Below are 144,179 nucleotides of genomic sequence, written 5' to 3'. Positions count from 1 at the left end.
TTTCTAGGCTTCTCTTATGGAAAGGGGGCCGCTAACAAAGATTGAAAGGATATCATAGAGGAACGAGTCCATCACACTCTCCCTGGAAAAAGGGTCCTCGACGACAGGGGTGGCCTAACAAAAGACATTTAGGGTTACAAGGAGGACGAGCTTCCGTCGAAACTCTCCCTGGAAAAAGAATTCCTTGTGTGACAATAAAGATTGTTTTGCAAACTGTTCGTGAAGCACGAGTCCCTTCAAACTCTCCCTAGAAAAAGGGTTCAACGAACGTACAATAAAGACATGCAAAAAGAATGAGCTCCCTCGAACTCTCCCTGGAAAAGGGTCCCTCGCAAGAGAAGATGATTGAAATTGGTATTGGGTGACCCAAAAGGGTCGAAATTGGGAATTGGTTCATTGGGAATGACATGGGTTTGATAGGGATTCAGCCTAAGAACGACATTGGTTCAATTGAGAACGACATTGGTTCATGGGGAACGACATGGGTTCAATAGGGATTCAGCCTAAGAACGACATTGGTTCAATTGAGAACGACATTGGTTCAATAGGGATTTAGCCTAAGAACGGCATTGGTTCAATTGAGAACGACATTGGTTCACTGGGAACGACATGGGTTCAATAGGGATTTAGCCTAAGAACGTCATTGGTTCAATTGAGAATGACATTGGTTCACTGGGAACGACATGGGTTCTGTAGGGATTCAGCCTAAGAACGACATTGGTTCAATTGAGAACGGCATTGGTTCACTGAGAACGACATGGGTTCCATAGGCATTTAGCCTAACAACGACATAGGTTCAATTGAGAACGACATTGGTTCACTGGGAACGACATGGGTTCTGTAGGGATTCAGCCTACGAACGACATAGGTTCAGTTGAGAACGACATTGGTTCATTGGGAACGACATGGGTTCTGTAGGGATTTAGCCTAAGAACGACATTGGTTCAATTGAGAACGACATTGGTTCATTTGGAATGACATGGGTTCCATAGGGATTCAGCCTACGAACGCGGATCAGGAGGACTTCAACCTACAAATCACATTTCTGAAAAATACCAATCCGAAAGGGGTTCGACCTAAGGACTGTAAAGAATATTGGATCAGGAGGACTTCAACCTACAGATCAAATTTTTGAAAGTGAGATTTGCTCCAAAGGGGTTCAACCTAAGAACCGGGGATCAATAGGAATGCAACCTACAAATCAAATTTTTGAGAATGAGACCGGTTCGAAAGGGGTTCAACCTAAGAACCACTGGGTTGAGAAGAACTTTTGGTTCACAAAGGGGTTCAACCTATGAGCCATATTGGTTTGACAGGCGTTCAGCCTACAAATCATATTGGTTTCGCAGGGGTTTGACCTACGAACTATCAATTCCTTAGGGATTTAACCTAAGGATCATAGTTTAAGAAGGAATCATTCAACTTGTGAGCTTTGAATGGACCCGGTGCTAAACTGAGTTTGAGGGAAGATCGGAATTCAAGTCTCTAAGGAAAAACTAGATGAATTGGATTTTGAAAGAGGGTTCGGGTCGGAACTCGGATCTTCTAGATCAATTGCCAAATTTGCAGGAAAGTTTGAGTAGAAGTTCGAACTTTTAAAGGAAAGCCAAGCGAATTGGATTTGAAAGAAAATTCGAGTCGAAACTCTGATTTTCTAGACCAATTCTGAATTGGATTTGGAAGAAGATTCAAATCGGAACTCGACTCTTCTAGACCAATTCTAGAATCTGGAGGAAAGAAAATTATACGAATTGGATTTATAAGAAAATTCAAGTCGGAACTTTGATTTTTCTAGACCAATTCTGAATTGGATTTAGAAGAAGATTTGAATCGGAACTCTACTCTTCTAGACCAATTCTAGAATCTAGAGGAAAGAAAATTATACGAATTGGATTTATAAGAAAATTCAAGTCGGGACTTGGATTTTCTAGACCAATTCTGAATTGGATTTGGAAGAAGATTCAAATCGGAACTCGACTATTCTAGACCAATTCTAGAATCTAGAGGAAAGAAAATTATACGAATTGGATTTGTAAGAAAATTCAAGTCGGGACTTGAATTTTCTAGACCAATTCTGAATTGGATTTGGAAGAAGATTCGAATCGGAACTCGAATCTTCTAGACCAATTCAAGACATTTAAAGGAAAGAAAAGTTGATAAGTATAAAGATGACATTTGGGACTAGTTCAACTAGTACGAGCATCAAATTTTGGAAGAGTATCAGTACGAGCACTGGATTTTGGAAAATTACCAGTACGAACACTGGGTTTTAAAAGGTTACCAGTATGAGCACTAGGTTTTTAAAAGATTACCAGTACTGGGTTTTAAAAGATTACCAATACGAGCACTGAGTTTTAAAAGATTACCAGTACGAGCACTGGGTTTTAAAAGATTATCAGTACGAGCACTGGGTTTTAAAAGGTTACCAGTACGAGCACTGGGTTTTAAAAGATTACCAGTACGAGCACTGGGTTTTGAAGTGTCATCAATTGATGATGACTTGGACGACTTGCCGGGGTCTCAGGATTTATCCCTTATCCTGAATGGGTGGTTCAATGCAAATTGATGCAGACGAATGCAGATGAATGCGAATGAATGCAAAATGATGTAAATGGATGTGCATGCATGCAAAATGAGAGATTTATTTGATCCAGTCTGCATACAGAGAGTTTTGAAGCCAATTTTCAAAATAATGCCCCAGTGTAATGGGGGAAGAAGATTTTGAACAAAAGGATAAATGATTAATATTCGAAGAACGTTCTCTGAAGGTGACAAGACAACTGACTTTTGATTGATTTAGGAGAGACTCTCAAGAGATCATTCTTCATGAAAGAACATTTTATAGAGAAGAAGAATAAAAGGTGGCACCGAGCTTGCGGGAAAAATAGACAGCTTTATTGATGCATTGAAGGAAAGTGACAAATCAAGGAAAGACAAACGGGATTGTATCCTCCCATAAAAACAAGACAATAAATTGGAAAAGCACTAATGTTATCAATTTCTGGAATGATTGAGGGAAAGCATGACCAGGATGATTGGTCCTTCCGTCCATCTTCAACGAGGAGATTCTTTTCAATGCCGTCTTGAACAATATTTTTAAAGACAAAGCAGTACTCAGTGTCGTGGCCCATTGTCCGGTGAAATTTGCAGAACTGATCTGTAAACCTTCCCATGGTCACAGCAGGATCCACTATCTTGGGGAGTCTAACCGTCCCTTTAGCTATCATATATTCCAAAACTTGTTCCAGTGGCTTTTGTAAGGGAGTAAAATTGCGATCGTATCCCCAACCATCATGCTTTGGTTTTCCTTGGAATTTTAATTCTAATTGGACACTTGAGGAAGAGTTGTCATTTCGCTTATCCATTTTATCCTTTCGACTCGCGAGGTCATTTCTCTCGGGGTTTGGGTTTCCTGAGCCTCCCGCATGATTTTTTCTATCCCCTCTTTTGTTGTGTCCATTGCTATTTCTGGTGGAATTAGTAGAAAATGTGGAATGAGCCTTTGGAGATCTTACAGTATCTTTCGCGAGCATGTATTCCAAAAAACTTTCAAATATTTGATCCAAAGGGGCCATCTTGCGGTCCTGATTTCGATCATCATGTTGTACCTCTTGCCGAGTGTTTGATTTCTGCTGGGACTTGGCAAAGACAGTCGACTGGTATTCTTTCTCACCCTTAACAAAGAAATTCTTGTCGATATAATCTTGGACGATATTCTTAAAGACGAAACAATGTTCAATATCGTGCCCTGTTGTTTGGTGGAATTTGCAGAAGCGGTCTTTCCATTTCCCTAGGGCGACCAGAGGATTAGCAATTCTTGGAAGCTTAACCATTCCTTTGCTCAGCATGTATTCAAGGACCTCTTCGAGGGGCTGATCTAGAGGAGTGAATTCGCGATCGTAACCCCAACCGTCATGCTTTTTCTTCTCTTTCTGTTGACTCAATTTTTCACTCTGCTTTAAAGATTTCTCTTTCTGACTTGTATGATTGCCTTTGTTATTTTTGCAATCACTGTGATTGGCATCAACGAAGAAGGTGAGTTTTGTCTTCTTTTCTGAATCTTGATTATTCCTGACGGAGGTGATGCCATCATGGAAATCTTTGCTCGTGAAGACCTTCTTGCCCTTGTCGCGGGCCTGCAATCTTTAATCCTTTTTGTCATTTCCTTCAGCTGTGTTTGGACCGGATCATCCATTGCTTGATTTTCCAATTTGTAGGTTGTCCCTTGCCTATGAGGAGATCTTTGAAGTGCTTGCCAGACTTCATACTCTTCATCAGTGCCACCTACCGATTCTGATTCATCAGATGCATCCTCGTGTTGGATATATTTCTTGGATAGTTTTAAAACTTTCTTGGCTGACCGACCTTTTGCCCTCTGCTTGACCTGGATCTTTTCTGTACTAGCTTCAGCTTATTCTGTCAACATTTTGGTCATCATCTCTTTGAACATAGCATATATCTGAGGATCAACATCATCCTCTGCTTGCGGACCCTGGCTTCTGATTGATCGGGGTGAGTCCATTTCCTCTTCTGAAGTGACTGAGTATGCAACGCCTTCAACTGGTGAGGTTTTCTTTTCAGACCTTGTATGAACCATCGAGTATCACGAGTATTCTTTTAGATGTTGTTGATGCTCTCTGCAAGGTAGAACTGATGGTTAGGCTTTTGAAGGAAATTTGGTTGGAGAAGAATATTTGTTGAGAATTTTGGTAGACAATTGAAATAATATCCCATTACTAGGGATTGAGTCGTCGCTGGAGTTTACGACAATTGCGCTGCTATTCTTTGCAAAATAAACAACTGAGAATATGCCTTGTTACCTAGGCGAGGTCGTCAAACCAAAGTGAAATGAAGATTAAAGGAACTTTATCGAAAATATGATTTTAATAATACACTTGACAAAGGGGAGGGGGACAGACAATTTTCCACTACTCCGGATAATCAGAAGACACACGAGGACCAGGAAAAATAGTAAGATTGACAAAGGAATCCCAGCCATGTCTGGCAGAATGGTATGCTCCGGACCATTGATCTTATGCGAGGTCGAATTCTAGCAGAACCCCTGCTAGTGGACGAATCTCTACGCGCTTCTGCCTCTGAGAGAACTGCCTGACACACCGCTCTGGATGATAGTATGCGCAGAAGAATGGGCCAAGTAGCCTGAATCGCTTGCCATATGCATAAGTATATCTGGGAGGTGATTCCTGACGATCAAAGTAGTCCCATACGACTTCTTCCTCGTGAAGGTTGTCAATCAAGAACCGGTATCGCGCAACTGGAAGAAGCTTTTCACCATTGTATCTGAATGAACTGGCTCGGGCTGGTACATGCCAGAGGAACCAAGATTGCAACGCGTAGGTGCACCCTTCGACTAGAATTGATTCTTCGAGTGCGAAACAAGTCAACCCTCGATATAGAAAGGCGAGTGCAGCCATGGCTATAGAGAGGCAGTTGGTCTGTCGACTTCCCCATCTCCTTAGAAGCTAAACTATTCTGATATCTATATAATTCCGTCCATCGGGAAAGAAAGCCAATCCCACCGTGCACAGAACCATCGCATGCTGAATTCTTTCTCGAGCTGTCCTGGACAACGAGCTGACTTCTACGAATATCCCATACTGTCTGTAGATTTCGAGCAGGTCCACATATTCATTTCCATCCTCCTCAATCAAGGGCCACAACTTACGTCCTATAATGCGAGCTAAAGCGTCTCGGGGATCCAAGACCTTGACATTGATCAAAAACTTTTTTTTCAATGGATCTCCAGGCTGACCGGCTGGCTCGAGCAATCCCATAATCTCTGAAAATTCATCTATGAGTACTGTCATCTCGCCCCACGGGAACCAGAAGGAAGAAGTGCTCGGATTCCACCGTTCTGCTAGTGCATGGATCAAGTTGTCGTTGACTGTCTGCTTTCCCACTGCGGACGCCAGTTCTAACCCACAATCGTCCAAGTGTTCCGAGAACATACGAGAGAAATTCTTGAACCATAAATAGTACCATCGGGGAGAGAAGAATCCGGTGCTGAGGACTCGATGTTCTGGAAGACCTTGTCGCACCTCGTAGGAGATGTGACCCTCGGGGAAGACTGAATCAAGCTGACTGGATGCCATCAGAATCGACTGGAAAACATGGAAAATTTGGAATAAGACTTGGGAAAATATAGAGACTTTGAAAAAAATGCAGGCAAGATAAAATGAAGTAGGAAATTCGAGATCCAGAGGATAGGAAGATGGGAAATCACCTGGAGTTTTTAGGAAAATGGAGGAATTTTATGAAAATTGTCCAGGGTTTAATGAAATATAAGGAAGTACTTCATAAAATGGAGTATTTTGAAAATTGTCCAGGGTTTAAAACATGGACAGTACATGGACATGGATTGGGGATTTTTGAAAAGTCATCCAGTATTTTAGAAAATTGGAAAAATATGGAAAATAACAAAGAAATGACTATAACACATTCAATTACAACAAGTATGCACATACAACATTCCCTAAAAGCTGACTCTAGATGCACAAATTTTGAAATAGCTGTAGGACCTTAATCCTAACTCTAAGGTTCAGATCATCTGTGTCCAATCATGCTATGCCTATATACTCAAGCCAAGGCTCGATGTACGTGGCATAAAATCAATTCCTCCGGTTCTAGGTTCAAGTTTTCCAACATCCTTGAGCACCTGCCGATATACGTTGGACTATGGCCCTTGGTACGTGGCAGGGGGTTTTCACCCAAATAGGTGGCCCAGTTGTGAGACTCTGTCCCGAACTATGGTTCTGGAAGATAGCCCAGCAACGTGAAGACCGGGACAATATAGGTGGGGGTGGTTTTTGAAATATGAGCACATGCAAGCAAATAGAAGGCTCTAAGTCCTAAAGAGATAGATTTTGAAAAATTTGAAGCAGCAAACATTGTTTTCATACAAACTTAGATTGAGGAGTGTTGTATTAGACCTAAGTCTATGTGAGCATGAATAATTTCCTCCTCAATATGGTCCTACCAAACCATACCTAGTCTACATGCAGTCCATGTCAGCTGGGTTCAAGCGTAGGCTCCTAGGTTCACATGATTGCATAAATTAAAAGCTGACATTCCATGGAAATCGATTTTGACAATTTGAACTATGCAAAGCATTAGATTGATCAGACGAAGACAGGTCCCATCACGGTCTCCAAACCTGTTATCATCACAAAATTTTTACTTTTTCAAATCAAACTGACCTTTGAAAAAGATTTTGAAAATAACTCGCCTCCATTTTTAAAATGCGGGATTATTCCGAAGAATGGGACTCGCCTGTCGGTACGAGATTCAACCGTTCCTGGCGCCTTTACCAGGGGTAATTGAACCAAGGATCAATCAAATGCTTTGCTTTGTTCAACTTGTCTAAACCATATTCTAATTCCTAAATGCACAAAGAATCAGGCATGTGCTATGAATTTCTAAAAATGCACATTTGAAAACATGATGTTTGCTTCAAAGATAAGAAATTATTTGGAAGATTCTTGGAAAATAAACTCTTTGAAAATTGTGAATTATTTTTGAGATGTTGTATTTGAGAAAGTGAAAATCGATTTCTGAAGAAATATAAGGATTTTGTGAAAATCGATTTTGAGAAATGTGAAATAACTTTGAAAAACTCGATTTCTTTGAATTCAAACTTTAAAATTGAAAATCTAACTTAGAAAATCGAATTTGGAACTTGGGAAATACTTGAAATATCATTGGCAAATCCATATTTTGAGAAAATCGATTTTGAATAAGACTTAGGAAATTTTGAAGAATTTGATTCCTTTGACTTGGAATTTGAATTGGAATTGGAATTGGAAAATTCATGAAATGAATGAATATGATTTTGAGGAATTGGGAAAAACTCTTTGTATTTTTGAGAAATGCAGTGCATTTTGAAATTAGCCTAAGAGTGTAGGCTGAATGTGGCTAATGTGAAGATCATAAATCTAGGTATCATTCATATTCTGACTATGGCCATAAATACGAATTCCACCAAGTTTATAAACTTCATAAAAGCTAGTGTATGTGCCATTCGTGTAGACCATAGTGAGTTTGAATATGCATGAATCATCATCCATCACACATTAACAATATTTAAAAAAATAAACTATATGCAATGCTGCCTAAGCTAAGCAGGAAATGTAAATTCTTATTCCAAAGTTTAATTTAGTTTACATCACTATTGAAATTTAAATACATGAAAAATAAAGTCTTCAATGTACCTTGGAGTTGCAGCAATGGAGGAAGGGCTGGAGAGGAGAGAGAGGCTCCAAGAATTGCTCAAGAGGTGGCTGGGAAAATCGACCCCCAATGGGTCTCAATTTATAGAAACTTTTTAGGTTTTAAAAATTAACAATTTTGAAATTTTTGGGCTCTTCTAAGGGGGGCGATTTTTGTAGAGGATTACCTAACTACCCCTAGCCTAAGTTATCCTAATTAATACCTAATTAACCCCTAGCTAAACCTAAAAAATCCCCAAATGTAATGCCACTTGGCATTTTTAACATTTGAATTTTAAAACCCCTTTTAAAAACCTTTAAAAACACTAGTTTTAAAAACTAACTTTCAAAATGAATTTTCAAAATAAATTTTGACTATTCGAAACCCCTAACACAAACCAAGACACTGACTAACCCTAGTCTAGCCCTGACTTACTCGAACATGGCGCCACCCCGAGTGGGCCCTACTTGAGTTTTTTTCAAAAAACGATTTTGAAACTTGAAATTGAAGGAGTTTTCAAAAGATTTTCAAAAGCAAACTTGAAATGAAATTTTTTGAAATGACATAGAGTTCCAACTGGGTAAGGACTCCTCTGGATATGGTTCCAACTGAGTGGGCCCACATCAATTTTTTGAAAATTTTGAAATAAACACTGAAAATACCTTTGAAAAGAGGTTAAAATTAATAATTGAAATTCAAGATTTTTGAAAATAGAGTCTCAGGCGAACTGGAACTCTAGGTTAGAGTCCTGAACTCTTAGGATTCTGAGATTTTAGATTTTAAAAAGTTAAATAACAGGTTTTTGAAAGATTTTATCAGAAAATGGTGAAACAAGTCAGAAAATACAGTCAGGGTTAGACTCCTAACTCGATCAGAACTCTGACATAGAGTCCTGATCTAACTGGACTGTGCAAAATGACCTAATTTTTTTGAAAACGAATGGAAACAAATGAAAAATGGAATAAAAACAGACTTCAAAACAGACTCCTGACTGGACTGGGACTCTGGGACAGAGTCCTGATCGGACTAAAACTCTAGATTTTTTTGGTATTTTCTGAAAAACAGTTGAAAGAACTTGTGAAAACAGTTAAAATAATAACAAATATTGGAATAAACCAGAGTTCTGATTCAACTGAGACTCTGAGAACAGAGTTCTGATTGAACTAGAACTCTTATATTGTTGGATTTTCTGATAAGTAAGTGATGGAATTTAAGCAAAGCTTTTGAAAACCAGTGAAAATGAAGTGAGAAAATCAATTTTGGATAGAATCCTACTTCGATCAGGACTCTGGGGTAGAGTCCTGATTTGATCAGGACTCTGAGATAAAACCTCAGAATTTTAAAATTCTTTGATAAAAGCGCAACAGTTTTGATAGATGAAAAGATTTTTGAAAGATTCTTTCAAAATTTGAAATCAGGATCGAAGTCCTGATCCAACTAGGACTTTCTGAAAAGAGTCCTGTTTTGACTAAAACTCTGAGTTTCTGACTCATTTTGAAAGATTTTAAAAGATTTAGTTGAAAATGGTTGTGAAAGAAGATTAGAGTTCTAATTCGATTAAAACTCTGAAGAAGAGTCCTGATCCGACTGGACTCTTAAAGAAGAGTCCTGATCCAACTAAGACTCTAAGATTTTGGCCAAAACAAAAGATTTTGAAATGTTTTCTCCGAAAATAGGTAAAAAGGTAGTGAAAAGTAGAGTTTTGATCCGACTAGGACTCTGGAAAAAGAGTCCTGATCCAATTAGGACTCTAAATATTTTGAGATTTTTGATAAATGAAGGAATCCAGAAGCGACACCACCTAAATGGGTCTCATCTGAGAATTCAAATCAATTGAAATTGAGTTTAAAATGAATCCAGATTGTTTTCTGAGAAAATACTTCAAAATATAAGGTCCTGGGGGGTTGGCAAATGACACAATGTTGATTAAAAACCCAGGTTTTAAAATTGATTTTTGAAAGAAAAGTTTTAAAACTCAAATCTGGATTGAATATTTTGAAAACTGGAGTGTTGGATCTCGATGATGAGATGTAATGACATGCAATGCTATGCTATGCAATGCAATGAAATGGTATGCCGAATGCATGGAATGATATGCAATGACACATGAAATGTAAGTACTAGATAAGGGTGAAAATTTGGGGTGTTTACAGATGCCCCTCTTTGCTACTAAGCCGGTTGTAAGTCGAGCTTAGTGGCAAAGAAAAACACACCAAATTCAGATTATAAACATGCCCCAGTTAGATGAATTTGACTGGGTATGAAAGAATTAGTTCAAATGATGGTGGTAGATATAGCATAAAGAATAAAGAAGAAGATTCACCTCATCGAAATGAGGCTCAGGCTTAGCCCTTAACCTGGATGGGACGACAAATGAAATACCTCATCAGAATGAGGCTCAGGTTTAACCCCTTGACATGAAAGGGGACGATACCTCATAGAAAAACGAGGCTCAGGCTTAACCCTTAACCTGAAAGGGGACAATACCTCGTGGAAAAACGAGGCTCAGGCTTAACCCTTAACGTGAAAGGGGACGATACCTCGTGGAAAAACGAGGCTCAGGCTTAACCCTTAACCTGAAAGGGGACGATACCTCGTGGAAAAATGAGGCTCAGGCTTAACCATTAACCTGAAAGCGGACGATACCTCGTGGAAAAACGAGGCTCAGGCTTAACCCTTAACCTGAAAGGGGACGATACCTCGTGGAAAAACGAGGCTCAGGCTTAACCCTTAACCTGAAAGGGGACGATACCTCATGGAAAAATGAGGCTCAGGCTAAACCCTTAACCTGAAAGGGGACGATATACAGAGTCCTCGAATGAAGAAACCATGATGGGACCTTCGAATTTTGCACAATAAATCCGAGAGGGGTTTGCAAAAGGAAGAAAGGGGGTTCCCTAAAGCTTGAAAAGGGATTGATCTTGGACGTCTCATCGCTGAGACTGAATGGCTTTTAAGACAGATGACCTTTTTGCAGAAAATTCAGGTTTAACCCTTAACCTGAACGGGAACTGTCTATGGTGGGACAGTGGGGAGCACAGAGAAGTGTGTGAATCTGATAGCCCAGGCACTCAGATTAAAACAAGAAGGGAAGGATCTTGGACAACTCCCATCATCCGATCTTAAAAGGGATAACAACAACGCCTGAATATATCAAAATAGACATCAAGCTCTCACTTCATGTCGGGATAACTTGAAAAGATTGCCAATAAGATAAAAATTGTGGTTAATTCAAGAGTGATAAGCATATATATGAAAAATATTCCCTCTTTTCTACCTGAAGTATTACCTCCGACTCGGCTTAACTCCGTAGAATCAAGATTCGAATTCAAATTACTTGCAATTGACTTTCCTTCAAGGAGGTTATCAATTTCCTTGATATGGACGGAAAAGAATGTATTCTTGATATTGCGAGAGCTATTAGTGAAAGGATATTGATAAAAGAATTTCACAAAGTTAAAGAAGATTCTTGATAGATTCGGCAGTCTGATATCCTGGGATTCTTTTCTCATGATGATCTTTCTGCACTCTCTTTTCGACAGAATTTGAGCTCTCTTGGATTTTTCGCGAATTACATCATCCTTCATTTTGGAGATGTCCTAGGTTTTTCTCTCTTTATTTTTTTGGAAGGGTACATCACAAACTTCTTCATCTCAGAGATGTTCTGATCCTTCTTTTCTCTCAGGGATTATATTGACGATTATTGGCTCATTGGTTGGGAATCTCTTGATGATAGGAGAAATTAAATACCTTTTAGGGATTGTCGGGAGGTCCATCACACTCGCCTTCATCTCGACGGTGATCTAGACTTTCCCTGGAAGGATCCGTCACAAACTCCATCATCTTGGAGATGATCCAAATCTTCTTTGGCCCCGGGGGTCGACTCGTCTAATTCGCCTTCATCTTGACGACAGTTGAGAGATCTCTTTTGCAGATATTTAATTGCAGCTTAGGTGATTGAGGAGACATGGAGATTGAATGGATTTTTCTGTATCACTCAGGATATTTCGACTACTTTTATTTTCCAAGAATGATCTTAAAAAGTGTGCCACTGACTGCGATCAATATCAATCACTCATGGCTTTGCAACAACATTGAATTTTCTTTGCTGGCCATATCGCGGATTTATTCTTCATCCTTTTGGTTGGCCAATAGAAAGATTTTGAATTTTGAATCCTTTTTCACAAAAGCATTGTCCTTTCGGAAGTAATACTAAAGGTATTCTGAGGTACAATTTTATGCAGTAAAGATTTTGAGATCAACAACTATTTTTCATGACAAATTGGCAAAATATTCCTGAAATCTTTGGTGAAAGAAATCACTTGAGATCTAAATGACACATTCGTGGCTAGATTCTCCTCTCATTTCCCCAAAGGAGAGACTCGGGCTTGACCCTTACCTGAACGGGTAATAAAGAAGATACTCCTCTCTTCCCTAAAGAGGAGGTGTTTGCAAAACGAACTTTCGAAGAGAAATAAAGTTTTCGTCAAAACTCCCTATTTCTAGGCTTCTCTTATGGAAAGGGGTCTGCTGACAAAGATTGAAAGGATATCATAGAGGAACGAGTCCATCACACTCTCCTTGGAAAAAGGGTCCTCGACGACGGGGGTGGCTGTAAACACCCCAAATTTTCACTCACCTCCCCTACATCTCCACCAAACATCCTCATTCAACCTCTGAAATCGCTGGAGGGCAAAAATGGTCATTTTCTGAGCCGGACCTGGCAAAAGTCTAAATTTCATCTGCAACTCTCAAAATTTCTCTATTTTGTCTCAGATAGTCAAAATTTTACTCCCGACAGGAGACAGACATCTCCAGAGTCTTGGTTCAAGATTGCATTTCATAAGACATGACATTGCATATCATTGCATGAGCATTTCAAATCACTGCACTGCACAGCATGTCATTTCGAGGTCCAGAACTCTTGATTTCAAAATTTTCAATCCAGATTAGAATTTCAACTCTTTTCAAAATTGATTTCAAAACCCTAGGTCTTCAAAATTATCAATTCTTCCCATTTTACTTCCAGGACTCTGAATGTCAAAATATTTTCTCAGGAAAACGATCTGGATAGTTCTTAATGTGGATTTTAGTCACTTCACCTCAGATTTTGCCTTTTTGACAATTTCAAATATCTGTCTTTTACAAAATCGCCCTACAAGGGCCAACTCTTTCCAAAATTCCTGTTTTGCCCATTAGTCCAAATTTTTATAAAAATTCCAAAAAGAGGTTTTACTGTCTTGTCCTTATGTCAATAAAGAAGCAATGTGGGACCCACATTGAGGTGGTGTCACACAGGCTTTTCTTTTGAAAATTTGAATTTTGAAAAACCCCAAAAAATATAGGAGCCTTGTCCCCTGGATGGGTGCCACTTGTCCTTTCTCTCTCCTCCCATTTACATGCCATGTGTCAGCATAGGGTTCACCTAGAGTCGGTGCCACATGTCACCCTCCCTCTTCTGCCAAGTGTCAGTGTGGGGCTACCTTAAGAAGCCGCCACATGTCTGCCATGTGTCAGTATCCATCCTGCACCATGTGTCAATCCAAGATTACCAGGAGATGCCAAGTGTCATAGGTTGTTCTGTCTAGAAAAAGTGGAGCTTGTCTCCTCTGAGGTGGCGCCACTTGAAGTGTGTCTCCTGCAGGGGACACGTGTCAACCCCTCCTTCCTTCTAGAAAAGTAGCCTGACACATATCCTCTCCCTATTTTTTTCAGAAAAGTAGGAGACATGTGTAACTCCTAAATTCCTACAAAAAAAGGTAGGCTTGTCTCCTCTGAGGTGGCGCCATCTGGAGTGTCTCCTGCAGAGGACACATGGCAAGCTCTCATTTCCTCAGAAAAAGCAAGTGCCATGTGTCATTTTCTGTTTTCTTCAGAAAAACTAGAATTCAAAAGTTTAAAACTCCTCATAGGTGGCGCAAATCCTGAACTCCTACCTTTTTCATCCTGTCTGAGATGGCGCCACATGGCCTGACCCACCTTCTCTCCCCTCTGCCATGTGTCATCTTCTGCTTCTTTCAGAAAAAGCAGGTGACACATGTCTCCTTCTCACTCCTTCAGAAAAAGTAGAGGACACATGTCCTCTCCCTACTTTTTTCAGAAAAGTAGGAGACACATGTCACTGCCCTCTTTTTCCTCCCTCTTGCCACATGGTATTGTAGGAGCCACCCTGAGGTGGCGCCACATGTCCATCCTCCATTCCTCCAGGGCCAACCTCCATTTGAAATTCGAATTCTCCTCTAAGGTGGCGCCATCTGAAGAACCACACCAGCAGGCTGACACTTGGAACCATCCTGGACTGCCACATGTCCAGATCTCCTTTCACCAGAAAAAGCAAAATTCAAATTCCTCTAAGGTGGCGCCTTCTGAGCCCACTGCTCTGTCCTTCTGACATGTGTCAAACACCTTTTGAGGTGGCACCATTCCAGGACTCCACTTGGCTCCATTTTTTTTATTTTTTATTTTATTTTTAATAAAGGTAGCCCATCATGAGGTGGCGCCACCTGAGGACTCTCTACAAAAAGTGAATTTGAAATTCAAACTCCAAGAGATCACCCTCTGAGGTGGCGCCTTCTGGGAGTTCCCTGCAGAGAGAATCAAGCAAACTTTTAAAAAATTCCAAATCCCCCTGCTGAGGTGTCTCACCCACAAAATTTCCATTTTTTTTATTTTTCTCAAAAAGCAAAATAGCACCATGAGGTGGCGCCACCTGAGGGCTCCCTACAAAAAGCCAAATTCGAATTTCAAACCCCTAGATGGCACCTCTTGAGATGGCGCCACATGGAGGGCTCAGATCCAGCCTGTTTGAATTTCAAATTTTTTCAGAAAAGTTATAAAAACAAGGGTTCACGCCCAGCCTAAGGAGATCATTTTTTTTAGCTCTTGTGAACTTGGAAAATCCGACCTAGCCTTCCTAACATCTGATTTTGAACCTTGGAAAACATGCCCCCTTTGGCGCATTGAAGAAGGTGGAGTAAAGTTCGTGCCGTGGCCAATCCGATTCCAACAGAGCTCAATTTTGGTGAACCATCCGAAGCTCGGAGCGAAGGACGAAGGAAGCTCGTGATAGCTGCCCCTTTCAAGAGCTTCTACGCTGCGTAACGAAGCAAGGTGCACTTCTTTTCCTCTTGATGTGATTCTATAATCCGAATCAGGAGTCGTTTGAAGAAAGAGCTCATCCGAGGGATGGATTGAGCTATTCTCATAAAACGACATATATAAAAATGTTTTGTTATGCTTCCTTGATGATTTTTAACATTCATATAGTTAGCTAGGTTCAATTTGCATTTTATTTCATTCATTTAGCATATTTCATGAATTAATTAGGATTAATTTAGCATTTATTTCAATTCTGCTTATTTTCAGTAGGTCTTTGTTGTTTTCAGTCAGTCCACACGTCATTTCATGCATTTAATTTTTATTAAAAATCCCAAAAAAATCACGGAATGCGTCCTTAGGTGTCCCTGAACTTTTTCCAAAAATTCGGAGGCATTTGAATTTGTTTACTGTGGTAAACATTCAAAATGGCAAGTCGAGTTTTGTTACCCGGGATGCGTTTTGAAAATCATTTGCCGACTTGTAAAATCAAGATATCCCTCATGGGAGATTCGATTTTCGATCAGAAAAATGTTATGAACGCGGAAGAATGTCTAGTTTTTAATATGATTTTATCAGATTTTTATGATTTTGTTTAATGTCTGACAAAAATCCGAGAGTTCGGGACACGTGTCAGATCATAATTTGAGCCTCTGAGATCTTGGATCCACTTAGGGCTATGGTTTCTATTTGTGTGTTGCTTCAAATCCAAAACTGTAAAAATTGAAAGTGGTGTCCGAGATGTCCTCTGTTTGCATCTGAAAGCCTGTAATTTTTAGAACAGTGTTGACCCCTGCTTCGGATTTTTCTTGTCAGCCCCCTGTTTTGCTACATTTGTCTGTTCTGTTAGTTTAGGCAGGAATAGTTATATTTTTCTCTGTGTTTCTGTTGATCAAATGCCAAAGTCATAAACATGAAAGTTGTTCATGTAGGTGTCGTGCATAACTCTGATTACTTTCATAAATTTACATGGCCTTTTTGTATTTCTTTAGCATTTTTCATCAGAGTAGTGTGATTTTTACCTCTGTCAGAACTAAATCTCTGTTATTGAACTCACCATGGCTCAAATCCAGAGGCTATAAAAACCAAAAATGTTCTATTTCGGGTCTTTTAGCAGTCTGCAAAATATCATAAGTTTCCATGGTGTAAATTTTGCATTATCATATTAGGCATTGCATTTGGTTCGGATCCATAGGCAAAATCCATCATTTTTAGGACTTTCCTTAAATTTTAGCATTTAAATCATATCATTTCGTGATTTTTAGCATTCTAGGTTGTTTATCAGAGTGTTTAGATGCTTCATACCGAATTTGGTGCACTTTGGAATCCATTTGAGGTTCGGATCATCCATAATACCAAAACAGGGTCCCACAGGACCCGGATCCAAGCGAAAATCGTTATTTTTGATAAATTGCAAAATACCAAATTCTGATTTTACAGTCTTAATATGTTTGGCAGCATGTCATCATGCCTCATACTGTGTTTTATCATCATTTGATTCAATTTGAACTTCAAAATCTCAATTTTACCAAGTTTTCCTTCAAAAAACCCTGATTTTAAAGGTATAACTTTATAATTAGGGGTATTTTGGTCATTTTGACCACCAATTCCGAATTTCAAACTGTTTTCCACTGAATTCCCTGCATTTACATCATTTCAAAACATCAAGGAAGCATGAGAATAGGGTTTATATCCAATTAAATCCAATAATTTCATAATATTATTGGAAAATCTTGGAAAAACCCACATATTTGAGCTAACTTTATTTCAAGCTTGGCAGGGACATTCCAAAGAAGGAGCTGAAGTCTGCAAATTTCTTTTATTTCCTTTATTTAGTGATGTAATAATGTAAATTTTGGAATAAGAGAGTTAATTTCCTGCTTAGACTAGGATGCATATCATATAGTTTGAATTTATGCAAATATCCTGCTTATGTGATGCATACATCTTATGTGATCGGGGTGAGTCCATTTCCTCTTCTGAAGTGACTGAGTATGCAACGCCTTCAACTGATGAGGTTTTCTTTTCGGACCTTGTATGAACCATCGAGTATCACGAGTATTCTTTTAGATGTTGTTGATGCTCTCTGCAAGGTAGAACTGATGGTTAGGCTTTTGAAGGAAATTTGGTTGGAGAAGAATATTTGTTGAGAATTTTGGTAGACAATTGAAATAATATCCCATTACTAGGGATTGAGTCATCGCTGGAGTTTACGACAATTGCGCTGCTATTCTTTGCAAAATAAACAACTGAGAATATGCCTTGTTACCTAGGCGAGGTCGTCAAACCAAAGTGAAATCAAGATTAAAGGAACTTTATCGAAAATATGATTTTAATAATACACTTGACAAAGGGGAGGGGGACAGACAATTTTCCACTACTCCGGATAATCAGAAGACACACGAGGACCAGGAAAAATAGTAAGATTGACAAAGGAATCCCAACCATGTCTGGCAGAATGGTATGCTCCGGACCATTGATCTGATGCGAGGTCGAATTCTGGCAGAACCCCTGCTAGTGGACGAATCTCTACACGCTTCTGCCTCTGAGAGAACTGCCTGACACACCGCTCTGGATGATAGTATGCGCAGAAGAATGGGCCAAGTAGCCTAAATCGCTTGCCATATGCATAAGTATATCTCGGAGGTGATTCCTGACGATCAAAGTAGTCCCATACGACTTCTTCCTCCTGAAGGTTGTCGATCAAGAACCGGTATCGCTTAACTGGAAGAAGCTTTTCACCATTGTATCTGAATGAACTGGCTCGGGCTGGTACATGCCGGAGGAACCAAGATTGCAACGCGTAGGTGCACCCTTCGACTAGAATTGATTCTCCGAGTGCGAAACGAGTCAACCCTCGATATAGAAAGGCGAGTGCGGCCATGGCTATAGAGAGACAGTTGGTCTGTCGACTTCCCCATCTCCTTAGAAGCTGAACTATTCTGATATCTATATAATTCCGTCCATCGGGAAAGAAAGCCAATCCCACCGTGCACAGAACCATCGCATGCTGAATTCTTTCTCGAGCTGACTTCTACGAATATCCCATACTGTCTGTAGATTTCGAGCAGGTCCACATATTCATTTTCATCCTCCTCGATCAAGGGCCACGACTTACGTCCTGTCATGCGAGCTAAAGCGTCTCGGGGATCCAGGCCCTTGACATTGATCAAAAACTGTTTTTTCAATGGATCTCTAGGCTGACCGGCTGGCTCGAGCAATCCCATAATCTCTGAAAATTCATCTATCAGTACTGTCATCTCGCCCCACGGGAACCAGAAGGTAGAAGTGCTCGGATTCCACCGTTCTGCTAGTGCATGGATCAAGTTGCCGTTGACTGTCTGCTTTTCCACTGCGGACGCCAGTTCTAACCCACAATCGTCCAAGTGTTCCGGAAACATACGAGAGAAATTCTTGAACCATAAATAGTACCATCGGAGAGAGAAGAATCCGGTGCTGAGGACTCGATGTTCTGGAAGACTTTGTCGCACCTCGTAGGAGATGTGACCCTCGGGGAAGACTGAATCAAGCTGACTGGATGCCATCAGAATCGATTGGAAAACATGGAAAATTTGGAATAAGACTTGGGAAAATATAGAGACTTTGAAAAAAATGCAGGCAAGATAAAATGAAGTAGGAAATTTGAGATCCAGATGATAGGAAGATGGGAAATCACCTGGAGTTTTTAGGAAAATGGAGGAATTTTATGAAAATCGTCCAGGGTTTAATGAAATATAAGGAAGTACTTCATAAAATGGAGTATTTTGAAAATTGTCCAGGGTTTAAAACATGGACAGTACATGGACATGGATTGGAGATTTTTGAAAAGTCGTCCAGTATTTTAGAAAATTGGAAAAATATGGAAAATAACAAAGAAATGACTATAACACATTCAATTACAACAAGTATGCACATACAACATTCCCTAAAAGCTGACTCTAGATGCACAAATTTTGAAATAGCTGTAGGACCTTAATCCTAACTCTAAGGTTCAGATCATCTGTGTCCAATCATGCTATGCCTATATACTCAAGCCAAGGCTCGATGTACGTGGCATAAAATCAATTCCTCCGGTTCTAGGTTCAAGTTTTCCAACATTCTTGAGCACCTGCCGATATACGTTGGACTATGGCCCTTGGTACGTGGCAGGGGTTTTCACCCAAATAGGTGGTCCAGTTGTGAGGCTCTGTCCCGAACTATGGTTCTGGAAGAGAGCCCAGCAACGTGAAGACCGGGACAATATAGGTGGGGGTGGTTTTTGAAATATGAGCACATGCAAGCAAATAGAAGGCTCTAAGTCCTAAAGAGATAGATTTTAAAAAATTTAAAGAAGCAAACATTGTTTTCATACAAACCTAGATTGAGGAGTGTTGTATTAGACCTAAGTCTATGTGAGCATGAATAATTTCCTCCTCAATATGGTCCTACCAAACCATACCTAGTCTACATGCAGTCCATGTCAGCTGGGTTCTAGCCTAGGCTCCTAGGTTCACATGATAGCATAAATTAAAAGCTGACATTCCATGGAAATCGATTTTGACAATTTGAACTAAGCAAAGCATTAGATTGATCAGACGAAGACAGGTCCCATCACGGTCGCCAAACCTGTTATCATCGCAAAATTTTTACTTTTGCAAATCAAACTGACCTTTGAAAAAGATTTTGAAAATAACTCGCCTCCGTTTTTAAAATGCGGGATTATTCCGAAGAATGGGACTCGCCTGTCGGTACGAGATTCAACCGTTCCTGGCGCCTTTACCAGGGGTAATTGAACCAAGGATCAATCAAATGCTTTGCTTTGTTCAACTTGTCTAAACCATATTCTAATTCCTAAATGCACAAAGAATCAGGCATGTGCTATGAATTTCTAAAAATGCACATTTGAAAACATGATGTTTGCTTCAAAGATAAGAAATTATTTGGAAGATTCTTGGAAAATAAACTCTTTGAAAATTGTGAATTATTTTTAAGATGCTGTATTTGAGAAATTGAAAATCGATTTCTGAAGAAATATAAGGATTTTGTGAAAATCGATTTTGAGAAATGTGAAATAACTTTGAAAAACTCGATTTCTTTGAATTCAAACTTTAAAATTGAAAATCTAACTTAGAAAATCGAATTTGGAACTTAGGAAATACTTGAAATATCATTGGCAAATCCATATTTTGAGAAAATCGATTTTGAATAAGACTTAGGAAATTTTGAAGAATTTGATTCCTTTGACTTGGAATTTGAATTGGAATTGGAATTGGAAAATTCATGAAATGAATGAATATGATTTTGAGGAATTGGGAAAAACTCTTTGTATTTTTGAGAAATGCAGTGCATTTTGAAATTAGCCTAAGAGTGTAGGCTGAATGTGGCTAATGTGAAGATCATAAATCTAGGTATCATTCATATTCTGACTATGGCCATAAATACGAATTCCACCAAGTTTATAAACTTCATAAAAGCTAGTGTATGTGCCATTCGTGTAGACCATAGTGAGTTTGAATATGCATGAATCATCATCCATCACACATTAACAATATTTAAAAAAATAAACTATATGCAATGCTGCCTAAGCTAAGCAGGAAATGTAAATTCTTATTCCAAAGTTTAATTTAGTTTACATCACTATTGAAATTTAAATACATGAAAAATAAAGTCTTCAATGTACCTTGGAGTTGCAGCAATGGAGGAAGGGCTGGAGAGGAGAGAGAGGCTCCAAGAATTGCTCAAGAGGTGGCTGGGAAAATCGCCCCCCTATGGGTCTCAATTTATAGAAATTTTTTAGGTTTTAAAAATTAACAATTTTGAAATTTTTGGGCTCTTCTAAGGGGGGCGATTTTTGTAGAGGATTACCTAACTACCCCTAGCCTAAATTATCCTAATTAATACCTAATTAACCCCTAGCTAAACCTAAAAAATCCCCAAATGTAATACCACTTGGCATTTTTAACATTTGAATTTTAAAACCCCTTTTAAAAACCTTTAAAAACACTAGTTTTAAAAACTAACTTTCAAAATGAATTTTCAAAATAAATTTTGACTATTCTAAACCCCTAACACAAACCAAGACACTGACTAACCCTAGTCTAGCCCTGACTTACTCGAACATGGCGCCACCCCGAGTGGGCCCTACTTGAGTTTTTTTCAAAAAACGATTTTGAAACTTGAAATTGAAGGAGTTTTCAAAAGATTTTCAAAAGCAAACTTGAAATGAAATTTTTTGAAATGACATAGAGTTCCAACTGGGTAAGGACTCCTCTGGATATGGTTCCAACTGAGTGGGCCCACATCAATTTTTTGAAAATTTTGAAATAAACACTGAAAATACCTTTGAAAAGAGGTTAAAATTAATAATTGAAATTCAAGATTTTTAAAAATAGAGTCTCAGGCGAACTGGAACTCCAGGTTAGAGTCCTGAACTCTTAGGATTCTGAGATTTTAGATTTTAAAAAGCTAAATGACAGGTTTTTGAAAGATTTTATCAGAAAATGGTGAAACAAGTCAGAAAATACAGTCAGGGTTAGACTCCTAACTCGATCAGAACTCTGACATAGAGTCCTGATCTAACTGGACTCTGCAAAATGACCTAATTTTTTTGAAAACGAATGGAAACAAATAAAAAATGGAATAAAAACAGACTTCAAAACAGACTCCTGACTGGACTGGGACTCTGGGACAGAGTCCTGATCGGACTAAAACTCTAGATTTTTTTGGTATTTTCTGAAAAACAGTTGAAAGAACTTGTGAAAACAGTTAAAATAATAACAAATATTGGAATAAACCAGAGTTCTGATTCAACTGATACTCTGAGAACAGAGTTCTGATTGAACTAGGACTCTTATATTGTTGGATTTTCTGATAAGTAAGTGATGGAATTTAAGCAAAGCTTTTGAAAACCAGTGAAAATGAAGTGAGAAAATCAATTTTGGATAGAATCCTACTTCGATCAGGACTCTGGGGTAGAGTCCTGATTTGATCAGGACTCTGAGATAAAACCTCAGAATTTTAAAATTCTTTGATAAAAGCGCAACAGTTTTGATAAATGAAAAGATTTTTGAAAGATTCTTTCAAAATTTGAAATCAGGATCGGAGTCCTGATCCAACTAGGACTCTCTGAACAGAGTCCAGTTTTGACTAAAACTCTGAGTTTCAGACTCATTTTGAAAGATTTTAAAAGATTTGATTGAAAATGGTTGTGAAAGATTAGAGTTCTAATCCGATTAAAACTCTGAATAAGAGTCCTGATCCGACTGGACTCTTGAAGAATAGTCCTGATCCAACTAGGACTCTAAGATTTTGGCCAAAACAGAAGATTTTGAAAGGTTTTCTCCGAAAACAGGTAAAAAGGTAGTGAAAAGTAGAGTTTTGATCCGACTAGGACTCTGGAAAAAGAGTCCTGATCCAATTAGGACTCTAAAATTTTTGAGATTTTTGATAAATGAAGGAATCCAGAAGTGACACCACCTAAATGGGTCTCATCTGAGAATTGAAATCAATTGAAATTGAGTTTGAAATGAATCCAGATTGTTTTCTGAGAAAATACTTCAAAATATAAGGTCCTGGGGGATTGGCAAATGACACAATGTTGATTAAAAACCCAGGTTTTAAAATTGATTTTTGAAAGAAAAGTTTTAAAACTCAAATCTGGATTGAATATTTTGAAAACAGGAGTGTTGGATCTCGAAGATGAGATGTAATGACATGCAATGCTATGCTATGCAATGTAATGAAATGGTATGCCGAATGCATGGAATGATATGCAATGACACATGAAATGTAAGTACTGGATAAGGGTGAAAATTTGGGGTGTTTACAGTGCGTCATATATTTTCTTATGCCAGTCTCAACCTGTTTTCACAGTCCTTTCCAAAATACGAATCAAGATTTTGTTGGTAGCCTCTGCTTGGCCGTTCCCTTGAGGATAATAGGGAGCTGAGAAATGATAGCAAATTCTGAATTTAGAACAAAATGTCTTCATCCTCTCATTTTTAAAATGGGTTCCATTGTCTGAGACAATGTCATGTGGTATGCCGAAGCGGCAAAGGATGTTCTTATGAATGAAAGAAACCACATGTCAGCCTTCTACTGTGCGTAGAGTAACAGCTTCAACCCATTTCGTGAAATACTCTATCGCAGCTAGGAAGTATTTATGGCCGTTGGAAGTAGAAGGAGTAATTGGGCCCACGACGTCAAAAGCCCACATAGAAAATGGCCAAGGAGAAACAACTGATTGAAGATATGCGGCCGGGGCATGAATATAAGGTGCGTGCAATTGACACTTGACGCACTTCTTCACAAATCTATGACAGTCCTGCTGCATGGTATTCCAATAGTACCCTGCTCGAACGACCTGCTTGACGAGAGTTTGATAACCGACATGGCCTCTGCAAATCCCTTCATGTGCCTCTTGGATAACTTCCATAGCCTCTTCTTTGTCTAAGCATCTTGAATACTCAGAACTGAACCCATGGCGGTATAGGACATTGGCCAGAATGAAATAGCGGGTAGACATGCGCTGAATTGCACGTTGCTCCCTTTTTGGCATCTCTGATGGAAATTCACCAGTCTCAATAAAATTTTTGATATCTTGATACCAAGGTTTCTCCTTCTGATTGATCTGGTTTACTTGCATAATTGAATCGAAAGCAGGTTGCTCAAGTCTGCCAACTTCGAAAGAGCGACATGACTCACCACCTTTGAAGGATAGAATGGAGCCCAAGCTGGCTAAGCCATCAGCTATCTGATTATGCTCTCTTCTGATATGACTGAGTTGAAATTCTTCGAAGCTGTCCACAAGAGCTAAGACGATCTTCTGATACGGAATCAATTTGGAATCTTTCAATTGCCATTCGGTGTTAACTTGACTGACAACAAGTAGTGAATCGCCAAAAGCATGCACTCTCTTGACATTGAAACTTTGCAGAATTTTGAGGCCTTGTATTAGAGCTTCATACTCGGCCATGTTATGAGTGCATTGGAAACCAAGCTTGAGGGAATAGGGGATCATTTCTTTTTCTGGAGTGATCAGCAAGACTCCAATCCCGATGCCAGACATGTTCTTAGAGCCATCGAAGAACAAGTTCCAAACTGGGGACTGTTGGATATTACAAATATGCTCATCAGGAAAATCATCCTCTGCTTTAATCTCTTCTATCAGAGGGAAATCTGCCAACTGATCTGCGATCGCTTGGCCTTTAATCGACTTTTGAGAGACATACTCTAAGTCATATTGCATTAGAAAGACTTGCCACTTCGCAATCCGTCCAGTGAGAAATGGTTGTTCCAAGATGTATCTGAGAGGATTAAGCTTTGATAGAAATTTGATTTCAGAAGCCAATAGGTAATGTCTTAATTTCTGGCACATCCAAACCAGAGCTAGACAAGTTTTCTCCATCTGAAAATACTTCTTTTCATAATCAATGAAAGTTTTGCTCACGTAGTAGATGGTGTGCTCTATCAGGCTGCCTTCTTCATACTGAGCGAGGAATCCACCATAGGCATTCTGATTGACGGAAATGTATAGTAGGAGAGGTTTCCCCAACTTCGGCGGCTTTAAAACTGGTGGATTAAGGAGATACCGCTTGATGCGCTCAAACGAGAGCTGGAATTCTGATCCCCATTCAAATTTAACTCCTTTTCGTAGTAAATGGTTGAAAGGCTCGCATCTCATGGCCAGATTAGAGATGAATCTGCGAATAGACTGAATGCGCCCTTGAAGGCTTCGCAATTCTCTGAGATTAGTTGGAGGCGGCATGTCAATAATGGCTTTTGCTTTAGCCGGATCCACCTCGATCCCTTTCTTGTTGATAATGAAGCCGAGTAATTTGCCAGACTCAACTCCAAAAACACATTTCTGAGGATTAAGTCTTAACTTGTAAAGGATAAGTCTTTCAAAAACTTGGCCAAGAGCATCGAGATGATCTTCTTCTTCTTTAGACTTAATTAGAATGTCATCCACATATGCATCCATATTCTTGTGCATTTGATCGTGGAAAATAACGGCCATTGCCTTTTGATAAGTTGCTCTGGCATTTTTGAGTCCAAATGGCATCACAGTATAGCAAAAGGTTCCCCATGGGGTAGTGAATGAAGTCTTTGACTGATCACGAATGGCCAGCTTGATCTGATTATAACCTGAATATCCGTCTATGAAAGAAAACATGGCATGACCTGCCGTGCTATCGATTAACAGGTCAATATTAGGAAGCAGATAATCATCTTTCGGGGTGGCCTTATTGAGATACCTGAAATAAATGCAAATCCGAACTTTTTTGTTCTTTTTAGGGACTGCCACGATATTTGCCAACCAATCTGGATAATCAATGGCTCGGATGAAGCCTGCTTTTAGCAAATCTTCAAGTCCTTCCTTGACTTGCTGCTCAATTCGAGGGTCTAACTTCCTCAATTTTTGCTTGATTGGTCTGGCTTCTGGCTTCAATTTGAGTCGATGCTCAACCAACTTGATATCCAATCCTGGCATATCTTCATAAGTCCAGGCAAATACTTCCTGATGTTTTTCAAGGAATTGGATGAGTCTAGCTTTTTCAATTTCGCTTAGACTCGACCCGATTTTGAGAATTTTCGGATCATCTTCCGACCCAATGTTGATATCCTCAGTTGGATCTTGAACCAAAGCTGATGGTTCATCCTGCTTCTGAATGTGAGAAAATTCTGGTAAATCCTGAATAGTGGAATCAAATTCAGTTGGCTCTTCGGTCTGTTCCGCTGTCTGACTGACCTCTGCTCTGTCTTTCATCTCAAGAAACCTTGCCAATTTTAGATACTTGGGATTGATAACAAATCTTGTCATTGATTCAGGAGTTAATAGTCCTGAAAATGTAAGAAAGGTTGCTTAAGAGAAAGTACGAGCCAAATAAAATTTTTGTATAAAGCAAAGGGAAATGACATAGACAAAGAAGAAATGATAGATGCCCGAATATGAGGAAAAAGATTGATCTTTTCATTGATCGAAGCAAAGTATTTACAAAACACTGACAAAAAGATGGGACTGTGTTGTCCCTACAAGATTTAAACGAAAGATAAGAAAAGAAAACAGGAAAACTAAGGCATCATCTCTTCATTGGCTTCCTCTGACAAAAACTGTCTTTTTGCTGAAATCCTGGTCGATGAATCCCAACCCTGAACTGTCCGCATGTCGAACTGGAATGATGGGCTCTATCATGCCGTCTTCATCTTTCCCCATGCCTCAGAATGACTGATATTCATGTTTGATCAACAGATCAAATCCCTTTCTTGCTTTAGAAAACTGAGAAAATAAGGGATGATCTTTGAAGGAAATGTAATTAATGCATCCTCCTAACTTGAAGAAACAAGGTCCCTTCCATTGGACCATGGCTGCAACATTCTCGTCTTCCATGACATCTTTTAGTTTTAACATCTCTAGACTGTCACTGAGATTGATTTCATCCGCTTCCCGGATGCTGGGAATATCTCCTGTAAATGTCGGACAAGGAATCATAGGCTGTGGCAGCCTTTCTTCGGGATCTTCTCCTAAGATGGTGGTAATCATTCCGCCCTTGGACCACTTGATGCATTGGTGGAGGGTCGAGGGAACTGCATTGGCATTGTGGATCCATGTTCGTCCCAACAGAAGATTGTAAGTTGGCGGCACATTGACGACATGGAATAAGACGGTGTGCAATGAGTAGTTAATGAAGATTTCTAGGAAGATCTTGCCCTTGGCAGTCTGCCCGTGATTGTCAAAACCGTAGATGGTAATGGAATCAGGCACATATTCTTCCTCTTTCAATCCCAATGCTTTGGCTGTCATTTCTAGGCAAATATTCAAACTGTTGCCCCCATCAACAAGTACATGTGGGACAGTCATGCCCCTGGTCTTGACTACGATGTATAATGCATTGTTGTGGAATGAATGAGGCTTGGGCAAGTCCTCATCAGAGAAAGTAATAGGCGCATTTGTCATAACCTGGTTCACTATCTGCGCCATGTCTTCGGGCATGGTGCCCGGCTTCACTTTGATCTTCCTTAATAGATCATCCAACTTTTCCTGATGCTTGGGAGAATCATGAGTTAATTCGAAGATGGAAATGTTGGAGAGTGTTGTAATTGGCTTCTGAAATCATCGGCTCGTTCTTCCGCTGCCTTAGACGTTTCTGCTTCCTCTGTGCAGGCTTCCCTTTTCAGAAATCTCTTTGGAAAAACTTGGGTTTTTCCACTCTCAGCTGACATGTTTCTTATGTTAAAAAACGAGAGGATATCCCCTCTCTGAGATGTAGGCTGATCCTGACGTAGAACCATTACCTGATGCTGCAAACTTATCTCCTCGTTGGAACAAGGATGTATGTGACTCTGTGGGAGAAAAGAATCTTCTGAAATGGTTGATGCTGAATGCTTTGGGAATGGGGTAGACGGGATGTCCATCTTGCCCTCTTCTTCATCCTCGATGAGGATGCTTTTATCAATGCAGTCCTGGATCAGATGCTTTAGGACGAAGCAATATTCAGTGTCATGGCTCATCGTTCTGTGGAACTTGCAGTACTGTTCCTCAAATCTTCCCATGAGCACTGGCAGATCTGCAACTTTGGGAAGTTTCACCATCCCATGAGACAGCAAGTATTCCAGAATTTTCTCCAGTGGCTGGTCGAGGGGAGTGAATTTTCGATCCCTGCTCCAGTTTATATGTTTGGGCTTTTCTTGAAGGTCCCCCTTTTGTTGAGGACCGGTCGGGAGAGGCTTGTCATTGCTCTTGAAGAATTTGCCTTTTCTGCCTCTATTCTGCTCGGGCTTCGTGCCGCTGCCACTGCCTTGCTTGCTGCTACTGCCCTGGTCATCCTTTGGAACCTCGACTGAGTAAGTGAAGTGTGCTTTCTTTTTCGGGTCCTGGACATTCTTGGCCAAAGCAACACCTTCATACATCCCATTCTCCACTCCCATCTCGAGCCATTCTGCTCGCTCCGTTAGTTCAATAAAGGACTTGGAGGGATATGGGAAAAGAAGACTTTTAAGGGGTTGGGAGAAGTTATTGAGGATGACTTGAAGGGCATGTTCTTCAGAAATAGGGTTCCTCATTTTGTTGCACAGGCTCCTCCATTTGTGAATGAAGTCCCTGGCCTTTTCATTGGGCTCATGTTTCAGGATGCACAGGTGGTTCAGGGTGGGTAGAGCTTCCGTGTTGAACAGAAAGCGTTCAACAAACATGTTGACAACTTTGTCAAAATCCCTCAATTCGATGGGATTGACATGCTCAGCGTACCATAATGCCATCGATTTAATTTCTGAAGGATGGGTGGTCGAATCCCTTATTTTGAATCAAGGCCATCGGTTGATCTTCTTTATATTGCAATGCCGAACAGGGAGCTTTTTCGATGTTGTGCTGATATCCATGAGACAGACTTGGTTTGGTGCAACCAATCAGGAATTTCAGTGGTTGTATCAATCAATGAGGGGAATGTAGGAGGATTAAAACTCGGAGCAATCCTTCTTAAATCATGAGGAATTCTAAATTCTCTCGGATGGAGTCACATGGTGCAGAGAATCAAAGAGGCAGCTATAGTGATGCTAATGAAAAGGAAATACAATAACAACAAAAAAAAGAAATTGCAAATGATGGCCATACAAACCTGTCTACATAGTGCAAAATGAGTACAGATATATAGGTATTGATGCTATATTACAGAGTTTCAAATGAACTAGAAAAACAACAATCAACAGTTCATTGAATATGGTTATTCAACAATCGTAGCATTCTATTGGAACAAAGCAAAATACCCGTGGGCTAAGAGAAAGAAAAGAAAAAAACGATCTAACATCAGTGAAATACAGAATGTAAGATGCAAAAACTAAAAAAAAAAAAAAAAGGGAACGCAGAGCATCAAACGAAATATACTGCATAAGATGATGAAGGAATTCATGATGAAATTGAATTGAACAGGGACTTAAACTGTTCAAAGAGGAAAGAAATGACAAAGCATGACACACATAACATCTGAAAACCGAGTGTTGATCTGCCAAGGCTGGATCCATATCGACAAAGGAAAAACAAATGAAAATTCATAACTAGTTAGTGTAATAAAAAAAAAATAACAATCATGAACAAGGATTTCGATGTGTTGGGATACTGTGATCCTATTAATTTTGCACATGAGGAGTCGGTATTACTTACAAGCAAACCTAAGTACTCAATGGTGCCTTAGGGGGACAAACCAGGGGGGGTTGGACCGATCGATTAGAGCCATGCCATCAGTGTATTTAAAGACACCCTCATTGGTCATTGATGAGGTCAACTTTATGCTGAACTTAGTTTAACAGGAACATTGCTTGGGAATAGATTCATTAGCTACAACAAAATGTTGCTTACCGGCAAGGGATTCGATCACCTAGGCTCCAGATCACTCAGGGGTTATCAAGTAAGGCAGGATATGGTGAGTGTGTGCCAATCGATAAAGCAAAAAATTCTTTCGAGCAGCAAAGCATTATTGGCAGAGAGCTGAAGATGGGGGGTTCATAAAAGATCATAGGAAACACTAACAAGGATGCTAGGATAATAATCAGGGTACAGAGCACGTTGCATTGAGAGGATTCAAAACCCGAGATAAGCAAGCAAGATGATAATAACCTCAGAAAGGAAAATTAATGAGATCATTTGAAAACATGCTACAGAATGGACCCGATCTGGTATACAGATCAGACCAGATGTTAAGGTGGAAGCCGTTCCCCCAAATATAAAATGAAACAATTACAGTGTGAGGCAAATGAAAATCCATGAAACAGTAAAGAGGAATGAAACAACGTTATAAAGAACAGGAAAAGATGATGATCGTAACATTACATCAAACAGAAGATTAATTATGCAAAAAAAAAAATCCAGAGAAACAAGAAACATGGGAAATCGAAAGGAATCAAAAAATAAAATAAAAAAAGAAGGAAGATCGAAATGTAGGAACATAGATTCCATCACTATTGCACAGTGTGAACCGGTTTGTTATATACAAATCGGATTCACAGTGTATGCGTTTAAAAAAAAAAAAACGAGAAGTCAAGAAGGAAAATTACATTCGGAGGGGGGAGGGAAGGAATTCTTACCTTGTTTGTAGAGGGCTTGAATCTCCTTCGAACAACCCTGGATGAGACACCTCGAGAGATCACCCTTTGGCTCTTGCAGGAGAAATCCTTAGGTTGAGAAATGGGAAATGGAAGAGAAGATGCTAGAGAGGAAGAGGGGTGCCCGATAGAAGGAATCAACGGATGCTGAAGGAGAATTGCTTATGCGGGAATGGATGTTGTTTTTTTCTCAGATAATCAATCCTCCCGGAAAATAATGGATGGCCAGAAGACGGGAGTTGGCCTCTTCTTAAAGAGGAAATGGAAGCTTCCAGAGGGGAAAACCCGTTGAGGATTGAAGGTGGCGATGAAGGTATGCGGTTGCATATCGAACGATGGAGAGAGAAGGAAAAAGGCACGGGAAGGGGTCGTTGGAATTTTTGTGATATTTCCTAAAAGAGGCTCCCCTTAAAAAGAATTTTTGTAAAATAGTTCAAAATTGAGGTTTTCAGCAAGAAGCTTCTTAAAACCTTGAGAATCATTTGCTTTTCTTGTAATTTTTCCAATTTTTTGGTTTTTTTTATGTTATTTTCCATTTTTTTTGTATTTTTAGAATAATCCTAAAGCTTTACGAGAAATTAAAGATTTAAAACTATTTTTTTTGTGTTTTTGTAAAATATTTACAAAAGAGAATTTTTTCTGAGAATTTTAAAATCATTTTGAGAAAATTTCTTCAAAAATGGGTTTGGATCCGGTTTTTGAGGAAATATGGATTTAAAGTCCTGGATTCGGATCCGAAATTAACTTTGAATATACCAATATGGAATTTAATTCAAAAAATCTGAAGAATGAGCTTTGAAACTGCTTTAATTTTCTCGGAAAACGGGGTTAGGGGCAAAAGGGTCATTTTTACAAAACTTTGAAAAATTTGGGGTGTTCACAAGTGCCCCTCTTTGCTACTAAGCCGGTTGAAAGTCGAGCTTAGTGGCAAAGACAACATCTCAAATTTTGAAAATGCCCCAGTCAGTCGGTCTGAACTGGGCGTGGAAGAATTATTTTGAAAATATGACTTTTCAGGCTTAAAAACCTTATCCTGAATGGTTTTGGGGAGACGAAATCCTCGAAGATGGTGTGATCAAATGATAGAAATGAGGAAATAGTGATGGGACTTTGAATGAAAATTCTGAAATGGTGGGAAATGAGAATTTTGATCAGGTCTCATGGATGAGACACGATACTCTTTTTGGAATGATTCAGATTTAGCCCTTAACCTGGATGGGACGAAGATATATCAAAAAGTGTTTTGAATGAGGAAAGGAGTACATGAGAACCTTGATGGGACATTTTGAAAAATGCCTCGTGAGACGAAGCTCAAGTAAAATCTTTTCTTGGATGGATATACAAAGCATAAATTCCTTGATGGAAAGAGCCATGATGGGACTGGAAGAAATCATTTTGTTAAAACGAGGAATTTTGTAGGAACAAGACTCAGGTTTAACCCAAACCTGTAAGGAAGATACCTCGGGAAGCGAGGTTCTGGGTTAACTCTTTACCTGGATAGGAAATCTACCATACGAATTTCTCAAATGGAGAAACCATAATGGGACCTTCGGAATTTGGATGAACAAATCCGAAAGGGGTTTTTGCGAAAAGAGGAAAATATAGGGTTCCTTAAAGCTTGGGAAAAAGAATGATTTTGGGCGTCTCATTTGCTGAGACTGAAATAGCTTTTTGAAATCAATGACCTCTCGCAGAAAATTCAGGTTTTGACCCTTAACCTGAGTGGGAACACTATACGGAATCCTTGACTGAAGAAACCGCGATGGGACAGGAAGAGATACCTCAACTGGATGAGGCAACTCTTCTGGCAGATATAAACAACGCTAGGTTGCATCAGAATAGATATCGAATGTTTATTTCATTCTTGGAATAGCTAGAAAGTTTTTGCCAATAAGATAAAATTATAGTTGATTCGAATGCTTGAAAATGTGCACGTATATGCGAAGATATTCCCTCTTTTACCTAGAGTATTTCCTCCAATGAGGTTAACTCCTCAATTTTAAGAGTTAAATTCAAAATTTTAATGCTAATGATTTTCTTCAAGGAAGGTTTTTATTTCCTTGATATGAGACTAGAAGAAATATTCTTAATTTCATAAAAGCAGGAAATGAAGAGATATTGATAAAAGAATTTTGCATGAGAAAAGATGACTTTTTGGCAACTTTGGCAGTTTGATATCTGGGTGTTTTCCCTACGATGATCTTTTTGCATTCTTTTTGAGTCATTGGGCTTTCTCGGTTTTTCGCATCATCCTTCATTTGGATGTTCTGACCTTTTTTTTCTCTTTTTCAGGAAAGGGTACGTCACAAACTCCTTCATCTTGGAGATGTTCTGATCCTTTTTTTATCTCAGGGATTCTATATGATATTGGCTCAAAAAGGTCTTTAGATATAGCTGAAATTAAATATCTTTTAGGGTTTGTCGGTAGGTTCATCGCATCTGTCTTCATCTCGACAGTGATCCGAACTTTCCCTGGAAGGACCCGTCACAAACTTCGTCATCTTGGAGATGTTTCAAATCTTCTTTAGCCCCGGGGATCTACTCGCTTAATTTGCCTTCATCTTGACGACAATTGAGAGATCACTTTTGCGGATATTTGATTGCAACTTTTAAACGAAAATGAGAAGAGATGGGTTGAGTGGATTCTTTGTATAGCTCAAGATATTTCCACTGCTTGATTGCCAGAAAGTCATTTTAAACATGCGCCATAGCCAAGATTAATATCAATTCGCTTCCGGCTTTTCAACATCATTGAAGATTTCTTTTATTGATCATATCGAGGACATTTCTCACATCCTTTTGGTTGATCAACAGGAAAATATTTGAATTTTGCCGCTTTTTCGCAAAAAAGTTGTACCTTTTTGGAAAGAAATACTAGAGGTAGTCTTAGGAAATTCTCTTTGTACAGTAAGAATATTAGAATCAACAAGCGCTTTTAGCAAATTGGCAAAGTTTTCACGAATTCTTTGTGAAATAATCACTCAATATAGATTTTGATGAGAACTTGAGTTGTATCTTCGATTTTGGGAATACATGACCACCAAAAAGCCGGGACTTTTGAAATACATGACCAGCGAAAGCTGGAACCTTTGAAATACGTGACCAGCGGAAGCTGGAACCTTTTCGAGATACACGACCAGCGAAAGCTGGAACCTTTTGGAATACATGACGAATAGATGTTGAGATCTTTTTGGAAATACCTGTCCAGCGAAAGCTGGAACCTTTGAAATACGTGACCAGCGAGAGGCTGGAACCTTTTGAAATACGTGACCAGCGAGGAGCTGGAACTTTTTGAAATACTTGACCAGTAAAACTGAAACATTTAAAATACATGACCAGCAATAATGCTGGAATATTTTGGAAATACATGACCAACGAGTGTTGGATCTTTTGGGTAATACTCGAATGGTTATGAAAAACTGGCTTTTAATAAAAAGGTTGAGAATGATAGAAATTGGGAGATTATAACCCGAGGGTTGAGAAAATGGTGAATTTTTTGAAAGCATTGTACCCAGAGGTTGGAGAATTGATAATCTTGAGAGATTTGGAGATATGAAGGTTTTGGAAATGATAGATTTTGAGAGAATGAAACCCGTAGGTTTGGTAATGAGAGAATGGAGAAATCGCAACCTGAAGGTTTGATTTATGGAATAGGTTGATTTTGGGAGCTCGACAATTGTGAGCTGAGACCTTTTGAAATACATGACCAGCGAGAGCTGGGTCTTTTGGAAATACACGACCAAAAGCTGAGTCCTTTTTGGGAATGCATGACCAGCAAAGCTGGAACGTTTGAAATGCGTGACCAGCGAAAAGCTGGAACGTTTGAAATACCTGACCAGCGAAAAGCTGGAACGTTTGAAATACATGACCAACGAGTGTTGGATCTTTTTTTGGAAATACCTAACCAACAAAGGCCGAAACGTTTGAAATACATGACCAGCGAAATGCTGGAACGTTTTAAATACATGCCCAACGAGTGTTGGATCTTTTGAAATACCTGACCAGCAAAAGCTGGGACGTTTGAAATACCTGACCAGCGAGAAGCTGAGACATTTGAAATACATAACCAACGAGTGTTGGATCTGACCAGCAAAAGCTGGAAAGTTTGAAATACCTGACCAGCAAGAAGCTGGAACGTTTGAAATACATGCCCAACGAGTGTTGGATCTTTTGAAATACCTGACCAGCAAAAGCTGGGACGTTTGAAATACTTGACCAGCGAGAAGCTGGAACATTTAAAATATATGACCAACGAGTGTTGGATCTGACCAGCAAAAGCTGGAACGTTTGAAATACCTGACCAGCAAGAAGCTGGAACGTTTGAAATACATAACCAACGAGTGTTGGATCTTTTGAAATACCTGACCAGCAAAAGCTGGGATGTTTGAAATACTTGACCAGCGAGAAGCTGGAATATTTGAAATATATGACCAACGAGTGTTGGATCTGACCAGCAAAAGCTGGAACGTTTGAAATACCTGACCAGCAAGAAGCTGGAACGTTTGAAATACATGCCCAACGAGTGTTGGATCTTTTGAAATACCTGACCAGCAAAAGCTGGGACGTTTGAAATACCTGACCAGCGAGAAGCTGGAATGTTTGAAATATATGACCAACGAGTGTTGGATCTTTTCGGAAATACCTGACCAGTAAAAACTGGGACGTTTGAAATACCTGACCAGAAAAAACTGGGACGTTTGAAATACCTGACCAGTAAAAACAGGGACGTTTGAAATACATCAGCTTTTGGGAGATTTTAAATCAGAACTTGAATTTTGTAGAAGAAAGGATTTTGATCAAAAGATTGAATGTAGAAAGTTATTGGTGCGAGGGTCAGATCCTCCAAATGAGCTCAATGGATGATTGGAGATTTTCAGGAGATACCCTAGTGCGAGGACTGGGTTGTAAAAGATGAGCTAAACAAAGTGAAATTTTTAGAAAATAAAGATTCTTTGGTAAAATTTAATGGACCATCATAGTTTAATTGCATGTGGTCGACTTTCAGGATTTTGTTCCCTTGTCTTGAACAGGAAAAATAACAAAGAGAATACCTTATTGACAGGAGGCATCAGGTTTATCCCTTAACCTGAAGGGGTAATTTTTAAAGAAAAAGGTAGATGAAATTTTAATAAGATTGAAAATTTTGTTAAAACTTGACAGAGACGAGCAATATCTTGAAGAAAACTTGATCAAACCAAAAGTGAATTAAATGAAAATAAAAGATCACAAGATCAATTGAGAATTAACAAAATTTGAGGAAAAGAGCTTTCGTCTAATCCTGCCTGCATATGATGAAAGAAGATGTTTATAGATCAAAAAATAAAAATGCCCCAATATCATGGAGAGGAATGTAAAAATTGATAGAAGATCGTTTATTTTATTGAAATGGCTCTTTTGAAGAGTACAAAGGCTTTAGAATGAACATTTCAGGTGTAAAACTTCTTCAGATGCAGAGCGTTGATAGGGTCTGGCATTTTCACTCCGTCTGCATTGATTAGACGATATGAATTGTGAAGCAGTGCTTCCTTAACCACATAGGGGCCTTCCCAATTGGGTGACCACTTGCCCCGTGGTCGATGCTTGAGATGAGCTGTTAATCTGAGTACCAAATCGTTAACTCGAAATTTTCTCTCAATGACAGACTTGGCATAATGTCGAGCTATCTTCTGCCGATAAGCTTGAGCGTGCTCTGCTGCTTTGAGCCTCTTTTCATCTAGTAAATCTAGCTGCACCAATCTCTCCTGCTGATACTGATCAAGTGGCAATTATATAAGAGAAGCAAATTTGAGAGCGGGCTTTTGGACATGGAGAGGCAATACCACTTCAGTTCCGTAAACAAGTTCTGAAGGAGTGGCATTAGTCGGGGTCTGAATGGTGGTCCGATATGCCCAAAGTGCGTCATGAATTTTCTCATGCCAATCTCGACCTGTCTTCACAGTCCTTTCCAAAATACGAATCAAAATTTTATTTGTGGCCTCTGCTTGGCCGTTCCCTTGAGGATAATAGGGAGCTGAGAAATGATGGCAAATTCTGAATTTAGAACAAAAGGTTTTCATCTTCTCATTTTTAAAGTGGGTTCCATTATCTGAGACAATATCATGTGGTATGCCGAAGCTGCAAAGAATATTCTTGTGAATGAAAGAAACCACATGGCGGCCTTCTACTGTGCGTAGAGTAACAACTTCAACCCATTTGGTGAAATACTCTGTCGCAGCCAAGAAGTATTTGTGGCCATTGGAAGCAGGAGGAGTAATCGGGCCGACGACGTCAAAAGCCCACATAGAAAATGGCCAAGGAGAAACAACTGATTGTAGATATGCGGCCGGAGCATGAATATAAGGCGCGTGTAATTGGCACTTGACGCACTTCTTCACAAACCGATGACAGTCCCGTTGCATGGTGTTCCAGTAGTATCCTGCTCGGACGATCTGCTTGACGAGAGTCTGATAGCCAACATGGCCACCACAAATCCCTTCATGTGCCTCCTGGATAACTTCCATAGCCTCTTCATTGTCTAAGCATCTTGAATACTCAGAACTGAAACCACGGTGGTAGAGGACATTGGCAAGAATGAAATATCGGGTAGACATACGCTGAATTGCACGTTGCTCCCTTTTTGGCATCTCTGGTGGAAATTCACCAGTCTCAATGAAATTCTTGATATTTTGATACCAAGGCTTCTCCTTCTGATTGACCTGGTTTACTTGCATAATTGAATCGAAAGCAGGTTGCTCAAGTCTGCCAACTTCGAAAGAACGACATGACTCACCACCTTTGAAGGATAGAATGGAGCCCAGACTGGCTAAACCATCGGCTATCTGATTGTGTTCTCTTCTTATATGACTGAGCTGAAATTCTTCGAAGCTGTCGACAAGAGCTAGGACGATCTTCTGATATGGAATTAATTTGGAATCTTTCACTTGCCATTCAGTATTAACTTGACTGACAACAAGTAGTGAATCGCCAAAAGCATGCACTCTCTTGACATTGAAACTTTGCAGAATTTTGAGGCCTTGTATTAAAGCTTCATACTCGGCCATATTATGAGTGCATTGGAAACCGAGCTTGAGGGAGTAAGGGATCATTTTTTTTTCTGGAGTGATTAACAGGACTCCAATCCCTATGCCAGACATGTTTTTAGAGCCATCGAAGAACAAGTTCCAAACTGGGGGTTGTTGGACATTGCAGATGTGCTCATCGGGAAAATCATCCTCTATTTTAATTTCTTTCGTCAAAGGGAAATCTGCTAACTGATCTGCGATCGCTTGGCCTTTAATCGATTTTTGAGAGACATACTCTAAGTCATATTGCATTAGGAGGACTTGCCACTTTGCAATCCATCCAGTGAGGAATGGTTGTTCTAAGATATATCTGAGAGGGTTAAGCTTTGATAGGAACTTAATTTCAGAAGCCAACAAGTAATGTCTCAATTTCTTGCATATCCAAACCAGAGCTAGACAAGTTTTCTCCATCTGAGAATACTTCTTTTCATAATCAATGAATGTTTTGCTCACGTAGTAAATGGCGTGCTCTATCAGGCTGCCTTCTTCATATTGCGCGAGGAATCCACCACAGGCATTCTGATTGACAGAAATGTATAACAGGAGAGGTTTCCTTAACTTTGGCGGCTTCAATACTGGTGGATTAAGGAGATACTGCTTGATGCGCTTAAACGATAGCTGACATTCTGATCCCCATTCAAATTTAACTCTTTTTCTTAGCAAATGGTTGAAAGGCTCGCATCTCATAGCCAAATTTGAGATGAATCTGCGAATAGACTGAATACGCCCTTGAAGGCTTCGCAGTTCTCTGAGATTAGTTGGAGGCGGCATATCAATAATGGCTCTTGCCTTGGCGGGATCCACCTCGATCCCTTTCTTGCTGATAATGAAGCCGAGTAATTTGTCAGACTCCACTCCAAAAACACACTTCTGAGGATTAAGTCTTAACTTGTAAAGAATGAGTCTTTCAAAAACTTGACTAAGAGCATCAAGGTGATCCTTTTCTTCTTTAGACTTAACCAAAATGTCATCCACATATGCATCCATATTTTTGTGCATTTGATCGTGGAAAATGACGGTCATCGCCCTTTGATAGGTTGCCCCAGCATTTTTGAGCCCAAATGGCATCACGGTATAGCAGAAAGTACCCCATGGGGTAGTAAATGAAGTCTTAGACTGATCGCGAACGGCCAGCTTGATCTGATTATAACCTGAATATCCGTCCATGAAGGAAAACATGGCATGACCTGCTGTGCTATCGATCAACAGGTCAATATTGGGAAGTGGATAATCATCTTTCGGGGTGGCCTTATTGAGATCCCTGAAATCGATGCAAATCTGAACTTTTCCGTTCTTTTTAGGGACCACTACGATGTTTGCTAACCAGTCTGGGTAATCAATAACTCGGATGCCTGCTTTTAGCAAATCTTCAAGTCCTTCCTTGACTTGCTGCTCAATTCGAGGGTCTAACTTCCTCAGTTTCTGCTTGATTGGTCTGGCTTCTGGTTTCAACTTGATTCGATGCTCAACCAGCTTGATATCCAATCCTAGCATATCTTCGTAAGTCCAGACAAATACTTCCTGATGCTTTTCGAGGAATTGGATGAGTCTAGCTTTTTCAATTTCGCTTAGACTCGACCCGATTTTGAGAATTTTCGGATCATCTTCCGACCCAATGTTGATATCCTCGGTTGGATCTTGAACCAAAGATGAGGGTTCATCCTGCTTATGAATGTGAGCAAATTCTGGCAAATCCTGAATGGTGGAATCAAACTCGGCTGGCTCTTCAGTCTGCTCTGCTGCCTGACTGACTTCTGCTCTGTCTTTTATCTCAGGAAACCTTGCCAATTTTAGATACTTGGGATTGATAATAAATCTTGTCATTGATTCAGGAGTTAATAGTCTTGAAAATGTAAGAAAGGTTGTTTAAGAGAAAGTACGAGCCAAATCAAATTTTTGTAAAAAGTAAAGAACAATGACATAGACAAAGTATAAGAAGAAAATGATAGATGCCCGAATATGAGGAAAAAGATTGATCTTTCATTGATTGAAGTAAAGTATTTACAAGACTCTGACAAAAGGTGGGACTGTGTTGTCCCTACAAGATTTAAACAAAGAAATGATAATAGAAAAGCAGGAAAAACTAAGGCATCATCACTTCATTGGCTTCCTCTGACAAAAACTGTCTTGTTGCTGGAATCCTGGTCGGTGAACCCCAACCCTGAACTGTCTGCATGCCGAACTGGAATGATGGGTTCTATCATGCCGTCTTTATCTTTCCCCATGCCTCGGAATGGCTGATATCCATGTTTGATCAACAGATCGAATCCTTTTCTTGCTTTGAAAAACTGATGGAATAAAGGATGATCTTTGAAAGAGGTGTAATTGATCCGTCCTCCTAGCTTGAAGAAACAAGGTCCCTGCCATTGGACCGTGGCTGCAACGTTCTCCTCTTCCATGACATCTTTTAATTTTAGCATCTCTAGGCTGTCGCTAAGATTGATTTCATCTGCCTCCCGGATGCTGGGAATATCTGCTGTAAATGTTGGACGGGGAATCATAGGTTGTGGCAGCCTTTCTTTAGGGTCTTCGCCCAAAATGGTAGTGATGATTCCACCTTTTGACCACTTGATGCACTGGTGGAGAGTTGATGGAACGGCATTGGCATTGTGAATCCATGTCCGTCCCAATAATAGATTGTAGGTTGGCGGCACATTGATGACATGGAATAGCACTGTATGCACTGAATAGTTGATGAAAATTTCTAAGAAGATTTTGCCCTTGGCAGTCTGCCCGTGATTATCGAAGCCGTAAATAGTAATGGGATCGGGCACGTATTCTTCTTCTTTTAATCCCAAGGCTTTTGCTGTCATTTTTGGGCAAATGTTGAGGCTGCTGCCTCCATCAACCAGTACGTGCGGGACAGTCATGCCCCTGGTCCTGACCACGATATATAGTGCATTATTGTGAAATGAATGAGGCTTTGGCAAGTCCTCATCAGAGAAAGTAATAGGCGCATTGGTCATTGCTTGATTTACAATCTGCGCCATGTCTTCAGGCGTGGTGCCCGGTTTCACCTTGATCTTTCTTAATAGATCATCCAACTTTTCCCGATGCTTGGGAGAATCGTGAGTTAATTCGAAAATGGAAATGTTGGAGAGTGCCGTAATTGGCTTCTGGAAATCATCAGCCCGTTCCTCTGCTGCTTTAGAGGTTTCTGCCTTCTCTGTGCAGGCTTCTTTCTTAAGAAAGCTCTTTGGGAAAATTGGAATTCTTTCATCCTTGACTGGTACACTTGCTTGGTCAAGAAGCGAGAGGATATCCATTTTTTGATACACAGGCTGATCCTGATATAGAACCATTACCCGATGCTGGAGTTTTAGCTCTTCACTAGAGCACGGATGTATATGGCTTTGCGGAAGGAATAAATGTTCTGAGATGGTTCATGCTAAATGCTTTGGAAATGGAGCAGATAAAATTTCCATTTTGCCCTCCTCTTCATCTTCTACGAGGATGCTTTTATCGATACAGTCCTGGACCAAATGCTTCAAGATGAAGCAGTGCTTTGTATCATGCCCCATGGCTCTATGAAATTTGCAGTACTGCTCTCTGTACTTCCCCATGAATACTGGAGGATCTGCAATTTTGGACAATTTCACCATCCCGTGGGACAGCAGGTATTCCAGTACTTTCTCCATAGGCTGGTCCAAAGGAGTAAATTTTCTATCTTTGCTCCAATTGATGTGTTTGGGTTTTTCTTGAAAGTCCCCTTTTTTGTTGAGGACCGGTTGGGAGAGACTTGTCATTGTTTTTGAAGAACTTTCCCTTTCTGCATCTGTTCTGCTCGGGCCTCGGGCCACTGCCGCTGTCATTCTTACTGCTACTGCCCTCATTGTCTTCGGGAACATCAGCTGAGTAGGTAAAATGAGCCTTTTTCTTTGGGTCCAGGATGTTCTTGGCCGAAGAAAAACCTTCATACATCCCATTTTCTACCCCCATTTCGAGCCATTCTGCTTGCTCTGTTAGTTCGATGAAGGATTTGGAGGGATATGGGAAGAGGAGGCTTTTTAGGGGCTGACAGAAGTTGTTGAGGATGACTTGAAGGGCATGTTCCTCAGAAATGGGATTCCTCATCTTATTGCAAATGCTTCTCCACTTATGGATGAAATCCCTGGCCTTCTCATTGGGCTTCTGTTTGAGGTTGCATAAGTGGTTCAGGGTAGGCAGAGCCTCCGTGTTGAACAGAGCACGTTCAACAAACATATTAACAACTTTGTCGAAATCCCTAAATTCGATGGGATTGACATGTTCAACGTACCACTTCGCTGCTATCCCGTCCAGGCTGCGGGAAAAACAAAGGAAAAGGGCGCGGTTATCTTCACTGAACCGGGCGCATTCTGCGAAGAACATTGCTAAATGAGCTTTTGGATCGCCGGTTCCATCAAACTTGATGAATTTCCGGGGGAGGTTCTCCAGATCCTTGTCCCCTTCTAAGCCGAGATAGAAGTCCTGCCTGGTATATGACCTCTTTCCTTTGTCACGAATTTGCAGATCCTTGACTATCTTGGTTAAGGCCTGTATTGAATCCTCTGTGGGGGCCCCATACTTTGGCTTGTTTACTGATACTGGCTCTTCCACTGGCCTCTTGGGCTGCCGCAGATGTTTCGGAATGTAGATCAACTGCTCTTCTTCCTCGGAGACTTCTTCTGCTGACCCGGAATCCTCAGAAGCACTGTCACGCTGTTTCTTCTGCTTGCTGATCTTGACGGGCTTTTTCATGGGCTTCTTCTTGGCTTTGCTTTTAGAAGCTGCCTTCTTGGGAACGACTTTAGCCTGCTCGGCCATCATCTTGGTCATCATTTTTTGAAAGATCTGGTACATGGCCGGATCAACGTCACTTTCGTCCCCTGAGTTATTCTTCTTGGATAATCTAGGAGAGTTCATCTCCTCTGATTCGCTGTCACTGTGTTGTTGTGCAGTCTGCTTACCAGCCCTTGTCTGAACCATTTTTAGATGCCTAAGCTTTCCTGCAGAATATGGGAATGGTTAGAGTATGGAGAAACTTTTTGAAAATCACAATTTCTTTGAGAAAAAGCAAGAAATGAAGGGATTTGGTAGACAATTTCAAGAGATTATCCCATTACCCGGGATTGGGTCATCACATGACTTGTGATAATTGTGTTACCATTTTGATGATAACAGAAAAATATGCCTTGTTACCTAGGCGAGGTCGTCAACCATGATAAAATATATTGAAGAAATGTGGAAGGAATATCCCTTTTACCCAGGATTAGGTCGTCACCCAAAATTTATGACTTTTATTTGTGCTATAAAGAAAATACAGAAAACAACATCTTTGGCCAAAAAGTAAATTTTTATTGATATTTTTAACATTCAAAGACAAAGAGAGGGTGGGCAAACAGTTTGCCACCACTCTTGATATTCAGATAATACATTTGGCCCATGAAATATAGACAGAGAAATAAAGGAATCCCAGGTATATTTAGCGACATGATATGCCCCAGACCACTGATCCGACTGCAGGTTGAATTCTGGCACGTTGCCTATCAGGAAACGGGTGTTGGCACAAACCTGCCGCTGCGAAAACTGCCTCAGACATCGTTCCGGCTGATAATCAACACAAAAGAAAGGGCCCATCAACTTGTAGCGCTTGTCACGTGCATAGGTGTATCGAGGAACAGTCTCTCTTCTGTCAAAGAAGTCCCAAGTAATTTCTTCCTGATGCAGTTTCTCAATCAAAGTTCGACACTGAATGACTGACTTTGGCTGGTTACTGTTGAACTTGAAAGAACTGGCCTTCGAGGGAACGTGTCGCAGGAACCACGACTGCAGGGCGTAAGAGCATCCTTCTACCAGAATGGTCTCCCCAAGAGCAAATCGAGCCAAGCCTCTGTAAAGAAAGGCTAATGCGGCCATGGAAACTGAAAGTTGACGGGTCTGCTTATTTCTCCATCTTCGAAAGAGCTGAGCGACTCTGATATCTATGAAATTCTGACCATCTTGAAAAAAAGCTAACCCCACTGTGCATAGGATCATGGCATGTTGAATTCTGTCTTTCGCTGCTCGAGACATAGTGTCAACCTCTTTGTAGGCTCCGTACTTTTGATATAGTTCGAACAGGTCGATGAACTGATTCCCACCAATCTCAGTAAGGGGCCAGGATCTGCTCCCTGTTGCTCTGGCTAAGGCTTCTTGAACATCCACTCCTTTGATGTTGATCAAAAACTGCTGCTCAACAGGATCATCTGGTTGACCGGCTGGTTCGGGCAATCCCATAATGTTATTGAACTCATCCATCAGTAGAGTCATCTCTCCCCAAGGAAACCAGAATGTGCAGGTACGTGGATTCCACCGTTCTGCCATAGCCTGAATCAGAGCTCCGTTGATGGTTCGCTTGCCTACTGCTGATGCCATCTCCAACCCACAGTCATCCAAGTGGTCTGGGAACATACGTGAGAAGGTGGCGAACCAAGAATAATACCACCGAGGGAAGAAAGGATGAGACTGGATGACCTGCAGATCCGGGGATCCATCCTGAATCTGATAGAAGACATGATCTCGGGGAAAGACAGTATCGAGGGAATCAGACGCCATTGAAGTGATACTGGGAAGAAGAAAAAAATAGGGAGAATTAGATAAAATGCAGGACTTACGGACAAACTCCTTGAAGAATTAAACCTGAAAATTTTGAAAATGTTGATGAAAAGGAATTTTCCAGGATTTTTGAAGAAAATTTGATCTAAAAGAGAAAAGAAATATAGGTAGATAGGAATATACACCTGGGGTTTTTGAAAATAAGGGTAAGTTTTGAATAATACACCCAGAGTTTTCGAAAAGGGTTTGATACATATATATATGAGAGAATAAGAGAATTATCATATAACTAAAGCTGTACAAACAAGGATGCGCACACAGCACTCCCTAAAGGCTGACTCTAAATGCAATATTTGAAATGGCTTGTAGGACCTTAATCCAAACTCTAGGGTTCAGATCATCTGATTCCAATCAAGATACGCCGATATACCCGAGTCGAAGCTCGAAGTACATGGCATAGAAATATTTCTCCGGTTCTAAAGTAATGGCTTCCCAACATCCTTGAGCACCTACCGATATACCTCGGACTATGGCCCTTAGGTACGTGGTAGGGGGGCGCGAACCCAAATAAGTGGTCCAGTTGTGAGGCTCTCTCCCGAACTATGGTTCAGTGAGACAGCCCAGCAACGTGAAGACCGGGACAATATAGGTAGGGATGTTTTCAAAATATGATCAACATGCAATAAAATCAGAAGGTTCTAATGCAAGTCCTAAAGAGATAGATTAAAATGAAGAGAAGCATACACTTGCATACATTGTTTGCATTCAATCCCTAGAATTGAGGAGAGTTGTATTTCAGACCTAAGTCTAATGTGAGCATGGAATAATCTCCTCAATATGGTCCTACCAAACCATACTTAAATCCTATATGCAATGATGTCAGCTTAGGACAGAATCTAGGCTTCCTAAGGTTTGCATGAAAATATAGCTGACATTTGAAGAATAAAGACTTAGATAATATCAAAGCAAAGAAGAAAAGGCATAATTCGACCAGACGGGGATGGGTCCCATCACGGTTGCCAAAACTCTGATCATTGCAAAAATTTTCCTCTTGTAATATTCTCTCTCTTTCTCCTCTTTTCCTTTCCAACCTCTATTTTCCTCCTTTTTGAAGGGAGGAAATGAAAGATGGAAAGAAAGAGAAAAGAGAAGAGAAAGAGAAAAGGAAAGAAGAGGAACTCTTTTGTGGATCTCACTTGACCTTAATTTTGATTTTTTTTTGAAATAACTCGCCTCCGTTTTTGAAATATTTGCGGGAAAACTGGGAGACGGGATCCGCTTGTCGGTACGAGGTTCGATCGTTTTTGGCGCCTTTACCAGAGGTAATCGAACCAAGGGTCGAATTTTATGCCTTTTGTTTTGCAAAGAATTTATCTAAGTATTTATCCTAAGTCTAAATGCACAATGAATCATGCTTGTGCAAATGAAAAGATGTATGCTCTTTTTGAAAATGTTTTGAAGAATTTCCAAGTGAATCTGATAAAGTGAAGAAATGTTTTCTAACTTAGAACTTAAGATTAAAGTTTTAAGTTTTTAGAATGATCAAGAGCTCGGGAAAATAGATCTGGATTTTTGGAAAGTGATTTTGAAGTTTTGAGATAAAAAGAGGAGAAAGGAATTTTTCAAAGTTTATAAATGGACTTTGAATGAAAATAGAAATGGAATTAAATCAGAAGAAAAGATGGAATTGGGAAATCTGAATAAAATTGAGAAATGGAATTTGATTTAAAAGTTGAAATTTCAAGATGAAATCTGAATCCAAGATCTGGATTCTGAATAGAGTTCAAAGTTGAATTTTGAATTTAGGATCTGAAAATGGGAACTTGATTTGAAATCTGGAATGAAATGGAATTGGTTTTAAGGATTGGAATTAAAGTGGAATTTGGATTTGGAATTTTGAATGGAATTGGATTCAAGATTTGGAATCCAAGAAGGTATTTAGATCTAAAATCTGAGATCCAAGATAAGGTCGGAAAATGTAATTGGATCTGAAGTTTGAGATCCAAAGTAGAATTTGAGTTTTGGATCCTAGAACGAATTTGGATCTAAAGTCTGAGATCCAAAATAGAATTGGATTTTGGATCCTAAAATAGAATTTGGATCTGTAATCTGAGTTCCAAAGTGGAATTGGGTTCTGGATCCTAAGGAGGATTTAGATATGAAGCCAGAGATCCAAAGTAGAATTGGGTTTTGGATCCTAGGGAGGATTTGGATCTGAATCTGAGATCTGAGATCTGAAGTAGATTGGATTCTGGATCCTAGAATGAAATTTGGATCTGTAATCTGAGATCCAAAGTAGAATTGGATTCTGGATCCTAAAATAGAATTTGGATCTGTAATCTAAGATCCAAAAGGGGAATTGAGTTTTATACTTGGAAATCTGGATTCAAGTTGAGACTAGGATTTAACTTTGGATTCGGATTATGAAGAGTCTAAATAGGACCTTTTAAATATGGATATGGGTTTTAGAAACCCCAAATTTAAACTTGAGATTCAAATCCAAACCTTGATTTGAAGATAAGGGGATGAACTTGATTTTGAAATCAGAAGATAACTTCAAAGTTAAATTGAACTTTGAATTTAAATTTTGATTTGAGTTGGAAATTTGAAGTTTGAATATGAAATGATTTTGGAATTTCAAAGTCAATTTGGACTTTGAAATTGAATTTTTGAATATTGAAATGAAATCGAATTGGATTTGAATAAGATTGGATCTGAGAAATGAAGAAGGAGAATCACTTGGAATTTTGAAAAGGAAATTTCGAAAATATGATGCAATTATATCCTATATGATGAATGAACTTGAATAAGTTGAAATTGGATTTGAAAATTATATTTCATTCTTCAAATGAATCTAAATAAGACTAATGATATAATACATTCCTGACTATGGCCATTGAATGTATTATATAATAGTCATATCTAAATTCAAATGAAGGATAAAATACCTTTTTGGTGCTTTTATAGAATTTAAAATGAAATTAACCCTCAATATACCCTGACTATGGCCATTGGTATATATTTTGGATTAATTTTAAGTTAAATTCTGATAAAAGAAGAAAATATTTTAGGGAAATATGATGAATTTTGAAAGTGGATCCAGTGTGGATCCAGTGTTATTTTGTAAAAGATAAAAATGCTAAGTTTTGTCCATACCCTGACTATGGCCATTGATGTGGATCATCAACTTAGTATTTATTATCTCTTACGAAATGGTGCACGTGCCATTCGTGTTTCACCATTGTGAGAATTTGAGAAATAGAGGCAAAAATGAAAACAAGCAATTCGTGATGTTTATAATGCTCATTCATTCTACCTAAAGCAGGAAATGGAAATTTCTCATTTATACCTAGCTATTACAATTTAATTGAAATCATACTCCTGAGCTAAGAAGGGAAAAGCAATTTCTATCTAATTCCTTCAAAACAAGGTTAGCACAAGATGAATGGAAGATATTATGCCAAATGTACATGAGAATGCTTATATACATGGAGGAATAGGATATATATACCTAAAGGCATGATTCAAACCTAATGAGAAATGCACATGCATTAATATGACAAGAAGAGAAGATGCGTGTAGGATGCAGTAAATCAAGTATTTCCTAACCCAATTAGGAAGACTTGATGCTACAGTTACCTAGGTGATAGGGTGAACCTGATGGAGAAATGTTGGTAGGTGAATGGGCTGGAAGAACTACAGCAGTGACTGGAGGGTTGATATGATGTCCAATACACAGCAAATGGGATGTTGTAGACATAGTGAAAGTGGCTGGTGAACCATACTTGCAAAGAGTGAAGATATGCAAACATAGGGGGTGAGAAGGCTGCTGGAAGTGGAGATCCTAGACACAACAGTACAGGTATCGACATTACCAAATAAGATTGTCATGGCATGTACAGTTTATGAAGGATACCTGAACACTATACAAGTACAGAAACATGTGTATGACTACTGTTGTAATTACGACAGCAAAAGGGAGGATCAAAGAGATGCATAGGTTGTAGGTATAGGAAGATGGAATGGGTATAAAACCAATCAATAATTCCCAATCTGTTTCAGATGATAACTAAAAAAAAAAAAAAAAACTTTACATCAGTTCAGAAGATTGATTCTCGGGCCAATGAATCAAGATTTTTCATGAATTTTCACAGGGCCACTCATTGGATTCTGGTAGCCTAACTCAATTGAGGGTTGATCCTAATACAGGTTGGAATACGACATACAGAGGGGGGGTGCTGCTGGAATTGTTGAGATAGCAACGATGCCCCTCTTGGTCATGACCACCTCGTTCAAGAATTTTAACAGACCTGGGCCAACCCCCCCATCGATGGCCTCTACTAACAGTTATATCCTCAAATCATGAATATCTTCCCCTTTTTTTTTTTTTAGTTTGAAAACAGGGTAATAGGTAGATGGGATGTGGTGAATCGCTACAGATGGATCATGAGAGGGTAACAAACATTGGTTATATACAATGCAATACCTACAGGTGACTCATCTGCTGAAAGCACGGGCAGCAAAGATGATGGGGCCGAGGACTTGAAACAGGATACACTTAATGAATTGAAAGGGTGAGCAAATAAAAAAAAAATCACAGACTTGTCATTAACTAAAGAAAGAAGAAATTCAACAAGAGATTGCCTGAATGTTGAATCAGAGTAGCTAAATTCCACTTTTCCCTGCAAAGTAATTGGTTGATACTCCTGTATCTCAAACTAGGATAAGGTATTGCAGAGAATTTTCTCAGTCATCCTGCCCTGGCCTCCTCTTTCAGCTTCAGCTTCTGTGGCTCAACTCTCGCATTGACTTCCAGTCGAAACTCATTGGCTTGCTATAATGCCATCGATTCAATTTCCGAAGGATGGGTGGTCGAATCCCTTATTTTGAATCAAGGCCATCGGTTGATCTTCTTTATATTGCAATGCCGAACAAGGAGCTTTTTCGATGTTGTGCTGATATCCATGAGACAGACTTGGTTTGGTGCAACCAATCAGGAATTTCAGTGGTTGTATCAATCAATGAGGGGAATGTAGGAGGATTAAAACTCGGAGCAATCCTTTTTAAATCATGAGGAATTCTAAATTCTCTCGGATGGAGTCACATGGTGCAGAGAATCAAAGAGGCAGCTATAGTGATGCTAATGAAAAGGAAATAAAATAACAACAAAAAAAAAGAAATTGCAAATGATGGCCATACGAACCTGTCTACATAGTGCAAAATGAGTACAGATATATAGGTATTGATGCTATATTACAGAGTTTCAAATGAACTAGGAAAACAACAATCAACAGTTCATTGAATATGGTTATTCAACAATCGTAGCATTCTATTGGAACAAAGCAAAATACCCGTGGGCTAAGAGAAAGAAAAGAAAAAAACGATCTAACATCAGTGAAATACAGAATGTAAGATGCAAAAACTAAAAAAAAAAGGGAACGCAGAGCATCAAACGAAATATACTGCATAAGATGATGAAGGAATTCATGATGAAATTGAATTGAACAGGGACTTAAACTGTGCAAAGAGGAAAGAAATGACAAAGCATGACACACATAACATCTGAAAACCGAGTGTTGATCTGCCAAGGCTGGATCCATATCGACAAAGGAAAAACAAATGAAAATTCATAACTAGTTAGTGTAATAAAAAAAAAATAACAATCATGAACAGGGATTTCGATGTGTTGGGATACTGTGATCCTATTAATTTTGCACATGAGGAGTCGGTATTGCTTACAAGCAAACCTAAGTACTCAATGGTGCCTTAGGGGGACAAACCAGGGGGGGGGTTGGACCGATCGATTAGAGCCATGCCATCAGTGTCTTTAAAGACACCCTCATTGGTCATTGATGAGGTCAACTTTATGCTGAACTTAGTTTAACAGGAACATCGCTTGGGAATAGATTCATTAGCTACAACAAAATGTTGCTTACCGGCAAGGGATTCGATCACCTAGGCTCCAGATCACTCAGGGGATATCAAGTAAGGCAGGATATGGTGAGTGTGTGCCAATCGATAAAGCAAAAAATTCTTTCGAGCAGCAAAGCATTATTGGCAGAGAGCTGAAGATGGGGGGTTCATAAAAGATCATAGGAAACACTAACAAGGACGCTAGGATAATAATCAGGGTACAGAGCACGTTGCATTGAGAAGATTCAAAACCCGAGATAAGCAAGCAAGATGATCATAACCTCAGAAAGGAAAATTAATGAGATCATTTGAAAACATGTTGCAGAATGGACCCGATCTGGTATACAGATCAGACCAGATGTTAAGGTGGAAGTCGTTCTCCCAAATATAAAATGAAACAATTACAGTGTGAGGCAAATGAAAATCCATGAAACAGTAAAGAGGAATGAAACAACGTTATAAAGAACAGGAAAAGATGATGATCGTTACATTACATCAAACAGAAGATTAATTATGCAAAAAAAAAAAAAATCCAGAGAAACAAGAAACATGGGAAATCGAAAGGAATCATAAAATAAAATAAAAAAAAGAAGGAAGATCGAAATGTAGGAACATAGATTCCATCACTATTGCACAATGTGAACCGGTTTGTTATATACAAATCGGATTCACAGTGTATGCGTTTAAAAAAAAAAAACGAGAAGTCAAGAAGGAAAATTACAATCGGAGGGGGGAGGGAAGGAATTCTTACCTTGTTTGTGGAGGGCTTGAATCTCCTTCGAACAACCCTGGATGAGACACCTCGAGAGATCACCCTTTGGCTCTTGCAGGAGAAATCCTTAGGTTGAGAAATGGGAAATGGAAGAGAAGATGCTAGAGAGGAAGAGGGGTGCCCGATAGAAGGAATCAACGGATGCTGAAGAAGAATTGCTTATGCGGGAATGAATGTTTTTTTTTTTCTCAGATAATCAATCCTCCGAAAAATAATGGATGGCCAGAAGACGGGAGTTGGCCTCTTCTTAAAGAGGAAATGGAAGCTTCCAGAGGGGAAAACCCGTTGAGGATTGAAGGTGGCGATGAAGGTATGCGGTTGCAGATCGAACGATGGAGAGAGAAGGAAAAAGGCGCGGGAAGGGGTCGTTGGAATTTTTGTGATATTTCCTAAAAGAGGCTCCCCTTAAAAAGAATTTTTGTAAAATAGTTCAAAATTGAGGTTTTCAGCAAGAAGCTTCTTAAAACCTTGAGAATCATTTGCTTTTCTTGTAATTTTTCCAATTTTTTGGTTTTGTTTTATGTTATTTTCCAATTTTTTTGTATTTTTAGAATAATCCTAAAGCTTTACGAGAAATTAAAGATTTAAAACTAATTTTTTTGTGTTTTTGTAAAATATTTATAAAAGAGAATTTTTTCTGAGAATTTTAAAGCCATTTTGAGAAAATTTCTTCAGAAATGGGTTTGGATCTGGTTTTTGAGGAAATATGGATTTAAAGTTCTGGATTTGGATCCGAAATTAACTTTGAATATACCAATATGGAATTTAATTCAGAAAATCTGAAGAATGAGCTTTGAAACTGCTTTAATTTTCTCGGAAAATGGGGTTAGGGGCAAAAGGGTCATTTTTACAAAACTTTGAAAAATTTGGGGTGTTCACAATGCTGCATAATATGAAGACTGTAGCAAAAAAAGCATCTGGCAGAATAGATGATCCACTACAGTGGAAGGGCCATGGCCCTATTACTATCAATAGAGATTATTGGGAGGGAATGTGCGACAAGTGGGCGGATGATGCATTTCGAATTCGCTCTGCGAAAGCTGCACAAAATCGAGCAAAAATGCTCGAAGCCCATCTACACACAGGTGGATCTAAGACTTTTGGGAGCTACCTGAAGAAAATGATAACTCATCAATATATATATTATCAATTTTATAAGTATTGTTGCAAACCTGTTAACTAAATATTTTATCATTTAACTTCGCAGAAAGCAGAAAAATGAGGCATTGTACCATATAAGGATTTGTTTGTTGAAACACATAAACGGAAGACTATGGGAGACTTCGTATCAGAGAAGGCGAGAACGACAACGATATGTATTTATTCTATTAATACTCATTGTACTACACAAGTTATCATAAACATTGTAATTCTTAATTATTAATGCATACTGTAAACATTATTTTGTAGGAGGCATATGAGCAACAGATGGTAGAGCGATATGGTGATGACTCTACTCAGTAGTCATCATTTGATTCTGCAGCATGGGTGACTGCAACAGGTGAACCCAAAAAGGATCGTGTGTTCGGGTTTGGGAGTAATATGAACACCTCCCCTGTTGTTGCTTCCTCCGATCTCAGCTCACAGACTTCTTCTGTTGACATAAGCTCCAAGCATCCTATTTTTTCGGTGAAGATGTACGCCAGATCATTAAGGACACAATACGTGACTACTTCCATGAAACCATCGCCGACGTTCTCCGAGCTGAGTTCAACAGTTTTTTGCAGAACAGGGAAACTTCAATTACAGGTGCCTCTCAGGTATGAAAGTTTCATGCGATATATTGCATGTCGTTAGATTTCATATAACTTTGATTGCCTTAACTTAGGTGCATTGGATATAATTTATTTCAGTATATTTTGTTTATCAATGCTGACCTTTTATATAATATTTCAGTATAATATTTTTACTGCCTTCGAACACATATGATCACTATAGAATCAATATAAAGTTTTTTTGACTGCCTTAAAATACATATGAGCATGATATAATCACATATTCAGTTTTTTGCCTGCCTTAGAACACATATGAGCATGATAGAATCACATATACAGTTTTTTTACTGCCTTAGAGCATATATGAGCATGGTAGAATCACATATACAGTTTTTTTGACTGCTTTAGAGCACATATGAGCATTATATAATCACATATATAGTTTTTTGCCTGCTTTAGAACACATGTGAGCATGATAGAATCACATATACAGTTTTTTGACTGCCTTAGAGCATATATGAGCATGGTAGAATCACATATACAGTTTTTTTGACTGCCTTAAAACAGATATGAGATATACAATTTTTTTGACTGCCTTAAAACAGATATGAGCATGATATAATCACATATACAGTTTTTTGTTTGCTTTACAACAAACGTGAGCATGATAGAATCACGTATACAGTTTTTTGACCACCTTAGAGCACATAAGAGCATGATAGAATCATATATAAAGTTTTTTGACTGCCTTAGAACACATATGAGCATGATATAATCACATATTCAGTTTTTTGCCTGCCTTAGAACACATATGAGCATGATAAAATCACATATATAGTTTTTTGACTGCCTTAGAGCATATATGAGCAGGGTAGAATCACATATACAATTTTTTTGACTACTTTAGAACACATATGAGGATGATATAATCACATATATAGTTTTTTGCCTGCTTAAGAACACATGTGAGCAAGATAGAATCACATATAAAGTTTTTTGACTGCCTTAGAGCACATAAGAGTATGATAGAATCACATATAAAGTTTTTTTGACTGCCTTAGAACACATATGAGCATGATATAATCACATATTCAGTTTTTTGCCTGCCTTAGAACACATATAAGCTTGACAGAACTGCTTTAGGACACATATGAGCATAATAGAATCACATATAAAGTTTTTTGTCTGCCTTAGAGCACATATGAGCATGATAGAATCACATATAAAGGTTTTTGACTGCCTTAGAACACATATGAGCATAATAGAATCACATATACAGTTATTTGCCTGCCTTAGAACACGTATGAGCATGGTAGAATCAAATATAGAGTTTTTCTGACTGCCTTAGTGCATATATGAGCATGATATAATCACATATAGAGTTTTTTTACTACCTTAGAACACATATCATTCATGATAGAATCACATATAGTGTATAATTTATTTTAATATATTTTATTTATCAATACTGACCTTTCTTTTCTTGTGTAGGTTGTTGGTGATAATCAGCGTAGTAGAGCTGAAGGGACAGATCAAGGCAATGAACAAGAAGACACACAAAATCTTGGCGATGATTAGATTATTGTGTTGAATTTGTTCTACTTTCTTTTTGTTTCGAAAATGTAAATGTTGAATTATAAATAATTATAACTTGCAAATTTTAAAGTGGAACGATTAATTGTTTTAGTTTCCTTTTATATGTATTTTTATGTGTACTTTATTTTTTATTCATAGGAAATATAGATTGTACGAGAAATTTTTTCTCGATATTTAATTTTCAAATATTTATTTTTAATTTTTTTCCTTGTTTGCGACGGATTAGCGATGGTTATATCAGTCGCTATTTATTATTACCGTTGAAGGTAGCGACGGAACTGGCGACAGATACAGTATGTCGCTACTAAGCGACGGAATGGGCGATGGATATATGTCGTCGCTTATTAGCATAAAAAAATTTACGATGGAAGATATTCGTCGCTAATTCGATGCTAATGCAATGCTAATCCGTCGCTAATCTTGTTAGCGACGGATTTAGGTCGTCGCTAATCCACTAGATTGTTGTAGTGATAGATCTACCCATAGTCAAACACCTAGTTGGTTGCAAGTGGGTGTTTAAAATTAAATATCACTTTGATGGCTCCATTGAAAGGTATAAAGCTCAAGTCATGTTCAAGGGCTATACCCAAATTGAAGGGTTGGATTATAATGAGACCTTTGCTCCCGTTGCTAAGTTGGTAATAATGCGATGCTTGATAGCTATTGCAGTAATAAAAAATTGGCATCTCTATCAATTAGATGTTATCAATGTTTTTCTATATTGGGACCTTGATAAAGAGGTGTATATGAATTTACCATCAGTTTTTTCTGTTCAGAGGGAGCATAAAGTTTGCAAGTTGTACAAATCACTGTACGGACTCAAACAATCCTCTAAAAATTGGTTTACCAAGCTCTCACACTATCTACTTCAAGAAGGATCCGCCCAATCTAAGGCTGATTATTCATTTTTTTCAAAAGTTATTAATGACACACACATTTTTGTTCTAGTTTATGTGAATCATGACATTATCATTGCAAAAGATGATATTACATACATCAAGCATCTTAAGTCTCACATCAATCAACAATTCTGATTGAAGGACCTTAGTCGACTAAAATATTTCCTCGGCATTGAAGTTGCAAGATCTAAAAATGGTATTTTCTTATCTCAACGAAAATAAGCTTTTGATCTCCTGTAAGACATGGGTTACTTTGGAGCCAAGCCAAGTAAATTTTTCATGGAATCATATGTCAAACATAGTAATAAAAATGAGGATTTGTTGGAGGATCTAGGGCCGTATAGGCACCTAGTGGGTCGGTTGTTATATCTTACTATAACTCAACCCGATATTATTTTTGTAGTCAATATTCTAAGTCAATTTAGTGGTCAGCCACGACAGTCTTATATGAACGTTGCCATGCAGGTCGTGCGATATATTAAGAATTCTCCAAAACAAGAAATTTTAATGTCTTCCACCAGAAAGATTCAAGTAGTTGGTTATTGTGATTCATACTGAGCCGCCTACCCAATGACTCATCGATCTACATTTGATTATTGCGTCATGGTTGGAGACAACCTTGTTTCTTTGAAGACTAAAATGCCGAAGCATCCCTCTTCGATGATTCTACAATCACTTGAGATTGAGACACAAGGTTCTCCAACAAAGAAGGCCTGAGCATCCACCCCTTCAAACCCTGATTCTTCTCACGTACCAACCAGCCTAAAGACTAAAGAGAGAGAGAGAGAGAGAGAGAGAGAGAGAGAGAGAGAGAGAGAGAGAGAGAGAGGGTCCTTCATGATTCCGTTTATTCTTAAAATGTTTCTCTCCTTCATTTTCCTAGTTGTACTAATTTAGAACATTTTGGTTTATGTATCTTGACATTAACATTTTTAGCAGAATTAATCATTAAAAGCATAAGCTATTGTAAAATTAAAAGAATGACAATGATTTAGTCGATTTGTATTTGCCATGGTTAGTGAAATTTTTGACTTCAAATATGCTGCTGATCTTTTTACGACTAAACCCGACGTGGCTTTGTAGAAGTTTCACGATTAGTTGCTAAGAGGAAATTTGGCTGTCATTGCATGGATGAACACTTTGAGCACAAGATGTGGGGCATGAATATAAAATGAGTTTTTTGTAAAACGGGATTTTACATCCCTACTCAAGAAACACAAGATGGACTGATGAAAACGGGAAAAGGAAAAGGGAAAAGGGAAAAGGAAAAGCTATGTTATATCAAAATTCCTATTGGATCTACATTTAGACCTCATTTCGATTTGGGACTCGCAGGCGATTATTCAGATTCAGATTGGTAGCTACTTTCTGCAGAGTTAAGTATGAGATAGTCAAGGTTGGATTATAATTACCAGGGCTAATGAACCTTGACTCTTCATTTATCTCTCTTTAAAAAAATGGCTTGAAACATTAATTTGGCTTGTCTTTTTTGTTTTCAGTTTTTGCAGTTTTGGTTAAAAGATGGGCCAACGTAAGGCTAGTAAACGAGCTGAATGGGTGGAGCTTGAAGTGTTCAAGCTTGGCTCATTCTTGTGGCGTGCCAAGCCTAGTTCGAGCTCGTAAACTGCCCAAGTCAAACAAGCCAGCTTTGAGCTGGCTTGCTTATATTACATTAACCAAACTTACACACAGCCCCACGATATGCACTCAACGACACTCCTCCTTGGCTCGTATTAGTTTTTCCTAGGACTGCTATAACTCGCATGATATAGACCACGAAAAAGATGAAGGTGAACCACAATGAGAAACACACTTGCCCCATTAGCATGCATATAACGGAGCAACCAGCCCCCTTCCACATCTCTCGTAATCAGGGGTGGCAATCGGGTCGGGTTGGTGGGTCAGCATACCTCAACCCGAACCCGATCCGTTTATTAAACGGGTAACCCGACACGACCGGCCAACCCGCTTAATAAACTGGTTGGTTCGGGTAAACAGGTTGGCAGGTTAGCGGGTCAGGTTGGTGGGTCAGGTTGGCGGACGGGTTGGTGGGTTGACCCGCCCGCCTAACCCGTTTATTAAACGGGTCAGCCGGGTTGGTGGGTTGGCATACCCCTAACACGAACCCGACCCGTTTAATAAACGGGTTAGGTGGGTCAACCCGTTTATTAAACGGGTTCATTTTTGCCCAACCCGAACCCGCCTAAGAGGGGGGTTGGCGGGTTGTGTCAGGTTTTGCCACCCCTACTCATAATGTGTTCTACTCTGCAGAAAGCTAGATCCACATGAGGTGTGTGATGCATAGTAAAAAGAAAATGCCAGTCACTATCTGAATAACTAAACAGATATGTGCTAACGGACCGAACCCCTAAAAATAACTAAGAAGGTTCTGGGTTGGATAATCTACCAAATGTTGGTTAAGTGTAGAGGATATAGGTTGTTTTAACAAGAGAGAATCATTGTTTCCTTATAACTACCAGATGAGCTTGTACAAGTCGAGCTGAGACAAGTACCTATCATTCATGTCCAGCTTGCCCAACCTATTTTAGGTGTTCAAACGAGCTCTTTGCGAGCCCAAACTAAGCTGAGCCTTGTTTCCAGCCCTATGTCTATGATGAAAAAAAACAAGCAAACACACACATGAATATGTGCATTCATGCATGCACCCGCTTACATACACACACAATGCACTCATTTTTATCATCTAATTCAAATAGGAAAGTAGGTTATTTATGCTCTTAAAACTTTTAAAATCCAAAGTTATCACAAGCTTTGGAAATACATTCATAGACAAAGATAAAAAAACACAAGCTACGTATCTCATCATTCGTAGAGATGGGGAGGGAGACGTGGTTTCAGCAAGACATGAAGTGGCGTAGCTTTCGCCATGGCTAAGCCATTGCCCTCGGTCATGTCGACCGGCCCATCCATGGGCGTGCGCCACTCGAACCCATGAAGCAGGCGTGCCAACGTCAGGTGAGCGACTTGGACGGCCATCATCAACCCCGGGCACGATCTTCGACCAGACCCAAAGGGAATGTACTCGAAGTTCTGACCATAAACATTGACGTCCTTGTGGGTCGTCAAGAACCTATCTGGCTTGAACTCATCTGGGTCGGACCACACTCTTGGGTCTCTCTGCATCTTCCACACGTTCACAAAGAGGGTTGTCCCTGCTGGTATGTCATAGCCAGCAACGTTGACTGGCTCCATCGACTCGTGTGGGAGCAGCAGTGGGACCGCTGGGCAAAGGCGCATGGTCTCCTTGACTACAGCTTGCAAGTATGGCAGTTTGTTGATGTCTGATTCCTCCACGTGTCTCTCCCTGCCTACGTGGATGTCCAACTCTTCCTGCACCTTCTTCAGTTCGTGGCGGTTGTTCAGTAGAAGAGAGAGGGCCCACACCATTGTGTCTGACGTGGTGCTAGTCCCTGCTACTATCATGTTCTGCAAGGAAAGCCTTAATGTATTCAATACTAAATATATGTATACCAATTTTTGAGCCCTTGATCCAAGTGGGTGAAATGGTACAAATAATATAAAGCCCGGATATGGGAATGAATCTTGTTAGATCCAAATCCGAATCTGTAATGTTCAATGTGGATCTGTTTTGAATCTGGATCAGAACCAGATCCGACTTAGTAGGGATCAATCCATGGAGAGTCGGATCCAAAAAAGTTTATGAGTTAGTACTCACCATGACTACGGCTTTGACTATGGTATCAGGTTTGTAAGCAGACAAGCGCTGCCTATTTTCCTCAACTTGGGTGATAAGCACATCTATGAAGTCATTACTGACGTTGTCGGAATCCCTCCTCCGGTGGTGCTCATCCAACCAACTGCTGGCGATCTTGTCTATCCTGTTGTGCACCCTCTTCATGGCCTTCAGGTCACCACCCACATCGAACCTCTCCAGCCAAGGAAACGCGTCCGACGCCGAAAATATGCCGAAGACGGCAGGTATCTCCTCCACCAACTTGTTCAGCTCCTTCGCCTCCTCGTCTTCTCCGGCGCCCTCTTCGGTGAAGTACCGTTTTCCGGCCAACTTCCTCAGCACCACGTTCAGGACCATGAAGCCCAGCCGCTCCTTCATCTCCACCGGCTCCTCCCCGTTCCCGCACCGTCGGTACACACCCTTCACGAGGGAGTCGACCTCCTCGACCCGGATGTGCTTGAGCAGCTCGAGCCGCCGGGTCGAGAGCAGCTCGAGGATGGCGATCTTGCGGACCTCGCGCCAGTAGGGGCAGTACGGGCCCAGGCCGAACACGGCATAGTTGTAGCCGACGTACTTGGCGTTGAGCAGCAAGGGCCGGCTGGCGAGGGTTCGGTCGTTGGTGGTGAAGCACTCCTTCGCTATCTCCATGCTGGTCACCACGAGCAAGCGCTTTTGGCCCAGCCGGAGCTGGAATATGGGGCCGTACCGGTCGGAGAGTGCCGCGAGGGTTCTGTGAAGAGGTGCGTTTTCTGAGAGGATGGGAAGGTGGCCGAGTATAGGCCAGCACCCGGCTGGTTCCGGAGGTTTGGACGTGGACGAGGCCTTTCCTGGCTTTCTTGGCCATAGTTTGTAGAGTAGAAGGAGGGCAAGCAGTGCTGCAGCTCCCTCTACCAGTAGGGTCATGGTGTGCAAGATGCAATTGAGTCATGAGCACCACTCTGCTGCTTCTATTTATAGAGGAGAGGGTGCAGAGGGGATGAGATCCAAGATGCGAGGTCGGCGTCGTTGCTTCCCTGTGCCTCCTTTTGCTCTTAGTTCACCAGTCAATAATGGTGCTTTTTTCTTGTCCCTTAATGATTGTTTTCCAAGGTAGGGTCTTCTCTTTTTATTTTATTGGTGGGGTAGGGATGGCAAATATATTTTGTTTATTTTATAACAAAAATGTAGCTTGAAAGATATTCGGTTTGCTTTTTGCTCTCTAATGTATGACGATATTTAAAGGATTTTAGCTAAGGGTGACAACGGGTCGGGTTTAGTTTGGAATCAGGTAGAAACAGATCCGGTCCTGATTTGAGATGCTGGTATCGAGTTCGGATATGGGCTCAATCAGACCACCAAAAGAGAAACCATACCCGGATCCTATAAAGATTACATGAACCAAACCCGAACCATACCTGGTAAAAAAAAAAAAAACTATCCTTTTTACATTGAAAATTAGTGGAACATTCTAGGAACTCAGGTTGGTTTCGGGTCTGATATGAAATTTAACAAGCCATACCCAGCTACATTGGACCCTTTGGGTACGACCCAAATTCTAATCGAACCTTCTTATTTATCACCAAATCCTGACCCTATAGGGTTTGGTATGGGTCGGATCCAGGTCAAACACTGCCCATTGACACCCCTAATTTTATCCACATAATTACAAATAAGCAGAAAATTAATCATGATATTGTGGAATAAGCTGAAGTAGAAAGCTTTCTTTTTCCATCAATTTTATCTACTTATTCATGCGGATTTTACATCGCCAAAGTGTTGCTCTCCTAAATCTGTATAATTGTTCTAATTCGGAAAGCTTTGGCTTATTTATCTTGACATGAAGGGAGCGTTTGACGCACCGGAACAGGGACTGACTGGTCTCTACCCTGTGTGTTGTCCCGCGTTTGATTGATACAAAGCATGGGAACCAAGGCGGGACTGCTTTGTTTCCTTCCCTTTAAAAATTAAAAGGGTGTGATGGACCTGTGAGCGCAGGTCCTGGACAAACACCAGCTGGTGTGTCTAGGGGTGTCAACGGGCGGGGTTTACCCGGACCAAACCCTATATAGGGTGTGGGTATGGTGACAAATAAGAAGACCCGATTAAGACCTGGGTCCAGACCCGAAAGTCTGATTAATACATGGACCCGGGTATACTTTGTGAAATTTTATACCTGAGACCCAGGCCCTACCCGAGTTTCGATTAAGACCCACAATTTTTCAATGTAAAAATGATAAAAAAAAGTATATTACTTTACCGGGTATGGTTTCTCTTATGGTAAACCGGATTAGACCTGGGTCTGGAACTGATACCATTCCTGAAAATCTTATCCAAGTCTGGTTTCACCTGGGTCCGAACCCAACCTGACCCGTTGACACCCCTAGGTGTGCCTTGGTGGTGTTTGCCCACTAAATCAAATCCAACCTAACCATCTACTGGAATTAATCTTTGAAGATGTAGGCTATGGCAAATTTTTGTTTTTGACTCAAAATTTTGACTTTGAATATATATGTGGCCGGTTTTTGACAATTAAACAAGAGGAAATTTCGCCCTCGTTGCATATTTTTTGTGATTGACTCGTAAGTCTCAGTCTCGAGGGAACATTGGCGAGGAAAAATCTAGTCTTTCTCTGAATAATATCCAAAAAATAATGATATTTCTTAAAAATATAAAATACATGTAAAGATACACACAAAAAAACGATATACAAACTCTACTGTTTAAAGTGTTTTTATCGTGTTAATAACATCTTAAAAGAACAATAATTTGGAAGTTTCACTTTTTTGGTATGCTGCCAACCTTGAAAAATATATATATCACCATGTTATCATCGCAAAATTTTACTTTTGCAAGTCAAACTGACCTTTGAAAAAGATTTTGAAAATAACTCGCCTCCGTTTTAAAATGCGGGAAAATTTCGTAGAATGGGACTCGCCTGTCGGTACGAGGTTCAACCGTTCCTGCCACCTTTAACAGGGGTAATTGAACCAAGGATCAATCTTATGCTCTACTCTATTCAACTTGTCTAAATCATATTCTAATTTCTAAATGCACATAGAATCAGGCATGTGCTATGAATTTTCAGAAAATGCACATTTGAAAACATGATGTTTGCTTTGAATAACTGAAACACTTAGAATAGATATCACATGGAAAATCGTGAATTGGGATTTGAAATGTACTTCTGAGAAAAGTAAAAATCGATTTCTGAAGAATCTAGAGGTTTTGTGAAAATCGATTTTGAGATACTTGGTTTCTCTGAATTCAAACTTTGAAATTGAAATTCTAACTTAGAAAATTTGAATTTTGGAACTTGGGAAATACTTGAAATATCATTGGCAAATCCATATTCTTTTGAATAAGACTTAGAAAAATTCTAACTTCAAACTTTGAAATTGACTGCATAACTTTGGAAAATTGAGTTTATGAACTTGAAAAACACTTGAAATATTCTTTGAAATTCAATGCTTTTGGAAAAATCGATTTTGCTATAAGACTTAGGAGATTTTGAGAAAATGAACTTCTTTGAATTGGAATTTGAATTGGAATTTGAATTGGAATTGGCAAATGCATGAAATGAATGAATATGGATTTGAGGAATTGAGAAAATCTTTTTGTATTTTTGAGAAATGCAGTGCATTTTTGAAGTTAGCCTAAGAGTGTAGGCTGAATGTGGCTAATGTGAAGATCATAAATCTGGGTATCATTCATATTCTGACTATGTCCATAAATACGAATTCCACCAAGTTTATAAACTTCATAAAAGCTAGTGTATGTGCCATTCGTGTAGACCATGGTGAATTTGTAAAAATATGCATGAATCATCATCCATCACACATTAACATTATAAAAATAAACTATATGCAATGCTGCCTAAGCTAAGCAGGAAATGTAAATTCTTATTCCAAAGTTTAATTTAGTTTACATCACTATTGAAATTTAAATACATGAAAAATAAAGTCTTCAATGTACCTGCAAAACTAGAAAACTTGGTTAATGAAAATATGTTGGCTTTTCTAGATTTATCCAGCAATATCAGGAAATTGCTGGATTTTGCTAGATATAAGCCTTTTTGCCATGATTTCCTTAAATCAAAATGATAAAATATGAAGAAATAATAAATTAAAATATGAAATTTCGAAATTGGGGTCAAAATGACCAAAATACCCCTAATAACAAGACTACGGCCTTGAAATTATGGTTTTTAGAAAGATATTTTGATAAAATGCAAGTTTTGAAATTTGAATGGAATAAACTGAAACCAAATATGCTATGACATGATTAAAAATATGAAATTAGGGTTAGAGATTTCGAAATTTAGGTCAAATGACTAAATTGCCCCCGATAGCAAGACTATGGCCTTGAAATCAGGGTTTTTAGAAATAGATTTTGGTAAAAACTTAGGTTTTATGCACTAAATGAAATCAAATAAGCACAAAATTAAACCTAAAGCATCCTAATATGATTATGAACATGATTAAACCCTAAAAATATATGCTTATGCACGAAAATCCAATAATATCACAAAAACTGTGATTTTAGCAGTGTTTTTGGATCTTTCAGGAACCCAGTTTTGTAATTTGCTTAATTCAGCCATCAAATGGATTCTAAAATCCATAAAAATTGGTACCTACACTTGTTATAACCCTAATGTCGAATTGGAATTATAAAAACAATTTTTTTGACATTAAATTAATCCAAAAAATGCATTAAACCCTAAAAATATGCTATTTTTGTCCTAATTCACCAACCAGTTTCAATCCAAGACCTGAACCAGGAGTCAAATCTTCATAGAAATTTATGAAATTTTACAGAGACTAACTAAGAAGAAAAATAGATATTTCCCAATTTACAGATCGTAAAAATCATCTCCGGTTAGGGAGAAACCCTTCCGACAATCTGAGCTAAAATATATCACTCTTAACAGGGATTAAAACAGCTATTCCAGATTGAAAATACAGACATAAATAGCAATCCTAAACAAAAATCTCTGAAATTTTAGTGGTGAATAATAGACAGAAAAATAATAATACTCACTTTTTACAGATCATGAATCGGATCTGTGGTTTGGGATTTATGACTAACACAAGTCTGATTAGGGTTTTGGTAAACCCTAACGAGTTTTAAATTTAAAAACAGATTCTCTAAAAGGGAAAAAATACTAAACAGTGATCAAAATATCCGAAAATTTCACAGCAGACATATCTACTCAATGTAAATCCATATCACTTTACAGATCTAAAATCGGATATAAGATGAGAGAAATATCATCACAGCAAGTTACCTTCTTGATTTTAACCACAATTTTAAAGCTTTAAAAACCCGATTTGATGTCTGATTTTTTTTGACAGGGTTCCCGAGGTCCAAAACCTCTAATTTTTCTAGAGTAACTCAATAACTCATGCATGCATCACATATAAAAAAATCAGAAATAAAAAATGAGTAATTCAATCCGAAATAACATTATCTTTACTGTTCTAAACCTAAAACACACAGAAATTTAAGAAACTTGAAAAACCATGCATTAACTAATGTAAATAAATAAAATAAACCATAAAACAGTAAATAAAACTTATTTCTATGCTATAGAACGTAAAACAAACATGAATAAACCATGAAAATAAAATAAAAATAGGGAATCAATGGCTGAAATTTGATATCACCTTTAAAACATAGATTTAACCCATTAAAAGGGTAAATCATATATTTTATTGGTTAATAATGTAAAGAATCATATTAAAATCAATTCTAATGGATTAAAATCCCTGTAAATCACCCAAAACAGGGTTAGATCACCTTCTTGGATTGTTCTTGCTGATTCTTGATGGTTCTTGAGGTTGAATTCATGGTTTAATCCATGAAGGTGATGGTGCCAATGGCTAAAACAATGAAAAATATTAAATAAAAGCTAAAAATTAAAGAAAATAATTACCTTGAGGTTGCTGCAATGGAGGAAGGGCTGAAGAGGAGAGAGAAGCTCCAAGAATCCAATAGTAGAGAGATGGGAAAAATCGACCCCCCTTATGCATCTATTTATAATAAAAAAATTAGGTTTAAATTTTAACACTTTTGAAAATCTTGGACTCTCTAAGGGGGGCGATTTTGGTGTGAGTTTACCTAACTAACCCTAGCCTAGATTATCCTAATTAAGTCCTAATTAGCCCCTAGCTAAACCTAAAAAATCCCCAAATGTGGTGTCACTTGGCATTTTCTCACATTGGGTTTTTAAAACACCTTTAAAAACACTAGTTTTAAAAACTAACTTTTAAAAATGAGTTTTTTTCAAAATGGTTTTGACTCTTCTAAACCTCTAACACTAACCAAGACATCAACTAACCCTAGTCTAGCCCTGACTGACTCGAATATGGCACCACCCCGAGTGGGCCCTACTTGAGTTTTTACAAAAAGATGATTTTAAAACTTGAAATTGAAGGAGTTTTCAAAAGGATTTTCAAAAGTAATCTTAAAATTAGGATTTTTGAAATGGCATAGGGTTCTAACTGAATTAGAATTCCTCTGAATATGGTGCCAACTGAGTGGGCTCACATCGAGTTTTAGAAATTTTGAAATAAACACTGAAAATGGCTTTGAAAAGGGGTTAAAATCGATATTTGAAATTCAAGATCTTTGAAAATAGGGTCTCAAGCGAACTGGAACTCCGGGTTAGAGTCCTGAACTCTTAGGACTCTGAGATTTTAGATTTTAAAAGCCAAATGAAAGAATTTTCAAAAGATTTTATCAAGAAATGATGAAATAAGTCAGAAAACACAGTCAGGGTTAGACTCCTAACTCAACCGAACTCTAAAATAGAATCCTGAACTAACTGGACTATGTAAAATGACCTAAATTTTAAAAATAATCAAAAAAGACTGAAAATGGAAGTAAAACAGACTTAAAAACCAGACTCCTGACCGGATTAGGACTCTGAGACAGAGTCCTGATCGGACTGAGACTTTCAAAGATTTGAGAAATTTGATGAATAGAGGAATTCAGAAGCGACACCACCTCAATGGGTCTCATCTATGAATTGAAATCGATTAAAATTTGGATTTGAAATGAATCCAGATTGTTTTCTGAGAAAATATTTCGAAATATAAAGTCCTGGGGTTGGAAAATGACAGAGTATTGAATAAAAACCCAGGTTTTGAAATTGATTTTGAAATAAAGCTTTAAAATTCAAATCTGGATTGAATGTTTTGAAATAGGAGTGCTGGATCTCGAAAATGAGATGCAATGACATGCAATGCTATGCAATGACATGCAATGCTATGCAGAATACATGCAATGACATGCAATGATCTGTAATGACACTGGATGAGGGTGAAAATTTGAAGTGTTTACAGATGCCCCTCTTTGCTGCTAAGCCGGTTGAAAGCCGAGCTTAGTGGCAAAGAAAACACACCAAATTTAGATTATAAAAATGCCCCAGTTAGATGAATCTGACTGGGTATGAAAGAATTAGTTCAAGTGATGGTGATAGATATGAAATGAAGAATAAGGAGAAAATTTTACTTCGAAAAGAAGTGAGATTCAGGTTTTGCCCTTAACCTGGATGGGACAGAAAATACCTCGTGTAGAAACGAAGCTCAGGCTTAACCTTTAACCTGATTGGGCGGAAAATGGAATACCTCATCAAATGAGGCTCAGGTTTATACCCTTATCCTGATCGGGCAGAAAATGAAATACCTCATCAAATGAGGCTCAGGTTTATACCCTTATCCTGATTGGGCAGAAAATGGACGGAATCCTCGAAAGAAGAGACCGTGATGGAACCTTCGGATTTCCGCACAATGAATCCGATAGGGGTTTTGCAAAAGGAAGGAAATTGGGGTCCCTAAAGTTTGAAAAGGGATTGATTTTGTGCGCCTCATTGCTGAGACTAATTAACTTTTGAAATTGCCTTTTGCTGGAATTGGTGGCTTAACCTCAAGCCGAAATTGGACTGTCTATGGTGGGACAGTGGAGACACAAGGAAGTGTGCGAATCTGAGAGCCCGTGCGCTCAGATTATACCAAAGAAGGGAAGGAATCTTGAAAACTCCCGTTATCAAGTCCTAAAAGGGATAACAACTGATGTCAGGATGCACCAAAGATGAACCTCAAGCTCTCGCTTCACGCCAGGATAGCTAGAAAATATTGTCAAAATGTTGAAAATTGTTGTTGATTCAAAATAATTGAAAATGATGCACTTTGTTTTGAAAGTATTCCCTCTTTTCTACCTGAAGTATTACCTCCGACTGGGCTTAACTCCGTAGAATCAAGATTGGAATTCAAATTGCTTGCGATTGACTTTCTTTCAAGGAAGCTATCAATTTCCTTGATATGGACGGAAAAGAAAGTATTCTTGATATTGCGAGGGCTATTGGTGAAAGAATATTGATAAAAGAATTTCACAAAATTAAAGAAGATTCTTGATAGATTTGGAAGTCTGATATCCTGGGATTCTTTTCTCATGATGATCTTTCTGCACTCTCTTTTTAGCAGATTGGAGCTCTCTTGAATTTTTTTTTTTGAGAATTACATCATCCTTCATTTTGGAGATGTCCTGACTTTTCTCTCTTTTTTTCTTGGGAAGGGTACGTCACAAACTCCTTCATCTCAGAGATGTTCCGATCCTTCTTTTCTCTCAGGGATTATCTTGATAGTTATTGGCTCATTGGTTGGGAATCTCTTGATGATAGCTGGAATCAAATATCTTTTAGGGTTTGTCGGTAGGCTCATCACACTCGCCTTCATCTCGACGGTGATCTGAACTTTCCCTGGAAGGATCTGTCACAAACTTCGTCATCTTGGAGATGATCCAAATCTTCTTTGGCCCCGGGGGTCGACTCGCTTAATTCGCCTTCATCTTGACGACAATTGAGAGATCCCTTTTGCAGATATTTAATTGCAGCTTAGGTGATTGAGGAGATATGAAAATTGAGTGGATTTTTCTGTATCACTCAGGATATTTCGACTGCTTTATTTTTCAAGAATGGTCTTTAAAAATGTGCCATTGACTGCGATCAATATCAATCACTTATGGCTTAAAACATCATTGAATTCTCTTTGCTGGCCATATCGTGGATTTATTCTTCATCCTTTTGGTTCGCCAATAAAAAGATTTTGAACTTTGAATCCTTTTTCGTGAAAGCATCGCCCTTTCGGAAGTAATAGTGGAGGTATTCTGAAGTAATAATTTTGTGCAATAAAGATTTTTGAAATCAACAAATATTTAATGACAAATTGGCAAAACTTTCTTGAAATCCTTTTGTGAAAGCGAGCATTTGAAGCACAACGCAACACATCCATGACAAAAATTCTCTTCTCCTTTCCCCAAAGGAGAAGATTCAGAAATTGGAATTGGGAATTACTCCTCTCTTCCCTGAAGAGGAGGTGTTTGCAAAACGAACTTTCGAAGAGAAATTAAGCTTTCGTCAAAACTTCCTAACATTAGGCTTCTCTTATGGAAAGGGGGCCGGAATTGGTGAGGTTGGTAAATTGGTCATGAAGGAACGAGTTCATCACACTCTCCCTGAAAAGAGGGTCCTTCATGATGAAATGGCCTAGTCTGAAATTATGGGGGCCACAAGGAAAGCAAGTCTCCGTCGAGTCTCTCCCTATAAAAAGGGTTCCTTGTGTGGAATTTGGAATTTTGTTTTGCAAACTGTTCACAAAGACACGAGTCCCTTCAAACTCTCCCTAAAAAGGGGCTAATTGAACGAATTGGATAGCATGCGAAAAGAGCAAGCTCCCTCGAACTCTCCCTATACAAAGGGTCTCTTGCAAGAGAAAATTTTTTGGAATTGGGTATTAGGTGACCAAAAGGTCGAAATTTGGAAATTGGAATTTTGAAATTTGATATTTGAAATTGGAAATTGGAAATTTGGGAATTGATTGGCTAAAAAAGTCGAAATTATGAATTGGTTTACTGAGAATGACATGGGTTCTATAGGGATTCGACCTACGAACTATCTATTCCATAGGGATTTAACCTAAGGATCATAGTTTAAGAAGGAATGATTCCAACTTGTGAGCTTTGAATGGACCAGGTGCTAAACTGGGTTTTTGAGGGAAGATTCGAATCGGAATTCAACTCTTCAAGGAAAACTAGATGAATTGGATTTTGAAAGAGAATTCGAGTCGGAACTCGAATCTTCTAGACCAGTTCTGAATTGGATTTAGAAGAAGATTCAAGTCGGGACTCGGATCTTCTAGACCAACTCTGAAGGAAAGGAAAACTCGGATCGGAACCCGAATCTTTGAAGGAAAACTAGATCCATCGTGGAAGGAGAAGAAATTCGAGTCGGAACCCGAATCCCAAAGGAAAGGTAGATCAATTTGGAAGGAGAAGAAATTCGAGTCGGAACCCGAATCCCGAAGGCAAACTGGATCAACTAGAAGGAAAGAAGATTCGAGTCGGAACTCGAATCTCGAAGGAAAACTAAACCGGTTAGAAGGAAAGGAAATTCGAGTCGGAACTCGAATTCCGGAGGAAAACTAGATTAACTAGAAGGAAAGAAGATTCGAGTCGGAACTCGGATCCTGAAGGAAAACTAGACCGGTTGGAAGGAAAAGAAATTCGAGTCGGAACTCGAATCCCGAAGGAAAACTAGATCGATTAGAAGGAAAGGAAATTCGAGTCGAAACTCGAATCCCAAAGGAAAACTAAACCGGTTAGAAGAAAAAGAAATTCGAGTCGGAACTTGAATTCCTGAAGGAAAACTAGATCGATTAGAAGGAAAGGAAATTCGAGTCGGAACTCAAATCCCAAAGGAAAACTAGATCGATTAGAAGGAAAGGAAATTCGAGTCGGAACTCGAATCCCAAAGGAAAACTAAACCGGTTAGAAGAAAAAGAAATTCGAGTCGGAACTCGAATTCCTGAAGGAAAACTAGGTTAATTAGAAGGAAAGGAAATTCGAGTCGGAACTCGAATCCCAAAGGAAAACTAAACCAGTTAGAAGGAAAAGAAATTCGAGTCGGAACTCGAATTCCTGAAGGAAAACTAGATTAATTAGAAAAAAAGGAAATTCGAGTCGGAACTCGAATCCCAAAGGAAAACTAAACCGATTAGAAGGAAATGAAATTCGAGTCGGAACTCGAATCCCAAAGGAAAACTAAACCGGTTAGAAGAAAAAGAAATTCGAGTCGGAACTCAAATTCCTGAAGGAAAACTAGGTTAATTAGAAGGAAAGGAAATTCGAGTCGGAACTCGAATCCCAAAGGAAAACTAAACCAGTTAGAAGGAAAAGAAATTCAAGTCGGAACTCGAATTCCTGAAGGAAAACTAGATTAATTAGAAAAAAAGGAAATTTGAGTCGGAACTCGAATCCCAAAGGAAAACTAAACCGGTTAGAAGGAAAAGAAATTCGAGTCGGAACTCGAATTCCTGAAGGAAAACTAGGTTAACCAAAAGGAAAGAAGATTCGAGTCGGAACTCGAATCCGAAAGGCAAACTTAAACCGGTGTGGAAGGAAAGGAAATTCGAGTCGGAACTCGAATCTCAAAGAAAAACTAAACCGGTTAGAATGGAAAAGAAATTCGAGTCGGAACTCAAATTCCTAACGGAAAACTAGATCAATTATAAGTTAAGGAAATTCGAGTTGGAACTCGAATCCCAAAGGAAAACTAAATTAGTGGACACTGAATTTTAAAGTGTACCAGTGCAAACACCGGATTCTGAAAATGTGCCAATACAAGCATTATGTTTTAAAAAATTACCAGTACGAATACCGGGTTTTGGAAGATTACCAGTACGAGCGCTGAATTTTGGAAGGTTACCAGTACGAGCACTGGATTTTAAAAGGTTACCAGTACGAGCGCTGGATTTTAAATGGTTACCAGTACGAGCACTGGGTTTTGGAAATTTACCAGCACGAACACTGGATTTTGAAGAATTACTAATTGATTTTGATGGAAAATTTTCAGTCTTCACCCTCACGACGACTTGGACAACTGTCGGGGTCTCAGGATTTATCCCTTATCCTGAATGGGTAATCAATGCAAATGCAAATGAATGTAAATGGGTGCACATGCGTGAAAAATGAGAGATTTGTTTGATCCTGCCTGCATACAGAAAGTTTTGAAGATAAAATGAAAATTTAAAAATGCCCCAGTGTAACTGGGAAAGAAGAATTTGAACAAAAGGATAAATGATTGATGTTTGAAGAGCGCTCTCCGAAGGTGACACGGCAACTGGCTTTTAATTGATTCAGAAGAGACTCGGAAGAGGTTATTCCTCATAAAAGAACATTTTGCCGAGGAGAATAAAAAAATGGCACCGAGCTTGCGAGAAAAATTGAAACTTTATTGATGTATTGAAGGAAAGGTAACAAATAAGGGAAAGACAGACGGGATTACATCATCCCTTTGAAATAGTAAAAGCAAGATGAGAAATTGGGAAAGCACTAGTGTTATCAACTTTTGAATGATTTGGGAGAAACATGATCAAGATGAATGGTCCTCCTTTTCATCTCCAACGAGGAGATTCTTGTCAATGCCGTCTTGAACAATATTTTTAAGGACAAAACAATGCTCGGTATCGTGACCCATTGCCCGATGAAATTCGCAGAACTGATCTTTAAACCTTCCCATGGCTGTTGCGGGATCAACTACTTTAGGTAAACGGATCATATCTTTTGCGAGCATGTATTTCAGAACATTCTCTAGTGTCTGATCTAGAGGGGTGAACTTTCGATCCGTATTCCAATCCTTGTGCTTTGGCTTTTCTTGATCTTTCCCTTTATGCTGAGGACTAGATTGGAGAGGCTTATCATTGTTGGAGAACTTTCCTTTTTGGTCCTTGGATCCCTCTGAAGGATGATCATAATCTTTCTTGTTGCTTTTGCTATCATTGGCAGAGAGAGTGAAATGAGACTTCAGAGATCCGACTGTATCTTTTGTAAGCATGTATTTCAGAAAAGTATCAAATATTTGATCCAATGGGGCTATCTTGCGATCTTGGTTCGGATCATCACACTGCACCTCTTGTCGAGTGTTTGATTTCTGCTGAGACTTGGATAAGACAGTCGATTGGTATTCTTTCTTATTCTCAACGAAGAAATTCTTGTCAATATGATCTTGGACAATGTTCTTGAAGACGAAACAATGGTCGGTATCATGTCCTACTGCCCTATGAAATTTACAGAATTGATCCCTGAATTTTCCCATGACTGTGGGAGGATTTGTGACTCTTGGGAGTTTTACCAATTCCTTGGCCAACATATATTCAAGGATTTCGTTGAGAGGCTGCTCGAGAGGAGTAAACTGGCGATTGCAATTCCAACCGTCCCGCTTTATCTTTTCTTTCTGCTGACTCAATTTTCCACTCTGCTTTAAAGATTTCTCTTTCTGACTTGTGTGATTGCCTTTGTTATCCTTGCACCCCTCGCGGTGGGCCTTGACAGAATTTGTCTTTTTTGAATCTTGATTATTCCTGACGGGAGTGATGCTCTTGTAGAAATCTTTGCCCGTGAAGACCTTCTTGCCCTTGTCGCGGGCTTCCAAATCTTTAATCTTCTTTGCCATTTCCTTCAGTTGTATTTGGATTGGATCATCCATTGCTTGATTTTTCAATTTATAGGCTGTCCCTTGTCTATGAGGGGATCTTTGAAATGCTTGCTGAACTTCATACTCTTCATCGGTGTTACCTACCGATCCTGATTCATCCGATGTATCTTCCTGTTGGATATGTTTCTTGGATAGCTTCAGAACTTTCTTGACTGCCTGGTCTTTTGCCTTCTGCTTAACCCGAGTCTCTTCTATACTAGTTTCAGTTTGTTCTGCCAGCATCTTGGTCATCATTTCTTTGAACATAACATACATTCGGGGATCGATGCCATCATCCGCTTGCTGACTCTGACTTATGACTGATCGGAGTGAGTCCATTTCCTCTTCTAAAGCGATCGAGTATGCCACACCTTCTATTGATGCAGTTTTCTTTCCGGACCTTGTCTGAACCACTGAGCATCACGAATGCTCTTTTGAATGTTATTAATGCTCTCTCTGCAAGGCAGAACTGATGGTTAGGCTTCTGAAGGAAATTTGGTTGGAGGAAAATATTTGTTGAGAATTTTGGTAGACAATTGAAAGAGTATCCCATTACTAGGGATTGAGTCGTCGCTGGAATTACGACAATTGCGCTGCTATTCTTTGCAAAATAAGCAACTGGAAATATGCCATGTTACCTAGGCGAGGTCGTCAAACCAAAGTGAAATGAAGATTAAAGGAACTTTATCGAAAATCTGATTTTAATAATACACTTGACAGATGGAAGGGGGACAGACAATTTTCCACCACTCCGGATAATCAGAAGATACACGAGGACCAGGAAAAATAGTAAGACTGACAAAGGAATCCCAGCCATGTCTGGCAGAATGGTATGCTCCGGACCACTGATCTGATGCGAGATCGAATTCTGACAGAACCCCTGCTAGTGGACGAATCTCTACGCGCTTCTGCCTCTGAGAGAACTGCCTGACACACCACTCTGGATGATAGTATGCGCAAAAGAATGGGCCAAGTAGTCTGAATCGCTTGCCGTAAGCGTAAGTATATCTGAGAGGTGATTCCTGACGATCAAAGTAGTCCCATACGACTTCTTCCTCCTAAAGGTTGTCGATCAAGAACCGGTATCGCGCAACTGGTAAAAGCTTTTTTCCATTGTATCTGAATGAACTGGCTCGGACTGGCACATGTCGGAGGAACCAAGACTGCAAGGCATAGGTGCACCCTTCGACTAGGATCGACTCTCCGAGTGCGAAATGAGTCAACCCTCGGTATAGAAAAGCGAGTGCGGCCGTGGCTATTGAGAGGCGGCTGGTCTGTCGACTTCCCCATCTCCTTAGAAGTTGAACTATTCTGATATCCATGTAATTCCGTCCATCGGGAAAGAAAGCTAATCCCACCGTGCACAGAACCATCGCGTGCTGAATTCTCTCTCGAGCTGTTTTGGACAGCGAGCTGACTTCCACAAATGTCCCATGCTGTCTGTAGATTTCGAGCAGATCCACATATTCGTTTCCATCCTCCTCTATCAATGGCCAAGACTTGCGTCCTGTCATGCGAGCTAAGGCATCCTTAGGGTCCAGACCCTTAACATTAATCAGAAACTGTTTCTCCAATGGATCTCCAGGCTGACCGGCTGGCTCGGGCAATCCCATAATCTCTGAAAATTCATCCATCAGTACTGTCATCTCGCCCCATGGGAACCAGAAGGTAGAAGTGCTCGGATTCCACCGCTCTGCTAGTGCATGAATCAAGTTGCCGTTGACTGTCTGCTTTCCCACTGCGGACGCCAGTTCCAATCCACACTCGTCCAGATGGTCCGAAAACATACGAGAGAAATTCTTGAACTATGAATAATACCACCGGGGAAAGAAGGATCCGGTGCTGAGGACTCGATGTTCGGGAAGACTTTGTCGCACCTCGTAGGAGATGTGACCCTCAGGGAAGACTGATATAGGGTCTGGGTATGGTGATAATTAAGAAGACCTGGGTCCAGACTGTGAGGTCTGATAAATACATGGACCTGGGTATAGTTTGTGAAATTTTGTATCAGACCCGGACCCGATCCCATTTCCCACTAATTAAGACCTGTAATTTTTCAATGTAACAATGATAAAAAATATGGTTTTACCAGGTATGACCCGGGTCTGGTTCATGTATTTCTTATCGGGTCCGGGTATGGTTTCTCTTATGATAAGTCCGATTAGACCTGGGTCTTAACGAGAGACCATACCCAAAAATCGGGGTCGGTCGGGTAATACATGGGTCCGAACCAAACCCGATCCGTTGGCACTACTTATAAGATCAATTTTTTTGAGAGAGGCGTTATCCACCTTGTCAAAGGCAGGTGCACATGACCAGTGCACACATACCAATCACTCGTGTGTGAATGTTTAACTGCGTGCATGTGTATGCACAGATATGGCAGAAAATAAAAATATTGATCCGACTCCTAATTAGTCCGAAAAGTTCCATTCATATATAAGCTTAAGCTCATTCAAAATAAACGTCAGAACTTTATAAATGATCCGTATTCGAAACGCTGTGTTGAACTTGAGTCAGAATCCAATCAAATCAGATCCATTTTCACCTTTAATCCAATGCCCATGTCTCTCATTCCTAAACTTAGCACGTTAAAATCAACTTTGAGCATGAAATGGATGCAGCAGCAGAAAAAACTTTGGCCTGATTCTTGTCTACCTTAGACGTGCGTGTGCACACACACATGCGCGCGTACATGCACACACACACCGTCCCACACCATGCATGTCCACCTTGTTCATGATAGTGGACAACTCAAATCTTTGAAGCAGGCGTGCCAAGTTAGATGTATCATGAGTTTTCTACTAAACAAACCATGTAGATCACATCTCTAACATTTAATCTACAAAAAAATCAATAATGTTTTAGAAAAAAGTGATTTCTACTCATTAGTAGCCAATGTTTACTCATTTACTCTCTCTCTCTCTTTATATATATATATATATATATATATATATAGGTGGACAAAGGTTGGGCAAAACCTTCAACCTAAGTTTTGCTACAATTTTCTTCTACATAATATATGGCATAAAGATCTACTAATTTGGTTTAAAGATCTAATAAATTGCAATATAATTCTTGCAACTTTTGTTTTGCTACTATTTTGAAACTGCAACGTCCCACAACAAGGAGACGTGCATTGACAGCCCCCGTTGGCAAAGGGGTAGCTAGGGGGGGGCAGGACTGGGCTGTAGCCCAGTCCTGCCTCCCGAAACAGTTAAAAAATATACATATATATATTTTTAAAAGCCCAGCCCTGATTCCATATGAAATAGATTTTTATCCATTTTTGTAGCCCAGCCCAGTCGTAGCCCAGCCCATACTGCAGCAAATAGTTTGATTCGTGCATATCAATTTCATCTTTTAATAACAATATTTGTACCTGTTGCGTACTTGATCAACTGTGATGGTGTGTGGTCTGGTGCAATAGCCCATAAAAGTGTGCAATCGCAATGCACCTTTTATATTTTCAGCTTTTGAACTACTCTCTTCCTCTTGTTTTTGAACGGCCACCAATTTCAACATTCTTTTCCATCACACTCTTCCTCTTGTTTTTTAACGGCCACCAATTTCAACATTCTTTCCCATTGCCTACCATCGGGCTCTAGATATTGTTAGAGAGAGAGTAGGGATGTCAGTGGATCAGGGAAAATGAGGCCCCGTTCTGTTTGGACTGGGGATGGAGGACATGAAACGGACATGGAAGCAGGGATAGAGGTTAAAATCAAAACTCTTGTAGGGATGGAAGCATAGATGGACTTACGCTTTTTCCTTTCTCCTGCCCTGCCCCATCTCGATCCCCGCCTTGCCCTGCTCTGTGCCGTCCCCAATCCCTCTTTAGGGATGACAATAGACAGAGGGAAAACAGGGCTCCACCCTGCCTCGCCCCATTTGGACAACTTTGGTCTATTTATCTTGACATGAAGGGAGCGTTTGATGCACCGAAACAGGGACTGGCCCATCTCTACTCGTGTCTTGTCCCGCATTTGATTAAGACAAAGCGTGGGAACCAGGCGGGACTGCTTTGTTTCCTTCCATTTAAAAATTAAAAAGGTGTGATGGACTTGTGAGAGCAGGTCCTGAACAAACACTAATTGGTGTGTCTAGGGGTGTCAACCGGTTGGATTTACCATGACCAAACCCTATAGGGTCTGGGTATGATGACAAATAAGAAGACCCTATTAAGACCTGGGTCCAGTCCCGAAAGTCTGATTAATACATGAACTCGGGTATACTTTGTGAAATTTTATACCAAAGACCCAGACCCGACCCAAGTTCTGATCAAGACCTGCAATATTTCAATGTAAAAATGATATATATATATATATATATATATATATATATATATATATATATATATATTACTTTACCTGGTACGGGTCTGCTTCATGTAGTTCTTATCAGGTCTGGGTATGGTTGTTTCTCTTATAGTAGCCCGATTAGACATGGGGCCTGGACCTGATATCATACCTGAAAATCTTATCCAAGTCTGGTTCCACCTGGGTCCAAAGCAAACCCAACCCGTTGACACCCCTAGGTGTGTCTTGGTGGTGTTTGCCCACTAAATCAAACACAACCTAACCATCTACTGGAATTAATCTTTGAAGATGTAGGCTATGGCAAATTTTTGTTTTAAAAGGAGTATGTCATCATTATGAGATGGGCAAGTGTAATATGTTGGAATGTGAGGCTCAAAGTATATAGATGAGAAATTTGAAATCTCTTTTGAAGTGTATACCTCACAAATATTACCCTTCACTCTTGCTTTATTCTGAACCTTTTTTTTTAGGTCAAACTTGCATCTGTCAACAATATACATCTCATAATACAATAAATTTTCAGTAGCATTAGAGAGAAAAATATAAAAAAAAAATTACCTTTCAAATGGGTATATCCATCGATATTGCATAGGACCACCAACCCTAAGTTCATATGGCAAGTGTATGATCACATGTTCCATAACGTCAAAAAATGCTGGAAGAAATATCTTCTCTAGCTGACAAATAGTAGTGATGATAGAATCCTCTAGATTCTTTACCTCAGTTACTACAACCTCTGATGCACACAATGTTCTAAAAAATTGATTTAACTTGGATAATACCCCCCATATAGGTTTGTCTAACATATCATGGAATGCTAGAAGAATCAACTATTGCATGATAACATGACAATCATGGCTCTTCAACCCATATAATTGTTCATCGTCTATCATCACAACGCGAGCAATGTTAGAGATGTATCCATCTAGAAATCTCAACTACCTCAACCACTGACATACTTGCTTTACTTGATCTGGTCCAAGCATGTACCTTGCCTTTGGTTTCAGTAGTTTGTCATTATACTATTTGAGTTCCAATTCTAGTCTTTTATATATTACTTTTAAATTCATACGAGTCTTCAGATTATCCTTCATTTTTCTTTTGACATTCATTACTGTATTGAACACATTATCAAACACATTTTTCTTCATATGCATCACATCCAAATTATGTTCTATCAATAAGGTCGGCCAATATGGTAGTTCCTAAAATATAGATTTCTTTGTCCAATTGTGATCCTTCACAAATCTAAGGAAGGGCGTCGCACTTCGGGCATCTGTCAGTCTATATGAAAAGTATCACAATCGTCTTAAAATCTCTATGCCAGACAACTATGTAGGTAGACTTTCTATTTCAGTTGTGTCTACTTTGAAAGCATTTCTTTGTCGTCGGAACAGATGGTCGTTGGGTAAAAATTGATGGTGACAATCAAACCAATACGGCTTCCTTCCATGCGTCAATCTAAAAGATTTTGTATCCTCCATGCAGTACGGACATGCCAACCTCTCATGTGTACTCCAACCAGATAACATATCATATGCAGGGAAGTCACTAATTGTTCATTGAACAGCAGCCTTCATATTATTGAAGTTTTTTTTTTTGGGCATTGTATGTGAGAATATCGTCATCCCATAGTATTTTCAGTTCATCAATCAATGGCCTTAAATATACATCAAGATTTTGGCCCGGAGACATTGAGACAAGGATCATTAGAGATAAAAAAAGATTTTGACGCTTCATACACAAGCTTGGAGGAAGGTTGTATGGGGTGACAAATACTGGCCAACACGAGTATGGGGTTGATCTACTCTCAAATGGATTAAATTCATCTGTATATAAACTGAACCTAACATTTCTTGTTTTCATTGTGAAGGTCTGATGAGTACGATCAAAGTGCTTCCAAGCTTTCGCATCAACAGGATGCATGATATTGCCTTCATCATATCGAACTTTATTTGCATGTCATCTTATATGTGTAACTATCCTCGAAGACATATATAATCGTTGCAATCTAAGGGTGAGAGGGAAGTAGCAGAGCAACTTGTATGTCACTTCTTTTGACCTCGTGCTACCATTGCCCTTTGTCTTTGGCTTGAATCGAGGATGCCCACATGATGGACATGATCTGCTATTTTCTTGATCTTTGAAATACAACATGCAGTGATTTGGACAAACATCTAAAGGACATTTTTGTGCTTTTTTTGAACCGTAGTTTCTCTTTTTTTAAATGAAGGACATCTTTGTCATTTTCTCCAACCATCGTTTCATGGCAAGAATAGCAAGAAAGGGTACTTAAGTCTTTGCAACCGCACCAGACTCTGATGCTAAGTGATGCCTACACACACGGGAATACGAGCCCCATGTGCTTACATACGTGGCGCTCATTCAGACCTGCGAACATGCATTGTGGCATTCAGTGTGTCTTCAGGGGAGAACACACACCACCCTCTCCCTAAGTTCGAAAAGTTCCATTCATATATAAGCTTAAGCCCATTCAAAATAAACACCAGGACTCTGTAAATGATCCATATTCGAAATGATGTATTGAACTTGACTCAGAATCCAATCAAATCAGATCCATTTTCACCTTTAATCCAATGCCCATGTCTCTCATTCGGAAACTTAGCACGCTAAAATCAACTTTGAGCATGAAATGGATGCAGTAGCAGAAAAAACTTTGGCCTGGTTATTGTGTAGCTTAGACGTGCGAGTGCATGCACACACACACCGTCCCACACCATGCATGTCCACCTTGTTCATGATAGTGGACAACTCAAATCTTTGAAGCAGGCGTGCCAAGTTAGACGTATCATGAGTTTTCTACTAAACAAACCACGTAGATCACATTTGTAACATTTAATCTAAAAAAATCAAAAATGTTTTTAGAAAAAACTTATTTCTAACTCATTAGTTGCCAAAGTTAATTACTCATATACTCTCTCTCTCTCTCTCTCTCTCTCTCTCTCTCTCTATATATATATATATATATATATATATATATATATATATATATATATATATATATTGGTGGACAAAGGTTGGGGAAAACCTTCAAGCTAAGTTTTGCTACAATTTTCTTCTACATAATATATGGCATAAAGATCTACTAATTTGGTTAAAAGATCTACTAAATTGCAATATAATTCTTGCAACTTTAGTTTTGCTACAATTTTGAAACTGCAACGTCCCACCACAAGGAGACGTGCACTGACAGCCCCCGTTGGTATATTTGTAATTAGTTAATGATATTATACGAGCCATGCAGAGCCAAACATCCATTATATAGAAATGGTACCTATATATATATATATATATATATATATATAGTGAATCCCAACCCAACCCGAGTAACTTGAGTTCATCTGTTGGTTTTTCTTAAATTTTCAGTTATAATCTTAAGACGAGTGAGAGGGAAAATATTAAAAAATGCACTGAAACGTTGGGTAATGACAAAAAAATAAAGCACCTATGTTTTTAGAATTTGAAAAACACACCTAAAATTCTTATTAATTAGTTTACAAAAAAGAATCCAATGCCTTAGACCATCCAACCCACTATCAATTTTATCTTTTAATAACAATATTTGTACCTGTTGCGTGCCTGAGGATCACCCACCATCCTGTGATGGTGTGTGGTCAGGTGCAATAGCCCATAAAAGTGTGCAATCGCAATACACCTAATCTGCCATCTCTGTTTGGACTTCTTGGGAAAAAAGGGCTAGGAAAAACAGGGCTCCACCCTGCCTCGCCCCGTTTGGACCACTTTGGTCTATTTATCTTGACATGAAGGGTGCGTTTGATGCACCGAAACAGGGACTGGCGCGTCTCTACCCGTGTGTTGTCCCGCATTTGATTGAGACAAAGCGTGGGAACCAGGTGGGACTGCTTTGTTTCCTTCCCTTTAAAAATTAAAAGGGTGTGAAGGACCTGTGAGAGCAGGTCCGGGACAAACACCAGCTGGTCTGTCTAGGGGTGTCAACCGGTCAGATTTACCACGACCAAACCCTATAGGGTCTGGGTATGGTGACAAATAAGAAGACCCTATTAAGGCCTGGGTCCAGACCCAAAAGTCTGATTAATATATGAACCCGGGTGTACTTTATGAAATTTTATACCAAAGACCCAGACCAGACCTAAGTTTCGATCAAGACCTGCAATATTTCAATGTAAAAATGATAAAAAAAATATACATTACTTTACCGGGTACGGGTCTGCTTCATGTAGTTCTTATCAGGTCAGGGTATGGTTTCTCTTATAGTAGCCCGATTAGACCTGGGTCTGGACCTGATATCATACCTAAAAATCTTATCCAAGTCTGGTTCCACCTGGGTCCAAACCAAACCAAACCCGTTGACACCCCTAGGTGTGTCTTGGTGGTGTTTGCCCACTAAATCAAACACAACCTAACCATCTACTGGAATTAATCTTTGAAGATGTAGGCTATGGCAAATTTTTGTTTTAAAAGGAGTATGTCAATGATTTACTCGATTGCTCATTGTCATAATTACTCAAAATTTGACCTTAAATATGTGGCCGGTTTTTTACAGTTAAACAAGATTTCCTGATGTGGGTTGGATGTGTTTTGTGATTGACTCTTAAGTCTCAGTCTCGAGGAATATTGAAGAGGAAAAATCTCGGGATATTTTGAAAAGTCTAGTCTTTCTCTGAATAATATCCAAAAAATAATTATATTTCTTAAAAATATAAAAATACATGTAAAAATACACACAAAAATTTGATATACAAACTCTACTGTTTAAAGTGTTTTTATCGTGTTAATAACATCTTAAAAGAACAATATTTTGGAAGTTTCACTTTTTTGGTATGTTGCCAACCTTGAAAAATATATCACCTTTTTAACACAACTTTTTAAGATTATTATCGATGTCTGTGAGTATGGTTTAATCAGGTTGTCCAAGGCCTGGAACTTTTAACGGGACTGATCTTGGACTTGGGTACTGTTAGGGGTGTTTGATTAGGCGAGACACCCGCCTTCGCTCCCACACAAATGTCGGAGATGAGGATCGGTGGGAGAACAAATCTAGTGCGTCCCAAAGGGAGGACAGGACAGCGTGGACATCTTTTGAAAAAACAAAACAAAAAAAAAGATTGTTCGTGTTCCATGTTGGCCATGGACAGGACACACCATCCTTGTCCTTCCCCCTCCACGATTCAAACACCTCCTTAGGTAACATGGCATCCTTGTCCATGGCAGCTAGCTAGGTTTTTGACCGGCCAGTGCCATCGAGGCCCAGCCAACATGATATCTACCCTATGTTTCAAGCATGGGCTTCAAATAAAGATGATGGAACTTGGTCATAATTTGGATTGGTCTAGCAATTTACCATCGCCTATTTTTCTGATGTATTTTACAGTGGTTTTAATCATATTCACAAATATTTAAGAACCCTCGCCGGGAACTGGATGACTTAATGGGCTTACCTCCCTACGAGATAAACCCCAGGTGGAGTCACCGACACTCAAGATCTTATGGCATCCACCAGTTAAAGGCACCTGCACACCTAGTGGGAGTCAAACCTGAGACTAAGGCCTCAGCACCTTCTCCCCAAGCCCGCTGCCACTCGCGGACTAATTTGAAAATGCTGCAAATTTGCCATGATATTAACATGATGTGTGTGTGTGTTTTGGTAGAGGCCCCTATGAGCACCCATGTTAGACTTTGTTCAATCAAATGATTAGTTAGAAAAAACTAGGGAAATATACGGCTTGTTTAATGAAAAAGGAAATTGTTGATGATGTTATTGTGGGCCCACCAATTGGACCATCCAATTAAATGTAAGGATGGTAAAAAAAAGCCCAATATGTGTGATCTATATATGGTCTGCTTAGTAAAAGAGAGATTTGGACCATGCATGTGACATTGATATGTAGGAATTTTAAGAGACTCAAAAGTTAACCCACGGTAGTGTCCCAAATCTTCTAATTCAAAAGATTCGGCTTTACTTTGAAAAAACATGATCCAAGCTACGATTACTAGGAAAAGGCCACGTTGAATACATCTACATTAGGGGTATCAATAAAGCGGGTTTACCCGGACCCAACCCGAACCAAACCCTATAGGTCAGGTGCAATAACCCATAAAAGTGTGCAATAGCAATGCACCTGGTCTGCCATCTCTTCCTCTTCTTTTTGAACGACTACCAATTTCAACATTCTTTTCCATCGCCTACCACCGGGCTCTACATATTGTTAGAGAGAGAGAGAGAGTAGGGATGGCGGTGGACCAGGGAAAACGGGGCCCCGCCTTGTTTGGACTGGGAATGGAGGACATGAAACAGGCATGGAGGCAGGGATAGAGGTTAAAATCAAAACCTGTGTGAGGATGGAAGCGGTGATGGGCTTACACTTTCTCTTGCCCTACCCCATCTTGATCCCTGCCTTGCCCCGCTCTGCCTCATCCCCAAACCTTCTTTATGGATGGCAATAGGTAGAGGAAAAACAGGGCTCCACCCTGCCTCACCTCGTTTGGACCTGGGATGGAAGACATGAAACGGGTATGGAGGTTAAAATCAAAACCCATGTGGGTGTAGAGGTTGGGATGGAGGGCAAGATTTTGAGACAGGGTGGAGGTGGAGACCTTGTCCCCCGTCCCTACCCCGGTCCATTACCATCCCTAAGAGAGAGATGAACATATAAAGGACCACCACAGTGTCATCTGTGTGGCCAGCAGGGTTGTTGTGAAGGTGTCGAGATGAAGGCATCGGTTCAAACCCCGCTGGTACATAGGTGTGTTCTTAGGGTGTGTTTGATTGATTGTGTAAAACTTAAAAAAAATTTATAATTATTGAAATAAATAAAACTAAAATTTCTTTAGTATGGATATGTTATTACATAGAACGAATTTGATCCAAATGAATCTTGAATCCGAATAAGGATTCATACATATCCAATATTTGGATTGGGATATGGTGAGAGGAGTTAGATCCCGGATGGATCCAAAATTCAATTAGAGATTTAATTGGATTTTTAAAAGGTGCCAAATATTAGATGATCCAACCAAGATCCTAGATCCATTAGAAAACATAATGCATACAAATAAATTTATGTGGACATAAATTATATTAAAAAAATAAGTTAGTGTTGTGGAAGGGTTCATTGCTTCTTTGGAAAATGTCTTCAGTTCAAATCCCACCACACTCAATTTTTTTTAAGGAAGAGAATTTTAGTAAGTTGAAATGGCACCACACATGTTTTATGTTATACATTTATTTTTTTGGACAAACTTTAGCCACCTTTAAAAATACACGTTTTCTCTAATGAAAATAAAGTCAAAAAGAAAAAAAAGGTAAGTCAAGTAGCCATACGCGTTGTCAAAAGAAAAACAAAGGTTAGGTAGGTCAAACTTTGGTATTCAAAATGGAGATTTAAAATTCCAGATTTAAAACATGGAGACATTCTCCAAATAACATGTTTTCTCTTTTGTTGATTAAGGTAGAATTTAATAAAAAAGGAGAATAAAACAACGAAAATAGAAAATTTTGTTATGGTAAGCTATTAAACCCTTTCTTATACACTATTTTTTTGTCAAGGTAGCTGGCCATGTAGGCTTGGCCGGAAGAAAACAAGGTAAGAAATGAAGAAGACACTATTGAAAAGAAAAAAAAGAGAAAAGAAAGTCTTGGATTTCCTCCCACACATTTTTAGAGAATTTCTCCATTTCTTTTATGGGGCTGCCATTTTACACTTTCTTCCTTCTTCCCTCTTCCACGCGTTTTCTCTTAGGCTAGATAGGTGTTATGAGTATCTGACATTGAGGGTGTTGAAGGTGTTGCGGGGCAAGAGGAACAACCACTGTAGGAGCGAAAGTTCAGTTCGTGCCAAGATCGTTTGGTGTTCACGGTTTCGATTTTGCTTTTCAGCACTTACAAAATCCATACTCGTAGGCTAAGACTTATGTGCGTGATCATATCGTGGGTGTGTACATATTCAAACTCGTATATCGGTATTAATTAATGATGGAATCATATCAGTTCAGACTCATGAAACACCAAACCGGTTGAAAAAAAATCGAAAAACCAATGTATGAATGCATAGACCGATCCCTACCCAGATCAGTCATGCATATGAGTGCTAAACTAACTCATATCAGTCCTGGTTGTGTTGAGACTGATCATTGATTCGTAAATGTTAAAAAGAAAAAAAAAATAAACTATGGATCGTTGCACATGATAAACCCTTGTCGGGTATGTGTGTAAATTGGCCTGATACAAAGCAATGATCCATGTATGGATCAGTACTGGTCGGATCACGGGGAGTTCGATCAGTCTCTGCAAGCATTGAGACTGATCGATCGCAGCAGGAAATATATATATATATATATATATATATATATATATATATATATATATATATATATATATATATATATTATGAATAACTGGCCCGGTCCTTTTTATAAGGGGTTCAAGGAACTAATCCACTCATGGATTAGTTCCGAACAACCAGTAGTAACACGGCTGACTAGTCATTAAGTTTGCTAGGCCTAACATGTTTCATTGAATTTGTTCTTGTTAAAAGAAAAACATTATTGGAAAAAAAATGGCTATGCTGGACGCAAATTAGGTGGACATTGGTATAGCCACCGAGGTGGTATCCAATATGGTAAGTGGGTCTTGTGCTAAGCTGAAATCTCAGGTTCAAATCCTTCTGCCACTTGAGGCTTAAGAGAAGAGACACTACATGGCCTTATAAATCTGTGGCATTGATCCAACTATGAATCAGGTCTGAAGGCTGAAGGTAATATTTTTAAGCAAACTACAAAAGGTTGTATGATTTTCAGGATTTTGCATCATGAGTCAGTCGGGTGCACGGGTGCGACATACACCCGCCTGCGGGATGTACGACACATGTACACCCAACTGAGCACCATGCGGTGCTCAGTCCGGACCTCGAAACATGCATTGTAGCTACAATGTATGTTCCGTGGGAGGGGGGGGGACATATAACCTGCCCTCGAGTTATAGCGTCCAATTTAAATAGCTATTCTAGTTTGAATATTTGCAAGAGTTAGAAACTTTTAATTTCTTGGAATTGTAAAAAAAATTTGAGTAGACAATTGTCGTTTTTCTATGAACAATCAGTGACTTTCCTGCATATGGTATGTTATCTAGTTGGAGCACACATGGGAGGTTGGCATGTCCATATTGCATGGAGGATACCAAAGCTTTTAGATTAACGCATGGAAGGAAGCCTTGCTGGTTTGAGTGCCATCGTCGATTTGTACCCAGCGACCATCCGTTCCGACGACAAAGGAATGTGTTTAGAGCAGACACAACTAAAATGGAAGGTTCATCCACAAGATTGTCTGGCATAGAGATTTTAAGAAGATTGTGATACTTTCCAGATGTATTAACAGATGCCCGTAGTCTGACACCCTTCCTTGGATTTGGGAAGGATCACAATTGGACAAAGAAATCTATTTTTTGGAAACTACCATATTGGCCGACCTTATTGATACGACATAATTTGAATGTGATGCATGTGGAGAAAAATGTGTTTGATAATATGTTCAATACAGTAATGAAAGTTAAAGGGAAAATGAAGGATAATCCGAAGGCCCGTATGGATTTAAAAGTAATATGTAAAAGACCAGAATTGGAACTCAAAGAGTATAATGAAAAAGTACTGAAACCAAAGGCAAAGTATGTGCTTGGACCTGATCAAATAAAGCATGTATGTCAATGGTTGAGACAGTTGAGATTTCCAAATGGATATGTCTCTAACATTGCTTGGGCTGTGAAGATTGACGATGGACAGTTATATGGGTTGAAGAACCATGAGTGTCATATATTTATACAACGGTTGATACCCCTAGCATTCCATGATATATTAGACAAACCTATATGAGGGGTATTGTCTGATTTGAGTGGATTTTTTAGAACATTGTGCGCATCAGAAGTCATAGTATCTGATGTAAAGAATCTCGATGACTCTGTCATCACCACTGTTTGTCTGCTAGAAAAGATTTTTCCGCCAGCATTTTTCGATGTTATGGAACATTTGATCATACATTTGCCATATAAACTAAGGGTTGGGGGCCCTGTGCAATATCGATCACTACAAGAAAATACGTTGTTAGCGACAGACTTTAGTGACAAAATATTTTTGTCGCTCTTTAGCGACGGATTAACGAGCGAGAAACATCTGTCGCTATAATTAACAAAGCTTACAAAAATAGCGACGGAATATCATCCGTCGCCAATGCCGTCGCTACTTAGCGACGGCTTTGGCGACATATTGTTTTGTCGATACGGCCGCACCATTTGGCGATGACGTTAGCGACAAAAGTTGTTTTGTTGCTAATTAGCGACGAACGTGGCGACAGACTATATTTTGTCGCTCGTTTCATAAATTTGATTTACATTAGATTAGCGACGGAATTAATCTGTCGCTAAGCCGTCGCTAATTTTCGAATAACCCTAATCCCATACAGCTTTTCCTTTTCTTCTTTCGCTGCTCCCGCCGTTCGTCGCTCCTGCCGTTTGCCGTTCGCCGGTCCCACTCCCGTTGTTTGCCGGTCCCACCGTCCGTCGGTCCCACTGTACGCCGGTCCCACCATCTGTAGGCCCCGCCGCCCGGAGACAGGTAAACGACGGTCGACCCCTGCATTTTCCGGCAGAGGGTCGACACCCTGCGTTTTCCGGCAGAAAGTACCCCCTGTTGGAAACACAGGGGGTTTATCCTCTGCCTTTCCGGTAGGGGGTTAATCCCCTGCTGTTTCGACAGGGGGTTAACTCCTTGCCGGAATAGGCAGGGGGTTAACCCCCTGCCTGTTACGGCAGGGGGTCGACTCACTAGCGAAAAGGCTGGGGGTCGTCCCCCTGCCCGAACAGGGTCAGTTAACCCCTTATGTTCCGTAAGGGGGTTAACCCCCTATGTTCTGTAAGGGGGTTGACCCCCTGCCAGAACAGCAGGGGAGTCGACCCCTTGCCGAAACAACTGCTTTTTTTTGTGGTGACTTTATTTTAAAACAACATTTTTTTGTGCAGATTTTTCAACGGAACCAGCTCGTGCTCAGCCACCTGTGGTAAGTAAGTTACAAAAACAATGTAAATCGGGTAAATACCCGTGGTCAGTAAGTGATGCAAGCTTATTACATGTTATTTAATTTATTAGATGTAACACTTTATTGTTCACACACTCACTTAGTTGTTGATATTTAGGGTTGCTTTGTTGGAGTTCGGAGATCATGCTGAGCATGATTTTAATGTATGAATATGGAAGTGTTCTTATTTTTGGAGTACGGAGTCCATGCTAGGCATGGTAGTAGTTAGTGAAATATTAAAGTGTGTTTGTTGCAGGTACATTTTTGCAATTTGTTTGATATGATTGATTATGATGTATTGCAATGTTTGATGTAATTGTATACATGCTTGCATATAGTTACTTTCAATTTGATTATGACTTCCATGTGAAATTGTATAATGAAAGCCTGCTTCAAATGATTGTATCATGTCATTAATAGTTTGCACATAAAAATATTAGGTTATCAATGCATGCATCAAAATTCTTGTTATTGTATGACATCATATATTGCATGATAAATTTGATATTTTCTTCATCGTAGCATTCTGATTGTTCTCTTTTAGATCATTAGGTTATTATTTGTAACATCATAGGATAAAATGACTGCAAACTGTGAATGGATGTAGCGTATGATAGTTGACAATGAGGTATCGCTTGAATATATAGATGGTGTTGACAGTTTTATTGAATTTGCAACGGCAAATGTCAGTACAGTGGATCTCACATGTCAGATTAGGTGTCCCTGCAAGATTTGTAAGAATAATCGTTTTGTAGAACCTCATGGCGTTAGACATCACCTATACAGGAAGGGTTTTGTAAGTGATTATCATAACTAAACGTTTCATGGAGAAGAATTTAGAAACGATTTTGATGCACGGGTGAATATGGTGCATGATAATCCATATACGGATTTGATATTTGATGCCGCAGGAACAGAACTGGGTTGTGCTATGAGTTCTAGTGATGTAAGAACTGCCGTAGATGAAGAATCACCAAACGATGCAGCTAGTAGATTTTATGATTTACTTAGAGATGCTGATGACCCACTTTGGAACGGTTACGAGAGTCACACTATCTTGTCTGCAGTTCTTCAACTAATGAATTTGAAGTCCGAGTATAATTTGAGTCAATCATGTTTTGATCGTTTGTGCATGATTGTGAAGAGTATGTTGCCTAAAGATGAGAAATTGCCACAAAATTTTTATCGTGCGAAAGTTATGGTCAACGTTCTAGGTATGGGTTACAAAAATATTGATGCTTGTCCAAATCACTGCATGTTGTATTTCAAGGAGCAGGAAAACAACATATCATGCCCGTGATGTGGGCATCTTCGGTTCAAGCCAAAGACAAGAGGCAATGGTAGCACGAGATCAAAGGAAGTTTCATAAAAGTCGCTCTGCTACTTTCCTATCACTCCTAGATTGCAGCGATTGTATATGTCTTCAAGGACAGCTAAACACATGAGATGGCATGCAAATAAAGTTCGACATGATGAAAACAAGATCACACATCCAGTTGACGCTGAAGCTTGTAAGCACTTTGATTGTACTCATCAGAACTTCATGATGGAAGTGCGAAATGTTAGACTCGGTCTATGTACAGATGGATTTAATCCATTTGGGGTTAGATCAACTTCATACTCATGTTGGCCAGTATTTGTACCTCCATACAACCTTCCACCAAGCTTGTGTATGAAACGTCCAAATCTTTTCTTGTCTCTGTTGATCCCAGGTCCGACCTCACCTGGCCAAAATCTTGATGTATATTTAAAGTCATTGATTGATAAACTAAAAGTATTATAGGATGACGGTGTTACCACGTATGATGCCCACAAAAAACAAAATTTCAACATAAAGGCCGTTGTTCTATGGACAATCAGTGTGTGATCATCGCAAATTTTTTCCTCTCTTGTATCTTTCTCTCTCTTCCTTCTCTTTCCCTTTTCTAACCTCTATTTTCTTCCTTTTTTGAAGGGAGAAAAATAAAAAAAAGAAAAGAAAGAGAGAAGAGGAAAGAAAGAAAGAAAAAGAGAAGAGAAACACTTTTGCGCGGTCTCACTTGACCTTGATTTGAAAATATTTAGCAAATAACTCACCTCCGTTTTGAAAATTTGTGGGAAAAATGGAGAGACGGGATTCGCTCGTCGATACGAGGTTCGACCGTTCCTGGCGCCTTTACCAGGGGTAATCTAACTAAGGATCGAATCTATGCCTTTTGTTTTGCCTAAATATAATCTAAGAATTTATTCTAACTCTAAATGCACAAAGAATCATACTTGTGCAATGCAAGGATGTATGCTCTTTTGAAAAGAATGTTTTGGAAATTTCCAAGTATTCTGAGATGTACTTGATAAGGGAGTGAAGAAATGATTGAATCTAACTTTCGAACTTGAGATAGATCAGAGAAGTTCTAAGTCTTTGGAAGAATAAATCTTGACTTTTGGAAAGAGAATAATTTAAAGCCGAGATAAAGGGGAAGGAAAGGAAAATTTTCAAGGATTTCTTGAACTTGGATTTAGGAAGATAGATAAGATAAAAAATGGAATTGAATTTAAGATTTGAAATTTGGAATGGATCGGAGAAATACAAATGGTATAGAAGTGAATTTTAAGAAATCTAGACATGATTTGTAAAGGGATTTAGATTTGAAATCTGGAAATGAACTGGAATTGGATTTGAAAATTGGATTTTGAGAATAAAATTTGATTTGAAATCTGGAATTCAAATCCGAAGTTTGGATCTTAAGATGGATTTAGATTTAAAACCTAAGATCCAAAGTAGAATTGGATTGTGGATCCTAAAAATGGATTTGGATCTGAAGTCTAAGATCCAAAGTAGAATTGGATTCTGGATCATAAGATGGATTTGGATCTGAAGTCTGAGATCCAATGTAGAGTTGGACTCTGGATTCTAAGATGGAATTGGATCTTAAGTCTGAGATCCAAAGTGGAATCGGATTCTGGATCCTAAAGAGGAATTAGATCTGAAGTCTAATATCCAAAGTGAAATTGGAGTCTAGATCCTAAAGAGGAATTGGATCTGAAGTCTGAGATCCAATATGAATGTTGAATCCTGGATCCTAAAATGGATTTGGAGTTAAATTCAGAAGATGAATCAAGAACTTCCAAGTTTAAATTGAACTTGAAAAATGAAATTTAGAATTTGAATATACAAACGAATTTCAAACTCAAATTAGACCTTGAATTTTTGAATTTAGAAGATGAATCAAGAGTCTCAAAGTTAAAATTGAACTTTGAGTTTGATTAAATTTTTGAATATAAAATGAATTTGGAATTTCAAAGTCAAATAAAACTTTGAAATCTAATTTGAATTCGAATATAAAAATGACTTCGAAATCTCAAAGTTAAATTGAACTTTGAGATTGAAAATGAAATTGAATTTGAAAATGAAATTGAATTTGAAAATGAAAGGATGAATTAGTTTTTATAAGAATTGAAGATAGATTGAGGAAGATATTTACATCACTTGGAGTTTTTTGAAGAAAGGAATTTTGAAAATATGATGCAGTTCTATCCTAAATGATGAATGAATTTAAATTTTTGAAATTTGGATTTTGAAAAGCTATTCCGTTCTTCAGATGAATTTAAAATAAGATTGAAGATATAATACATCCTTGACTATGGTCATTGAATGTATTATATAATGATCTACATTTAAATTCATGAGGAATGAAACACATTTTGGTGCTTTTATAGAATTTAAAATGAAATTAACTCTCAATATACCCTAACTATGGCCATTGGTATATATTTTGAGTTAATTTTAAGTTAAATTCTAATAAAAGAAGAAATTTTTTAAGGAAAATATGATGAATTTTGACAACAGATCCAGTGTTATTTTGTAAAAGATAAAAATACTAAGTTTTGTCCACACCCTGACTATGGCCATTGATGTGGATCATCAACTTAGTATCAATTACCTCTTACGAAATGGTGCACGTGCCATTCGTGTTGCCATTTGTGAGAATTCGAGAAATAAAGGCAAAAATGCATGAAAACAAGCAATTCATGATATTTACAATGCTCATTCATTCGATCTAAGGCAGGAAATGTAAATTTTCATTATATTCTATCTATTACATTATTTGAATTGAATTTAAAGTGTCAAGGCTTCCAAACCAAAGCAGAAATCTTGCAAAACAAGAGTTAGCCTAAGCAAGAGACAAATACATTATAAGAGATATCATAGTGGAAGCTTAAAACAACATGATGGAAAGATGGGAAACGATGTGTATACCTATATACCTACTTATATATATAGGCACATATATATACATATATATATATATATATTTATATATACATATATGTGTATATATATATATATGTATGTGCATATATATGTATATATGATATATATAATATCTAGTGAAATGAGTGTATAAGATGATGACATGGCAGATAATATACTACATAATGATGAAAATGAAGTGAGGAACATATATAGTGAATATAAGATATGCTAATGTAGGTATATACATGAATAGCAACCATGATTGAAATACATCAATAGTTCATTTCCTGTGAACTGGCTCCCATCCTGACAGCCGATCGGCCTTGGTTTTGTATACCCTCCCGAAAGGTTCATTATGTCGAAACCAATATTTTGTTATCTTTTCAGCCTTTATGGAATATGGTTTTAGTTTGTTGCAAGTGGATAAATGTGGATGAATATCGCTAAAGGGGCTGGCAGCAGGTAGAAAGGTGTTACTGTAGCAGTATAGACGGGATTGTGGCAGGGAAGAAGAGGGAACATGGTGAGAATTGCAAATATGCAGAGCTATTATGATGAAATATCTTAAAATAATGTCTACAACCTCAATGATTTCCAAATTATTGAAACACCCCATTTACCTATCCTGATAATGTGATCAAAACTTGTTTCCTGCTAAACCAATGTACAAGGATCCAAACCTGAGGTCAATTCGGGTTCATATACACACTATGCACATAAACATAGAACAAACACAAGAACAATCCATCAGATTATCACACATACCGAATTGTGAATCAAGCATATTGAATCATGACCATTTAATCATATATGTTACAATACAGATATATCATTCCCAGAAATTGTATAATATATCAAAAATGATCATCTTGGGCCCATAATGCTGTTGGTAAATGGCAGGGTCTTAAGGCAAAAAAAAAATGTCTGAGAAAATAAAGTAAATATCATTTGACAGGCGGCAATACCGACCAATAAAGTAATGGTTTCAGATATCCTTTATCTGTAAACATGAAGGAACTGTTGTATCTAAACAGGGTATTAACCAGTGACTCATGCATACGATGCATCCAAACCTGATGAGGTTCATTCATGAATAGGTCTTGGCCTTGCAGAATGGGACTACATTTTATATCAAAGAACTGTACACATACCTTTAAGATCCTAGCAGGAATGCACCAGCTTCAACACCAGTTTGGCAAAGCAGTATCTCATGATGTTTCCTTGCCTTAACGAATAACAACATTGATTTATCAAATCCCTTCAAATGGCTAGGCAGCTTCGGTTTTTGCAAGGTGTTCTTCTTCCTTGTCAAGAAGATTCCACTCAATATGAGAGGCTCCCTTCCAGCTAATGCCACAATGGCTGGTTCCTATTTGAATAATACCTGGGTCAAAATTCTGAAGAGAGAAAAAGAAATTTTACCACCAACAGTTTCAGCAGAAAGTGAATTAGATCAAACCTCAATTCTGACTCCGACCACATCCTTTAAAGAAAAGAACATATATACATTGCTGTAGTGAATGGTAATATGCACAGAGAATGTACAGGGATCGTATTTCTGTCAACCGAATTCAAATCCTAATTTGTACACTGCATGTCGACCCCATATTCGAAGCAGATCCTCTAATAGTCGAACTGGTGCAAAGGGGGCAATGGACCTATCTTACTTTATCATACCTGTAGGTAAAGTCAGCAAGCAAAAAAAAAAGTTTAACACTTGATATAATAACAATGGAGAAGATTTCTTGAAGTAGATATTTTTAAACCAAATATCCAGCCGTGATAGCAGCCATTCAATAACTTAGAAAGTGGAAATCTGACCTCTGTCCAAGTGCACTTAGCATAAATTTTGTGGGTGATAACTGCAATCAAAAGTCAGTAGAAAGCTCTATTTCCTGATAAAACATTCACGCGTGTGTGAAGAAACAGACGAGTCTACTGAAGGTCATGCTGCTTGCGATGAAATGTGTCTCAAAAGATAAACTAGTCTCCGATTCGCACAACAAATCGATTTTGGAGATGATGATTTCATCCCTTTTGACAGATTTCAAACATCTACAGGAATTTCTGCAAGATTAGTCTCTTACTAAATCGGATTTTACTAAATCCTTCAGTCACATGTCAGGATATACCATCTTTTGATATTTCCAAGATTTGCATCAGTAATGGCTTCTATTCTTTCAATACCTCAACAAATTTTGACAGATTGCAGAGTCCGTGGTAAGTCTCAATTTGAATCTGAGTTGATTCATAACTACATTGTTATAGCAGACAGACAAGCTACGAACATCTTTCCCGATTGTTCTGGAATTGCTTAAGCAAATACAAAATGTTATCTAACTGAGAAAACATGCAGATATAACACGCTGAGCGAGGATATCATGAAACAATATAACCCTGCTACGCAATAAAACACCACCGAAACATAAAAAAAAATGCAAGAGCATGAAATTTATATGACACCCTAATGCATGATGGGGATATATAGATGATGCTGGGACAAAAGATGAACACACAAAAAAAAAAGGGATACAACAAGCAAGATCGACAAAAAAAAAAGGACTACTGAGGGAAGGTGGTACACAAGAAAGGGGGTTATCCTAATGAGGTACCCCTGTCAGGCTTACGTTCACAGTGAAACATATAAGATGGTAAAGCTGTCAACTAAGTACGAACAAAGATCAGGGAATAAAGGAGGCTAACACCATTCATTAGATGATAAAATGCATTATACATAAGAGAAAATAACGAAATAGTACAGGATTTAGCAGGAGATGGTGTTATGAATTTAGATATGCAGAGATTTGCATTTTCACAACTAAATAAATTGGATGGGATGAATCGTATAACCGAAGACAAAGTGCTGGAACCACTCATTCTGTTGATATTGCACGAAGAGAAGAAAAAGAAATGCGATGATTGACAAAACAGGAGATCAAACATTACACACTGATGTAAACGATAAATCAAACAGGGCAAATAAGAAACTAAAATTGAAAATGAAGAAAGAAGAATGGGGAATTGATCATATCAGCAGAAAATCAAATAACAATATGTTGAATCGATTGATACTCGAAATTTACTTGAATGTAAAGAAAATTTTTAAAAGAAAGAAAGTAAAATAGATGTTGGAGTTCGGATTACTCCATTAATGTAGCAACACCAGGTGGGTCGATCCTGCTATATGCAGGTCGACCCTACCATTCGTGCCCTAAAAAAAAATGAAACTTAAACGAAGTATTTCACAACAGATTTAAAAGGGGAAGAAGGAGGGCATACCTTCATGACATTTCTACTATAGGGTCGACTTCCCTTGATCGATGGGGAGAAAAAAAATGGTTAAGAAGAAAAAGAAAGGGGATCTCTGAAAAAGAATCAGCAAGGGAAGATTTACTTACTTGTTCGGTATGAGAGAGAGCTAGAACTTCCTGCGATCCGGCTGGGAGACAGTCGGCTTCCTTCACTCGAGCTGAATGGGAAATCAAATCCGATGAGAGGGAAAAGGGAAAAAGAATAAAAAGGATCAGAGGAAAAAAAAAGGGGCAATGGGAGAAGGAAGAGCAATATGTATAGAAGGGTGGTGAGGTGGAACGCGGTTCGTGAAGTAGAAGAAGAGGAATGTACAGGAAAGGGGAGGGGTGAAGACGATCAGGAGAAAGAAACCGGGTAGAGAGATGAAACACGATGGCAATGGAGAGGCAGGAGACGGATCCCCTCTCCCTCCTACGTACTCTCCTTTTAAAGGTTTAGAGGAACATTCGAGAGAGGTTGTTGGTTGAAGATCAGAGGTTAAGGGGGAAGAGGTTCGTTTGAAGATGGAGGGTAGGCAAGCGAGAGGGGAAGTGCGCGGGTGGTGGCCGTTGACTTTTTTCCCATTTTCCAAAAGAAGGCCCCTTTTGAAAGAACTTTTGTAAAAAGTGGTTCAAAAGGAGGTTTTTGGCAAAAATTCAATTTTTCAAGTTTTAAAATCATTTGCCTTCCTCAATTTTTTTTATTTTTATATTGCTTTTCCATTTTTTGTATTTTTGTAGTAGAAAACTAAGATTTTAAAAGGAAACAAAATTTTAAACACTAAATTTTTGTATTTTTCTGAGAAATATTTTCAAAAGTATTTTTCTGAGAAATATTTTCAAAAGTATTTTTCTGAGAATTTTAATCCATTTCGAGAGAATTTCTTCAGAAGGGGTCTTTGACCTAGGTTTTTGAGAAATTATTTGAGTTTTGACACTCGAATCAAGAAATACAATGTGATGGATCCAAACGGATGTCGAATGGACTATCCGAGCTATTTAAAGACTATTTTTGGTATTTTCTAAAATTTAATTTAAAATTTGAACAGGGAGACTCAGATTTGGATCTGGACAATGGATCCAGATCCGAAATCAATTTAAACATATGAAATGAATTTAATTTCAATAAAACTTGAGAAATGAACCGGAATTTAGGTTTGAAATGACCCATTTGCACAAAAAAAAGAAGAATTTAGGGGCAAAAAGGGAATATTTTAAAGATTTTTAAAAAAATTTGGGGTGTTCACAGATGCCCCTCTTTGCTACTAAGCCGGTTGAAAGCCGAGCTTAGTGGCAAATATAACACTCCAAATTTTGAAAGAAATGCCCCAGCCAGCAGATCTGAACTGGGTGTGGAAGAATTATGGCTTTTCAGGCTTAATATCTTATCCTGAATGGCTTTGGGAAGATGAAATCCTCGAAAATGATATGACTGAATAATAGAGACGAGGAAATCGTGATGTGACTGTGGGTGAAGATCCTGAAATGATGAAAGATAAGAGTTTTGATCAAGTCTCATGGGTGAGACAAAATCAGCTTTTTAGAATGGCTCAGGTTTAGCCCTTAACCTGGATGAGACGAATATATCTCAACATAACCTGAATGGGGAAGGGAATATATGATGACCTTGATGGGACATTTTTGAGAAAATGCTTCATGAGATGAAGCTCAAGTAGAATCCTATCTTGGATGGATATATGAAGCATGGATTCCTTTGATGGGGAAAAACCATGATGGGACTGGAAGAAAACACCTAGTTGAAGCGAGGGAAACTTGTTGGAACGAGATTCAGGTTTAACCAAAACCCGAAAAAGGAAGATACCTCGAGGGGCGAGGTTTAGGCTTAAACCTTAGCCTGAAGAAGACAACCAAATGGAATCCTCGAGTGAAGAGACCATGATGGGACTTTCGGAGTTTGGACGAACAAATCCGAAAGGAGTTTGTGAAAAGAGGAAGAAAATGGGGTTCCCTAAAGCTTTAAAAAAGGGATGAATTTGGAGGCGTCTCATTTGCTGAGACTGAAATAGCTTTTGAAATCAAATGACCTCTCGCAGAGAATACAGGTTTTGACCCTTAACCTGAGTGGGAACAACCATACGGATTTATTGAAACCGTGATGGGACAGGAGGGATACTTCAGCTGAATGAGGCAACTCTTCTGGGAATGTGAGAGATGGAGAGTAAGGAGATGTGAGACAAAATGAACGATGAATAAGGTAACAGGAGGTGAATCTTTCGATGGGGTGAAAGATGAAAGAGGGCAAATCCTTTTGACAGGAGAAGGCAAATGTGAAATATGAAGATGGTGATGAAGATGGCAATCCTTTTAGCAGGGAGAAAGTAAAATATGAAAATATGAAGATGGCAATAGTAAGGAGAAGGCGAAATGTGAAATATGAGGAAGGCAATCAAGGAGAAGGCAAAAATGTAAAATATGAAGAAGGCAATTCTTTTGGTAAGGAGAAGGCAAAAGATGAAATATGAAGAAGGCAACTCTTTTGGTAAGGAGAAGGCAAAATATGAAATATGAAGAAGGCAACTCTTTTGGTAAGGAGAAGGCAAAATATAAAATATGAAGAAGGCAACTCTTTTGGTAAGGAGAAGGCAAAATATAAAATATGAAGAAGGCAATCCTTTTGGAAAGGAGAAGGCAAAATATAAAATATGAAGAAGGCAATCCTTTTGGTAAAGAGAAGGCAAAATATAAAATATGAAGAAGGCAATCCTTTTGGTAAGGAGAAGGCAAAATATAAACTATGAAGAAGGCAATCCTTTTGGTAAGGAGAAGGAAAAATATAAAATATGAAGAAGGCAATCCTTTTAACAAGGAGAAGGTAAAATGTAAGATATGAAGAAGGCAATCCTTTTAACAAGGAGAAGGTGAGTCTCTCGACAAAGTGAAAGACGAAGAAGGCGATCCTTTTTAGAAAGGAGAAGGCGAGTCTCTCAACAAAGCGAAAGACGAGGAAGGCAATCCTTTTATGAAGGAGAGGGCGAGTCTCCCGACAAAGCGAAAGACGAGGAAGGCAATCCTTTTAGAAAGGAGAAGGCGAGTCTCTCGACAAAGCGAAAGATGAGGAAGGCAATCCTTTTATCAAGGAGAAGGCGAGTCTCTCGACAAAGCGAAAGACGAGGAAGGGAATCCTTTCATCAAGGAGAAGGCGAGTCTCTCGACAAAGCAAAAGACGAGGAAGGCAATCCTTTTTAGAAATAAGAAGGCGAGTCTCTCGACAAAGCGAAAGACGAGGAAGGCAATCCTTTTATCAAGGAGAGGGCGAGTCTCCCGACAAAGCGAAAGACGAGGAAGGCAATCCTTTTATCAAGGAGAAGGCGAGTCTCTCGACAAAGCGAAAGACGAGGAAGGCAATCCTTTCATCAAGGAGAAGGCGAGTCTCTCGACAAAGCGAAAGACGGGGAAGGCAATCCTTTTTAGAAAGGAGAAGGTGAGTCTCTCGACAAAGCGAAAGACGGGGAATGTAAACAACTTTAGGTTGTATCAAAATGGATATTAAATATTTATTTCATTCTTAGAATATCTAGAAAATTTTGCCAATAAGATAAATTTATAGTTGACTTCAACGCTTGAAAATGTGCACATGTGTGCAAAGATATTTCCTCTTTTATCTAGAGTATTTCCTCTAACGAGGTTAACTCCTCGGTTTTAAGAGTCAAATTCAAAATTTTAGCGTTGATGATTTTCTTCAAGGAAGCTATCTATTTCCTTGATATGAGAAGAGAAGAAATATTCTCAATTTCATAAAAGCAAGTAAAGAAAAGATATTGATAACAGATATTTTGCATAAGAAAGGATGACTTCTGGCAATTTAGGCAGTTTGATATCTGAGTATTTTCTCATGATGATCTTTTTGCACTCTTTTTTAGTCATTGAACTTTTTCGAGCTTTTTACATCATCCTTCATTTGGATGTGTCCTGACTTTTCTCTCTTTTCAGGGAAGGGTACGTCACAAACTCCTTCATCTTGGAGATGTTTCGATCCTTCTTTTTCTCAGGGATTATATATGATGGTATTGGCTCAAAGGTCTTTAGATGATAGCAGAAATCAAATATCATTTAGGGTTTGTCGGTAGGCCCATCACATCCGCCTTCATCTCGACGGTGCTCTGAACTTTCCCTAGAAGGATCCGTCACAAACTCCGTCATCTTGGAGATGTTTCAAATCTTCTTTGGCCCTGGGGGTCTACTCGCTTAATTCGCCTTCATCTTGACGACAATTGAGAGATCCCTTTTGCAGATATTTGATTTGTAGCTTTAAAATGAGAAGATATGGATTAAGTGAGTTTTTTGTAGCTCAGGATATTTCCACTGCCTGATTGCCAGAAAGTCATTTTTTAAACATGCGTCATAGCAAAGATCAATATCAATTCGCTTCTGGCTTTTTAATGTCATCGAATATTTCTTTCGCCAATCATACCAAGGATATTTCTCTCATCCTTTTGGTTGATCAACAGGGAAAAGATTTGAATTTTACCTCTTTCTCGCGAAAAAGTTTTACCTTTTTGGAAAGAATACTAGAGGTAATCAGAGGTGATTCTTTTGTGCATTCAAGAATATTGGAATCAACCGATACTTTTAGTCAATTGGTAAATTTTTCATGACTTCTATGTGAAATATTTACTCAATATAGATTTTGATGCGACCTTTAGTTGCAATTTATGATTTTGGACATTCTGACCAATAAATTGGGATCTTTCATTTAACGACCAGCGAAGGAGCTGAAATGTTTCATTTAACGACCAGTAAAAACTCAGACCTTTTATTTAGCGACCAGCTTAGGAGCTGGAACATTTCATTTAACGACCAGTGAAAACTAGGACATTTTATTTAACGACCAGCGAAGTAGCTGGGACATTTCATTTAACGACCAGCGAAGTAGCTGGGACATTTCATTTAACGACCAACGAAGTAGCTAGGACATTTCATTTAATCATTTAACCACCAACGAAGTAGCTGGGACATTTCATTTAATCATTTAACGACCAGCGAAGTAGCTGGGACATTTCATTTAATCATTTAACGACCAGCGAAGTAGCTGGGACATTTTATTTAATCATTTAACGACCAGTGAAGTAGTTGGGACATTCCATTTAATCATTTAACGACCAGCGAAGTAGCTAGGACATTTTATTTAATCATTTAACGACCAGCGAAGTAGCTGGGACATTTCATTTAATCATTTAACGACCAACGAAGTAGCTGGGACATTTCATTTAATCATTTAACGACCAACGAAGTAGCTGGGACCTTTCATTTAATCATTTAACGACGAGCGAAGTAGCTGGGACATTTCATTTAATCATTTAACGACCAGCGAAGTAGTTGGGACATTCCATTTAATCATTTAATGACTAGTGAAGTAGCTGGGACATTTCATTTAATCATTTAACGACCAGCGAAGTAGCTGGAACATTTTATTTAATCATTTAACGACCAGCGAAGTAGCTGGGACATTTCATTTAATCATTTAACGACCAGCGAAGTAGCTGGGACATTTCATTTAATCATTTAACGACCAACGAAGTAGCTGAGACATTTCATTTAATCATTTAACGACCAGCGAAGTAGCTGGGGCATTTCATTTAATCATTTAACGACCAGTGAAGTAGCTGGGATATTTCATTTAACGACCAGCGAAGTAGCTGGGACATTTTATTTAATCATTTAATGACCAGCGAAGTAGCTGGGACATTTCATTTAATGACCTGATTTAAGTTCGAAACTTTTGAAGGCAACCAGTGAATGAACTTGATATTTAGATTTTGAGAGGTAACCCTGTGCGAGAACTGGGTTTTTCGACCGAAAGTCAGGAAGGAGACCGGCATTTTTAAGATATTTAGAGATTGAAGCTGGAATGATTGCTGGGGTTTCAGGATTATCCCTTATCCTGAAGGGGAAATAGAAGATTTCATGAAGAGATAACTTGAGACTTGAATTTATATGACAAGATTTAGAATCTATGATCTATGATTTAGATAGACCAGGTATGTGACGGGGAATATAAAAAGAATTAACTTTGAGAAGACAGAAGGATATAGAACTTTGAAAAAAAACGTAGAACATTTGAGGATATTGATTTATTTTTGTAAAAAGAATTCTTACAGGTAGCATGGTTGCCCCTATGAGTGATCTTAGGATTATCCCTTATCATGAATGGGAAAAAGAATGGAATTCAAAGAGAAATTGATATAAATTTAGAAATCAATAAAGATCGATAAAACTTGCATTTGCAAAAAAAATTCTTATAGGTAGCATTGTTGCCCCTACGAGAGGTCTCAGGATTATCCCTTATCCTGAATGGGAACAAGAATAGAATTTAAAGAGATTTAATGAAGAGAAATTGATATAAATCTAGAAAATCAACAAAGATTAACAAAACTTGTATTTACAAAAGAATCCTCATAGGTAGCGTTGTGGCTCTTACGAGGGGTATCAGGATTTTCCCTTATCCTGAATGGGAACAAGAATAGAATTTAAAGAGATTTAATGAAGGGAAATTGATATAAATCTAGAAAATCAACAAAGATTAACAAAACTTGTATTTACAAAAGAATCCTCATAGGTAGCGTTGTGGCTCTTACGAGGGGTTTCAGGATTTATCCCTTATCCTGAATGGGAAAAGAATAGAATTTAAGAAGGTGAAGAGAAATTGATTTAAATTTATAAAATCAATAAAAGTTGACAAAACTTGTATTTTCAAAAAAATTCTCGTAGGTAGCATTATTGCTCCTACGAGGGGTTTCAGGATTTATCCCTTATCCTGAATGGGAAAAGAATAGAATTTAAGAAGGTGAAGAGAAATTGATTTAAATTTATAAAATCAATAAAGGTTAACAAAACTTGTATTTTCAAAAGAATTCTCGTAGGTAGCATTATTGCTCCTATGAGGGGTTTCAGGATTTTCCCTTATCCTGAATGGGAAAACGAATAGAATTTAAGAAGGTGAAGAGAAATTGATTTAAATTTATAAAATCAATAAAGGTTGACAAAACTTGTATTTTCAAAAGAATTCTCGTAGGTAGCATTATTGCTCCTACGAGGGGTTTCAGGATTTTCCCTTATCCTGAATGGGAAAACGAATTTTAAGGAATTAAAATAAAAAGAAATTTATATAAACTTAGAAAATCAATGAAGGTTTACGAAACTTGTATTTACAAAAGAATCCTCATAGGTAGCATTATTGCTCCTACGAGGGGTCTCAGGATTTTCCCTTATCTTGAATGGGAAAAAGAATAAAATTTAAGAAAATTTAATGAAAGGAAATTGATATAAATTTAGAAAATCAATAAAGATTGATAAAACTTGTATTTACAAAAGAATCCTCATAGGTAGCATTATCGCTCCTACAAGGGGTCTCAGGATTATCCCTTATTCTGAATGGGAAAAAGAATAGAATTTAAAGAGATTTAATAAAGGGAAATTGATATAAATTTAGAAAAAATCGATAAAGATTGGCAAAACTTGTATTTACAAAAGAATCCTCATAGGTAGCATTATTGCTCCTACGAGGGGTTTCAGGTTTATCCCTTAACCTAAACGGGAATCACCTCGGACAACGAGGGTCAGGTTTATCCCTTAACCTGAACGGGAATCACCTCGGACAACGAGGGTCAGGTTTATCCCTTAACCTGAAAGGGTACACCTCGAACAACGAGGGTCAGGTTTATCCCTTAACCTGAGGGGGAAAATAAGAATAAAGGAAATACCTCATGGAAAAGAGGCATCAGGTTTATCCCTTAACCTGAAAGGGTAAAAGAATAAAGGGAATACCTTATGGGAAAGAGGCAACAGGTTTATTCCTTAACCTGAAAGGGTAAAAGAATTGATAAAATTTAATGGAATTTGAGAAAATATTTGATAAACTTGATAAAACTTAATAAAATTGATGTAAACTTGATAAAAAAAATGAATGAAACAGATAAAAATACCAAAAAATTAACCGAAAATTTATAAGATTTGAGAAAAAGGAGTTTTTCTGATACTGCCTGCATATGGGATCTTGAAAGGGAAATGTTTATTTAAAAGATAGGTGAAAAATCATTTTTGGGAGGAAAATTCATTTGTAAGAAGAACGATCAGCGTGAGATCTGATCCTTTAAAAGGAGAATCATCATGAGAGATCATCATGAGGTTTGATTTCGAGGATAGTGGTTTAAAAACCAGTTTTGAAAGAGAAAACAAACATGAGGTGATGATTTTGAAGACAAATGGTTTTCAAAACCTAATTTGAAAAAAAGAAAAATCAACATGTTAGTTTATTTAAAAGGGATTTAGATCAAAATATTTGAATCTTTTGAAGACTTTTTAGAAGAAATTTTATGATTTTGAAAATCCTCATAGGCAATATCATTTCTCTCATGATGAAGGAAAACAAATTTTGAAAATAGATGACAAGGATTTAAAAATTTTGAAAAATAGCAGGCAGGATCAAAAAGATTTTGAAGAAATCAGAAAGAAAAGGCAATACACCTGGGTTTTTAAAAGAGGAAATTTTGAATAATATATACCCAGGGTTTTGGAAAATATAAGGAAGATATATATATATATATATATAATATCATTCAATTATAGGCATACAAGCAAGGATGCACAAATAGCACTCCCTAAAGCTGACTCTATATGCAATATTTGAAATGGCTTATAGGACCTTAATCCTACCTCTAAGATTTATATCATCTGGTTTCCATCAAGGTATGCCGATATACTCAAGCCGAAGCTCGAAGTACGTGGCATATAAAGATATCTCTTCGGTTCTAAGGTAATGGCTTCCCAACATCCTTGAGCACCTACCGATATACCTCGGACTATGGCCCTTAGGTACGTGGTAGGGGGGCGCGAACCCAAATAAGTGGTCTAGTTGTGAGGCTCTCTCCCGAACTATGGTTCAGTGAGACAGCCCAGCAACGTGAAGACCGGGACAATATAGGTAGGGATGTTTTCAAAATATGATGAACATGCAATAAAATCAGAAGGATCTAATGCAAGTCCTAAAGAGATAGATTCAAATAAAGAGAAGCATACACTTACATACATTGTTTTGCATTCAATCCCTAAAATTGAGGAGAGTTGTATTTAAGACCTAAGTCTAATGTGAACATGGATAATCTCCTCAATATGGTCCTACCAAACCATACTTAGATCCTATATGCAAATGATGTCAGCTTTAGGACAGAGTCTAGGCTCCTAAGGTTTTGCATGAAAATGAAGCTGACATAGAAGAATAGAGACTTAGAAAATATTTAAGCAAAGCAAAGACATAGATTCAACCGGACGAAGACGGGTCCCATCACGGTCGCCAAAACTGTGATCATCGCAAAAATTTTCCTCTCTTGTATATTTCTCTCTCTTCCTTCTCTTTCCATTTTCTAACCTCTATTTTCCTCCTTTTTTGAAGGGAGAAAAATAAAAGAAAGAAAAGAAAGATAGAAGAGGAAAGAAAGAAAGAAAAAGAGAAGAGGAACCCTTTTGCGCGGTCTCACTTGACCTTGATTTGAAAATATTTAACAAATAACTCGCCTCTGTTTTGAAAATTTGCGGGAAAAATGGAGAGACGGGATTCGCTCATCGGTACGAGGTTCGATCGTTCCTGGCGCCTTTACCAGGGGTAATCGAACCAAGGATCGAATCTATGCCTTTTGCTTTGCATAAATATAATCTAAGAATTTATTCTAACTCTAAATGCACAAAGAATCATACTTGTGCAATGCAAGGATGTATGCTCTTTTGAAAAGAATGTTTTGGAAATTTCCAAGTATTCTGAGATGTACTTGATAATGGAGTGAAGAAATGATTGAATCTAACTTTAGAACTTGAGATAGATCAGAGAAGTTCTAAGTCTTTGGAAGAATAAATCTTGACTTTTGGAAAGAGAATAATTTAAAGCCGAGATAAAGGGGAAGGAAAGGAAAAATTTCAAGGTTTTTTTGAACTTGGATTTAGGAAGAGAGATAAGATAAAAAATGGAATTGAATTTAAGATTTGAAATTTGGAATGGATCGGAGAAATCCAAATGGTATAGAAGTGAATTTTAAGAAATCTAGACATGATTTGTAAAGGGATTTAGATTTGAAATCTGGAAATGAACTGGAATTGGATTTGAAAATTGGATTTTGAGAATAAAATTTGATTTGAAATCTGGAATTCAAATCCGAAGTTTGGATCTTAAGATGGATTTAGATTTGAAACCTAAGATCCAAAGTAGAATTGGATTGTGGATCCTAAAAAATGGATTTGGATCTGAAGTCTAAGATCCGAAGTCGAATTGGATTCTGGATCATAAGATGGATTTAGATCTGAAGTCTGAGATCCAATGTAGAGTTGGACTCTGGATCCTAAGATGGAATTGGATCTTAAGTCTGAGATCCAAAGTGGAATCGGATTCTGGATCCTAAAGAGGAATTGGATCTGAAGTCTAATATCCAAAGTGAAATTGGAGTCTGGATCCTAAAGAGGAATTGGATCTGAAGTCTGAGATCCAATATGAATGTTGAATCCTGGATCCTAAAATGGATTTGGAGTTAAATTCAGAAGATGAATCAAGAACTTTCAAGTTTAAATTGAACTTGAAAAATGAAATTTAGAATTTGAATATACAAACGAATTTCAAACACAAATTAGACCTTGAATTTTTGAATTTAGAAGATGAATCAAGAGTCTCAAAGTTAAAATTGAACTTTGAGTTTGATTAGATTTTTGAATATAAAATGAATTTAGAATTTCAAAGCCAAATTGAACTTTGAAATCTAATTTGAATTCGAATATAAAAATGACTTCGAAATCTCAAAGTTAAATTGAACTTTGAGATTGAAAATGAAATTGAATTTGAAAATGAAAGGATGAATTGGTTTTTATAAGAATTGAAGATAGATTGAGGAAGATATTTACATCACTTGGAGTTTTTTGAAGAAGGAATTTTGAAAATATGATATAGTTCTATCCTAAATGATGAATGAATTTAAATTTTTGAAATTTGGATTTTGAAAAGCTATTATGATCTTTAGATGAATTTAAAATAAGATTGAAGATATAATACATCCTTGACTATGGTCATTGAATGTATTATATAATGATCTACATTTAAATTCATATGAGGAATGAAACACATTTTGGTGATTTTATAGAATTTAAAATGAAATTAACTCTCAATATACCCTGACTATGTCCATTGGTATATATTTTGAGTTAATTTTAAGTTAAATTCTAATAAAAGAAGAAATTTTTTAAGAGAAATATGATGAATTTTGAAAACGGATCCAATGCTATTTTGTAAAAGATAAAAATACTAAGTTTTGTCCACACCCTGACTATGGCCATTGATGTGGATCATAAACTTAGTATCAATTACCTCTTACGAAATGGTGCACGTGCCATTCGTGTTGCCATTTGTGAGAATTCGAGAAATAAAGGCAAAAATGCATGAAAACAAGCAATTCATGATATTTACAATGCTCATTCATTCGATCTAAGGCAGGAAATGTAAATTTTCATTATATTCTATCTATTACATTATTTGAATTGAATTTAAAGTGTCAAGGCTTCCAAACCAAAGCAGAAATCTTGCAAAACAAGAGTTAGCCTAAGCAAGAGATAAATACATTATAAGAGATATCATAGTGGAAGCTTAAAACAACATGATGGAAAGATGGGAAACGATGTGTATACCTGTATACCTACTTATATGTATAGGCACATATATATACATATATATATATATATTTATATATACATATATATATATTTATATATACATATATGTGTATATATATATATGTATGTGCATATATATGCATATATGATATATATAATATCTAGTGAAATGAGTGTATAAGATGATGACATGGCAGATAATATACTACATAATGATGAAAATGAAGTGAGGAACATATATAGTGAATATAAGATATGCTAATGTAGGTATATACATGAATAGCAACCATGATTGAAATACATCAATAGTTCATTTCCTGTGAACTGGCTCCCATCCTGACAGTCGATCGGCCTTGGTTTTGTATACCCTCCCGAAAGGTTCATTATGTCGAAACCAATATTTTGTTATCTTTTCAGCCTTTATGGAATATGGTTTTAGTTTGCTGCAAGTGGATAAATGTGGATGAATATCGCTAAAGGGGCTGGCAGCAGGTAGAAAGGTGTTACTGTAGCAGTATAGAGGGGATTGTGGCAGGGAAGAAGAGGTAACATGGTGAGAATTGCAAATATGCAGAGCTATTATGATGAAATATCTTAAAATAATGTCTACAACCTCAATGATTTCCAAATTATTGAAACACCCCATTTACCTATCCTGATAATGTGATCAAAACTTGTTTTCTGCTAAACCAATGTACAAGGATCCAAACCTGAGGTCAATTCGGGTTCATATACACACTATGCACATAAACATAGAACAAACACAAGCACAATCCATCGGATTATCACACATACCGAATTGTGAATCAAGCATATTGAATCATGACCATTTAATCATATATGTTACAATACAGATATATCATTCCCAGAAATTGTATAATATATCAAAAATGATCATCCTGGGCCCATAATGCTGTTGGTAAATGGCAGGGTCTTAAGGCAAAAAAAAAATGTCTAAGAAAATAAAGTAAATATCATTTGACAGGCGGCAATACTGACCAATAAAGTAATGGTTTCAGATATCCTTTATCTGTAAACATGAAGGAACTGTTGTATCTAAACAGGGTATTAACCAGTGACTCATGCATACGATGCATCCAAAACTGATGAGGTTCATTCATGAATAGGTCTTGGCCTTGCAGAATGGGACTACATTTTATATCAAAGAACTGTACACATACCTTTAAGATCCTAGCAGGAATGCACCAGCTTCAGCACCAGTTTGGCAAGGCAGTATCTCATGATGTTTCCTTGCCTTAACGAATAACAACACTGATTTATCAAATCCCTTCAAATGGCTAGGCAGCTTCGGTTTTTGCAAGGTTTTCTTCCTCCTTGTCAGGAAGATTCCACTCAATATGAGAGGCTCCCTTCCAGCTAATGCCACAATGGCTGGTTCCTATTTGAATAATACCTGGGTCAAAATTCTGAAGAGAGAAAAAGAAATTTTACCACCAACAGTTTCAGCAGAAAGTGAATTAGATCAAACCTCAATTCTGACTCTGACCACATCCTTTAAAGAAAAGAACATATATACATTGTTGTAGCGGATGGTAATATGCACAGAGAATGTACAGGGATCGTATTTCTGTCAACCGAATTCAAATCCTAATTTGTACACTGCATGTCGACCCCATATTCGAAGCAGATCCTCTAATAGTCGAACTGGTGCAAAGGGGGCAATGGACCTATCTTACTTGATCATACCTGTAGGTAAAGTCAACAAGCAAAAAAAAAAATTAACACTTGATATAATAACAAGGGAGAAGATTTCTTGAAGTAGATAATTTTAAACCAAATATCCAGCCGTGATAGCAGCCATTCAATAACTTAGAAAGTGGAAATCTGACCTTTGTCCAAGTGCACTTAGCATAAATTTTGTGGGTAATAACTGCAATCAAAAGTCAGTAGAAAGCTCTATTTCTTGATAAAACATTCATGCGTGTGTGAAGAAACAGACGAGTCTACTGGATGTCATGCTGCTTGCGATGAAATGTGTCTCAAAAGGTAAACTAGTCTCCGATTCGCACAACAAATCGATTTTGGAGATGATGATTTCATCCCTTTTGACAGATTTCAAACATCGACAGGACTTTCTGCAAGATTAGTCTCTTACTAAATCGGATTTTACTAAATCCTTCAGTCACATGTCAGGATATACCATCTTTTGATATTTCCAAGATTTGCATCAGTAATGGCTTCTATTCTTTCAATACCTCAACAAATTTTGACAGATTGCAGAGTCCGTGGTAAGTCTCAATTTGAATCTGAGTTGATTCATAACTACATTGTTATAGCAGACAGACAAGCTACGAACATCTTTCCCAATTGTTCTGGAATTGCTTAAGCAAATACAAAATGTTATCTAGCTGAGAAAACATGCAGATATAACACGCTGAGCGAGGATATCATGAAACAATATAACCCTGCTACGCAATAAACACCACCGAAACATAAAAAAACGCAAGAGCATGAAATTTATATGACACCCTAATGCATGATGGGGATATATAGATGATACTGGGACAAAAGATGAACACACAAAAAAAAAAAGGGATACAACAATCAAGATCGACAAAAAAAAAAAATGGACTACTGAGGGAAGGTGGTACACAAGAAAGGGGGTTATCCTAATGAGGTACCCCTGTCAGGCTTACGTTCACAGTGAAACATATAAGATGGTAAAGCTGTCAACTAAGTACGAACAAAGATCAGGGAATAAAGGAGGCTAACACCATTCATTAGATGATAAAATGCATTATACATAAGAGAAAATAACGAAATAGTACAGGATTTAGCAGGAGATGGTGTTATGAATTTAGATATGCAGAGATTTGCATTTTCACAACTAAATAAATTGGATGGGATGAATCGTATAACTGAAAACAAAGTGCTGGAACCACTCATTCTGTTGATATTGCACGAAGAGAAGAAAAAGAAATGCGATGATCGACAAAACAGGAGATCAAACGTTACAGACTGATGTAAACGATAAATCAAACAGGGCAAATAAGAAACTAAAATTGAAAGTGAAGAAAGAAGAATGGGGAATTGATCATATCAGCAGAAAATCAAATAACAATATGTTGAATCGATTGATACTCAAAATTTACTTGAATGTAAAGAAAATTTTTAAAAGAAAGAAAGTAAAATAGATGTTGGAGTTCGGATTACTCCATTAATGTAGCAACACCAGGTGGGTTGATCCTGCTATATGCAGGTCGACCCTACCATTAGTGCCCTAAAAAAAAATGAAACTTAAACGAAGTATTTCACAACAGATTTAAAAGGGGAATAAGGAGGGCATACCTTCATGACATTTCTACTATAGGGTCGACTTCCCTTGATCGATGGGGAGAAAAAAAAATGGTTAAGAAGAAAAAGAAAGGGGATCTCTGAAAAAGAATCAGCAAGGGAAGATTTACTTACCTGTTTGGTATGAGAGAGAGCTAGAACTTCCTGCGATCCGGCTGGGAGACAGTCGGCTTCTTTCACTCGAGCCGAATGGGAAATCAAATCCGATGAGAAGGAAAAGGGGAAAAGAATAAGAAGGATCAGAGGGGAAAAAAAGGGCAATGGGAGAAGGAAGAGCAATATGTATAGAAGGGTGGTGGGGTGGAACGCGGTTCGTGAAGTAGAAGAAGAGGAATGTACAGGAAAGAGGAGGGGTGAAGACAATCAGGAGAAAGAAACCGGGTAGAGGGATGAAACGCGATGGCAATGGAGAGGCAGGAGACGGATCCCCTCTCCCTCTTGCGTACTCTCCTTTTAAAGGGGAAGAGGAACATTCGAGAGAGGTTGTTGGTTGAAGATCAGAGGTTAAGGGGGAAGAGGTTCGTTTGAAGATGGAGGGTAGGTAAGCGAGAGGGGAAGTGCGTGGGTGGTGGTCGTTGCCTTTTTCCCCATTTTCCAAAAGAAGGCCCCTTTTGAAAGAACTTTTGTAAAAAGTGGTTCAAAAGGAGGTTTTTGGCAAAAATTCAATTTTTCAAGTTTTAAAATCATTTGCCTTCCTCAAATTTTTTTATTTTTATACTGCTTTTCTATTTTTTTTATTTTTGTAGTAGAAAACTAAGATTTTAAAAGGAAACAAAATTTTAAACACTAAATTTTTGTATTTTTCTGAGAAATATTTTCAAAAGTATTTTTCTGAGAATTTTAATCCATTTCGAGAGAATTTCTTCAGAAGAAGGGGTCTTTGACCCAGGTTTTTGAAAAAATGTTCGAGTTTTGACACTCGAATCGAGAAATACAATGTGATGGATCCAAACGGATGTCGAATGGACTATCCGAGCTATTTAAAGACTATTTTTGGTATTTTCTAAAATTTAATTTAAAATTTGAACAAGGAGACTCAGATTTGGATCTGGACAATGGATCCAGATCCGAAATCAATTTAAACATATGAAATGAATTTAATTTCAATAAAACTTGAGAAATGAACCGGAATTTAGGTTTGAAATGACCCATTTGCTCAAAAAAAAAAAATGAATTTAGGGGCAAAAAGGGAATATTTAAAAGATTTTTAAAAAAAATTGGGTTGTTCACACAGTGACTTCCCTGCATATGGTATGCTATCTGGTTGGAGCACACATGGGATGTTGGCATATCCGTACTGTATGGAGGATTCCAAAGCTTTTAGATTGAGGCATGGAAGGAAGTCTTGCTGGTTTGAGTGCCATCGTCGATTTCTACACAGCGACCATCTGTTCCGACGACAAAAGAATGCATTTAAAGCAGGCACAACTGAAACGGAAGGTCCATCCTCAAGATTGTCTGGCATAGAGATTCTAAGAAGATTGTGATACTTTCCAGAAGTATTAACAGATGCCCGCAGTCCTACACCCTTCCGTGGATTTGGGAAAGATCACAATTGGACGAAGAAAACTATTTTTTGGGAACTACCGTATTAGTCGACCCTATTGATACGACATAATTTGGATGTTATACATGTGGAGAAAAATGTGTTTAATACAGTAATGAATGTTAAAGGAAAAACAAAGGATAATCCAAAGGCCCGTATGGATTTAAAATTAATATGTAAAAGACCAGAATTGGAACTCAAAGAGTATAATGGCAAAGTACTGAAACCAAAGGCAAAGTACGTGCTCAGACCTGATCAAATAAAACATGTATGTCAATGGTTGAGACAATTGAGATTTCCAGATGGATATGTCTCTAACATTGCTCGGCCTGTGAAGATTGACGATGGACAGTTATATGGGTTGAAGAGCCATGATTGTCATATCTTTATGCAACGACTGATACCCCTAGCATTCCATGATATGTTAGACAAACCTATATAGGGGGTATTGTCTGAGTTGAGCGGATTTTTTAGAACATTGTGCGCATCGGAGGTCGTAGTATCAGATGTAAAGAATCTCGAGGACTCTGTCATCACCACTGTTTGTCTGCTAGAAAAGATATTTTCGCCAGCATTTTTCGATGTTATGGAACATTTGATCATACATTTGCCATATAAACTAAGGGTTGGTGGCCCTGTGCAATATCGATGGATGTACCCATTTGAAAGGTATATGTTTTTTTATATTTGTCTTTTTAATGATAGATATTTAAAATTTGAAATGTATATTTTTGCCAGATGCATGTTCGACCTCAAAAAAAAGGTTCGTAATAAAGCAAGAGTAGAAGGCTCTATTTGTGAGGCGTACACTTTAGAAGAGATTTCAAATTTCTCATCTATGTACTTTGAACCTCATATTCCAACACGTTACACATGCCCGACCCGTAACGATGATGGAGTACAAGTAACTGTAGCTGACAAGCTGTCGATATTTCAACCACTTGGCCATGCATTTGGTAGTTGCCAATCAAGGCTCTTGACAGATCGAGAGCAAGATGCAACACATCTATATTCTTTTTAATTGCTCAGCGATCGACCCATACATTGAGTAAGTATATGTAGATGCAACACAATTATAAATCATTTTTTGTTCTATATGTGGATACATGGCTCGGTAATATAAGTATTTGTGGTTTGCAGACGATTTGATCTGGAGTTGCAAAGAGAAGTTTCACATCTCACTGATGCAGAAGTACAAAAAGAACGTGAAACTAAGTTTGTGGAGTGGTTGAAACAGTTGGTAAAGAAGCTAACATAAATTTTGTACTTATAAACAACACTAAGTTACTTAATTGATTTTTTGATCACAATCACTGTTTATGTCTGTGCATAGGTCCGCCTTGGTGATGTTAAAGATCAAGGAATATGTGATTTAGAAAATGGTCCGACCAAAGTTGTGCAATGCTACAACGGGTACATCGTAAATGGTTATCGATTCCATACAAAAGATTACGGTATAAACAAATCAACGATGAATAGTGGCATGTGTGTAAAGGGTAGCAGCTACGGTGAAAATGAACATGATTACTATGGTGTTATAGAGGAAATAATGGAGTTAACTTACTTAGGCATAAATAATAGGGTAATTTTATTCAAGTGTCATTGGTTTGGTCAAACTGCAACAAGACTCGACAAAGCTTCAGGCATTGTGGAGGTGAATCTTAAATCTAGGTTTGGAACATATGAACAGTTCATATTAGCCTCGCAAGCTCAACAAGTTGATTATACTTCATATCCGAGTATAAAAAAGTCAGATAGAAATGAATGGTGGGCAGTTTGCAAGGTGAAGTCCAAACTATACCCTGAGTATGATCAGTTACAGGAAGATGAGTTAGCTGAAGACAACAATTACTATCAATCAGATGATGTTTATGACTTCGGTTATGATCACGATATTGCGCATGATATGCATGTCATATCTCAATTGGCCGATGAAACATTCATAGAGGAATGTGATCCAAATGATGTACTGAGTGAATGGGTAAACAATGAAGAAGAAGAAAAAGAAGAAGAAGAAAGTCAAACAAGTGTCGATGAAGAATTCTCAAGCTATTAAGCAAAATCTTGTAATACAAAACCTCTATTTAAATGCATTGTAATACTTGATGTGAATGATTTGAATTATTTGAATGTATTGTAATACTTGATGTGAATGAATGAGTTGTATTGCAATACTTGATGTAAATGATTTGAATTATTTGAATGTATTGTAATATTTGATACAAATGATTCGAATGCATTGCAATACTTGATGCGAATGATTTGAATTATTTGAATGTATTGTAATACTTGATACAAATGAATGAGTTGTATTGCAATACTTGATGTGAATGATTAAAAATTTTATTTGAATGTATTGTAATACTTGATACGAATTATTTGAATGCATTGTAATACTTAATGTGAATGATTTGAATTATTTGAATGTATTGTAATACTTGATTTGAATGCATTGCAATACTTGATGTGAATGATTTGAATGTATTGTAATATACTGTAATTTATGCAATGAATGATTTGAATTGTTGCAATACTTGATGTGAATGATTTGAATTATTTGAATGCATTGTAATACTTGATGTGAATGATTTGAATGCATTGCAATGCTTGATGTGAATGACTTGAATGCATTGCAGTACCTGATATAAATGATTTGAATGTATTGTAATACTTGTTGCGAATCATTTGAATGTATTGCAATACTTGATGCGAATGATTTGAATTATTGTAATACTTGATGCGAATGACTTGAATGTATTGTAATACTTGATGTGAATTATTTGAATGTATTGTATGACATATGTTATTTGTTAGAATATGGTTCGTGGAGGTTACAGTGGTCGCTTATCCAGTAGTAGTCAGGCTCAGCCTTCATCTTCACGGGCTCCTGTGATAGGTATATCATTTAACTAATTGGATGCTTGATTAGTTCGAATGCGCATTCTGAGAATTTCTAACGTATTTTTTTACAGATGATGTTTCGCCTGTACACGACCCACCTACACTAGTTGATCACACAAGTCATGAGCCAACACAGGAAGCAGAGTCTTGTCAGTCTGGCACAAGAAGACTCATTCGAATAGTATATATCGATAATCGACCGTAAGTATTTCATTTTCAATTATTGCATATCTTATAAATATTTTATATTGATATTTACTGTATACCAATTTATGTGCAGCACGAGGTTTGAGCCACAAGAAGTAGTACGGGAGATTAGGAATTCACTTCTTCAACATCTACCAGGACCGGTTGCTCAATGGAAAGAGTACCCAAAGGAGGTGTTAGACAGATTGTGGTCCTCATTCACGGTATACAGTTGTTCCTCATAGTTAATGTGTTTTATATAAATTTTTTTTAAGAACCTGGAGAAAATGGTAATTCATTAATATATAATATTAATTTTATAAGTATTGTTGCAAACTTGTGAACTAAATCTTTTGTCCTTTAACTTCGCAGGAAGCAGAAAAAGGAGGCATTGTACCATATAAGGATGTGTTTGTTGAAACACATAAACGGAAGACCACGGGAGTCTTAGTATCAGAGAAGGCGAGAACGACAACGGTATGTATTTATTCTATTAATAATCATTGCAATATGCAAGTTATCATAATGTTATCATTAATTATTAATGCATGCTTTAAACATTATTTTGTAAGAGGCATATGAGCAACAGATGGTAGAGCGATATGGCGATGACACTACTCAACATCCATCATTTGATCCTGCAGCATGGGTGACTGCAGCAGGTGAACCCAAAAAAGGTTGTGTGTTTGGATTTGGGAGTAATCTGAACACTTCACCAGTTATTGCTTCTTCCAGTTACGGCTCACAGACATCTTTCACCGACATAAGCTCCAAGCAGCAGCCTACTCTTTCCGGTGATGATGTACGCCAGATCATTAAGGGCACAATGAATGACTACTTCCATGACACTGTCGCCCCCTTTCTCTGAGATGAGATCAACAATCTTGTGTTGAATAGAGGATCTTCGATTGCAGGTCCCTCTCAGGTATAATCACATATTCAGTTTTTTGTCTGCCTTAGAACACATATGAGCATAATTGAATCACATATATAACTTTTTGCCGGCCTTAGAGCACATATGAGCATGATAGAATCACATATAGAGTTTTTTGCGTGCCTTAGAGCACATATGAGCATGCTATAATCACATATAAAGTTTTTTGCCTACCTTAAAGCACATATGAGCATGATAGAATCACATATAAAGTTTTTTTGACTGCCTTAGAACACATATGAGCATGCTATAATCACATATTCAGTTTTTTGACTGCCTGAGAACACATATGAGCATGTTATAATCATATATTCAGTTTTTTGACTACCTTAAAACATATATGAGCATGCCAAAATCACATATAGAGTTTTTTTACTGCCTTAGAACATATATCATTCATGATAGAATCACATATAAAGTTTTTTGCTTTGCCTGCCTTAGAGCACATATAAGCATGATAGAATCACATATACAGTTTTTTTGTCTGCCTTAGAACACATATGAGCATGCTATAATCACATATTCATTTTTTTTCCTGCCTTAGCACACATACGAGCATGATCGAATCACATATATAGCTTTTTGCCTGCCTTAAAGCACATCTGAGCATGGTAGAATCACATATAGAGTTTTTCTAGCTGCCTTAGAACTCATCTAAGCATGATATAATCGCATATAAAAAAAATTTAATGCCTTAAAACACATAAAATTCATGGTAGAATCACATATATAACTTTTTGCCTGCCTTAGAGCACATATGAGCATGATAGAATCACATATAGAGTTTTTTGCCTGCCTTACAGCACATATGAGGATGCTATAATCACATATAAAGTTTTTTGCCTACCTTGGAGCACATATGAGCATGATAGAATCACATATAAAGTTTTTTTGACTGCCTTAGAACACATATGAGCATGCTATAATCACATATTCAGTTTTTTGACTGTCTGAGAACACATATGAGTATGTTATAATCACATATTCAGTTTTTTGACTACCTTAAAACACATATGAGCATGCCAAAATCACATATAGAGTTTTTTTACTGCCTTAGAACATATATCATTCATGATAGAATCACATATAAAGTTTTTTGCTTTGCCTGCCTTAGAGCACATATGAGCATGATAGAATCACATATACAGTTTTTTTGTTTGCCTCAGAACACATATGAGCATGCTATAATCACATATTCAATTTTTTGACTACCTTAGCACACATACGAGCATGATCGAATCACATATATAGCGTTTTGCCTGCCTTAAAGCACATCTGAGCATGGTAGAATCACATATAGAGTTTTTCTAGCTGCCTTAGAACTCATCTGAGCATGATATAATCGCATATAAAAAAATTTTAATGCCTTAAAACACATATAATTCATGATAGAATCACATATATAACTTTTTGTCTGCCTTAGAGCACATATGAGCATGATAGAATCACATATAGAGTTTTTTGCCTGCCTTAGAGCACATATGAGCATGCTATAATCACATATAAAGTTTTTTGCCTGCCTTAGAGCACATATGAGCATGATAGAGTCACATATAAAGTTTTTTTATTGCCTTAGAACACATATGAGCTCATGATAGAATCACATATAGTGTGTAATTTATTTCATTATATTTTTGTTATCAATACTGGCTGTTCTTTTCTTGTGTAGGTTGCTAGCGATAATCTGTGTAGCGAAGCTGAAGGGACAGATAAAGGCAATGAACAAGAAGACGCACAAAATCTTGGCGATGATTAGAGAACTGTGTTGAAGAAGTTCTATTTTTTTTTGTTTCCTAATTGTAATTGTTGAATTGTAAATAATTAAACTTGTTAATTTTAAGGTGGAACGATTAATTGTTGTAGATTCCTTTTATATGGAATTTTTTAGTGTAGTTTGTTTTTTATTTACAGGAAATATAAATTGTACAGGAAATATAAATTGTACCGTTCTCGGTATTTAATTTTCAAATAAATTTTTTTATTTTTTTTTCATGTTTGTGACGGATTAGCGATGAAAACATCCATCGCTATGCATATTAATCTAGCGACGGCTTAGCGATGAACGTAAATCCGTCGCCAAGCCGAGGTCGCTGTTTATTACCGGCGGATTGGTGATGGAATACATCACTTGTTATTCTGTCGCAATTAGTGATGGACCTAGCGACGAATTTATGTTGTCGCCAGTTAGCGTCAAAAAATTCGTGACATAAGCATACCGTCGCCTCATCGTCGCTAAGCCGGTTAGCGATAGATTAGCGATAGAATAGCGAAAGAATGTGGTCGGCGTTAATCCACTGCTTTGTTGTGGTGGATGGATGTACCCATTTTAAAGGTATATGTTTTCTTATATTTGTCTCTTCAATGACAGATATTTCAAATTTGAAATGTATATTTTTGACAGATGCATGTTTGACCTCAAAAAAAAGGTTTGTAATAAAGCAAGGGTAGAAGGCTCTATTTGTGAGGCGTACACTTTAGAAGAGATTTCAAATTTCTCATCTATGTACTTTGAACCTCACATTCCAACACGTTACACATGCCCGCCTCATAACGATGATGGAGAACAGTTTACTGTAGCTGACAAGCTGTCGATATTTCAACTACTTGGACATGTATTTGGTAGTTGTTGATCAAGACTCTTGACAGATCGAGAGCAAGACGCAACACATATCTGTATTCTTTTTAATTGCTTAGTGATCGACCCATACATCGAGTAAGTATATGTAGACGCAACACAATTATAAATCCTTTTATGTTCTATTTGTGCATACATGGTTCAGTAATATAAGTATTTGTGGTTTGCAAACGATTTGATCTGGAGTTGCGAAGAGAAGTTTTACATCTCACTGATGCAGAAGTACAAAAAGAACGTGAAACTAAGTTTGTGGAGTGGTTTAAATAGTTGGTAAGGACGCTAACATAAATTGTGTACTTGTAAACAACACTAAGTTACTTAATTGGTCGTGATCACAATCATTGTTTATGTTTGTGTGTAGGTCCGCCATGGTGATGTTAAAGATCAAGGAATATGTGATTTAGAAAATGGTTCGACCAAAGTTGTGCAATGTTACAACGGGTACATCGTAAATGGTTATCGATTCCATACAAAAGATTACGGTATAAACAAATCAATGATGAATAGTGACGTGTGTGTAAAGGGTAGCAGTTACGGTGAAAATGAACATGATTACTACGGTGTTATAGAGGAAATAATGGAGTTGACTTACTTAGGCATAAATAACAGGGTAACTTTATTCAAGTGTCATTGGTTTGGTCAAACTGCAACAAGACTCGACAAAGCCTCAGGCACTGTGGAGGTGAATCATAAATCAAGGTTTGGAACATATGAACCATTCATATTAGCCTCGCAAGCTCAACAAGTTTATTATACTTCATATCCGAGTATAAAAAAGTCAGATAGAAATGAGTGGTGGGCAGTTTGCAAGGTGAAGTCCAAACTATACCCTGAGTATGATCAGTTACAGAAGACAAGTTAATTGAAGACAGTGATTACTATCAATCAGATGATATCTATGACTTCTCTTATGGTCACGATATTGCGCATGATATGCATGTCATATCTCCATTGGTCGGTGAAGCATTCATAGAAGAATGTGATCCAAATGATATACCAAGTGAATGGGCAAACAATGAAGAAGAAGAAGAAGAATATGAAAGTCAAACAAGTGATGAGGAAGAATTCTCAAGCTAGTGAGCAAAATCTTGTAATACAAACCTCTATTTAAATGTATTGCAGTACTTGATGTAAATGATTTGAATTATTTGAATGTATTGTAATACTTGATGCGAATGATTTAAATGTATTACAATACTTGATGTGAATGATTTGAATTATTTGAATGTATTGTAATACTTGATGCGAATGATTTCAATGTATTGCAATACTTGATATGAATTATTTAAATTATTTGAATGTATTGTAATACTTGATGCGAATGATTTGAATGTATTGCAATACTTGATGTGAATGATTTGAATGTATTGCAATGATGTGAATGATTTGCAAGTATTCCAATGATTTAAATTATTTGAATGTATTATAATACTTGATGTGAATTATTTGAATGTATTGTATGACATTTTTTATTTGTTAGAATATGGTTCGTGGAGCTTATAGTGGTCGTTCATCCAGTAGTAGTCAGGCCCAACCTTCATCTTCATGGGCTCCTGTGATGGGTATATCATTTAACTAATTGGATGCTTGATTAGTTGAAATACGCATTCTAAAAATTTCTAACGTATTGTTTTACAGATGATGTTTCGCCTGTACATGACCCACGTACACCAGTTGATCATACAAGTCAGGAGCCAACACAGGATGCAAAGTCTTCTCAGTCTGGCACAAGAAGACTCATTTGAATAGTATATATTAATAATCGACCATAACTATTTCATTTTCACTTATTGCATATCTTATAAATATTTTATATTGATATTTACTGTGTACCAATTCATGTACAACACGAGGTTTGAGCCACAAGAAGTAGTACGCGAGATTAGGAATTCACTTCTTCAACATCTACCAGGATCGGTCGCTCAATGGAAAGAGTATTCAAAAGAGGTGATAGACAGATTGTGGTCCTCATTCATGGTATACAGTTGTTTGTCATAGTTAATGTGTTTCATATTTTTTTATTTATTTATAGTCATGTCTACTAACTTTCTGAAAATATATATAGGCTTTCAATCGCTTTGCGACTACGATGGAGAAACATGATGCAAGGAAGGTGTGGCAGAGGGTGGTTGTCAATCGATTTATAAACATGCTGCACAATATGAAGACTGCAGCAAAAAAAGCATCTGACGGAATAGATGATACACTACAGTGGAAGGGCCATGGCCCTATTACTATCAAGAGAGATTATTGGGAGGGAATGCGCGACAAGTGGGCGGATGATGCATTTCGAAATCGCTCTGCGAAGGCTGTACAAAATCGAGCGAAAATGCTCGAAGCCCATCTACACACAGGTGGATCTAAGACTTTTTGGAGCTATCTGAAGAAAATGATAACTCATCAATATATATATTATCAATTTTATAAGTATTGTTGCAAACCTGTTAACTAAATCTTTTATCATTTAACTTCGCAGGAAGCAGAAAAAGGAAGCATTGTACCATATAAGGATGTGTTTGTTTAAACATATAAACGGAAGACTACGGGAGACTTCGTATTAGAGAAGGCGAGAATGACAACGATATGTATTTATTCTATTAATAATCATTGTACTACACAAGTTATCATAAACATTGTAATTCTTAATTATTAATGCATACTGTAAACATTATTTTATAGGAGGCATATGAGCAACAGATGGTAGAGCGATATGGCGATGACTCTACTCAGCATCCATCATTTGATTCTGCAGCATGGGTGACTGCAGCAGGTGAACCCAAAAAGGATCGTGTGTTCGGGTTTGGGAGTAATATGAACACCTCTCTTGTTTTTGCTTCCTCCGATCACAGCTCACAGACTTCTTCTGTCGACATAAGCTCCAAGCATCCTATTTTTTTTTGGTGATGATGTACGCCATATCGTTAAGGACACAATACGTGACTACTTCCATGAAACCATCGCCGACGTTCTCCGAGCTGAGTTCAATAGTTTTTTGCAGAACAAGGGAACTTCAATTGCAGGTGCCTCTCAGGTATGAAAGTTTCATGTGATATATTGCATGTCGTTAGATTTCATATAACTTTAATTGCCTTAACTTAGGTGCATTGGATATAATTTATTTCAGTATATTTTGTTTATCAATACTGACCTTTTATATAATATTTCGGTATAATATTTTTACTACCTTCGAACACATATGAGCACTATAGAATCAATATAAAGTTTTTTTGACTGCCTTAAAATACTTATGAGCATGATATAATCACATATTCAGTTTTTTGCCTGCCTTAGAACACATATGAGCATGATAGAATCACATATACAGTTTTTTGACTGCCTTAGAGCATATATGAGCATGGTAGAATCACATATACAGTTTTTTTTACTGCTTTAGAACACATATGAGCATTATATAATCACATATACAGTTTTTTGCCTGCTTTAGAACACATGTGAGCATGATAGAATCACATATACAGTTTTTTGACTGCTTTAGAGCATATATGAGCATGGTAGAATCACATATACAGTTTTTTTTACTGCCTTAAAACAGATATGAGATATATAATTTTTTTGACTGCCTTAAAACATATATGAGCATGATATAATCACATATACAGTTTTTTGTCTGCTTTAGAACACACGTGAGCATGATAGAATCACGTATACAGTTTTTTGACCGCCTTAGAGCACATAAGAGCATGATAGAATCACATATAAAGTTTTTTTGACTGCCTTAGAACACATGAGCATGATATAATCACATATTCAGTTTTTTGCCTGACTTAGAACACATATGAGCATGGTAGAATCACATATATAGTTTTTTGACTGCCTTAGAGCATATATGAGCATGGTAGAATCACATATACAATTTTTTTGACTACTTTAGAACACATATAAGCATGATATAATCACATATATAGTTTTTTGCCTGCTTTAGAACACATGTGAGCAAGATAGAATCACATATAAAGTTTTTTGACTGCCTTAGAGCACATAAGAGCATGATAGAATCACATATAAAGTTTTTTTTACTGCCTTAGAACACATATGAGCATGATATAATCACATATTTGGTTTTTTGCCTACCTTAGAACACATATAAGCATGACAGGACTGCTTTAGAACACATATGAGCATGATATAATCACATATACAGTTTTTTGCCTGCCTTAGAACACATATGAGCATGATAGAATCACATATAAAGTTTTTTGTCTGCCTTAGAGCACATATGAGCATGATAGAATCACATATAAAGGTTTTTGACTGCCTTAGAATACATCCCCAGCCAGCAGATCTGAACTGGGTGTGGAAGAATTATGGCTTTTCAGGCTTAATATCTTATCCTGAATGGCTTTGGGAAGATGAAATCCTCGAAAATGATATGACTGAATAATAGAGACGAGGAAATCGTGATGGGACTGTGGGTGAAGATCCTAAAATGATGAAAGATAAGAGTTTTGATCAAGTCTCATGGGTGAGACAAAATCAGCTTTTCAGAGTGGCTCAGGTTTAACCCTTAACCTGGATGAGACGAATATATCTCAACATAACCTGAATGGGGAAGGGAATATATGATGACCTTGATGGGACATTTTTTAGAAAATGCTTCATGAGATGAAGCTCAAGTAGAATCCTATCTTGGATGGATATATGAAGCATGGATTCCTTTGATGGGGAAAAACCATGATGGGACTGAAAGAAAACACCTAGTCGAAGCGAGGGAAACTTGTTGGAACGAGATTCAGGTTTAACCAAAACCCAAAAAAGGAAGATACCTCAAGGGGCGAGGTTTAGGCTTAAACCTTAGCCTGAAGGAGACAACCAAATGGAATCCTCGAGTGAAGAGACCATGATGGGACTTTCGGAGTTTAGACGAACAAATCCGAAAGGAGTTTGTGAAAGGAGGAAGAAAATGGGGTTCCCTAAAGCTTTAAAAAAGGGATGAATTTGGAGGCATCTCATTTGCTGAGACTGAAATAGCTTTTGAAATCAAATGACCTCTCGCAGAGAATACAGGTTTTGACCCTTAACCTGAGTGGGAACAACCATACGGATTTATTGAAACCGTGATGGGAGAGGAGGGATACTTCAGCTGAATGAGGCAACTCTTCTGGGAATGTGAGAGATGGAGAGTAAGGAGATGTGAGACAAAATGAACGATGAATAAGGTAACAGGAGGTGAATCTTTCGATGGGGTGAAAGATGAAAGAGGGCAAATCCTTTTGACAGGAGAAGGCAAATGTGAAATATGAAGATGGTGATGAAGATGGCAATCCTTTTATCCGAGACAAAGTAAAATATGAAAATATGAAGATGGCAATAGTAAGGAGAAGGCGAAATGTGAAATATGAGGAAGGCAATCAAGGAGAAGGCAAAAATGTAAAATATGAAGAAGGCAATTCTTTTGGTAAGGAGATGGCAAAAGATGAAATATGAAGAAGGCAACTCTTTTAGTAAGGAGAAGGCAAAAGATGGAATATGAAGAAGGCAACTCTTTTGGTAAGGAGAAGGCAAAATATGAAATATGAAGAAGGCAACTCTTTTGGTAAGGAGTAGGCAAAATATAAAATATGAAGAAGGCAACTCTTTTGGTAAGGAGAAGGCAAAATATAAAATATGAAGAAGGCAATCGTTTTGGTAAGGAGAAGGCAAAATATAAAATATGAAGAAGGCAATCCTTTTGGTAAGGAGAAGGCAAAATATAAAATATGAAGAAGGCAATCCTTTTGGTAAGGAGAAGGCAAAATATAAACTATGAAGAAGGCAATCCTTTTGGTAAGGAGAAGGCAAAATATAAAATATGAAGAAGGCAATCCTTTTAACAAGGAGAAGGTAAAATGTAAGATATGAAGAAGGCAATCCTTTTAACAAGGAGAAGGTGAGTCTCTCGACAAAGTGAAAGACGAAGAAGGCGATCTTTTTTAGAAAGGAGAAGGCGAGTCTCTCGACAAAGCGAAAGACGAGGAAGGCAATCCTTTTATCAAGGAGAGGGCGAGTCTCCCGACAAAGCGAAAGACGAGGAAGGCAATCCTTTTAGAAAGGAGAAGGCGAGTCTCTCGACAAAGCGAAAGATGAGGAAGGAAATCCTTTTATCAAGGAGAAGGCGAGTCTCTCGACAAAGCGAAAGACGAGGAAGGGAATCCTTTCATCAAGGAGAAGGCGAGTCTCTCGACAAAGCGAAAGACGAGGAAGGCAATCCTTTTTAGAAAGGAGAAGGCGAGTCTCTCGACAAAGCAAAAGATGAGGAAGGCAATCCTTTTATCAAGGAGAGGGCGAGTCTCCCGACAAAGCGAAAGACGAGGAAGGCAATCCTTTTATCAAGGAGAAGGCGAGTCTCTCGACAAAGCGAAAGACGAGGAAGGCAATCCTTTCATCAAGAAGAAGGCGAGTCTCTCGACAAAGCGAAAGACGAGGAAGGCAATCCTTTTTAGAAAGGAGAAGGTGAGTCTCTCGACAAAGCGAAAGACGGGGAATGTAAAAAACTTTAGGTTGTATCAAAATGGATATTAAATATTTATTTCATTCTTAGAATATCTAGAAAATTTTGCCAATAAGATAAATTTATAGTTGACTTCAACGCTTGAAAATGTGCACATGTGTGCAAAGATATTTCCTCTTTTACCCAGAGTATTTCCTCTAACGAGGTTAACTCCTCGGTTTTAAGAGTCAAATTCAAAATTTTAGCGTTGATGATTTTCTTCAAGGAAGCTATCTATTTCCTTGATATGAGAAGAGAAGAAATATTCTCAATTTCTTAAAAGCAAGTAAAGAAAAGATATTGATAACAGATATTTTGCATAAGAAAGGATGACTTCTGGCAATTTAGGCAGTTTGATATCTGAGTGTTTTCTCATGATGATCTTTTTGCACTTTTTTTGAGTCATTGAACTTTTTCGGGCTTTTTACATCATCCTTCATTTGGATGTGTCCTGACTTTTCTCTCTTTTCAGGGAAGGGTACGTCACAAACTCCTTCATCTTGGAGATGTTTCGATCCTTCTTTTTCTCAGGGATTATATATGATGGTATTGGCTCAAAGGTCTTTAGATGATAGCAGAAATCAAATATCATTTAGGGTTTGTCGGTAGGCCCATCACATCCGCCTTCATCTCGACGGTGCTCCGAACTTTCCCTGGAAGGATCTGTCACAAACTCCGTCATCTTGGAGATGTTTCAAATCTTCTTTGGCCCCATGGGTCTACTCGCTTAATTCGCCTTCATCTTGACGACAATTGAGAGATCCCTTTTGCAGATATTTGATTTGCAGCTTTAAAATGAGAAGATATGGATTAAATGGGTTTTTTGTAGCTCAGGATATTTTCACTGCCTGATTGCCAGAAAGTCTTTTTTTAAACATGCGTCATAGCCAAGATATATATCAATTCGCTTCTGGCTTTTTAATGTCATCGAATATTTCTTTCGCCAATCATACCAAGGATATTTCTCTCATCCTTTTGGTTGATCAACAGGGAAAAGATTTGAATTTTACCTCTTTCTCGCGAAAAAGTTTTACCTTTTTGGAAAGAATACTAGAGGTAATCAGAGGTGATTCTTTTGTGCATTCAAGAATATTGGAATCAACAGATACTTTTAGTCAATTGGCAAATTTTTCATGACTTCTATGTGAAATATTTACTCAAGATAGATTTTGATGCGACCTTTAGTTGCAATTTATGATTTTGGACATTCTGACCAATAAATTGGGATCTTTCATTTAACGACCAGCGAAGGAGCTGGAATGTTTTATTTAACGACCAGTAAAAACTCGGACCTTTTATTTAGCGACAAGCTTAGGAGCTGGAACATTTCATTTAACGACCAGTGAAAACTGGGACATTTTATTTAACGACCAGCGAAGTAGCTGGGACATTTCATTTAACGACCAGCGAAGTAGCTGGGACATTTCATTTAACGACCAGCGAAGTAGCTGGGACATTTCATTTAATCATTTAACGACCAGCGAAGTAGCTGGGACATTTCATTTAATCATTTAACGACCAGCGAAGTAGCTGGGACATTTCATTTAATCATTTAACGACCAGCGAAGTAGCTGGGACATTTTATTTAATCATTTAACGACCAGCGAAGTAGTTGGGACATTTCATTTAATCATTTAATGACTAGCGAAGTAGCTGGGACATTTTATTTAATCATTTAACGACCAGCGAAGTAGCTGGAACATTTCATTTAATCATTTAACGACCAGCGAAGTAGCTGGGACATTTCATTTAATCATTTAACGACCAGCGAAGTAGCTGGGACCTTTCATTTAATCATTTAACGACCAGCGAAGTAGCTGGGACATTTTATTTAATCATTTAACGACCAGCGAAGTAGCTGGGACATTTCATTTAGTCATTTAACGACCAGTGAAGTAGCTGAGACATTTCATTTAATCATTTAACGACCATCGAAGTAGCTGGGACATTTTATTTAATCATTTAACGACCAACGAAGTAGCTGGGACATTTTATTTAATGACCAGCGAAGTAGCTGGGACATTTCATTTAACGACCAGCGAAGTAGCTGGGACATTTCATTTAATCATTTAACGACCAACGAAGTAGCTGGGATATTTCATTTAATCATTTAACGACCAACGAAGTAGCTGAGACATTTTATTTAATCATTTAACGACCAGCGAAGTAGCTGGGGCATTTCATTTAATCATTTAACGACCAGTGAAGTAGCTGGGATATTTCATTTAACGACCAGCGAAGTAGCTGAGACATTTTATTTAATCATTTAATGACCAGCGAAGTAGCTGGAACATTTCATTTAATGACCTGATTTAAATTCGAAACTTTTGAAGGCAACCAGTGAATGAACTTGATATTTAGATTTTGAAGATTTTGAGAGGTAACCCTGTGCGAGAAGTGGGTTTTTCGACCGAAAGTCAGGAAGGAGACCGACATTTTTAAGATATTTAGAGATTGAAGCAGGAATGACTGTCGGGGTTTCAGGATTATCCCTTATCCTGAAGGGGAAATAGAAGATTTCATGAAGAGATAACTTGAGACTTGAATTTATATGACAAGATTTAGAATCTATGATCTATGATTTAGATGGACCAGGTATGTGACGGGGAATATAAAAAGAATTAACTTTGAGAAGACAAAAGGATATAGAACTTTGAAAAAAAACGTAGAACATTTGAGGAAATTGATTTATTTTTGTAAAAAGAATTCTTACAGGTAGCATGGTTGCCCCTATGAGTGATCTTAGGATTATCCCTTATCCTGAATGGGAAAAAGAATGGAATTCAAAGAGAAATTGATATAAATTTAGAAATCAATAAAGATCGATAAAACTTGCATTTGCAAAAAGAATTCTTATAGGTAGCATTGTTGCCCCTACGAGAGGTCTCAGTATTATCCCTTATCCTGAATGGGAACAAGAATAGAATTTAAAGAGATTTAATGAAGAGAAATTGATATAAATCTAGAAAATCAACAAAGATTAACAAAACTTGTATTTACAAAAGAATCCTCATAGGTAGCGTTGTGGCTCTTACGAGGGGTATCAGGATTTTCCCTTATCTTGAATGGGAACAAGAATAGAATTTAAAGAGATTTAATGAAGGGAAATTGATATAAATCTAGAAAATCAACAAAGATTAACAAAACTTGTATTTACAAAAGAATCCTCATAGGTAGCGTTGTGGCTCTTACGAGGGGTTTCAGGATTTATCCCTTATCCTGAATGGGAAAAGAATAGAATTTAAGAAGGTGAAGAAAAATTGATTTAAATTTATAAAATCAATAAAGGTTGACAAAACTTGTATTTTCAAAAGAATTCTCGTAGGTAGCATTATTGCTCCTACGAGGGGTTTCGGGATTTATCCCTTATCCTGAATGGGAAAAGAATAGAATTTAAGAAGGTGAAGAGAAATTGATTTAAATTTATAAAACCAATAAAGGTTGACAAAACTTGTATTTTCAAAAGAATTCTCGTAGGTAGCATTATTGCTCCTACGAGGGGTTTCAGGATTTTCCCTTATCCTGAATGGGAAAACGAATAGAATTTAAGAAGGTGAAGAGAAATTGATTTAAATTTATAAAATCAATAAAGGTTGACAAAACTTGTATTTTCAAAAGAATTCTCGTAGGTAGCATTATTGCTCCTACGAGGGGTTTCAGGATTTTCCCTTATCCTGAATGGGCAAACGAATTTTAAGGAATTAAAATAAAAAGAAATTTATATAAACTTAGAAAATCAATGAAGGTTTACGAAACTTGTATTTACAAAAGAATCCTCATAGGTAGCATTATTGCTCCTACGAGGGGTCTCAGGATTTTCCCTTATCCTGAATGAGAAAAAGAATAAAATTTAAGAAAATTTAATGAAAGAAAATTGATATAAATTTAGAAAATCAATAAAGATTGATAAAACTTGTATTTATAAAAGAATCCTCATAGGTAACATTATCGCTCCTACAAGGGGTCTCAGGATTATCCCTTATCCTGAATGGGAAAAAGAATAGAATTTAAAGAGATTTAATAAAGGGAAATTGATATAAATTTAGAAAAAATCGATAAAGATTGGCAAAACTTGTATTTACAAAAGAATCCTCATAGGTAGCATTATTGCTCCTACGAGGGGTTTCAGGATTATCCCTTATCCTGAATGGGAACACCTCGGACAACGAGGGTCAGGTTTATCCCTTAACCTGAACGGGAATCACCTCGGACAACGAGGGTCAGGTTTATCCCTTAACCTGAAAGGGTACACCTCGGACAACGAGGGTCAGGTTTATCCCTTAACCTGAGGGGGAAAATAAGAATAAAGGAAATACCTCATGGAAAAGAGGCATCAGGTTTATCCCTTAACCTGAAAGGGTAAAAGAATAAAGGGAATACCTCATGGGAAAGAGGCATCAGGTTTATTCCTTAACCTGAAAGGGTAAAAGAATTGATAAAATTTAATGGAATTTGAGGAAATATTTGATTAACTTGATAAAACTTAATAAAATTGATGTAAACTTGATAAAAAAATGAATGAAACAGATAAAAATACCAAAAAATTAACCAAAAATTTATAAGATTTGAGAAAAAGGAGTTTTTCTGATCCTGCCTGCATATGGGATCTTGAAAGGAAAATGTTTATTTAAAAGATAGGTGAAAAATCATTTTTGGGAGGAAAATTCATTTGTAAGAAGAACGATCAGCGCGAGATTTGATCCTTTAAAAGGAGAATCATCATGAGAGATCATCATGAGGTTTGATTTCGAGGATAGTGGTTTAAAAACCAGTTTTGAAAGAGAAAACAAACATGAGGTGATGATTTTGAAGACAAATGGTTTTCAAAACCTAATTTGAAAAAAAGGAAAATCAACATGTTAGTTTATTTAAAAGGGATTTAGATCAAAATATTTGAATCTTTTGAAGACTTTTTAGAAGAAATTTTATGATTTTGAAAATCCTCATAGGCAATATCATTTCTCTCTTGATGAAGGAAAACAAATTTTGAAAATAGATGACAAGGATTTAAAAATTTTGAAAAATAGCAGGCAGGATCAAAAAGATTTTGAAGAAATCAGAAAGAAAAGGCAATACACCTGGGTTTTTAAAAGTGGAAATTTTGAATAATATATACCCAGGGTTTTGGAAAATATAAGGAATATATATATATATATATATATATATATATATATATATATATATATATATATATATATATATATATATAATATCATTCAATTACAGACATACAAGCAAGGATGCACAAATAGCACTCCCTAAAGCTGACTCTATATGCAATATTTGAAATGGCTTAAATGACCTTAATCCTACCTCTAAGATTTATATCATCTGATTTCCATCAAGGTATGCTGATATACTCAAGCCGAAGCTCGAAGTACGTGGCATATAAAGATATCTCTTTGGTTCTAAGATAATGGCTTCCCAACATCCTTGAGCACCTACCGATATACCTCGGACTATGGCCCTTAGGTACGTGGTAGGGGGGCGCGAACCCAAATAAGTGGTCCAGTTGTGAGGCTCTCTCCTGAACTATGGTTCAGTGAGACAACCCAGCAACGTGAAGACCGGGACAATATAGGTAGGGATGTTTTCAAAATATGATCAACATGCAATAAAATCAGAAGGTTCTAATGCAAGTCCTAAAGAGATAGATTTAAATAAAGAGAAGCATACACTTACATACATTGTTTTGCATTCAATCCCTAAAATTGAGGAGAGTTGTATTTAAGACCTAAGTCTAATGTGAACATGGATAATCTCCTCAATATGGTCCTACCAAACCATACTTAGATCCTATATGCAAATGATGTCAGCTTTAGGACAGAGTCTAGGCTCCTAAGGTTTTGCATGAAAATGAAGCTGACATAGAAGAATAGAGACTTAGAAAATATTTAAGCAAAGCAAAGGCATAGATTCAACCGGATGAAGACGGGTCCCATCACGGTCGCTAAAACTGTGATCATCGCAAAATTTTTCCTCTCTTGTATCTTTCTCTCTCTTCCTTCTCTTTCCCTTTTCTAACCTCTATTTTCCTCCTTTTTTGAAGAGATAAACATAAAAGAAAGAAAAGAAAGAGAGAAGAGGAAAGAAAGAAAGAAAAAGAGAAGAGGAACCCTTTTGCGCGGTCTCACTTGACCTTGATTTGAAAATATTTAGCAAATAACTCACCTTCGTTTTGAAAATTTGTGGGAAAAATGGAGAAACGGGATTCGCTCGTCGGTACGAGGTTCGACCGTTCCTTGCACCTTTACCAGGGGTAATCGAACCAAGGATCGAATTTATGCCTTTTGCTTTGCCTAAATATAATCTAAGAATTTATTCTAACTCTAAATGCACAAAGAATCATACTTGTGCAATGCAAGGATGTATGCTCTTTTGAAAAGAATGTTTTGGAAATTTCCAAGTATTCTGAGATGTACTTGATAAGGGAGTGAAGAAATGATTGAATCTAACTTTAGAACTTGAGATAGATCAGAGAAGTTCTAAGTCTTTGGAAGAATAAATCTTGACTTTTGGAAAGAGAATAATTTAAAGCCGAGATAAAGGGAAAGGAAAGGAAATTTTTCAAGGTTTTTTTGAACTTGGATTTAGGAAGAGAGATAAGATAAAAAATGGAATTGAATTTAAGATTTGAAATTTGGAATGGATCGGAGAAATCCAAATGGTATAGAAGTGAATTTTAAGAAATCTAGACATGATTTGTAAAGGGATTTAGATTTGAAATCTGGAAATGAACTGGAATTGGATTTGAAAATTGGATTTTGAGAATAAAATTTGATTTGAAATCTGGAATTCAAATCCGAAGTTTGGATCTTAAGGTGGATTTAGATTTGAAACCTAAGATCCAAAGTAGAATTGGATTGTGGATCCTTAAAAATGTATTTGGATCTGAAGTCTAAGATCTGAAGTAGAATTGGATTTTGGATCATAAGATGGATTTGGATCTGAAGTCTGAGATCCAATGTAGAGTTGGACTCTGGATCCTAAGATGGAATTGGATCTTAAGTCTGAGATCCAAAGTGAAATCGGATTCTGGATCCTAAAGAGGAATTGGATCTGAAGTCTAATATCTAAAATGAAATTGGAGTCTGGATCCTAAAGAGGAATTGGATCTGAAGTCTGAGATCCATTATGAATGTTGAATCCTGGATCCTAAAATGGATTTGGAGTTAAATTCAGAAGATGAATCAAGAACTTCCAAGTTTAAATTGAACTTGAAAAATGAAATTTAGAATTTGAATATACAAACGAATTTCAAACTCAAATTAGACCTTGAATTTTTGAATTTAGAAGATGAATCAAGAGTCTCAAAGTTAAAATTGAACTTTGAGTTTGATTAGATTTTTGAATATAAAATGAATTTGGAATTTCAAAGTCAAATTGAACTTTGAAATCTAATTTGAATTCGACTATAAAAATGACTTCTAAATCTCAAAGTTAAATTGAACTTTGAGATTGAAAATGAAATTGAATTTGAAAATGAAAGGATGAATTGGTTTTTATAAGAATTGAAGATAGATTGAGGAAGATATTTACATCACTTGGAGTTTTTTGAAGAAGGAATTTTGAAAATATGATGCAGTTCTATCCTAAATGATGAATGAATTTAAATTTTTGAAATTTGGATTTTGAAAAGCTATTCCGTTCTTTAGATGAATTTAAAATAAGATTGAAGATATAATACATCCTTGACTATGGTCATTGAATGTATTATATAATGATCTACATTTAAATTCATATGAGGAATGAAACACATTTTGGTGCTTTTATAGAATTTAAAATGAAATTAACTCTCAATATACCCTGACTATGGCCATTGGTATATATTTTGAGTTAATTTTAAGTTAAATTCTAATAAAAGAAGAAAATTTTTAAGGGAAATATGATGAATTTTGAAAACGGATCCAGTGTTTTTTTGTAAAAGATAAAAATACTAAGTTTTGTCCACACCCTGACTATGGCCATTGATGTGGATCATCAACTTAGTATCAATTACCTCTTACGAAATGGTGCACGTGCCATTCGTGTTGCCATTTGTGAGAATTCGAGAAATAAAGGCAAAAATGCATGAAAACAAGCAATTCATGATATTTACAATGCTCATTCATTCGATCTAAGGCAGGAAATGTAAATTTTCATTATATTCTATCTATTACATTATTTGAATTGAATTTAAAGTGTCAAGGCTTCCAAACCAAAGCAGAAATCTTGCAAAACAAGAGTTAGCCTAAGCAAGAGACAAATACATTATAAGAGATATCATAGTGGAAGCTTAAAACAACACGATGGAAAGATGGGAAACGATGTGTATACCTGTATACCTACTTATATATATAGGCACATATATATACATATATATATATATATATATTTATATATACATATATGTGTATATATATATATGTATGTGCATATATATGCATATATGATATATATAATATCTAGTGAAATGAGTGTATATGATGATGACATGGCGGATAATATACTACATAATGATGAAAATGAAGTGAGGAACATATATACTGAATATAAGATATGCTAATGTAGGTATATACATGAATAGCAGCCATTATTGAAATACATCAATAGTTCATTTCCTGTGAACTGGCTCCCATCCTGACAGCCGATCGGCCTTGGTTCTGTATACCCTCCCGAAAGGTTCATTATGTCGAAACCAATATTTTGTTAACTTTTCAGCCTTTATGGAATATGGTTTTAGTTTGCTGCAAGTGGATAAATGTGGATGAATACCGCTAAAGGGGCTGGCAGCAGGTAGAAAGGTGTTACTGTAGCAGTATAGAGGGGATTGTGGCAAGGAAGAAGAGGGAACATGGTGAGAATTGCAAATATGCAGAGCTATTATGATGAAATATCTTAAAATAATGTCTACAACCTCAATGATTTCCAAATTATTGAAACACCCCATTTACTTATCCTGATAATGTGATCAAAACTTGTTTTCTGCTAAACCAATGTACAAGGATCCAAACCTGAGGTCAATTCGGGTTCATATACACACTATGCACATAAACATAGAACAAACACAAGCACAATCCATCGGATTATCACACATACCGAATTGTGAATCAAGCATATTGAATCATGACCATTTAATCATATATGTTACAATACAGATATATCATTCCCAGAAATTGTATAATATATCAAAAATGATCATTCTGGGCCCATAATCCTGTTGGTAAATGGCAGGGTCTTAATGCAAAAAAAAAATGTCTGAGAAAATAAAGTAAATAGCATTTGACAGGCGGCAATACCGACCAATAAAGTAATGGTTTCAGATATCCTTTATCTGTAAACATGAAGGAACTGTTGTATCTAAACAAAGTATTAACCATTGACTCATGCATACGATGCATCCAAACCTGATGAGGTTCATTCATGAATAGGTCTTGGCCTTGCAGAATGGGACTACATTTTATATCAAAGAACTGTACACATACCTTTAAGATCCTAGCAGGAATGCACCAGCTTCAGCACCAGTTTGGCAAGGCAGTATCTCATGATGTTTCCTTGCCTTAACGAATAACAACACTGATTTATCAAATCCCTTCAAATGGCTAGGCAGCTTCGGTTTTTGCAAGGTTTTCTTCCTCCTTGTCAGGAAGATTCCACTCAATATGAGAGGCTCCCTTCCAGCTAATGCCACAATGGCTGGTTCCTATTTGAATAATACCTAGGTCAAAATTCTGAAGAGAGAAAAAGAAATTTTACCACCAACAGTTTCAGCAGAAAGTGAATTAGATCAAACCTCAATTCTGACTCCGACCACATCCTTTAAAGAAAAGAACATATATACATTGTTGTAGCGAATGGTAATATGCACAGAGAATGTACAGAGATCGTATTTCTGTCAACCGAATTCAAATACTAATTTGTACACTGCATGTTGACCCCATATTCGAAGCAAATCCTCCAATAGTCGAACTGGTGCAAAGGGGGCATTGGACCTATCTTACTTGATCATACCTGTAGGTAAAGTCAGCAAGCAAAAAAAAAAAATTAACACTTGATATAATAACAATGGAGAAGATTTCTTGAAGTAGATAATTTTAAACCAAATATCCAGCCGTGATAGCAGCCATTCAATAACTTAGAAAGTGGAAATCTGACCTCTGTCCAAGTGCACTTAGCATAAATTTTGTGGGTAATAACTGCAATCAAAAGTCAGTAGAAAGCTCTATTTCCTGATAAAACATTCACGCGTGTGTGAAGAAACAGACGAGTCTACTGGATGTCATGCTGCTTGCGATGAAATGTGTCTCAAAAGGTAAACTAGTCTCTGATTCGCACAACAAATCGATTTTGGAGATGATGATTTCATCCCTTTTGACAGATTTCAAACATCGACAGGAATTTTTGCAAGATTAGTCTCTTACTAAATCGGATTTTACTAAATCCTTCAGTCACATGTCAGGATATACCATCTTTTGATATTTCCAAGATTTGCATCAGTAATGGCTTCTATTCTTTCAATACCTCAACAAATTTTGACAGATTGCAGAGTCCGTGGTAAGTCTCAATTTGAATCTGAGTTGATTTATAACTACATTGTTATAGCAGACAGACAAGCTACGAACATCTTTCCCGATTGTTCTGGAATTGCTTAAGCGAATACAAAATGTTATCTAAATGAGAAAACATGCAGATATAACACGCTGAGCGAGGATATCATGAAACAATATAACCCTGCTATGCAATAAACACCACTGAAACATAAAAAAAACGCAAGAGCATGAAATTTATATGACACCCTGATGCATGATGGGGATATATAGATGATGCTGGGACAAAAGATGAACACACAAAAAAAAAGGGATACAACAAGCAAGATCGACAAAAAAAAAATGGACTACTAAGGGAAGGTGGTACACAAGAAAGGGGGTTATCCTAATGAGGTACCCCTGTCAGGCTTACGTTCACAGTGAAACATATAAGATGGTAAAGCTATCAACTAAGTACGAACAAAGATCAATGAATAAAGGAGGCTAACAACATTTATTAGATGATAAAATGCATTATACATAAGAGAAAATAACGAAATAGTACAGGATTTAGCAGGAGATGGTGTTATGAATTTAGATATGCAGAGATTTGCATTTTCACAACTAAATAAATTGGATGGGATGAATCGTATAACCGAAAACAAAGTGCTGGAACCACTCATTCTGTTGATATTGCACGAAGAGAAGAAAAAGAAATGCGATGATCGACAAAACAGGAGATCAAACATTACAGACTGATGTAAACGATAAATCAAACAGGGCAAATAAGAAACTAAAATTGAAAGTGAAGAAAGAAGAATGGGGAATTGATCATATCAGCAGAAAATCAAATAACAATATGTTGAATCGATTGATACTCAAAATTTACTTGAATGTAAAGAAAATTTTTAAAAGAAAGAAAGTAAAATAGATGTTGGAGTTCGGATTACTCCATTAATGTAGCAACACCAGGTGGGTTGATCCTGCTATATGCAGGTCGACCCTACCATTCGTGCCCTAAAAAAAAATGAAACTTAAACGAAGTATTTCACAACAGATTTAAAAGGGGAATAAGGAGGGCATACCTTCATGACATTTCTACTATAGGGTCGACTTCCCTTGATCGATGGGGAGAAAAAAAAATGGTTAAGAACAAAAAGAAAGGGGATCTCTGAAAAAGAATCAGCAAGGGAAGATTTACTTACCTGTTTGGTATGAGAGAGAGCTAGAACTTCCTGCGATCCGGCTGGGAGACAGTCAACTTCCTCCACTCGAGCCGAATGGGAAATCAAATCCGATGAGAGGGAAAAGGGGAAAAGAATAAGAAGGATCAGAGGGAAAAAAAAAGGGCAATGTGAGAAGGAAGAGCAATATGTATAGAAGGGTGGTGGGGTGGAACGCGGTTCGTGAAGTAGAAGAAGATGAATGTACAGGAAAGAGGAGGGGTGAAGACAATCAGGAGAAAGAAACCGGGTAGAGGGATGAAACACGATGGCAATGGAGAGGCAGGAGACGGATCCCCTCTCCCTCCTGCGTACTCTCCTTTTAAAGGGGAAGAGGAACATTCGAGAGAGGTTGTTGGTTGAAGATCAGAGGTTAAGGGGGAAGAGGTTCATTTGAAGATGGAGGGTAGGCAAGCGAGAGGGGAAGTGCGCGGGTGGTGGCCGTTGCCTTTTTCCCCATTTTCCAAAAGAAGGCCCCTTTTGAAAGAACTTTTGTAAAAAGTGGTTCAAAAGGAGGTTTTTGGCAAAAATTCAATTTTTCAAGTTTTAAAATCATTTGCCTTCCTCAATTTTTTTTATTTTTATACTGCTTTTCCATTTTTTGTATTTTTGTAGTAGAAAACTAAGATTTTAAAAGGAAACAAAATTTTAAACACTAAATTTTTGTATTTTTCTGAGAAATATTTTCAAAAGTATTTTTCTGAGAATTTTAATCCATTTTGAGAGAATTTCTTCAGAAGAAGGGGTCTTTGACCCAGGTTTTTGAGAAAATGTTCGAGTTTTGACACTCGAATCGAGAATTACAATGTGATGGATCCAAACGGATGTCAAATGGACTATCCGAGCTATTTAAAGACTATTTTTGGTATTTTCTAAAATTTAATTTAAAATTTGAACAAGGAGACTCAGATTTGGATCTGGACAATGGATCCAGATCCGAAATCAATTTAAACATATGAAATGAATTTAATTTCAATAAAACTTGAGAAATGAACCGGAATTTAGGTTTGAAATGACCCATTTGCTAAAAAAAAAAATGAATTTAGGGGCAAAAAGAGAATATTTAAAAGATTTTTAAAAAAATTTGGGGTGTTCACACAGTGACTTCCCTGCATATGGTATGCTATCTGGTTGGAGCACACATGGGATGTTGGCATGTCCGTACTGCATGGAGGATTCCAAAGCTTTTAGATTGAGGCATGGAAGGAAGTCTTGTTGGTTTGAGTGCCATCGTCGATTTCTACCCAGCGACCATCTGTTCCGACGACAAAAGAATGCATTTAAAGCAGGCACAACTGAAACGGAAGGTCCATCCTCAAGATTGTCTGGCATAGAGATTCTAAGAAGATTGCGATACTTTCCAGATGTATTAACAGATGCCCACAGTCCTACACCCTTCCGTGGATTTGGGAAGGATCACAATTGGACGAAGAAAACTATTTTTTGGGAACTACCGTATTAGTCGACCCTATTGATACGACATAATTTGGATGTTATACATGTGGAGAAAAATGTGTTTAATACAGTAATGAATGTTAAAGGAAAAACGAAGGATAATCCAAAGGCCCGTATGGATTTAAAATTAATATGTAAAAGACCAGAATTGGAACTCAAAGAGTATAATGGCAAAGTACTGAAACCAAAGGCAAAGTACGTGCTCAAACCTGATCAAATAAAACATGTATGTCAATGGTTGAGACAATTGAGATTTCTAGATGGATATGTCTCTAACATTGCTCGGCCTGTGAAGATTGACGATGGACAGTTATATGGGTTGAAGAGCCATGATTGTCATATCTTTATGCAACGACTGATACCCCTAGCATTCCATGATATGTTAGACAAACCTATATAGGGGGTATTGTCTGAGTTGAGCGGATTTTTCAGAACATTGTGCGCATCGGAGGTCGTAGTATCAGATGTAAAGAATCTTGAGGACTCTGTCATCACCACTGTTTGTCTGCTAGAAAAGATATTTTCGCCAGCATTTTTCGATGTTATGGAACATTTGATCATACATTTGCCATATAAACTAAGGGTTGGTGGCCCTATGCAATATCAATGGATGTACCCATTTGAAAGGTATATGTTTTTTTATATTTGTCTTTTTAATGATAGATATTTAAAATTTGAAATGTATATTTTTGTCAGATGCATGTTCGACCTCAAAAAAAAGATTCGTAATAAAGCAAGATTAGAAGGCTCTATTTGTGAGGCGTACACTTTAGAAGAGATTTCAAATTTCTCATCTATATACTTCGAACCTCATATTCCAACACGTTACACATGGCCGACCCGTAACGATGATGGAGTACAAGTAACTGTAGCTGACAAGCTGTCGATATTTCAACCACTTGGGCATGCATTTGGTAGTTGCCGATCAAGGCTCTTGACAGATCGAGAGCAAGACGCAGCACATCTATATTCTTTTTAATTGCTCAGCGATCGACCCATACATCGAGTAAGTATATATAGATGCAACACAATTATAAATCATTTTTTGTTCTATATGTGGATACATGGCTCGGTAATATAAGTATTTGTGGTTTGCAGACGATTTGATCTGGAGTTGCAAAGATAAGTTTCACATCTCACTGATGCAGAAGTACAAAAAGAACGTGAAACTAAGTTTGTGGAGTGGTTGAAACAGTTGGTAAAGAAGCTAACATAAATTTTGTACTTATAAACAACACTAAGTTACTTAATTGATTTTTTTATCACAATCATTGTTTATGTCTGTGCATAGGTCCGCCATGGTGATGTTAAAGATCAAGGAATATGTGATTTAGAAAATGGTCCGACCAAAGTTGTGCAATGCTACAATTGGTACATCGTAAATGGTTATCGATTCCATACAAAAGATTACGGTATAAACAAATCAACGATGAATAGTGGCATGTGTGTAAAGGGTAGCAGCTACGGTGAAAATGAACATGATTACTATGGTGTTATAGAGGAAATAATGGAGTTGACTTACTTAGGCATAAATAATAGGGTAATTTTATTCAAGTGTCATTGGTTTGATCCAACTGCAACAAGACTCGACAAAGCTTCAGGCATTGTGGAGGTGAATCTTAAATCCAGGTTTGGAACATATGAACCATTCATATTAGCCTCGCAAGCTCAACAAGTTTATTATACTTCATATCCGAGTATAAAAAAGTCAGATAGAAATGAATGGTGGGCAGTTTGCAAGGTGAAGTCCAAACTATACCCTGAGTATGATCAGTTACAGGAAGATGAGTTAGTTGAAGACAGCAATTACTATCAATCAGATGATGTCTATGACTTCGGTTATGGTCACAATATTGCGCATGATATGCATGTCATATCTCAATTGGCCGATGAAACATTCATAGAGGAATGTGATCCAAATGATGTACTGAGTGAATGGGTAAACAATGAAGAAGAAGAAAAAGAAGAAGAAGAAAGTCAAACAAGTGCCGATGAAGAATTCTCAAGCTATTAAGCAAAATCTTGTAATACAAACCTCTATTTAAATGCATTGTAATACTTGATGTGAATGATTTGAATTATTTGAATGTATTGTAATACTTGATGTGAATGAATGAGTTGTATTAAAATACTTGATGTAAATGATTTGAATTATTTGAATGTATTGTAATACTTGATACAAATGATTCGAATGCATTGCAATACTTGATGCGAATGATTTGAATTATTTGAATGTATTGTAATACTTGATGCGAATGAATGAGTTGTATTGCAATACTTGATGTGAATGATTAAAAAATTTATTTGAATGTATTGTAATACTTGATACGAATTATTTGAATGCATTGTAATACTTAATGTGAATGATTTTAATTATTTGAATATATTGTAATACTTGATTTGAATGCATTGCAATACTTGATGTGAATGATTTGAATGTATTGTAATATATTGTAATTTATTCAATGAATGATTTGAATTGTTGCAATACTTGATGTGAATGATTTGAATTATTTGAATGCATTGTAATACTTGATGTGAATGATTTGAATGCATTGCAATGCTTGATGTGAATGACTTGAATGCATTGCAGTACCTGATATGAATGATTTGAATGTATTGTAATACTTGTTGCGAATCATTTGAATGTATTGCAATACTTGATGCGAATGACTTGAATGTATTGTAATACTTGATGTGAATTATTTGAATGTATTGTATGACATATGTTATTTGTTAGAATATGGTTCGTGGAGGTTACAGTGGTCGCTTATCCAGTAGTAGTCAGGCTCAGCTTTCATCTTCACAGGCTCCTGTGATAGGTATATCATTTAACTAATTGGATGCTTGATTAGTTTGAATGCGCATTCTGAGAATTTCTAACGTATTTTTTTACAGATGATGTTTCGCCTGTACACGACCCACCTACACTAGTTGATCACACAAGTCATGAGCCAACACAGGAAGCATAGTCTTGTCAGTCTGGCACAAGAAGACTCATTCGAATAGCATATATCGATAATCGACCGTAAGTATTTCATTTTCAATTATTGCATATCTTATAAATATTTTATATTGATATTTACTGTGTACCAATTTATGTGCAGCACGAGGTTTGAGCCACAAGAAGTAGTACGGGAGATTAGGAATTCACTTCTTCAACATCTACCAGGACCGGTTGCTCAATGGAAAGAGTACCCAAAGGAGGTGTTAGACAGATTGTGGTCCTCATTCACGGTATACAGTTGTTCCTCATAGTTAATGTGTTTTATATAAAAAAATTTTAAGTAATGTCTACTAACTTTCTGAAAATATTTATAGGCTTTGAATCGCTTCGCAACTACGATGGAAGAAAATGATGCAAGGAAGGTGTGGCAGAAGGTGTCTACCAATCGATTTGCAGACATGCTGCACAATATGAAGACTGCAGCAAAAAAAGCATCTGGCGTAATAGATGATCCACTACAGTGGAAGGGCCATGGCCCTATTACTATCAGGAGAGATTATTGGGATGAAATGTGCGGTAAGTGGGTGGGAGATGCATTTCAAAATCGAAAGAAAATGCTCAAAGCCGATCTACACACAGGTGGATCTAAGACATTTGAGAGCCACCTGGAGAAAATGGTAATTCCTTAATATATAATATTAATTTTATAAGTATTGTTGCAAACTTGTGAACTAAATCTTTTGTCCTTTAACTTCGCAGGAAGCAAAAAAAGGAGGCATTGTACCATATAAGGATGTGTTTGTAGAAACACATAAACGGAAGACCACGGGAGTCTTAGTATCAGAGAAGGCGAGAACGGCAATGGTATGTATTTATTCTATTAATAATCATTGCAATATGCAAGTTATCATAATGTTATCATTAATTATTAATGCATGCTTTAAACATTATTTTGTAGGAGGCATATGAGCAACAGATGGTAGAGCGATATGGCGATGACACTACTCAACATCCATCATTTGATCATGCAGCATGGGTGACTGCAGCAGGTGAACCCAAAAAAGGTTGTGTGTTTGGATTTGGGAGTAATCTGAACACTTCACCAGTTATTGCTTCTTCCAGTTACGGCTCATAGACTTCTTTCACCGACATAAGCTCCAAGCAGCAGCCTACTCTTTCCGGTGATGATGTACGCCAGATCATTAAGGGCACAATGAATGACTACTTCCATGACACTGTCGCCCCCTTTCTCTGAGATGAGATCAACAATCTTGTGTTGAATAGAGGATCTTCGATTGCAGGTCCCTCTCAGGTATAATCACATATTCAGTTTTTTGTCTGCCTTAGAACACATATGAGCATAATTGAATCACATATATAACTTTTTGCCGGCCTTAGAGCACATATGAGCATGATAGAATCACATATAGAGTTTTTTGCGTGCCTTAGAGCACATATGAGCATGCTATAATCACATATAAAGTTTTTTGCCTACCTTAGAGCACATATGAGCATGATAGAATCACATATAAAGTTTTTTTGACTGCCTTAGAACACATGAGCATGCTATAATCACATATTCAGTTTTTTGACTGCCTGAGAACACATATGAGCATGTTATAATCATATATTCAGTTTTTTGACTACCTTAAAACACATATGAGCATGCCAAAATCACATATAGAGTTTTTTTACTGCCTTAGAACATATATCATTCATGATAGAATCACATATAAAGTTTTTTGCTTTGCCTGCCTTAGAGCACATATAAGCATGATAGAATCACATATACAGTTTTTCTGTCTGCCTTAGAACACATATGAGCATGCTATAATCACATATTCAATTTTTTGACTGCCTTAGCACACATACGAGCATGATCGAATCACATATATAGTTTTTTGCCTTCCTTAAAGCACATCTGAGCATGGTAGAATCACATATAGAGTTTTTCTAGCTGCCTTAGAACTCATCTAAGCATGATATAATCACATATAAAAAAAATTTAATGCCTTAAAACACATAAAATTCATGGTAGAATCACATATATAACTTTTTGCCTGCCTTAGAGCACATATGAGCATGATAGAATCACATATAGAGTTTTTTGCCTGCCTTAGAGCACATATGAGGATGCTATAATCACATATAAAGTTTTTTGCCTACCGTAGAGCACATATGAGCATGATAGAATCACATATAAAGTTTTTTTGACTGCCTTAGAACACATATGAGCATGCTATAATCACATATTCAATTTTTTGACTGTCTGAGAACACATATGAGTATGTTATAATCACATATTCAGTTTTTTGACTACCTTAAAACACATATGAGCATGCCAAAATCACATATAGAGTTTTTTTACTGCCTTAGAACATATATCATTCATGATAGAATCACATATAAAGTTTTTTGCTTTGCCTGCCTTAGAGCACATATGAGCATGATAGAATCACATATACAGTTTTTTTGTTTGCCTTAGAACACATATGAGCATGCTATAATCACATATTCAATTTTTTGACTACCTTAGCACACATACGAGCATGATCGAATCACATATATAGCTTTTTGCCTGCCTTAAAGCACATCTGAGCATGGTAGAATCACATATAGAGTTTTTCTAGCTGCCTTAGAACTCATCTGAGCATGATATAATAGCATATAAAAAAATTTTAATGCCTTAAAACACATATAATTCATGATAGAATCACATATATAACTTTTTGCCTGCCTTGGAGCACATATGAGCATGATAGAATCACATATAGAGTTTTTTGCCTGCCTTAGAGCACATATGAGCATGCGATAATCACATATAAAGTTTCTTGCCTGCCTTAGAGCATATATAAGCATGATAGAGTCACATATAAAGTTTTTTTATTGCCTTAGAACACATATGAGCACATGATAGAATCACATATAGTGTGTAATTTATTTCATTATATTTTTGTTATCAATACTGACTGTTCTTTTCTTGTGTAGGCTGCTAGCGATAATCTGCGTAGCGGAGCTGAAGGGACAAATAAAGGCAATGAACAAGAAGACACACAAAATCTTGGCGATGATTAGAGAACTGTGTTGAAGAAGTTCTATTTTTTTTGTTTCCTAATTGTAATTGTTGAATTGTAAATAATTAAACTTGTTAATTTTAAGGTGGAACGATTAATTGTTGTAGATTCCTTTTATATGGAATTTTTTAGTGTAGTTTGTTTTTTATTTACAGGAAATATAAATTGTACAGGAAATATAAATTGTACCGTTCTCGGTATTTAATTTTCAAATAATTTTTTTTATTTTTTTTCATGTTTGTGACGGATTAGCGATGGAAACATCCGTCGCTATGCA

At 37.7% G+C, this 144,179-nt stretch overlaps 1 protein-coding gene across 1 annotated transcript; it reads right to left on the bottom strand.

Annotated features, from left to right (window-relative positions):
* Positions 1 to 57,612: 57,612 nt before the first annotated feature.
* LOC149835130 (cytochrome P450 CYP82D47-like) lies at positions 57,613 to 59,539 on the bottom strand. The gene is made up of 2 exons (XM_090010418.1): positions 58,602 to 59,539; positions 57,613 to 58,351 (listed from the first exon to the last, which is right to left on the bottom strand). Exons 1-2 carry the CDS (start codon positions 59,520 to 59,522, stop codon positions 57,728 to 57,730), a joined length of 1,545 nt encoding a protein of 514 aa, XP_089866544.1. The 5' UTR covers positions 59,523 to 59,539; the 3' UTR covers positions 57,613 to 57,727.
* Between the last annotated feature and the right edge of the window lie 84,640 nt (positions 59,540 to 144,179).

The sequence above is a fragment of the Nuphar pumila genome, chromosome 6 (genome assembly GCF_984573655.1).
Source record: "Nuphar pumila chromosome 6, dmNupPumi1.hap1.1, whole genome shotgun sequence".
Classification (NCBI taxonomy): Eukaryota; Viridiplantae; Streptophyta; class Magnoliopsida; order Nymphaeales; family Nymphaeaceae; genus Nuphar; species Nuphar pumila.
This window is presented reverse-complemented; position numbering and strand designations above follow the sequence as displayed.

Coding starts and splice junctions, on each gene's coding strand:
- LOC149835130 (XM_090010418.1), bottom strand. CDS start 59,522: ATGACCCTACTGGTAGAGGGAGCTGCAGCACTGCTTGCCCTCCTTCTA. Junction 58,352..58,601: donor TAGTCAAAGCCGTAGTCATG/GTGAGTACTAAC, acceptor CTTTCCTTGCAG/AACATGATAGTAGCAGGGAC.